This window comes from Mustelus asterias, chromosome 29 (assembly GCF_964213995.1).
Source record: "Mustelus asterias chromosome 29, sMusAst1.hap1.1, whole genome shotgun sequence".
In the NCBI taxonomy this organism is placed as follows: domain Eukaryota; kingdom Metazoa; phylum Chordata; class Chondrichthyes; order Carcharhiniformes; family Triakidae; genus Mustelus; species Mustelus asterias.
The window spans coordinates 19,203,784-19,347,962 of record NC_135829.1 but is presented as its reverse complement, the minus strand read 5'-3'; the positions used below and the strand labels follow the sequence as shown (position 1 = coordinate 19,347,962).

At 44.6% G+C, this 144,179-nt stretch overlaps 1 protein-coding gene across 1 annotated transcript; it reads right to left on the bottom strand.

Moving 5' to 3' along the window:
- Window positions 1-26,492: 26,492 nt before the first annotated feature.
- Window positions 26,493-134,826, bottom strand: ptpn9a (protein tyrosine phosphatase non-receptor type 9a). The gene is made up of 12 exons (XM_078199822.1): window positions 134,757-134,826; window positions 133,202-133,266; window positions 113,542-113,666; window positions 109,025-109,130; window positions 103,633-103,743; window positions 93,087-93,406; window positions 71,110-71,200; window positions 62,996-63,065; window positions 54,765-54,843; window positions 50,719-50,869; window positions 39,631-39,838; window positions 26,493-27,151 (listed from the first exon to the last, which is right to left on the bottom strand). The coding sequence occupies exons 1-12, from the start codon at window positions 134,824-134,826 to the stop codon at window positions 26,961-26,963; spliced, it is 1,587 nt and encodes a 528-aa protein (XP_078055948.1). The 3' UTR covers window positions 26,493-26,960.
- Between the last annotated feature and the right edge of the window lie 9,353 nt (window positions 134,827-144,179).

The following is a 144,179-nucleotide window of genomic DNA, read 5'->3' as shown; positions in this document are numbered from 1 at the left end:
TTGGCTTATTTGAACTGCCATGACTTTAATTTGATCGCTTGTTTCTTATGACAAGTGTTGCCCTTACGGGGCACTCAATCCTGGGGGGGTGGCACCCCGGGGGGGCACCCCAGCTCTCGCAGAGGGGGGCACTCAGTTGGTTCAAAGAGGTGTGTAATTTCGAGTCAGTTTCAATGGCATGAAGCAGTGGCGGTCTATAGATTGAGATTCCAAATTTGACTTTCCATAATGTGCGCCCTAAACATCTCGCCTTTACACAAGAACTTCATATTCCCTAAAGATAAATAAACCTTTTTTTTAAAAAAACACGCCGATTAAAAATGTTTTACATTTCCGGCACAGACTCCTCCTTTTCGCCGCAGTCATTCCTACCCACTGCAACCTCATGTTGCTTCCGGTGTAAAAGGGTTCAGTATTCGGGAGGGAAGATGATATGGCCCCTGAACTCACATCGCTCTGTTAATAAAGGGACACAGCTTCCAATTCAGAAACTTTACTCCTCGCTGCAGCCACTATAGCTGAAGTTTGTTGTCTTTACTTACACTGAAGCGCTGCTCAGTAACGTAAGGAGCATGTATCTCAAAAATAATTTTGTTTGTTTTGATATCCAACAGCTGTACACATCTGCATCTTACTCCAGGAATTGCGTGAATGTGAAGTCGGTGGCTTCTGCAAAATTGATCTTTTCCCACCCCTTTCCCAAATAAGGTCATTGTGTTTTTATTTAAATATGTTTACAAATGAAAGGACGCGCCCCTAAAGGGAGTGTCGAGTCAGCAATGGAAGGCTTGCTCGACACCTGGCATCAATGTGAATACTCTGGGTATTGTAACACCCAGTAGAGCCCTCAGTCCACAAGCCCAAACCTACACTTGTGTACTGGTGTGTGTGAGACTTTTTATCTCCTTTTTGCGGAGACTTTGCAAGTGAGCAGTGCCTGAAACCCAATAAGGCAGCAAGGGTGGGACTCTCTGCAGCTGTCCTCCCCCCGCCCCCCCCCCCCCCCATGTCTCTCTTTCCCCCGGCCCCTCCCTCTATACCGGTGACCGTCTCAATGTCTGGAGCTGTTGGGACACACATTAAAGTGGCTGAATTCACCGTAATCGGAGATTTATTCCCGGGGCAGAAACATTTGTCAAAAACAGCCAGCTTGTTTTTAAAACCTGGATGAGGGCTACAATTGGTGGGGTTGTTTCTGGTCCCACCCCTTCCCCCGCCCCCAGTTTGACTCAGTCAACACTCATCTCCCCCCAGAGTTAATGCAGTGTCTTCACACCGGAATTTGTTACAAGAACCCATAAATAATCATAAAGCGTTTGCCGAATACCCTCCCCCCCCAGATCTCTCGGTAACGAAGCCCTCCCCCATGGTAACTGACCCCCTTGTTCTTTCTGAAATGGGAGGGTACCTTTTTAGATGGTCCCACCCCCTGAGACCATTTGGTCGGCACTAGCTCTGGGAAATAGCCCCTTGGCTCTCCTGCAAATATCGCCCCCCCTCCCTCCTTCCCAACCCGGAACATTCTTTCCCTTCAGATGACAGAAAGCCCCTTTTTCAATGCGAGCTGATGGGGAGAATGATTGGAGATGGTGTTTGAGATTATGTCGGGAGAGAAGAGGGGAGGGATGACCACAAGACTGGGGTCAAAACAATTTCTGTAAATTGAGTTTGTGTGTCTTTATATGCCCTGTTTGCTGTTTATGAGCAGATCTCCCACTCCACCTGGCGAAGGAGCAGCGCTCCGAAAGCTAGTGGCTTTTGCTACCAAATAAACCTGTTGGATTTTAACCTGGTGTTGTTAAAACTCTGACAGTGTCAAAAAAATAACCATAAATAAAAATAGTCCCTGGAGTGTAGCCCGGTCTCCAGTCAGTATTGGTAAGGATGGTTCATTTGCGGAGTTAATATGTAATTATTATTTGTTTCAGACGAAGTGCAGTCAGTGAGCGGTTAAGGATGAGGATTGGGGCTAGTTTATTTCTATTGAATGATTCTTTCTGTCTCAGTCCGGGCAGGGAGCTCTGCTCAGGATGGTTGATCAGGGTTAGTTGATGGATTATTTGTGCTGGGTGGCAGTGAGCGCTGATACTGATGGTTTATCAGGGTTAGAGTTAGTCTGTTTCCAGGGTTACATTATTTGTGTTTCACTCTGCCGGCGACACTGAGCTATTGTCTCCCTCCCGGGACTCCCCTCCCCGGGGCCGGGATTCCCCTCCCCGCTGTGACGCGCTCCATTGTGACAATCCCATCCGGGAAACCCCGCCCCCCCGGTGACGCAGGGAAACCCCGCCCCCCGGTGACGCAACAATCTACATGGCCCCACCCCCTCGCCTCCGCCCTAACCAATCACAGCCGCCAGGGGCAGGGGCCAATCAGGAGGAAGGGGGCGGGGACCCCCGAGGCAACAACCACTCAGAAGAGGGGGAGGCGGTGACCGGCCCGCGGGAGGAGCTAATAGCAGCAGGGGGGGGGCGGCGCCGGGTGGGCGTGGCCTCGTGACGCAATGTGGGCGGGGATAGGTCCGTGTTTACTCTGTGATGATTGGGTGACGGAGCCGGGGAAGAGGCGGAGCCGGGGAGGGGGCGGGACCAGCCCAGGGGCGGAGCCAGGAAAGGGGCGGGGTTTAAACGGGGGGGAGGCGGATTTTTTCATGGAGCCGGGGCGGGCGGACCGTCCGCGGGAGGGCGGCCCGGGAACTCCCGGGGGATTCACACCGAGACCCCAATCCCGGCTCCTCCCGGGCCGGTTCCGGACACTGAGGCCAGGCCCCGGGGGGAGCCGCGGAGCCGGAGCCCCGCCTCCCCCCCCCCCACACCCAGGCCGGGGGAGCCGGGGCTCGGACACCGGCAGCGGAGCCGGGATCAGCCGCGGGGCTCCGGGCCGCTTCCTACCTCAGTCCCGGCGGCGATGGAAACTCCCCCCTTCACCGAGCGGCGGCGCTTCAAACTCCCACCGCCGACAGGAGCTGCTTCCGGGGGTGGGGAAAGGGAGGGACCTTCACCGCAGCCCCCCCCCTCCATCCCACCTCCCCCCCCCCCCCCCCCGTCCCACCCCCCTCCATCCCACCCCCTCCCCCCACCCCCCCTCCTCCCCCCACCCCCCCTCCATCCTCCATGCCACCCCCCCCTCATAGAATCCTTACAATGCAGAAAGAGGCCATTCAGCCCATCGAGTCTGCACTGACCACAATCCTACCCAAGCCCTATCCCCGTAACCCCATGCATTTACCCTAGCTCATCCCCCCTGACACTAAGGGGCAATTCAACATAGCCAATCCACCCTAACCCGCACATCTTTGGACTGTGGGAGGAAACCGGAGCACCCGGAGGAAACCCACACAGACATGGGGAGTAGGTGCAGATTCCACACAGACAGTGACCCAAGGCGGGAATCGAACCCGGGCCCTTGGTGCTGTGAGACAGCAGTGCTAACCACTGTGCCATCCTTCAGGAAGCGTAGTGGAGAACATGCCCGTCTACATCAATGGGGACGAAGTAGAAATTGTTGCGAAGTTCAAGTTTTTAGGTGTTCAGATCACCAATAACCTGTCCTGGTCCCTCCATGCCAACGCTGTAGTTAAAAAACGCCTCTGCTTTCTCAGGAGACAAAGGAAATTGTCCGCTACAACTCTCACCAACTTCTACAGATGATTCATAGAAAGCATTCTTTCCAATTGTATCACAGCTTGGTATGGCTCCTGCTCTGTCCAAGACCGCAATGAAAGAGTGAATGTAAGCCTACCTGCGACACTAATAAATAAAAATAACCTTTCACCCCCTCGCTTATCAAGAGTCCATCTAGCTCTGCCTTAAAAATATTCCAACACTGCTTCCACTGCTTCGTTCCAGAGGCTCGCAACCCTCAGAAAAAAGTCTTGCCTCATCTCCATCTTAAATGGCTGACCCATTATTTATAAACAGTGCCCCCTCATTCTAAGTTTTCTCGCAAGAGGAGGAATCTGTCTTTTTAGCTCCTTCTTCCTGCCCCATCCCCCCGATCTTCCCAGTGTAATCCAGTAGTGGCCCCATGATACTGCTGGACTCCAGCATCAACGAACTGGAGGGCCAACCTGCCATCTGCCTCAATGAATGAATGAATGATGCCAGTTCCAAAGAACCACCAAGACCTGAACTGGAAACAACAATTAAACACAAGTTGCAGAGAGAAAGAAGTGATTCATAGAATGACAGTGGAGCAGAAAGGTACTGAAAAAACATATCAGAGGCAGTAATTATCATCAATAACTTCAATTCCTCACATCCAGTCCCATTCATCGATCGCTGCCCTGTGCTCACTGAGCTGCAATGGCTTTTTAAAAAAATCATTCGTGGGACATGGGTGTCGCTGGCTGGGCCAGCATTTATTGCCCATCCCTAGTTGGCCTTGAGAAGGTGGTGGTGAGCTGCCTCCTTGAATCGCTGCAGTCCAGGTGCTGTGGGTTGACCCATAATGCTGTTAGGAAAAGAATTCTAGGATTTTCCCAGTGACTGCAAAGGAACTGCGATGTATTTCCAAGTCAGGATGGTGAGTGTTTTGGAGGGGAACTTGCAGCTGGTGGTGTATCCACTGCCCTTGTCCTTCTAAATAGAAATGGTTGTGGGTTTGGGAGGTGCTGTCTAGGGATATTTGGTGATTTGAAAATTCTCATCCTTGTTTCCAAATCCCTCCTCAGGCTCACCTCTTCTCTCTTTCTCACACTCTCTCTCTCTCTCAGTATCTTCCTCCAGCCCAGCAACTCTGTGATATCTGCATTCATCCACTTCTGGCCTTTTCAGCATCCTTGACTGTAATTGTTCCACTATTTGCAGCCTGGAGCTGCAGAATTCCTTCCCTAAACTTTGCTGCCTCTCGACTTGTCTCTCCGCCTTTCAGACACTCCTCACATCTCCTGCTTCTGGCCATTCAACCTTAAATCACATTGTGTCAAACTTTGCTAAAAATGCTCCTTTTTTGATTTGATTTGATTTATTATTGTCACATGTATTAACATACAGTGAAAAGTATTGTTTCTTGCGCGCTATACAGACAAAGCATACCGTTCATAGAGAAGGAAAGGAGAGCGTGCAGAATGTAGTGTTACAGTCATAGCTAGGGTGTAGAGAAAGATCAACTTAATGCGAGGTAGGTCCATTCAAAAGTCTGACGGCAGCAGGGAAGAAGCTGTTCTTGAGTCGGTTAGTACGTGAGCTCAGACTTTTGTATCTTTTTCCCAAAGGAAGAAGGTGGAAGAGAGAATGTCCGGGGTGCGTGGGGTCCTTAATTATGCTGGTTGCTTTGCCGAGGCAGCGGGAACTGTAGACAGTGTCAATGGATGGGAGGCTGGTTTGCGTGATGGACTGGGCTACATTCACAACCCTTTGTAGTTTCTTGCAGTCTTGGGCAGAGCAGGAGCCATACCAAGCTATGATACACTTTGGGATGTTTTATTATATTAAAGGTGCTTTATAAATACAAGTTGTTGTTAATTCTAAACAATAGAAAGTTATATCCACCAGTAGTAACAGAATATAAAAGTATCAGTCTAAACTTTCTGAGAGTTGAAACATCAGCTGTATTTTTTCATTTAACTCACCAGCTTATATAGGTGGTTACAGTGACCTTGCAATTTCTATTTCTAGTTGCTGTCTTAAAATGTCACATAATTGAGTAAACATTACCATATGGAATAAAAGGGAAAGTGGCAGTGTGGAAATGGAGTTGGCAGAGTGGCAGGAAACCAAGGGTGGGACTGAATGGTGGCACAGTGGTTAGCACTGCTGCCTCACAGCGCCAGGGACTTGGGTTCAATTCCCAGCTTGGGTGAATGTCTGTGCGGAGTCTGCATGTTCTCCCCGTGTCTGCGTGGGTTTCCCCCGGGTGCTCCGGTTTCCTCCCACAGTCTGAAAGACGTGTGGGCTAGGTGCATTGGCCGTGCTAAATTCTCCCTCAGTGTACCCGAACAGGCGCCGGAGTGTGGCGACTAGGGGATTTTCACAGTAACTTCATTGCAGTGTTAATGTAAGCCTACTGTGACACTAATAAATAAACTTAAACATTTGCCTTTCAGATTGCAGGAAGGTACATAGTGGGGTCCCCCAGGAATCGATACTTGCGCCACTGCTTTTTGTGACACATATTAATGATCCCAACTCTGAGGGGTGTGAGCACAATTTCAAAATTTGTGAAGGACACAAAACTTGGAAGTATTGTGGACAGTGAGGTAGAGACAGACTTCAGGAGGGCAAATAGACAGGCTAATGGAATGGCCCCCTGAAATGTGGCAAATTAAATATGACAAGAAGTGAGTGACACATTTTGGTAGGACGATTGCATAGGGGCAATAAATATAAAGGGCACAATTTTAAAGGGAGTGCAGTGTTGGAGAAACCTGTGGGTTTTCTGTGCAGATTGCTGAAGGTGGCAGGATAGGGTGACAAAAGGTTTTAAAAATGCATGCAAGACTCTGGGCTTTATAATTAGCAAAAGAAATGACGATAAACCGAGTAAAACACTGATCTGGCCTCAAGAATTGTGCACAATTCTGGCACTGAATCTTAGGAAGGACATGAAAGCTTTAGAGAGGGCGCAGAAAATATTTACAAGAATGGTCCCAAGAATGACGGACTTCAGTCACGTGAATAGATTTGAGAAGAGAAGAGAAGGTGAGAGGAGAGATGATCGAGGTGTTCAAAATCATCAGGGACAGAGTGAACGGAAACAGTTTCCACTGGTGGAAGGGTCAGGGACACCGATTTGAGGCGATTTGCAAAAGAATTAATAGCGACATGAGGAGAAGTTTTTATTTTAAACGCAACAAGATCTGGAAAGCTCTGCCTGAGAGTGTGGTGGAGGAGGTTTAAATGTGGCTTTCGTAAGAGTTTTAACAACACCAGGTTAAAGTCCAACAGGTTTATTTGGTAGCAAACGCCAATGTGAACAAGTAGCAGGGTCATGGGGAAAGGCTGGCACCAGGTGAACTGCTCTGACAGAGAGCCAGCAGGGTATGATGGGACGAATGGCCTATTTCTTTGCTTAAGTTAATTTATTTATTGGTGTCTTGTAGTATTACATTCACACTGCAATGAAGTTACTGTGAGAATCCCCTAATCGCCACACCCCGGCGCCTGTTCGGGTACACTGAGGGAGAATTCAGCATAGCCAATGCACCCTAACCAGCACGTCTTTTGGACTGTGGGAGGAAACCGGAGCATCCGGAGGAAACCCACACAGACACGGGGAGAACGTTCACACCACTCCACAGACAAATCCACAAACGAGTAATGTTACAAGGAGATCTACCAGTCGAATAATTAAAAATAATATGATGGCACACTCACTCACACACACACACTGATAATCTCTCAATTCTGGCCTCACATCAAATGTCACACTCATAAAATAGTCACACTCCAGAGTTGAGAAAGTAAAAGTAAGCCTGATGTTTTGAAAGTTATCAATGAGTCAGGACTGTTCCGGTGAGAAAAAAAGAATGAATGAGAGATAAGGAGAAAGGAAAATCCACCAATAGGAGACTAGACAGAAGCTGAACCAATCAAATCACTGAAAACACTGTCTTGTTAGTTTCAATCTTCAATAGAACTGAAACGTACCAATAAAATGTAGCAATGAAATAATCCCATTAGAAATTAATCAGCTGTCAATAAAATGCTCTTTTCTCACAGTGAAGATGTTTGGAATGGCTGCTGAGTAGTTTATCAGAGATAGATGCTGTTTGATAATCTGTTACTTGTTGTTGTAAGGCCCCCGTTGAGCGGTTGCTGCTTTTCCGAACTCTGTAAAGCCTCCCTGTGTTTTCCGGCCTGCTTGTGTTCTCGGGTCAATCACAGCCGGCCTCTCCCCACCGCTCCCAGCAGAACGCAAAGAAATAGTCCTTCCCCTGTGTGTGTGCGCCCGGCATTGCCCAGCCCCTATTGTCCGGGAGCCCAACCCTCTTTCCAGCCCATTCCAAAACCCGATCATGTGTGCGACCGAGAACAATGCAAAGCGTGAACCTTCCTGCTTTTCACACGGGGAGCATTCTGTGCTGTTTAGTTTATGCCGCTGTGGGTTTTCTGGCACTGTTTCAGCAACACAGCCCTACCTGTCCCGCCCCCCCCCCCCCCCCCCCCCCCCAAATCTCCATTAAGCAATGCAAAAAAAAGACTTGCATTTATATAGCGCTTTTCACACAAGCACCAGCTGCCTTGAGGTGCTTCACCAGTAACCAAGTACATTCTTGAGGAGTAGGCCGTGTTGTAATTCATAGAACATTCATAGAATCCCTACAGTGCAGAAGAGGCCATTCGGCCCATCGAGTCTGCACCAATTCTCTAACAGAGTACCTTACCCAGGCCCTCTCCCTCCACCCTATCCACGTAACTCCACACACATTTCCCATCTAACCCACACATCTTGGGACACTAACGGGCAATATGGCCAATCCACCTAACCTGCACATCTTTGGACACTAAGGGGTAATTTAGAATGGCCAATCCATCTAACCTACACATCTTTGGACTGTGGGAGGAAACGAGCACCTGGAGGAAACCCACGCAGACTGGAATAAAAGACAACTGGCAATCAGTGCACAGTAAGCTCACAGAAACACTGAGGCAACAATCAGATAATCTGTTTCTGTGATGTTGGTTGAGGGATAAATATTGGTCAGGATTCTGGTGAGAACTCCCCTGCTCTTCAAAATAGTGCCACGGGATTATTTACGTCCATGTGAGCACATTGGACCTGTGTCCCCTCATGACTGACCCTTCAACTAAGGGGAACAGCTGCTCCTTACCATAGAACAGTACAGCACAGTACAGGCCCTCGATGTTGTGCCGAGCTTTGTCCGAAACCAAGATCAAGCTATCCCACTCCCTATCATTCTGGCGTGCTCCATGTGCCTATCTAATAACCGCTTGAAAGTTCCTAAAGTGTCCGACTCCACTATCACAGCAGGCAGCCCATTCCAGACCCCAACCACTCTCTGAGTAAAGAACCTATCTCGGACATCCCTTCTATATCTCCCACCATGAACCTTATAGGTGTGCCCCCTAGTAACAGCTACATTCACCCGAGGAAATAGTCTCTGAATGTCCACTCTATCTGTCCCCCTCATCATCTTATAAACCTCTATTAAGTCACCTCTCATCCTCCTCCGCTCTAAAGAGAAAAGACCTAGCTCCCTCAACCTTTCCTCATAAGACCTACCTTCCAAACCAGGCAGCATCCTGGTAAGTCTCCTCTGCACTCTCTCCAATGCTTCCACATCCTTCTTATAGTGAGGTGACCAGAACTGCATACAATATTCCAAATGTGGTCTAAGGTCCTGTACAGTTGTAGCATATCCCAACGGCTCTTAAACTCAAACCCCCTGTTAATAAACGCTAACACACTATAGGCCTTCTTCAGGGCTCTATCCACTTGAGTGGCAACCTTCAGAGATCTATGGATATGAACCCCAAGATCTCTCTGTTCCTCCACATTCCTCAGAACCCTGCCGTTGACCCTGTAATTCGCTTTCAAATTTGTCCGACCAAAATGAATCACCTCGCACTTATCAGTGTTAAACTCCATCTGCCATTTTTCGGCCCAGCTCTGCATCTTATCAATGTCTCTTTGCAGCCTACAACAGCCCTCCACCTCATCCGCTACTCCACCAATCTTGGTGTCATCAGAAAATTTACTGACCCACTCTTCAGTCCCCTCCTCCAAATCATTGATAAAAATCACAAATAGCAGAGGACCCAGCACTGATCCCTGTGGTACACCGCTGGTAACTGGTCTCCAGTCTGAAAAATTTCCATCCACCACCACCCTTTGTTTTCTATGAGATAGCCAGTAACTTATCCAATCGGCCAAATTTCCCTCTATCCCACACCTCCTTACTTTCTTCATGAGCCTACCATGGGGAACCTTATCAAATGCCTTACTAAAATCCATGTATACGACATCAACTGCTCTTCCTTCATCTGCACACTTAGTTACCTCCTCAAAGAATTCAATCAAATTTGGGAGGCAAGACTTACCCTTCACGAATCCGTGCTATCACGGATTAAGCTGCATCTTTCCAAATGGTCATAAATCCTATCCCTCAGGACCTTTTCCATTAACTTACCAACCACTGAAGTAAGACTAACCAGCCTATAATTACCAGGGTCATTCCTATTTCCTTTCTTGAACAGAGGAACAACATTCGTCACTCTCCAGTCCTCTGGCACAATCCCCGTGGAAAGTGAGGACCCAAAGATCAAAGCTAAAGGCTCTGCAATCTCATCCCTTACCTCCCAAAGAATCCTAGGATATATCCCATCTGGCCCAGGGGACTTATCGAGCCTCAGGTTTTTCAAAATAGCTAATACACCTTCCCTCAGAACATCTACCTCCTCCAGCCTATCAGCCTGTATCCCACTCTCATCCTCAAAAACATGGTCCCTCTCCTTGGTGAACACTGAAGAAAAGTATTCATTCATCGCCTCTCCTATCTCTTCTGATTCCATGCACAAGTTCCCACTACCATCCTTGACCGGCCCTAACCTCACGCTGGTCATTCTTTTATTTCTCACATAAGAGTAAAAAGCCTTGGGGTTTTCCTTGATCCGACCCGCCAAAGACTTCTCATGCCCCCTCCTAGCTCTCCTAAGCCCCTTTTTCAGCTCATTCCTTGCTAACTTGTAACCCTCAATTGAGCCATCTGAACCTTGTTTCCTCATCCCTACATAAGCTTCCCTCTTCCTTTTCACAAGACATTCCACCTCTTTCGTGAACCATGGTTCCCTCACTCGGCCATTTCCTCCCTGCCTGACAGGGACATAGAAATCATAGAATCATAGAAACCCTACAGTGCAGAAGGAGGCCATTCGGCCCATCGAGTCTGCACCGACCACAATCCCACCCAGGCCCTACCCCCACATATTTACCCGCTAATCCCACTAACCTACGCATCTCAGGACTAAGGGGCAATTTTTAACCTGGCCAATCAACCTAACCCGCACATCTTTGGATTGTGGGAGGAAACCGGAGCACCCGGAGGAAACCCACGCAGACACGAGGAGAATGTGCAAACTCCACACAGACAGTGACCTGAGCCGGGAATCGAACCCAGGTCCCTGGAGCTGTGAAGCAGCAGTGCTAACCACTGTGCTACCGTGCCGCCCCTACATACCTATCAAGGACACCCAGTATTTGTTCTTTGAAAAAGTTCCACTTTTCATTAGTGCCTTTCCCTGACAGTTTCTGTTCCCATCTTATGCCCCCTAATTCTTGCCTAATCGCATCATAATTACCCCACCCCCAATTGTAAACCTTGCCCTGCCGTACGGCCCTAGCCCTCTCCATTGCAATAACAAAAGACACCGAATTGTGGTCACTATCTCCAAAGTGCTCTCCCACAACCAAATCTAATACTTGGCCCGGTTCATTTCCCAGTACCAAATCCAACGTGGCCTCACCTCTTGTTGGCCTATCCACATATTGTGTCAGGAAACCCCCCTGCACACACTGCACAAAAACTGCCCCATCCGAACTATTTGACCTACAAAGGTTCCAATCAATATTTGGAAAGTTAAAGTCCCCCATGACAACTACCCTGTGACCCCACACATATCCATAATCTGCTTAGCAATTTCTTCCTCCACATCTCTATTACTATTTGGGGGCCTATAGTAAACTCCTAACGTGACTGCTCCTTTCCTATTTCTAACTTCAGCCCATATTACCTCAGTGTGCAGATGCCCCTCGAAGTGCCTTTCCGCAGCCGTTAAACTATCCTTGATTAACAATGCTACTCCTCCACCTCTTTTACCAGCTTCCCTACACTTACTGAAACATCTATACCCCGGAACGTCCAGCAACCATTCCTGTCCTTGTTCTACCCACGTCTCCGTAATGGCCACAACATCGTAGTCCCAAGTAGCAATCCACGCCCCAAGTTCATCTACCTTGTTCCGGATGCTCCTTGCATTGAAGTAGACACACCTCAACCCACCTTCCTGTCTACCGGTACCCACCCTTGACCTTGATACCTTCCCCAATACCTCACCACCCTCAACACTGACTTCTGGACTACAACTCCTTTTCCCACTCCCTTGACAAATTAGTTTAAACCCCCCTGAAGAGCCGTATCAAATTTCCCTCCCAGGATATTGGTGCCCCTCTGGTTCAGGTGCACCCCGTCCTGTTTGTACAGGTCCCACCTTCCCCAGAATGTGTTCCAATTATCCACGTATCTGAAACCCTTCCTTCTACACCATCCCTGCAACCACATGTTTAACTGCACTCTCTCCCTGTTCCTCAACTCGCTATCACGTGGCACCGGTAATGTACCAGAGATGACCACATGTTTTGTCTTGGCTCTCAGCTTCCAGCCCAGCTCCCGAAATTCCTGTTTTAAATCCCCATCCCTTCTCTTACCTATGTCGTTGGTATATTAGTATAATTGGATCACACAAAAACTTGGGAAAATACCCCACCATAGTAGAGGAAAATATTGATGATTGAACTAACCCTCTCCTGTTCTTAGCAGTGATGAAACAGGATTAATTAATTGTCTCACAATAAAGGATCCTCTAAGCAAGAGTGATCATAACATTATAGAATTTCAACTTCAATTTGTTTAGTCACAAGTAGGCTTACATTAACACTGCAATGAAGTTACTGTGAAAATCCCTTATTCGCCACACTTCGGCGCCTGTTCGGGTACACTGAGGGAGAATTTAGCAAGGCCAATGCACCTAACTATTTTTCGGACTGTGGGAGGAAACCGGAGCACCTGGAGGAAACCCACACCGACATGGCGAGAAGGTGCACAGACGGTGATCCAAGCCAGGAATCGAACCCAGGTCCTGGCGCTATGAGGCAGCAGCACTAATCTTGGTGCCAGAGGTGAAGTTACAACCATATTCTCCGTCGTGGGCACTCAGTTTTTGCAATGTGCAAGCTGTGTGAATCGTTGATGGTGCTCTCCATGCTGTGTTTTCAGTTGGTACGTCCACTAATTTGTTTTCCAATCAACTTTTATTTAAAATACATTTCATCCCCAGTTTTTCTTTCTGACTCGTGCTGGGATACTTCTTTCAAACAACTTAAGTCAAGACAGTAGAGTTTGCAGTGGGAGAACGGGGCCTTTATTGGATGCAAGGCTCAGCATCACATCAGGAGATGTGATGCTGACCAACCAAAGCTTGCAATAATTTACACTTTTATAGTAATATGTCCCAAGGTGCTTCCATAGGAGAGTAATCAGGGAGTTGTTTTACAAATCCCATCCATTAAGGCTACAAAACACAACTGCAAGTTCAAAATAAGGTCAGTTGTGGGGTCTGTAATACTTTTTTTGTTACTTGATGCAATTTAACCAACTTTCGAGATATTTCTTCAACACGCTTCCATTCGCCAATGACTTTGATACCATAGGACCTGGTTATGGCTCAATCTGTGTCCACCTTTATGATGTTGCCTGCACCATGCATCAGCAGTGAGGCAAGGACGTGTAGGAGGAGATGGAGAACAGCTACCAGAAGCAATTTCACCTCCACAAACAAACTTTCTTCAAAGCTTGGTGTGAGCTCACCTTGAGTTGGAGTGCTGTCAAGATCGGATAACTTGGCCTCGCGTAATGAATAGGTCAGTCAGCACAGCCCCAAGATAATTCCAATCAAGTCTCACTTCAACCCTGCTGCAGTGTCTGTTGTCATCCTCCCAACAATGGATAGTTCATGTTGCTGGGTGATTATTAATCCAGCTGCAAGTATTACTTAAGTTCAGGTTTGATCAAGAGTTGTTCCATCGAATGTTAACTGAAAGAACCCAAAAGTCAAAATCCAGGAGGAAAGACTTGCATTTATATAGTACCTTTCACAACCTCAATATGTCCCAAGCGTGATGCAGCCAGGGGAGTACTTTTGAAAGTGGGGTCACTTTTGTAATGTAGAAAATATACTGAAAAAGGGTCCAAGTTACTAAACTGTAAAAGTCACCAATCATTTTAATTGTAGTGAAATAAAATGGTTTATTGACTTAAAAAACAAATAAATAGTACATTACTTGAAGAGCACTGGAAAAGAACAGGAATTAACAATATATGTAATGTAATAACAATCTTCACAAAGCATAATTTTGTCAGTTGAGTTACAATAAATATTTTTAAAGCACTTTAACTTATTACGTGGCAGGCTGTTTTAACTACTGTTGGCTAGTAATGGATTTGTATCTCAGCCACTGCATCCTGTAATACAAGTTGTCCAATGATTTGGAAACATTGTACCAATGGTGGTCCCAATAACTTGACAGCTTTTGCTGAAATTTGGCCACAGTACCAAAGGAAGTGAGCATTCATTGCAGAGAACAAGGTTACTGGTGTCCCACAGGCCACACCGAGTAAGGAGGTTACTGCCGTTGCTCTACGGAAACAATACACAGATTGGCATGCCAGACTTGAGCCAACGTCACATCAGTATTAGGTCTTTGACCCCTGCTGCATTTCTATGCTGTGATGTGTCCCAATTCAGGCTTGGCTACTCACTGCACCAGCAATTCAGTACAAGTCTTAATTAACAGTGCAAGAACAAATTTCATTACTTGTTGAAAGTGAATTGTTGAATACACAATATAAAAACACACCCCATCCTGTGTGATGATAGTCACAACATCGTGTCAGTAAGCAGTCTGTGGAATTTCTGAATGGGGCTTCCAGATTCCACAGATAAAGAGACACGGCTTGGGAAAACAGAAGTGTTTGGCAAAACTATTTTGTTCGTAGAAAGACATCAGCTAAAAGAGCTGTGGGTCAGGTTTACACGTGAGGCTTGCCTTGGATTGGATGTTAAGACCAATAGTTTGGAAGATACATTCCCAAGATGATGTTGCCCTTTAATAAGTTACAATATTTAAAATAGTTACTGTCAAACCAACAGTGGGTTATATCAACATTCAGAGTAAACAGCATCAGGGCAATATCAATACTCTTGTAGTGAAAGAGCAATGATTCAACTTGTCAGTCTCCAGAATATGACAAAATATGCTTCAACTCATATTGTTTCAAACTAATTTCAGCAGAGGGGCACCTTTTCATTGCCCCAGCAAAGGTTAAGAGGAGAACGGATAGATGGGCGCTCAAATATGCAGCCTGATCAGATCAAGAAAGAAAAGATATTCCCGCTGGCTGCCGAATTGGCAACTAGGTTTCATGAAAAGAATAAAGGCAGAGGTTTTTAAATTCAGAGGTTATTAGGAAAGAGAATGCCTGATCAGAAACAACGATGGAAGCAGAGTCTATTACACCTTGACCATGGAAATGGATAAGTGGTTGGAAAGTAAAAGTTATAAAAAATATTGGGAATGAACGAAGGAATGAGACCAAATGGACATGTTTAGGCAGAACTGTTTTATTGGTCGTATTCTAGAGCCTCTGTACAAACCTGTTGCAGTCTCAGCCTTCACCCCTTGCAAATACCAGACTATTTCACACAGGTTATGGTTTAAAACACCTGTAGTTCCAAATGTCCTCACAATGGCAGCTGGCAAGTGTGGACTTTGACAGAAAAACGTGCAGTTTTTGATCCCAGCTGCCTGGAGTTTTAAGTACAAAACAGGATGATTAGGATCCAGATGATAAGTGTTACCCAAAACAAAAGAAAATCATCCACTGTTCCCCCAGCTTGGGTTAAAACAGGATAAGTTGTTTTGGCACAAACCCACTGCGAATGTTATTTACTTAATCCTAGTTTCTAGTGATGCACCTAGCATCACTGTTGCTAGGGGGTCTTTATTTCATATCCCCTTAGTCACAGTTAATTCCAAGAGTGAATAAAATGCGGAACGTACTCCTTCACTGGACAAACTGGCTTGGCCACATGGACAGATTAACAGGGTCAAATGGTTACTAGACTATGTTGGTTAGAAACCTCATTCACCCGGATTAATATCTGGAATCAGTAGAATTGTGGAATAGCCTATAAAATAGCTCAAACGGCTACTGTTAACTATGGCAATTGGTCTATAAGTTTCTTTGGAATGATTTGCTAGATGGGCTGAATGGCCTCCCTGATCCATACCCATGATCAAGCGGTATTTGTCCCAGGTTTCTGCTACAAATTCACCTATTAATCAAATACAATGACCAAAGGTAAGGCATTTTCTGAGCGATTGTCAGGTACTCATTATTATAGTTATCATAGGTATTAGGCATCTCATAGTCACACTCACAGCTCATGTGCTAGCATCACAGATTTACTCCAACATGTCCCAGCTACAGATGCTGTCAATTTGGGAAATCTCTTCCAGCCACAATGAGCCGGCCACACTACAGCAAAGCCCCAAACAGCACTGGCATCAATAGCTACACGATCAACTGCTCATCTTGGAGGAAATATCACCGAGAAAATGTCAAATATAAGTAACCGCGCAGATAAGACATATATGTAAAATAAAAGAACATGTATTTATATATATAGTGCCGTTCACAACTTCATGACATCTCACAGCACTTTCCAGCTAACATGCCAGCCTATCTGTTCACAGCTAGCTCCCACAAACAGCAGTATGATAATGACCAGATAATCTGTTTTAGCAATGTTGGCTGAGGAATAAATGTTGGCCAGAATACACACATACGCACAGACACAGGCACACACAGACACAGGCACGCGCACAGGCACAGGCGTGCGTGTGCAGACACAGGTGCGCGCAGGGACACATAGGCGCGTAAACACAGACACGGGCGCGCGCACAGAGGCACACACAGACACAGGTGCGCGCAGGGACATGTAGACGCGTACACACAGACACGGGCGCGCGCACAGAAGCACACGCAGACACGGGCGCGCGCACAGACACGGGCATGTGCACACAGACATGCGCACACAGACACACGCATACACAGGCACACAGACATCAGTAAACCTGAAAAAAGTCTCCATTCTGTGATTTGTTCTAAGACGATTTAGTGCATTATGTCTAAGTGGTCCCTTCATATACATACATATTACATATATATAATTTGCATATCAGACAAAATGCTTCATTCTGTTAGTTCTTTATCAGTTTGATAACTAGTGACTTCTTGGTTGGAGGTGGAGTGAGGGTTGGGAAATATAAAGGATGAGAAATGAGGTCTGTTTGGAGTTGGGTTAGCTCCATGCTAACAGCACAGGTGATAGAGGATTAGAGCCAAGCTGACAATCTGCTATCCAGGCCAGGAATGTGTTAATATAGTGCCGTTCATAACCTCATGACATCTCTCAGCACTTTCCATGCGATAGAATGTGTTTCAATCAATGAGGCAAGGTGACTGGTCAACCATACGCAATCCAGTTTGTGGCTGACCAGTCACCTTGTCTTATTGATAGAATAAGGAGGTAGACTCACCATTTCTATTTGGCACTTGGTAAATGGGATAGGTGCAGAACAGATCCAGTTGCTCAAAACAGGGCATCGTTGAGGCACTTTAAGTCATCAGTGGCAGAACTGTATTCAACCACAACCGGTAATCTCATTGCATTGCCCACGCTCAACCATTACCATCAAGCCAGGGGATGAACCATAGTCCAACAGCATGCCAGGAACAGTGTCAGGCATACCTAAAACATCATAGAATGGTTACAGCACAGAAGGTGGCCATTTAGCCATTCAAGTCCATGATGGCTTTCTAAAGGTGGAATTCACCTAGTGCCTTTCTCCCCGTAACCGTGCACATTCTTCCTTTACATGTCATAATTCAGTTCAGTTTGAAATGCCTCAATTGAATCTGCCTCCACCATACTCCCATTCCAGATCACTCACTAAGTGGGTGCCAACCTGGTGAATCTACAACACAGGGCTACTTGCGTGCCAAACACGGAAGCAGCCTGTGAAAGACAGAGCTAAGCGATCCCACAAGCAACAAATCAGATCAAAGCTCTGCAGTCCTGCCACATCCAATGTGAATGGTGTGGGTGATTAAACCACGAACGAGAAAATGAGCTTCCACAAATGATGAGGCAGCCCAGCACATCAGTGCAAAAGATGGAAACATTTGCATCACTTTTCAGCCAGAAGTGACAAGTGGGTGATCTGTCTCAGTCTCCTCCTGAATTGCCTAGAATCAGAAATGCTGGCCCTCAGCCAACTTGACTCACTCCACATGATATCCAAAAATAGTTAAAGGCCATTGGATACAGCAAAGGCTCTGGGCTGAAGACATCCCAGCTACTGTACTGGAGACTTGCCCCTCGCCAAGCTGTTCTACAGATACAACACTGGCACCTTCCTGACCATGTCCTGTTCACAACAAGTAGGACAAATCAAATGTCAATGACGTCCCATTAGTCTACTCTCAATCATCAGCAAAGTGATGGAAGGTGTCTTCGACAGTGCTATTAAGTGACACTTACTCAGCAATAACCTGCTCACTGATGCTCAGCTTGGGTTTCATAAAGGCGCTCAGCTCCTGACCTCATTACAGCCTTGGTTCAAACATGGACAAAAGAGCTGAGTTCCAGAGGTGATGTGAGAGTGACTGCCCTTGGCATCAAGGCAGCATTTGACTGAGTGTGGCATCAAGGAGCCCCAGCAAAACTGGCGTTACTGGGAATCAGGAGAAAACTCTCCGCTGATTGGAGTCATACCTGGCACAAAGGAAGATGATTGCGGTGGTTGGAAGACAATCATCCCAGCTCCAGGCCATCACTGCAGGAGTCCCTCAGGATAGCGACCTGGGCCCAACCACCTTCAGCTGCTTCATCAATGACCTTTCTCCCATCATAAGGTCAGAAGTGAGGATATTCACTGATGATTGCAATGTTCAGTGCCATTTGCGAATCCTCAGACACTGGAACAGTCTGTGTCTGCATGCAGCAAGATCTGGACAACATTCAGGCTTGAGTTAATAAATAGCAAGTAATATTTGTGCCACACAAGTGCTTGGTGACAATCACCTCCAACAAGAGAGAATATAACCATCTCCGCTTAAAGTTCAAGTCATTTCTGAATCTCCAACCATCAACATCCTAGGGGATACCATTGACCAGAAATGAACTGTGGCTATAAAGCAGTTCCGGTTCATTAGCTGTCTCATTGTGTTCGCTGTTGGCCTCTTGGGGTTTGTGGAAGAACTCCCGCAGCCTCATTTGCCTGATGAATTCCTCTGTGTCCGCTGCGAGACTGATGGGGTCTATTTTGGTAGTGGGGCAAAAGTTGAGCCCTCGGCTGAGAACTTCGATTTCATCTGGCTGAAGTGTGTAGTCCGATAGGTTGACAATGGACTTTCCTGCAGTGGTACTGTTTTCTACTGTGGTACCGGGGGAGGCTTGGTTGCTGCTGGTGGTGATGCCGAGTTTCTCAAGTTTCCTGTTCTTGGTGTGCATGTAGATGGTGTAGTTCCTTTGTCTCGTCTGCTTGGCAGAGTTTCGCAGCTGGTCTGCGTCTTGAGCGCAGGTTGAGACTATGGATTCGATCTTGGTTTCCAGGCTGCGGCGTTTGCTGTAGAGTTGGTGTATGAGGTGTTTGAGGAGGGTGAGAGAGGTGCGACGGCACAGTCTCTCAGCGTAGTCCGTGTTAAAGGTTGACCTGAGTGGGTTCGTGATCCGTAGTCCTTTCGGTATCTTGTCTGCTTTCTTGCATGTTTGTAGAAACTTGATGTCTGTGTCGATATGCGCGATCTTCTTGGAGATCCTCTCCACTTGGAGCCGGCAGTTTGTGGCGTCAATGGTAGTCATGATGTGGAGATGCCGTCTTTTGCATCTCCACATCATGGCTATAAAGCAGGCCAGAGGTTGTGAATTCTGCAGTGACTAACTCACCTGATGATTCCTGAAAGTCTGTCCACCATCTTGCAAGGCACAAGTCGGGAGTGTGATGGAATACTCTCCACATGGCTGGATGATTACAGCTCCAACAACACTCAAGAAGCTGAATACCAGCCAGGACAAGCAACTCACTTGATCAGCACTCTATCCACCACGTTAACATTCATTTCCTCCTCAACTAGTGCACAGTAGCAGCAGTGTACATCTGTAAGATACACTGCAACAACTCGCCAGGCCTCCTTCGACTGGATCTTCTAAACTTGCAACCTCTACCACCTAGAAGGGTAAAGACAGAAGCATGGAAATGCCAGCACCTGCAAGTTCCCCCAAACCAAACACCACTGACTTGGAATTATATCATTGTTCCTTCACTGTCACTGGGTTAAAATCCTAGAACTCTTTCCCCTGGTGTAAGGACGCCCTCAGCACTGTGGGAGTTCTTACACCAGATGAACTGCAGCAGTTTAAGGGAGCTCGCCACAACCTTCTCAAGAGCTTCTAGGGATGGCCAACAAACGCTGGTTTTGCCAGCAATGCTCACATCCCATGAATGATGGGCCGGAAAGTGTATGTTCCATAAGGGACAATGAAACCTATGGATTTCTCACTAATTCAGTTAGAAACATGACGGCGATAAGTTTGTGTGTTGGGGAGACACCCGCTGATGTAATAAAAATGATGAGTTTGTGTCCGCCGTGAAACTCTTCACACCTTTGGCAACAGTACTCTTGTTTAATCTTACGTCATGATCACAATCAGTTGAGTTTACTGTCAATTCGTTTAATCAAAATGATGTTTCTCTGCTTGTATGTTTTCACCATAATACCATCATGACACTGGGACCACTAACAACTCAAATGTGAAAGTGCCTTACTCAGCCGTGCTTTGGGAAGCAAATCAGAAGAATCCTCCACACCATACAGTACTTGGTGTAGCCATCTCCTAAATAACTCTTCCTACACTGTTTGAGAAAAGTGGTCAATCTTCCATAGTTTGTCTAGACACTTCCTTCTGGGCTGTGTTCTGGTCAGTCTCCAATGGCAGCTGGATATGTTTCCAATATTTTAACAAAAACGGTACAACTTTAGCATCATTCTATTAACAGATTATAGCCTGAGATGTTAACAATCAAATAGCCTAATAATTAAAAACATTCCAACAAAGTAACATCATTATGTATACCATACAGTAATCTGGGCTTTATTAATAGGGACATACAGGGAAGTTATGCTGAACTTATACAAGACACTATTTAGACCTCAGCTGCAGTATTGTGCACAGTTCTGGGCCGCACTATAGGAAGGATGTGAACACATTGGAGAGAGTGCAGAAGAGGTTTACAAGAATGGTTCCATGGATGAGAAACTTCAGTTATGAGGATAGATTGGAGAGGTTGGGACTGTTCCCCTTGGAGAGAAGGCTGAGAGGAGATTTGATAGAGATGTTCAAAATCATGAGGGGGCTGGAGAGGGGGTAGAACTGTTCCCACTCATAAAAGGATCAAGAACGATTGGGGAACAGATGTAAGGTGATTTGTAAAAGAAGCAAATGCGATATGAGAAAAAAAACTTGTTCATACAGCGAGTGGTTTGGATCTGGAATGCACTGTCTGGGAGTGTGGTGGAGACAGGTTCAATCGAGGCATTTAAAAGTGTATTGGATGATTACTTGAATAGAAATAATTTGCAGGGGTACAAGGAAATGGCAGGGCAATGGTACTAAGTCGTGATGCTTGTTTGGAGAGCCAGTGCAGACAGGATGGGACAAATGGCCTCCTTGTGCACCAAAATGATGATGAGATTGCTCAAGTGATCCAGAATAAAGTAATTGTCAGCTCATACAATGAGGGAACAGAACAGGAAGGGGTTTTATTCCATAGTTCAGTAACTATTTGTTTTATTCACTTAAGCAGTCGGGTAACATTTTTCCACAAACACATACCACTCAAAGTTTCAACTTATTGGGGTTGATGTAGGAGCAGGAATGGTGGGACCAAAACCTCAACTGACAATCCAAGAGATACATAATGGTCCAGTGGGTGCAGCTAATTGTCAAATAGATCACTACGTAAAGTTAAAGCACATGAGATTGCAGGTAATGTCTTGAGATGGATAGAAAGCTGGTTAGCAGATAGGAAACAAAGAGTTGGCATAAATGGGTCTTTTTCTGATTGGCAGACAATGACTATTGGGGTACCGCAGGGATCTGTGCGAAAACCCCAACCGTCCACATTATATAATAATGATTTGGAAGAGGGAACTAAATGTATTATCTCCAAATTTGCAGATGAAAGAAAGTTGGGTGGGAGGGTGAGCTGTGAGGAGGATGCAGAGATGCTTCAGCGTGATTTGGACAGGCTGAGTGTGTGGGCATCTGCATGGCAGATGAAGTATAAGATGGATAAATGTGAGGTTATCCACTTTGGGAACAATAATAGGAAGACAGATTATTACTTGAATGGGTGTAAATTGAGAGAGGTGGATATTCAGCGAGACCTTGGTGTCCTCATGCATCAGTCACTGAAAGTAAGCATGCAGGTGCAACAGGCAGTAAAGAAGGCAAATGGTACGTTGGCCCTCATAGAATCATAGAAACCCTACAGTGCAGAATGAGGCCATTCAGCCCATCGAGTCTGCACCGACAACAATCCCACCCAGGCCCTATCCCCATAAACACATATATTTACCCTGCTAATCCCTCGAACCTACGCACCCCAGGACACTAAGGGGCAATTTGGCATGGCCAATCAACCTATCCCGTACATCTTTGGAGCGATGGTGAGAGGATTTGAGTCTAGGAATAGGGATGTTTTACTGCAATTGTATAGGGTGTTGGTGAGGCCACACCTGGAGTATTGTGTGCAGTTTTGGTGTCCTTATCTGAGGAAGGATTTCCTTGCTAAAGAGGGAGTACAGACTGAATCCTGGGATGGCAGGTCTGTCATATGAGGAGAGACTAAGTTGGTTAGGATTATATTCACTGGAGTTTAGAAGAGTGAGAGAGGATCTCATAGAAATTTATAAAATTCTAACAGGGTTAGACAGGGTAGATTCAGAAAGAATGTTCCCAATGGTGGGGGGAGTCCAGAACTAGGGGTCAGTTTGAGGATAAGGAGGTAAATCTTTTAGAACTGAGGTGAGGAGAAATTTCTTCACCCAGAGGGTGGTGAATGTGTGGAATTCACTCCCATAGAAAGTAGTTGAGGCCTAAATGTTGTGTGATTTCAAGAAGAGCGGTATCAAGGGATGGGGGTGGGGGGGGGGGGGGGGAGAATGATTGGAGCAGGCTCAAGAGGGCCGAATGGCCTGCTTACAGTTTCTATATTTAGTATCATCTACTCCTACCAATCCGTATTGACCACAATTAGCAAGGCCGGATTGGACTGTTGGTTATTCTGAACTAAAACAGGATTTTCCCCCTCACTGCTTTTCCATACTTCTGTAAAGCCCATAGTAGACTTTTCACAAGGTGGGCATCATGATTTTGCAAGTTGCTCTCAACATTTGGGTAGCTGGAGTACATTCGATTTCAGAATTGGTTCTTTCTGGGAGCTTTATTCAGCCAAAGCTTTCTGCTTAAATTTAAAGAGTAGGTACTATATCGTAAAGACAGTTTCCACTTTGAGCTTTGCTGTCCACACAGTAAGCATAAAGCAGCTAGTTATTTCATTCTCTTCGCTTGGTGCTGAGCAGCACTGACCAAATTAGCAAAGTTCAATCTCTGGATAAAGGTGTGGAGTTAAATACTGTGTGGCAGGAATGTCCAAGCTTTCAGTCTTAGGATCTTGGCCATGGATCCTGGAGGGGGGTGGGGGAGGTCCCCATCTAAAGTTTTAATCTGTGTTCATCTTTTGTATGCACACAGGCTGCTAAGGATTCATTCAGCAATGAGGAACACTAAAGTAGCCAATCTCAAACTTCAGACCAAGATTCAAACAAATCAGCAAATAAGAAACAGAATAGACAATCCCCAAATAAGTCATTTGGATATTGGCAATGTTAAGGGGCTGCAGTTCAGGTGCCTGTGTTAGCAGAGTTCAAGATGTAGATGGATGCTAAATGGATTGCCTTGAATTACTTCAACATTACTTAAACCAAAACCAGTGGTGGTCCAGAGAGATTTAGGGGCCCATTTACACGGGACTCAAATTAAGGTTCAGATACAAAAAAATCAAGGTGGTTAATGGAATGCACATAAATGGGAAGAAACTTTGCTACAGCTATATAAAGAGCTGGTTAGATCACATCTTTAGTACTCCGTACAGTTCTGCCTTGGATAGGATATATTAGCCTTGGAAGGATATATTAGCCTTGGATAGAATATATTAGCCTCAACCTGCAGCCCAGATTCACTAAATTGTCACCAGGGTTAAATTATGAGGAGAGATTGCATGAGCTAGGCTTGTACATCTTGAAATATTGGAAGTTAAGGGGTGATTTGAGAGAGATTTCCAGGATTTTGAAAGCAGTTAATAGGGTAGATAGGGGTAAATGTTTTCTGCTGATGGGGAGTCTAAGTCAAGGGCATAACTTTGAAGCTCAGAGTTAGGCCATTCAGGAGAGAAATTAAGAAATGTTTCTTCACACAGAAAATGGTAGAAGAACGAATTTCCTCCCATACAAAACAGTTGACAATAACTCGATTAATAACTTTAAACCTGAGATTGATAAGACTTTTGCTGGCCTATGGTATCAAGGGGAATGGAACTGATGCAGATTGATGGAGTTAGGATACAGGTAGGCCACGATCGAATTGAATGTCTGCCTACAGTTCCTGTTTTGAGGACAGGCTTGATGAGTAAAATAGCCCTTTTGTAACCTTTTTGCTTCTCGAGGCTCTTAAAGCTGAAACTGTCCTCGTAACTTTGCAAAAGTCTAAAATATTGTGCAGCAGGATTTTGAGCTGGGGATGAGTTTACAACTTTTTTTCTCAAAACCAATTACTGATGATCCATTAAGCAAAAGTTCAATCAGAACTCAGGTTCTTAAAGCTTCACTTGCAAGACTGAAGCACACTTCCTTCTTGGACCATTCTTGAATGGAAGGAGCGGGAGTGTTGGTGAGTACTGGGACAAGCCTGTACCAACACTGTCTGTGATTGGCGAAACAGTCTGGGACAACTCTCCAAAAGTAACTAGGACCCACTTTGTATGACACAAATCCCGATTCAGTTCACGTGGCCAAGAACATCCAAGACATTGTCATGTTAAGGCAGAGAATCGTTTTTAACTATCTTGGCTTATCGTAGACGAGTGAAATAAATGTTTACGATTCTGGGGGTCAGGCCAGTTACCGCCTTCAGTTCCGTCACACTGACCCCTTGTAAGCCACCCGTGAACTGTGTGAGAAACACCAACATTAAAAAGTGACAGGAAGGCTGCGATGGCTTTTGCGGAACACACTGAAAACCAAACTTCTCAAAGTCAACAGTTTGTTCGGTCATGTTCATTCTTCCCTGTACAAACTAATCAGCAAAAATTGGATAACAAACATACAAGGAAATGTACTGAGAGGTGTAATGTAACACAAGGTAAAATGTTGGCAACAAACTTCAAAATGATGTAAAGATTTGGTCAGTGTTACAACACTTAAAAGGTACTGCGTGGTAAATGAATGCACTTATTATTGATCTGAAACTTTTGCACAGCGATTGAATTGAGTATTCATACCTTGGAATTCCTCTGAGCTTCCCCCCACTGTGCTCCTATGGTGTAATTACTCTGAAACATGAGGAGTGTGCCACTTGCTGTCAACTAATGATTATCCACGTGTAGGGTTATGTCAACCTGAAGAGTTACGAGTACTTGGCTAACAGGATGAACCATCTTATTCCCATCATCTGCCCTCAGAAAGAGACACAAAGCAATCCAACGTGTCGTGGTTGCTGAGAGTGATGATAATGTTCAAAGATGCCATCCATAATAATAGACTTCAGGAACTATAAGAAAATCGGGTGGGTGCAGAAAATGATGACCCAATTGTACACACATATAAACCTATTGAAAATGCAGGACTTGTTCTGTGCAGAGGCACCATTGATGGCATTAAGTCACGCCACCACAGATTTATGATGTCACAGGAATGTCTGACAAGTGACCAAGTCCTGATGGCACAGGCGGTTTGAGATAAACCAGATTGGATGGCGAATTCAGCTTGGTGTGTGGAGAACCTGCATTAAGGGTTAACTGAGGCAGTGACGAGCAAGAGGGTATTTGCCCAGCTGTATTGAACTCCTCTGCTCCCAAGTGCAGCTTGAAGGAAGCCTTTGGGAGAGGGGCGGGGGAGCTGCAGCTTTTCAAAACAGAACTGGAGTCTGGGTCCTCATTGTGATCTTATCATTAACAATTAAACCCAAACAGGAGGGGGAAAGAGAGACATTGGGAAAGGAAAAGAGAAGTAAAACAAAGTTCCCCTGAGAGAAAGGTTTAACTCGGAATAATACTTTGGCTGCATGCACTCTACAGCCTCAACTAGGAATAAAAGACAAGAAGGCACGAAGAATAAACTCATCTCACAGGCACGGACATCGGTGACAAAAAACACAGCTCAGCTGACAACATCTCACTCTCCAACTCGTCTCGTGAACGACGCTGACGCGAGAACTGCCTCCGGGGTCGAGAGTCCGTGTGGCGTTCCAAATGGTAATCTTGGCCCGAGGTAACAGAAGTACAACTTGGTGCTCTCTGCTAATCCTCAGATGATGCTTGAGGTATTTTTTTTTTTTGCTTTTTTTTTTGTATGTCATAAACAAGTTTCAGAAAAAGAAGGAAGTCTGGTCCACAGACGACACGTTTACAGAATTTCAATTTGGAGCCACACGGTGCCGAAAGATTGTGGTTTCAGTCTCTGCAAAAATTATCGCCTTCATTTCTTATTGGTCATTCATGTCTCCTGTACCGTAGATTTTATTTCTAATGCTACATTATTGGAATAAATGAATTGTAACATATTTTCTCCAGGGAAAGTCTATATGCTCCATGAAGATGGCTACTGGTACAATGGCATTAAACCATTGTAAAATAAGTTCTATCCAAGTAGTTAAGGCTAGTACTAATTCTAGGGTCTTGTACAATCGCAAAAGGTGGACGTCTACAGATGTACTAGGAGTATATTAGTAGAGCTCATCTGCATGTGTGCAGAAGTGGTATATGATCTATGTGAGAGGGGAGGGGAGGAGAGGGGAGGGGAGGGGGAGATTCTCTAGTTAATGATTGACTGACAGTAGCTTTTGCCTCTGAGCATGCTCGATAATTGCTGTGTAACAGAAGTAGTACTGGTCAGGAGTCTGGATGCTGAAGGCTCGTTGCGTTCGCATCCTTCGGACGGTTTGGTATATATTGAGAGTACCCACATCTTCCAGCTGAGAAAGGCATATATCCAGAGTACACAGGGTGCCTGGAGAGTAAAAATAAGTCCTTTAAGTACAGGGACTGAACAGAACACATCTAACAAGCCACAGTTAGCTCATTTAAACAGAAGTTTACATTTACACATTGAACACAAATTCTACCGAATAAAGCTTATAAGAACATTGGCTACACAAGCTGCAGCAGTATACCTCTTTGAATCACAACCTTTAATCTGTACGTCCATTTGGGTTAAAAAAAAATTGTCTTGGCACGATGTCTCCTCCTGAATACCCATACCAAAGTCTGAATATCCTCCCACAATTACTGAGTCCAGTATATGCAGAAGTAACAGAATATCTTGCCGAGGATAGTATGGTTTTTTCTTTATTCATTTCTGGGACATGGGCGTCACTGGCTGGCCAGCATTTATTGCCCATCCCTAGTTGCCCTTGAACTGGGTGGCTTGCTGGCTGTTTCAGGGGGCAGTTGAGAGTCAACCACATTGCTGTGGCTCTGGACTCTTGTGACCTGATAGAGGTGTACACGATGTTGAGAGGTATAGATCGGGTGGATTCTCGGAGGCTTTTTCCCAGGGCTGAAATGGCTGCTACGAGAGGACACAGGTTTAAGGTGCTGGGGAGTAGGTACAGAGGAGATGTCAGGGGTAAGTTTTTCACTCAGAGGGTGGTAGGTGAGTGGAATCGGCTGCCGTCAGTGGTGGTGGAGGCAAACTCGATAGGGTCTTTTAAGAGACTTCTGGATGAGTACATGGGACTCATGAGTAATAGGATTGAGGGTTATAGGTAAGCCTAGGTAGGTAGGGACATGACCGGTGCAACTTGTGGGCCGAAGGGCCTGTTTGTGCTGTATGTTTTCTATGTTCTATGTTTCTATGTTCACATGTAGACCAGACCAGGCAAGGACAGCAGATTTCCTTCCCTAAAGGGTGTTAGTGAAGCAGATGGGTTTTTCTGACAATCGACAATGGTTTCATGGTCATCTGTAGATTCTTAATTCCACGTATTTTTTTATTGAATTCAAACTCCACCATCTGCCATGGTGGGATTCGAACTCGGGTCCCCAGAACATTAGCTGAGTTTTTGGATTAATAGTCTAGTGATAATACCACTTGCCCATTGCCTCCTCAAAAGTTATTTAAATTGATTTTCAAAAGGCATTTGACAAAGTAGCACATAATAAATTTGTTAGCAAAATTCAAACCCATGGGGTTAAAGGGACAGTGGCAGCATGAATGCAGGGGATAGAAAGCAGAGCAATGATGAGAAGTTGCTTTGCAGACAGGAGAGAAGTATACAACAGTGTTCTCCAGGGTTTGGTATTGGGATTTCGGTTCTTCTCGATATATATTAATAACCTGAAATTGTGCATATAGAGCATAATTTCAAAGTCAGTTCCAGGCCTGTGGTGAATTACTATAGCTGGTCTCACCCCAGAAGACACAAGACCATAAGACATAGGAGCAGAATTAGGCCACTCGGCCCATCGAGTCTGCTCCGCCAATCAATCACGGCTGATATTTTTCTCATCCCCATTCTCCTGCCTTTTCCCCATAACCCCTGATCCCCTTATTAATCAAGAACCTATCTATCTCTGTCTTAAAGACACTCAATGACCTGGCCTCCACAGCCTTCTGCGGCAAAGAGTTCCACAGATTCACCACTCTCTGGCTGAAGAAATTCCTCCTCATCTCTGTTTTAAAGGATCGTCCCTTTAACCTGAGGTTGTGATATTTGGGCTCCACACCCCGGTCTGAAAAGGAGGCTGAGGGAATGAATACGTGTAGTGATGGAGATAAATTGTATACTGTGCAACTTCAAACTGATTACCAAAAGGACCGGACGCACATTGTGGAAAAACTTTCCTGTAACGAGTGGTTAAAGTTCATTTGCATTAACACTGCAATGAAGTTACTGTGAAAACCCCCTAGTTGCCACACTCCGGTGCCTGTTCGGGTTACACTGAGGGAGAATTTAGCCTGGCCAATGCACCTAACCAGCACGGGGGGGACCAGCACTGTGCAGACTCCGCACAGACAGTGACCCAAGCCGGGAATCGAACCCGGGTCCCTGGCGCTGTGAGGCAGCAGTGCTAACCACTGTGCCCACCGTGCCGCCCATGGTTAGTGCACAGCCTGAAAGGATGGTGCATACAATTTGAATCACAGCTTTCCAAAGAGATCAATCCTTAAAGGAAAAGAAATTACAACTATACAGGGAAACAACGAGAGAGTGGGATTAACAGGATTGACTGTCGAAGGAGATGGCGCAGATTAAATGGGCTGAATGGCCTCCTTTCGTGCTATGATTCTAGTGGAAGTTAGGGAAGTACATGAGGGAGAAAGGGTATGTTGTTTGGGTGTGAAGTAGAGCAGGAGGCGGCTTGGGCGGAACATAAATGCTAGCACGAAGCAGTTGGGCCAAGTGGCCTATTTCTGTGCTGTAAATACTGCGTAATTCTAAGCAGTTACACTGAACATATATAAGTTGCATCACAATGCCTGCTCCAACAAGTTGGTGGAAGTTCTGTCCTTTTTGCCAGTGATTGTTAATTTTAAAGGGTAACCATGCCTGGAGGATGGGGGCCTCAGGTCACTGCAGCTTTTCATGAACAATTGAGGCCAGCCTCATTGCTGGAAGACATAAAGCACTTTACACACACACTGGCTAAGTAGTAGGGTGAGCTGCACACTCTGTTCCAATGCTAATTTCATTTTGACCTTTTAACTGTCATGAAGTCAAAATCAGTATTGTTTCTGAAACTTTGAGACTCTAAAAGCAAAGGTACAATAGAGTATATTAACCTGAGCCAATCGCGGCAGTTGACAATCTGCAGATCTACCACTAGGTAGCACCAAATAGCAAAGCAGCAGAAAGTTTCTGCTCTGTTCAAGTTGCAGTCTGCCAAAGCCGATTTGGAATAACAATACCATGGCGATGGTGTAGAAGCAGACAAGGTGTCAGATACAGACATATGCTGCCAGAATCTTGGAGCTTGGATGTGGAGCAAAACACAACCATAGGGGCTCAAATATAAACACCTAATGAAACTCATTTGTGATATTTTATAGGCTCGCAGACCACAAAGGTATAAACAACAGCTTTATTGGAAAGATGTTTACTCTACAGGCTGTTAGGATAGACTGCCCGTTTGGCCACATAAATGGCCAACAGCGTCATCATTACGGCACGAGATCAGACTCTTAACGTGACCTTGTTTCAACTAGGAGCAAACATGAATACACTTTCCTCCCCCTTTACATTAGAGGTTCCTGCAATCAAACTCACTATAACATTAACAATCAACATTTACAATATGAACAATTAATAAACAGAACAGTCAACAGTTTAGATGTGTTGGAGATGTCGATTCCTGTGTGGTTGTGGGTGATCCTTCAGTGTCTGCCTTTGTGTTGACTGCAAGCTCTGATGTTTTTGGCTGAGTTTGGACGTTGTCTGTAGTTGTGTCAACCGGAGTCAACGTAGGATTTGGAGATTTTCTCGGTGTTGAAGTGTCCTCAGCTGAGGTACTCTGTCCGCCACAGTTGTTTCTGGTGTTGTCAGGTTCTCAGCAATGGCACCCTTTGTTGAGGACTCTTGGTTGACTGTCTCTGGCAAACTAATTCTAGTTGTTAAAAAGTTGATCAGCATGTCTTCCCCACAATACACTGTCCTGAGTGATGTAGGGGACTGCTCCTGTCTGTGCTAATGCAGGTATCCACTTCTCACTGGTGGCACAGTTCCTTGCCAATACTTTGAGACAAAGAGTAAAGAACAGTACAGCACAGGAACAGGCCCTTCGGCCCTCCAAACTTGTGCTGATCATGATGCCTGCCTAAACTAAAACTGTATGCACTTAGAGTCCGTATCCTTCCATTCCCATCCTATTCATGTATTCATCTAGATGCCCCCTAAATGTCGCTATCGCACCTGCTCCCACCACCTCCCTGGGCAGCGCGTTCCAGACACTCACCACCCTCTGTGTAAAAAACTTGCCTCGCACATCTCCTCTAACCTGTTCCCCACGCACCTTAACCCTATGTCCCCTAGGACTTGACTTTTCTACCCTAGGAAAGAGCACCTGACTATCCACTCTGTCCATGCCACTCATAATTTTGTAGACTTCTATCAAGTCGCCCTCAACCTCCATCATTCCAGTGAGAACAAACCAAGTTTATCCAACCTCTCCCCATAGCTAATACCCCCCAGGTCAGGCAACATCCTGGTAAACCTCTTCTGTAGCCTCTCGAAAGCATCCACATCCTTCTGGTAGTGTGGCGACCAGAATTGTACCACAATATTCTGTGGTAGAAGAATGTCCAAATGTGGCCTAACCAAGGTTCTGTACAGCTGCAGCATTTTTATAATTAACTGACTGATGAAGGCAAGCATGCCATTTGCCTTCTTGACTACATCATCCACCTGCGTTGCCACTTTGTGATCGGTGGACACGTATGCCCAGATCTCTCTGCCTGTTAAACTCCTAAGGGTTCTATCATTTACTGTGACCTTTCTGACAAACACAGTGTTTAGTCCTGTTCTCACGTCGCAGAAGCCGACTTAGCTGTTGCCCCTCAACAATTTCTCTTGTCTTCGGTGGCATCAGCAGACCAATGCTCGTGTAACTGATGTTTTGTTATGAGCAATGCCGGAAAACTTTGTCAAATGTGTTGTTTTCCTGTATGTCAGGAATTGGTTTAGTCGTTTCGACAATGATCCTTGCTCACAAATGACCTCAACGAATGTTTCATTGTCTGAACAAACCTTTCAGCCAGCCAGTTTGAGGCAGGATAATAAGGTCTGGATCAGATATGTTGGATTCCATTCTCCTTTAAGATAATTTGTGAATTTTTGCGAAATGAACTGCAATCTATTGCTGCTCACTCGTTGTTCAGGGTAACCAAAAATCTCACCCAGTCTTTCTACCGTTCTCTCCGTCTTCAGGCCATTTAGAGTCTGTGTCTAACCACAATGAAAAACATTTGTCTTCAAATGGTCTGGCATAATCGAGATGAACTCTTTGCTGTGGCTCTTCTGGTCATTCTAACGGCATTAGTGGCAGCAAGTTTTGAGTTTTTGCGCAAGCTGAACATACACCCGCCTTCTCGATTTCGCTATCGAGCCCTGGGCACCTCAAAAACACCCTCTGGCTACCTCCTTCGTCCTTACTGTACCAGAGTGACCTTTGTGCAGTTGGTTCAGTACACGTTTCCTTAACAACAGCGAATGATGAACCCTCATTCCCAGGAGCATACAACCAGCCGATACGGATAGTTCGGGTCTTTGGGGGACATATGGCTTCAACTCGGATTTGTTCCAAAAGCCTTGACGCAAGGCACCATGTCCATAACTTCTGACAGTACTGGATCATTTCTGATATATTTAACTTATCCTGCAGGTAGGTGTGGGGTGTGTGTGTGTGGGGGGCGTGTGTGTAGGGGGCGTGTGTGTGGGGGGGGGTGTGTGTGTGTGGGGGGGCGTGTGTGTGTGTGGGGGGGCGTGTGTGTGTGTGTGTGGGGCGTGTGTGTGTGTGTGGGGGGCGTGGTGTGTGTGTGGGGGGCGCGTGTGTGTGTGGGGGGGGGCGTGTGTGTGTGTGTGGGGGGCGTGTGTGTGTGTGTGGGGGGGGCGTGTGTGTGTGTGGGGGGCGTGTGTGTGTGTGTGGGGGGGGCGTGTGTGTGTGTGGGGGGGGCGTGTGTGTGTGGGGGGCGTGTGTGTGTGTGTGGGGGGCGTGTGTGTGTGTGTGTGGGGGGTGTGTGTGTGTGGGGTGTGTGTGTGTGGGGGGTGTGTGTGTGTGTGGGGGGTGTGTGTGTGTGTAGGGGGTGTGTGTGTAGGGGGTGTGTGTGTGTGGGGTGTGTGTGTGTGGGGGGTGTGTGTGTGTGTAGGGGGTGTGTGTGTGTAGGGGGTGTGTGTGTGTGTGGGGTGTGTGTGTGTGTGTGGGGTGTGTGTGATATAATGCCAAATGGAAGGCTTTTATATTTGAATAACACTTTGTGTCATGATTGCCAAATATTGTTGTGTATCTAGATCCACATTTATCTGGAGATAAACTTCACTGAGGTCAACTTTACTGAAATGCTGGCCTCCACCCAACCCAGCAAATAAATCATCAATTAAAGGCAGAGGGTACTGCTCTGCACACACTATTGGATTGATAGTGACTTTAATCTCACCACATATGGGTACTGAGCTTTCATCAAGGGCCGGACCCAATCACTTACATGAATGGATTCGAAGACCTCCATCTTGACCAGTTTCTACCTTGACCTCAATGGCACTGACCTAGCCTCTAAGCATCCGGGTTGGCTTTCGCCCTTAACCTTCAGCTTGACAGAGATTTCTTTCACGCTTCCCAGTTCTCCATTAAAAACAATGGCTTGTTTCTTTAAGATCTTTGGTAGAGCTGCTTCAGACTCCGACATGAGATTCACCTCGGCCCAGTTCATAGAATCCTAGAAACCCTACAGTGCAGAAGGAGGCCATTCAGCCCATCGAGTCTGCACTGACAACATTCCCACCTAGGCCCTATCCCCATAACCCCACATATTTACCCCGCTAATCTCCTATGCATCCCGAGTCACTAAGTGACAATTTAGCATGGCCAATGCACCTAACCCGCACATCTCTGGACTGTGGGAGGAAACTGGAGCACCCGGAGGAAACCCACACAGACACGGGGAGAATGTGCAAACTCCACACAGACAGTTTAGCTTGATGCTCCCTAGCCAGTTCTCCCCATTAGGGCTGGATAATTAGCTTGAACGACGTGCAGGGACAAGTCTGCAGTCTGTACATTTAGCTGCACCTTTACATTGATATGGCACGTCAATGGAACCACTTCTCCAGTATAGGATTTTAGTCTTATCTTTGAGGGTTTTAAGGTGATATAGAACAAAGAACAAAGAAAATTACAGCACAGGAACAGGCCCTTCGGCCCTCCAAGCCTGCACCGACCATGTTGCCCGACTGAACTAAAACCCCCTACCCTTCCGGGTACCATATCCCTCCATTCCCGTTCCATTCATGTATTTGTCAAGACGCCCCTTAAAAGTCACTATCGTATCCGCTTCCACTACCTCCCCTGGCAGCGAGTTCCAGGCACCCACCTTTGTGTAAAACATTTGCCTCGTACATCTCCTTTAAATTTTGCTCCTCGCACCTTAAACCTGTGCCCCTGAGTAATTGACTCTTCCACCCTGGGAAAAAACTTCTGACTATCCACTCTGTCCATGCCTCTCAATATTGTAGAGTTCTATCAGATCGCCCCTCAACCTCCATCATTCCAGTGAGAACAAACCAAGTTTCTCCAACCTCTCCTCATACTGATGCCCTCCATACCAGGCAACACCCTGGTAAATCTTTTCTGTACCCTCTCCAAAGCCTCCACATCCTTCTGGTAGTGTGGCAACCAGAATTGAACACGATATTTCAAGTGCGGCCTAACTAAGGTTCTATAAAGCTGCAACATGACTTGCCAATTTTTAAACTCAATGCCCCAGCCGATGAAGGCAAGCATGCCGTATGCCTTCTTGACTACCTTCTCCACTTGCATTGCCACTTTCAGTGACCTGTGTACTTGTACATCCAGATCCCTTTGCCTATCAATACTCGTAAGGGTTCTGCCATTTACTGTATATTTCCTATCTGTATTAGGCCTTCCAAAATGTATTACCTCACATTAGTCCAGATTAAACTCCATCTGCCATCTCTCCGCCCAAGTCTCCAACTGATCTATATTCTGCTGTATCCTCTGATGGTCCTCAACACTATCTGCAAATCCACTAACCTTTGTGTCGTCCGCAAACTTACTAAATCAAACCAGTTACATTTTCCTCCAAATCATTTATATATATTACAAACAGCAAAGGTCCCAGCACTGATCCCGGAGGAATTTGTCACAGCCCTCCATTCAGAAACGCACCCTTCCACTGCTACCCTCTGTCTTCTATGACCGAGCCAGTTTTGTATCCACCTTGCCAGCTCACCTCTGATCCCATGCGACTTCACCTTCTGCACCAGTCTGCCATGAGGGACCTTGTCAAAGGCCTTACTGAAGTCCATGGAGACAACATCCACTGCCCTGCCCTCATCAATCATCTTCATCACTTCCTCGAAAAACTCGATCAGTTAGTGAGACACAACCTCCCCTTCACAAAACCATGCTGCCTCTCACTAATACGTCCACTTATTTCCTAGTGGGAATAAATCCTGTTTCGAAGAATCCTCTCCAATAATTTTCCTACTGCTAACATAAGGCTCACCGGCCTGTAATTACCTGGATTATTCTTGCTACCCTTCTTAAACAAAGGAACAACATTGGCCATTCTCCAATCCTCTGGAACCTCCCCTGTAGCCATTGAGGATACAAAGATTTCTCTCAAGGACCCAACAATTTCCTCCCTTGCCTCTCTCAGTATTCTGGGGTATATCCATCAGGCCCTGGGGACTTGTCTACCTTAATGTTTCTCAAGAACCCCAATACCTCCTCCTTTTTGATCTCAACATGGTTCAAACTATCTACACACCCTTTCGCAGACTCATCATCCACCAAGTCCTTCTCTTTGGTGAATACTGATGCAAAGTATTCATTTAATACCTCGCCCATTTCCTCTGGCTCTACGCATAGATTCCCTCCCCTGTCCTAAGTGGGCCAACCCTCTCCCTGGCTACCCTCTGACTTTATATATGTATAAAAAGTCTTGGGATTTTCCTTAATCCTGCTGGCCAATGCTACTTCGTGACTCCTTTTAGCCCTCCTTACTCATTGCTTAAGTTTCTTTCTACTTTCCTTGTATTCCACACTTGCTTCGTGTGTTCCCAGCCTCCTAGCTTTGACAAATGCTTCCTTTTTCTCTTTGACTAGGCTCACAATATCTCTCATTATCCAAGATTCCCGAAACTTGCCATACTTATCCTTCATCCTTACAGGAATGTGCTGGTCCTGAATCCCTATCAACTTACACTTGAAAGCCTCCCACATGCCAGATGTTGATTTGCCCTCAAACATCTGCCCCCAATCTACATTCTTCAGTTCCTGCCTAATATTGTTGCAATTAGCCTTCCCCCAATTTAGCAACTTAACTTGAGGACTACACTTATCTTTATCCATCAGTACCTTAAAGCTGACTGAATTGAAATGTCGTAGTTTCTCTTGGTAAACAGTTCCTGGTAGCAACGAAACTGCTGCCCCGGTGTCCATTTCCATTTTTACCAGTTGTCCATTCAGTAGTGACCCAATAATGGTTTGTTGCACCTGCAATAGTCAGTATGTTCAACTATAGTTCATCATCTGACTGTGACTCTGGACCCCTTGGATCCTTTTCCCTCTATTCGGTTTTCTATTTGAAACACTTGGTTCTGGTGTTTGTATAATTCTTGTTTGGAACTTGTTGTTTCTTTCTCCAACATGCATGTTCGATGTGCCCCTTTATCACAATTCCTGCATTTTGCATCTTTGCACCAGCAGTCAGTTGCTGCTTTTAACACATCGGTGGCAATTTCGAATCTGAGTTTGTTTCGATTTCAGCTCATTCTCTGTGAACTTCAGTGCTCAAGCTTAACTGTTGGGCTTCCTTAGCTGCTAATTCCATAGTGATCGTGACTTCAAAAGCCTTCTTTAGATTTAAGTTGCTTTCGGTGAACAACCTTTTCTGGATAGCTTTGCTTCTTAACCCACACACTAGTCTGTCTCGAGCGGTGTTATTCAAGCCATCTCCAAATTCACAGTATTCAGCTAATTTCTTCAAAGTAGCTACGAGTTGTGTGATTGACACATCATCTTCTTGGTTACATTTCTGAAACCTGAATCTCTCACTGATGACCAAAGATTTAGGTGAGAAGTGATCCTGCAATATCTCCACACTCCCATCATAGGTTTTTTGAGCCTGGTTTTCCTGACTGCAGTAAGAAGTCTAACAACACCAGGTTAAAGTCCAACAGGTTTATTTGGTAGCAAAAGCCACTAGCTTTCGGAACAGGCTGTCCCTTCGTCAGATGGGTGGGAGTTCTGACGAAGGAACAGCCTGTTCCGAAAGCTAGTGGCTTTTGCTACCAAATAAACCTGTTGGACTTTAACCTGGTGTTGTTAGACTTCTTACTGTGTTTACCCCAGTCCAACGCCGGCAACTCCACATCATTTCCTGACTGCACCAGACTTTGCAGGAGGTTGAACGTTCCTCCTCCCCCAAATGATGCCCAGGAACTTGGGGACAATTTTGTTCACTTGGACAAAGTATTCAAATCTTTCAGTGTGTGAACTCCACTGCTCAGTGTTCTCATCATATGATCTTGCGTGTCACAAACTCCTGCGGTTTTTACTATGGGAAGGGCTTGCATAAGCACAATGTGCCACAAAGCTTTTAGCAATACTTTGTTTCGGTTTCTTTTTCTTTCAAACAAGGTAACCCTGAACTCAGCCCGTTTTCATCCGAGTTTTGTAACACCCCCAGGTCTAACTCGTTGTTGCAGGGTATTTTTTTCAATGCTCCCTGTATTGTTCCAGATGTTTCCAGACAGAGCACGAGGCGAGTTTCTTCTCGATATTGTTTTCTCCAAAATCTTCATTTAAATTTTGGTTTCTTCGAAGGCTACTATCAATATTTGGCACCCCTCCATTGCCAGTTTTGGTGCAGCAATGTTTTTATCTTCTTAATCCTTATTGGATGTCTCCAGCACAGATCACTGATTTTTCTATATTTTTTAATTTCTTCCGGGATGATTTCAAACTCCTCGTCGCCAGTTTTCTTTGTGGTATTTTTAAAGGATAACGTTGCACCAAGGTACAAACTAACAAGGACTTTACTGGAAAGGTATTTACTCTGCAGGGTGTAGGAACAGATTGCTCATTTGCCCATGCATCAGATAACGGCATCATCATGTTACATGATCAGACTCAAAGTGGCTTGTTCCAACTAGGATCAAACATGCATACACAACATCGTCCTGGATACTATAAGCAACTGGAAACAACAGCTCCAATGGAACTGTTGAGAACAATGGAACAAAGATGTGTGGGTTAGGTTGATTGTGCATGCTAAATTGACCCTAGTGTCAAGGAATTAGCAGGGTAAATATGTGGGGTTACGGGGATAGGGCCTGGGTGGGATTGTGGTCGGTGCAGACTCGATGGGCCGAGTGGCCTCCTTCTGCACTGTATAATTCTATGAGCTGTTGAATATAGTCTCTGCTATCGTCACAGAATCCCTACACAGCAAAGTAGGACATTCAGCTCATTGAGTCTGCACCGACTCTCCGAAAGAGCATCGTACCCAGGCTGACTTTGGTTCGTTGTGGGCTGGAGGTGGTGGTTAGGGGGGGAGCGGGGTGGTAAGGGAAGAGATTGCGTAACAAAACAGAAGCTGAGGGGGGGACATTTCAACAACTTAGAAATCAACTATTATAGGACAGCTCTCACACGACTTAATGGCCACATTCAGAGCATCAATTACAAATCAGCAGCATGGTGGCACAGTGGTTAGCATTGCTGCCTCACAGCGCCAAGGACCTGCGGCCAGGGACCTTGCTTCGATTCGCAGCTTGGATCACTGTCTGTGCAGAGTCTGCACATTCTCCCCGTGTCTGTTTGGGTTTCCTCCGGGTGCTCCGCTTTCCTCCCACAATCCAAAAGATGTGCGGGTTAGGTGGATTGGCCATGCTAAATTGCCCCTTATTGTCACGGGAATTGGCTAGTGTAAATGGCCTGTAAGACGTGCTGGTTAGGTGCACTGGCCATGTTAAATTCTCCCTCACTGTAACCCAAACAGGCGCCGGAGTGTGGCAACAAGGGGAATGTCACAGTAACTTCATTGCAGTGTTAATGTAAGCCTTACTTGTGACTAATAAATAAACTTTAAAAATAGATCAGAAAGGCAAGAATGTTGCAGAGCAGATGGACTGTATGATGCTTAAGATAAAAAAAAGCCCACAGCGTATACCTATCCCATGCCAGTTATGGAGCAATGATCAGAGCACAGATGACATTTGTATGAACCCTACAGCCTGTCACAGTTCTCCAGGAACTGTTTTTGAACAGTTTTATTCTTAGAAATTCACTGTTTGTTTTTGCACTGCCAACTCCAGATACAGGAGGTCGATTGCTTTCTACAATGTCACCAGAGAGTTACTCCAACAATGCTCGAAAAGTTTACTAAAAAAATTGTACAACGCAATTTTTTTTAAAACTCGCTTTGCAAAAAACTGTTCCTTTCTCAGAGTGGATTCTCTGAGCTGAAAGTAATGTTGCACTACAGAGCAGCAGCAATTTTGAATTTTGTAAGTCTTATCGGACTAATAATTGCTATCTCAGTTCAATTAATGTTTCATTAATGGATGTGCAGCAACTGTAAAGTTTTCCAGCTTTTCCTGCATTGTGCGAAAGCAGCACAATGAGATGTATAACACCTGCCCAGGAACTGAGCATTATTAGTATACTGAGATATGTCTTTTCACTGTCCCTGCCCCTCCCCGCCATCCCCCCCATAATACAGCATGTCTTAGATGTTCTATACTATACCAGTTCTCCCAATGCCAGCACTGCAGTGGACGACTATGGGTGGCCCTCCTGGGTGTCCTTTCCACCTGTTGCTCAGGCTCTGGACAGAGAGGCCTTGTTGCTGTCGGACAGCTGACCGAAAGTCGATGAGAGCAGTCGCCGAAGATGGGACGCCATAATCTGGCCAGCTCAGGTACTGGAAGTGAATCACCTGACGCCTCTCGTAGGACTGTGACAGAAAAGAAAATCAAAACCAGCATAAATTCAGTTCAGCAATATATATACATATATATATAAATAATTTGTTAAACAGGTTTTTTTCCATAGTTTACACATGCACCAGGCACTGCTCACTATCCAATAGAGTGGGCAAGCAATTAATTCACCGATCTTTGCTGCTATCCCTAAGTTGACCAACAGGTTGGTGTGATTTGCCCTCTAGTTGCTGTACCTTGATGGAGAAGCTCACAATCACTTCCAAACACCTCCTGGTGGAAAAGGCAGAAGTAGGAGCCTGCTGTGCACAGCAGACCTGCAACTCCACAAGTTGGCACTGCTCTTGTACCTCAACTGCTGGCTGACTTAAGGATCATTAGCAATCGCCTGCAAGTAGGGGTTGCCAACCAACACTCATGGGGCTACAACAAATGCCAAGGTCGTGTGAGCATTACCTAGCGAGAGAAAACAGGCAACGACAGGCCAGTTAGCCTTTTTGTTCTTCATTCACAGGATGCAAGCACCATTGACAAGGTTGCTGCTCACCCCTGATTTCCTTTAAAAAGGTGGCAGTGGCCTGATACCAGTCATCAGGAACTACTGGGTTCTATTCTGAAGCAAGTATTAACAATGCACTTAGAAAATCATAGTATGATCAGACAAAGGGTGGCACAGTGGTTAGCATTGCATCCTCACAGCGCCAGGACCTGGGTTAAATTCTGACCTTGGGTGACTGTCTGTGCAGAGTTTGCACGTTCTCCCCATGTCTGTGTGGGTTTCCTCCGGGTGCCCCGGTTTTCTCCCACAGTCGAAAGACGTGCAGGTTAGGTGGATTAGCCATGCTAAATTGCCCCTTAGTGTCCCAAAATGTGTAGGTTAGGGGGATTAGCGGGCTAAAAACATAGGGCGACAGAGATAGGGCCTGAGTGGGATACTCTGTCGGAGAGTCGGTGCAGACTCGATGAGCCGAATGGCCTCCTTCTGCGCTGCAGGGATTCCTAGGATTCTATGGTTTTACAAAAGGGAAATTGATAAATTAGCTTTCTGAGGATGTAACTAGTAGGCTTGATAAAGGGAACTAGTAGATTTAGTGAATTTGGATTTCCAAAAGGCTCAGGTGCCACATAAAAAATTAACATGGAAGATAAGGGCTCATGGAGTTGGGAGTCATATATTAGCATTGATAGAGCATTGGTTAACAGGCTGGAAGCAGAGAGATGGGAATATTGGGGAATTTTCAGGCCGTAACTGGGAGATTGTCACAGGGATCAGTGCTGGGGTCTCAATTATTTATAATCTACACGCAAGACTTAGCTGAAGAGTAAGGTATCAAAGTTTGCTGATGATATAAAGTTAGATAGGAATGTAAGCTGTGAGGAAGACAAAGAGACTGAAATGTGATCTAGACCAGTTAAATGAGTGGTAGATAGAATATGTGAGGAAGTGAGAGATTAGAGGACATGGGCATTATCGGTTGTCCCTCGATTCAAGGATGATATCTAGTTAGAGTCATGGGCATTCCTGTGACTGAACAGGCCAATTCTCAACCCACAATTCTTCGGCACATAATAGCAAGATGTCCCATGAGGTTGTGGGATCTGTATCTGAATCCCACTGAATCCTATGAATTTGCTTCCTTTTCTTTCCTTCTCTGCCACTGTCTCATCATTAAGACTTTGGGAGTCAAAGCAAGAAGCAACTTGTTGGACAAGTGGTCACCATTCTGAACAATTCGTCACAAGCTCCTCCCAGTCATTAATGTCGAATGTACAACCAAGGAGTAGGCCATTCATCATCTTGAGTCTGCTCCAAGGCTGCTGTGCTTCAAGGAGAGCTCCAGAGCATCTTTTAAAGCCTCCTCCCATGGAGCATTGGCCGTTTGAGTGTTGAGAAAATAGTAAGGGACGATTTTCAGCCATCTGTCCAGTCCATTGCAGCTAATTTTGCACCTGTTTTTCCTGACTGCTTGTGGAGTTGGCTTCAAGAAGAACAGTCTTCCCAGTGAATCCTGAGGATGCAGCAAGGCATTGCTGGTGGAATTTCTCCAGCCTTGTGTGTTTACCATACACACTCCAGGTCTCACTACAGTACAGGAGTATGGTGACGAAAACTGCTCTGGACTGCAAGACCTCTGTTAACTTGCAGAGATCTTTCATAGAATCCCTACAGTATAGAATGAGGCCATTTGGCCCATCGAGTCTGCACCGACGACAATCCCACCCAGGCCCTATTCCCGTAACCGCACACATTTACCCTGCTAGTCCCCCTGACACTAGGGTCAATTTAGCACGGCCAATCAACCTAACCCGCACATTTTTGGATCTATGTGGACAAACACTTGCAGCCTTCGCTTGTAGAAGGCTAAACTGATATAGTGTTGGATTTCCTCTTAAATTGTGGCCTTTTGGGAGAGGTGGCTGCCGAGGTATGGGAATGCTCAACATATTCCAGAGTCTCTGCTTCAACATGGATGGGAGGTGAAATATTTGGCTGGCCAGAATTTGGTTTTGCAAACATCCAAAGGCCTGCTGAGGCTCTGAATGCAGAAGTGAAGAGATTGAGAGGGGCTTGCACCTGGCGCAGAGTGGGCATTAGCACTACAGTCACCTGCAAACTGTAGATCACGCAGATCTATTATGGTCAATTTAGCTTTGATACAGAGGCAACTGAGGTTCAAGAGTTTGTCAGATAGATGATATATAATGCTGACAGCAGAGGGCAGTTGATCTTTGATGAAGTGAATGGTCACCGTCAGGTAAATTGTAAATAGCATGGGGGCTATCACGCAGCCTTTATTTTATTTATTAGTCACAAGTAAGGCTTACATTAACACTGCAATGAAGTTACTGTGAAATTCCCCTAGTTGCCACACTCCGGCGCCTGTTCGGGTCAATGCACCTAACCAGCATGTCTTTCGGACTGTGGGAGGAAACTGGAGCACCCGGAGGAAACCCACGCAGACACGGGGAGAATGTGCAGACTCCACACAGACAGTGACCCAAGCCGGGAATCGAACCCGAACTGCTGTGAGGCAGCAGTGCCAACCACTGTTCCACCGTGCTGCCCAACTTGCTTTACTAAAGTCTGGATATTCAAGACTTCGAATTCAGATTCCGCTCGAGACATTTTCAGGAAACCATTGCGAAGCAATTGCAGATTGTGATGAATCTTCTTAATCTTTGGAGCACAATCCACAAAGCCTCATGATTTACTAAGTCAAATGCTTTGTTCAAGTCAATGAATGCAATAATGAATTCCTGGTGTCCTTTTTCTTGGACTTTTCTGTGAGAAAGACCATCTTGGACATTCCTCTGGAAGGTCACAGCCCACAGCGTCTCTCTGGCAGGATTTTCTCAGACACCAGAAACAGGTGATTCAGGAGAATGCATGTCAGAATATTCCCTGGACAGGGGGAGAATTTCCACAGCCTGATTTATCTCTTTTCTAGAAGATAATTCTCATGTTCCTGTGATGTGGGTTGTGGTAGGTGGCAGTGTGTTCCTTTTCCTCCCAATGAGTGCATATGATCTGACCAAACATTGACCAGCGTTGAAGACCTCAGAGGGAAAACCATCGGGGCTACAGGCTTTGCTGTTTTCACCCATTTCATTGCTGTTGCAGCTGTCCCATTGATGGTGATCCATCCATGGATTTTACCACAGGATACTGGGAGAATAGTCCAGAGAGTATCAGCTGCCACTGTGGATTTACGGTTGAAGACTTGGATTAATGGATGGCATTATCACCTAATGATTGCACTGAAAGGGTGCAGAGAAGATTCACCAGGATGCTGCCTGGGCTGGAGTGTTTCAGCTTTGAAGAGAGGCTGGGTCTGTTTTCTTTAAAGCAGAGAAGTTTGAGGGGGCTCTGATTGAGGTGTAGAAAATTATGAGGGACATGGATAGAATAGATAGGAAGGAACCTTTCCCCTTAGTAGAGGGCAATAACCAGGGGGCTTGGATTTAAGATAAGGGGCAGGAGGCTTAGAGGGAATCTGAGGAGAAATTGTTTCACCCAGAGGGGGTTGGGAATCACTGCCTGAAAGGGGGGTAGAGGCAGGAACCCTCACAACATTGAAGGAGCATTTAGACAGGCACTTGAAATGCCGTAGCATACAATGCTACGGACCAAATGCTGGAAAATGGGATCAGAATAGATAGGTGCTTGATGGGCGGTGTGGACACGATGGGCGGAAGGATCCCTTTGTGCGCTGCAAAACTCTATGACTCTAAGAAGAGAAACACCATTCTGTAAGTGAAAGGGATTTTGTCCATCTATAGATGGTCCTTCTGGTTTCAAAAAAACCTTTGCATGTGATGATACTGGTCAGCATACTGTTAGATCTTCCAGGCTTTTTCTTCCCACCATTTTATCCTCTAGATTCGGGTGTATTCGCACACAAATTTAGCATACAGGTACAGCAAGTAAGAAAGAAGGCAAAAGGCATTTAAGTCTTTGCTACAAGGGATTGGAGTACAACTAAGTATTGCTCCTATTATACAGGGCTTTGGTGACACCCCACCTGGAATATAGTGTGCAGTTTTGGTCTCCATATCTAAGGAAGGACATCCTTGTCTTGGAGGCAGTACAGCAAAGGTTCATTAGATCGGTTCCTGGGATGAGAGGCTTGTCCAATGTTGAGAGGCTGAGTAAACTGCACCTACATGCTCTGGAGTCCAGAAGAATGTGAGGCGATCTCATCAAAACATACAAAAATCTAAAGAGGGCCAACAGGGTAGATATCGAGAGGATGTTTCTACTGGCTCAGGAATCTAAAACATAGGGGTACAGTCTTTATCCTCAGGATAAAGGGTCCATCATTTAGAATTAAGCTGAGGGGAAATTTCTTCACTCAGAGGGTTATGGAATCTTTGGAATTTCTTGCACAGGGGGTTGTGGTCGCTCTGTGGCTGAATATACTAAAGATCAAAACCAATAGATTTTGTTGCTCGCGGAATCACGGGATGGGAGTGGTGAGGACAGTGTCATTGGGTTGAAGTTCAACCGTGACCCTATGGATAGCAGAGCAGGTTTGAGGGGACCAGCTGTCAGCTACTGCTCCTATTTATGTTCCGGTGTTGTTAAAAATCAGACTTGATCATTTCACAATGTGATTAATTTCTAGAACGAGGCAAACTTGATTCTGCTCACTGTTTGCCTCATACACATACTCATTGGAATTCAGAAGAATGAGGGGTGATCTTATAGAAACATATAAGACAATGAAGGGAATAGATAAGATAGAAGCAGGGAGGTTGTTGCCACTGGCGGGTGAAACTAGAACTAGGGGGCATGGCCTCAAAATAAAGGGAAGCAGATTTAGGACTGAGTTGAGGAGGAACTTCTTCACCCAAAGGGTTGTGAATCTGTGGAATTCCCTGCCCTGTGAAGCAGTTGAGGCTACCTCATTGAATGTTTTTAAGGAAAGGATAGGTACATTTTTGAGCAGTAAAGGAATTAAGGGTTATGGTGAGCGGGCAGGTAAGTGGAGCTGAGTCCACAAAAAGGTCAGCCATGATCTTATTGAATGGTGGAGCAGGCTCGAGGGGCCAGATGGCCTACTCCTGCTTCTAAGTGATTTCTTTTTCGGAGGGATTATAAAGCAAGGGCAGGACTGTCCCGAGGCAGGTGAAAGCTTGAGTTTATATAGTATGTTTTGCGATTTCAGCTTGTCACCTATGCTGTGCAGCCAATGAATTAGGTGGCAGTCGTGTTTCAGTGGCAGCTCAGGCGTCCAGGTTTAAATTTCACTCCAGAGACCTCAGCACACAAGTTACACTCACATCTTGTCCTGTTGGAGGCACCACCTCTCAGGTAGGATTTAAACCATGGCCCAATCTGCCCTTTCAAGAACTCAATGTTCCCTTAAAGCTGTTGGCCTTGCAGCAACCCAGAAGTATATGTGTGGGCTGTGCTTTTAAATTACAGCCTGCAACTTAACAGCTATCAAGAGAGGATGGTTAGGCTGGGGCTGTTTTCCTTAGAGCAGAGAAGGCTGAGGGGAGACCTGATCAAGGTGCACCACAAATAAATTAGAAAATAAGTGGCAAAGCACGGCTGGGAAGAAGAGAAGGGGATTTTTCCCTGGTGCCCTGGACAACAATCTTCAATAGGTCATCATCATATTGCTGTTAATGGGAGCTTGCTGTGCATAAATAGACAGTAGCATTTCCTACATCACAACAATGACTAAACTCCAAAGTCTAAACTGCTGAAAAGCATGTTCGGACTCTGTGAAGGGTGTTGTGCAGAAATCTTCCTTTACTTTTTATCCACAAAGTTGTGCAAGGCAATGTGGCACCCAATTTGCAAACAGCAAGCTCCAACCAACAGCCAAGAGATTAATGACCAGATCATCAGTTTGTGGTCAACTTGGCTGACGGACAACTGTTCAATTAAGAGACAAGATAACTCCCCTCACCAACTAATGTCCTTGGATCAGCCACCTGACAGCAGCTTAACATCTCAATGGTAAAATGGTATTTCAGGAAGGATACATTGGTTTTGGAGCGGGTGCAATGTAGATTCACCAGCACATCGATAGAGGAAACCTTAGCAACTCTTGCCATCCCATCCCAAAAAAGACTGTGGGTGATGGGTCAATTGAAATTTCAAGACTGATTTAATTTTTACATAAGGGTGTTGAGGTATATGAAGCAAATGGGGCTGAGGTAGTGGTTGGCCTTGATTGAACTGAATGGCGGAACAGACTCTTCCCACACATCTGATGGGCTGATTATTATTAAATGTGGCTCGACGACAAAACCCTGTCACTCACAAAGTGAGAATACAGACATTGAGTCAAGTTGACAAGAGCAGCCACAAATCAGAGAGTCCAACTTAAACCCCTCGAGTTAGTGCAACCACCCCACACCCCCATTGCTCAGTTGGCAGCTGTACTGCCCATTATTGAGGCATGCAGATAGGCACGGTTGCAAGTTTGACACTCACGTCAACATTAGCCAGGGCAACAACATGGCTACTAAAATCTGTCTCAAGTGCATGCATCAGTACAGGTGTCAGAGGCCAGCATCAGTCTTGAGCACAGTTATCCACATTGTTGAATAGGCTATTAGCTCTCACTACCCAGGATTTTAGACTTGAATTTCCATGGAGTGGAAATTAGCATTGGAGTGCCAATCCGTGCCTAGTTCATCTGGAATTCCAGCTGCTCCCTTCTCGCTCAATCGTCCAACTCAGGCTGGGCGAGACCTGCGTACTGCAGCGTCACTCGAGGGCTGGAGAGTCAGCGGTAAGGAGATCCAGGCCTCCTTTTATAACAGCACTAGCTGCTGTAAAACAGGTAAGTTTAAAGGTCCAGTCTCTCTCAGAACCTTGTAGGGTAAGCGGGTAGGATTGCAGATATGGGGTGGGCAGTGTTTGGTCTTCACGGGCAATTGCTGGGCAATCCTTGGCCAGGCCATTCACACATGAAGGAAGCAGAGGGCACCCTGGGGAAACATCCAGCACAAGGTAGGGAAAGATTGGCGAGGGGGAGAGTAACAAACTGGGAGACAAAAACACAACAGCATACTGACAGTTTCTACTGAACGAAGCCCAAGGATCTTTTTAACAATGACTTCTCATTCACTATTCAATTTCCCAAAATCATGGGGTTTTCCTCATTTTATGAGCTTAATGAGTAAGCCGTTCCAGCAACGCAATCCAACAAGATAGTTCACATTGGAATGGCTGCGTTCAATACACAACTAAACCAGCAGGGTGTAAAGTATGTTCTCCTCTGGCTCACTGTGCACTGTGGCACAGTGGTTAGCACTGCTGTTTCATAGCGCCAGGGACCCAGGTTCGATTCCCAGCTTGGGTCACTGTGTGGAGTTTGCACGTTCTCCTCGTGTCTGCGTGGGTTTCCTCCGGGTGCTCCGGTTTCCTCCCACAGTCCAAAGATGTGCAGATTAGGTTGATTGGCCATGCTAAATTGACCCTAGTGTCAGGGGATTAGCGGGGTAAATATGTAGGGTTATGGGACTAGGGGCTGGGTGAGATAGTGGTCGGTGCAGACTCGATGGGCCAAATGGCCTCCTTCTGCACTGTCGGGATTCTATGATTCTACTTCAGTCAGCTGTGCTTGCCTACTATCTGATGCATTGTGAACTTAAATATCTACTTGTTGGAACTGTCTAAGAAATAGCTCCAGGAGTAGGTGAAATGGGCCCTTACACCTGCTCCACCATTCAATACAACCATGGCTGATCTGCTACATTGGAGATAGGAGAGGAAAGTGGTCTCACAACCCTATTAGATTTACTGCAACCCATATTGGATTGGACCATTGCTCCTCCTTTGCAATGAGGACACCGGTTGCGGTAGTGTTACAGATATCAAGTTCTTTCTTTTCTTTCACTTCACGGTGCCTGGTCATAGAGGTTTACAGCATGGAAACAGGCCCTTTGGCCCAACTTGTCCATGCCGTCCTTTTCTTTTAAACCCCTAAGCTAATCCCAATTGCCCGCATTTGGCCCATATCCCTCTATACCCATCTTACCCATGTAACTGTCTAAATGCTTTTTAAAAGACAAAATTGTACCCGCCTCTACTACTACCTCTGGCAGCTCGTTCCAGACACTCACCATCCTCTGAGTGAAATAATTGCCCCTCTGGACACTTTTGTATCTTTCCCCTCTCACCTTAAACCTACGCCCTCTAGTTTTAGACTCCCCTACCTTTGGGAAAAGATATTGACTATCTAGCTGATCTATGCCCCTCATTATTTTATAGACCTCTATAAGATCACCCCTAAGCCTCCTATGCTCCAGAGAAAAAAGTCTGAGTTTATCCAGCCTCTCCTTATAACTCAAACCGGTAGCATCCTAGGTGTTGTGAGTTTGACAAGCAGTAACTATTGGTAAGCTATTCATACCAATTCAATACACAGGCACTTCCCACTAGCGCTCACTGGCTGTTGACTAAGAGTTGGAACTATTCACACTTTCCAACTCTCGGGACCCTCTGAAATCCTGACTGTCATTCAGCTGGCGATCAGATAACTCAGCAGACCAAGGATTTGGGAGTTTTCTGGCTCACTTTTATGATGAACAGCATACCTACATACAGACCCACCGCAGGAACAGAATCAGTCTTGTGACAGGGTATCTCAAGATCAGTAGCACATCTAAACTGCACACCATTTTACAACATAAACATTCAGCTTTCAAAACAATGAAAAAGCAGCACCAATGATCCTCTGATGTGAAAGACCGTGACTAACTTCTTACTTCAGCAAGATCACAATGTCCTGACCCAGCATACAGCAGTTAGAAAGATTCTTCCAAACCTACAAAATCTAAAAGGACAAAGGGCAAAAGACGTACAAGAACTGTATCCCATACCATCTTGACATGGGACATGGACCAGCAATGAGTCAATATCCAGGAACTCTCTCCCTAACAGCAGTGTGGAAGCACCATCACCATACCGACTGGTTTAAAGAGACGGCTCATCATCACCAATCAATGGCAATAAACATTGGCTTTGCTAGGGATGCCCAAATCCCAATAATAATTTTTACAAATACTCGGTATACAGAGGCGGACTCACACTCACACTGGTGCAACGACAATAATCTCTCCCTCAATGTCAACAAAACGAAGGAGATTGTCATCGAATTCAGGAAGCGTAGAGGAGAACATGTCCCTGTCTACATCAGTGGGGATGATGTAGAAATGGTCGAGAACCTCAAGTTTTTAGGTGTCCAGATCACTAACAACCTGTCCTGGTCCCCCCATGCCAACACTATAGTTAAGAAAGCCCACCAACGCCTCTACTTTCTCAGAAGACTAAGGAAAGTTGCCATGTCAGCTATGACTCTCACCAACTTTTACAGATATACCATAAGAAGCATTCTTTCTGTTGTATCACAGCTTGGTATGGCTCCATCTCTGGCCAAGACCACAAGAAACTACAACGGGTCATGAATGAAGCCCAATCCATCACGCAAATCAGCCTCCCATCCATTGACTCTGTTTACAATTCCCGATGCCTCAGAAAAGCAGCCAGGGCCACGCACCCCGGACATACTCTCTTCCACCTTCTTTCATCGGGAAAAAAAATACAAAAGTCTGAGGTCATGTACCAACCGACTCAAGGACAGCTTCTTCGCTGTTGCTGTCAGACTTTTGAATGGACCTACCTCGCACTAAGTTGATCTTTCTCTACACCCTAGCTATGACTATAACACTAGATTTTGTACTCTTTCCTTCTCCAAGAACGCTATGCTTTGTCTGTATAGCGCGCAAGAAACAATGCTTTTCACTGTATGCTAATACATGTGACAAGAATAAATCAAATCACACTCACTGGAGGAAACCAGCAAAAGTAATAACAATTGAAGGAAAGGTTACAATAATGACTCATGGTAATGGAGGGTAGCACTGTCAGAGAAATGGTTAGCCTACATAACCAAACATGTCTACACAAAATAGCAAAATACGCTGGAAATTAAATAAAATCTGCCAATGAGGAGAGGTCAGACAGAATCGTTCTGACAATCAGTCATCAATCTGAAACATATTGTTGTTTCTCTAGAGCAACCTGCTGAATATTTCCAGCATTTTCTATTTTTATGTCTAAATGAAGCAAAGTCTCCTCTTGCTAATATTCCAGCTACAAGGACACGAGTTTCGGTTTCAAGACTCAATGCCCACTGTCAGTCCTACCCATGAGCAGCAAGGAAGCACCGTATAAACTGAACACGTCAAGCTGGTTCAGTCAGTTCTCATTATCCTCCATTAAAAGGAAAAGGAGCAAATATTAAGGCAGATCAAACGACGGCAACTCTGGGACTCGAGTACTGAAGAATCGCTCAAATGCCAATCCAACTCACTGTTCAATCAACATTTTTAAACAGGCATAAAGCAGAAAGCAATGTTCCCTTACCTCTAAATTCAGAATCTCTAGTGTTGTTTTGTTATAATGTTTAAAGCTTTCTACTGCCAGGTTTTTGACAGAAGTAAGTCCATAGTTCCCCTGAATGGTCTGATCCAGAGGCCAGTACTGACCACATTTTTTCCTGCCACTCTCGTCAATTCTGAAGCAGTAAAACACACCATTAGAGAACATCATAGGTAAGCAATAGTACAGAATAGGGACCAATAGAAAGAAAAAGATTATATAGTCACTTTTCCATTCTTTACATGTTCCAAAACACTTTGTAGCCACTGCATTATTTCATAAAGTTTTAGAAACTTCCATACAAAGAATCTGAAAGTGCATGGAGCCAGCTATGAGCATAATACTGAATCAGTTCTGTAAATTCCAACATGGAACTCATTCTTCGCTGGCCCTTCTGAGGAGGGAAAGAAAAGCAAAAAAACAAGTCAACCAACGTGGATATGCACTCTCCTCACAACTGGTTACACCAAACCAAGATGACATTGGGGAGGAGTGGGGTAATAAAAGTAATCTTTCATATGAGTTCCAGCAAAGTGGTTAGACAGCCTGGGAACTGATACTTCTCTGCTGGCCACCTCCAACAGAGGGGCAGACAACAAAGGAATGGACTCTTCCACATTATCTCCATTTTGCGAGAGGATGAAGGAACAAAGAGGCGGACTTCACTGCACCAAACCCTCCCTGCAACTCGATTTCAATTCTACCAAAAGGAGATCAAAATCAGGAATGCTCTGATCTGCTGCCCTGAAATGCCTAATGCACACTGAGGTAAGGTTTGACAGGTACTGGTTGTAATCCAGTACCCCAGTGAGGGGTTTCGTTCGCTACTGTTCACTCTCGAGTGCTCGGTTATTTCATGTAGATGAGTGTGGTATCAGTACAGATCTGACCTCTCCTCACCAAATGTCTCTTCCGATGTGTGCAATTTCCAAGGGATCACAAGGTAGCGATCATGAATGGGACTCAATTCTCATTTTTTCCCATCATCTCCCAGGTGCCCTGGAATTAAGTATAGTGGCTCCTTCTATCATTCCACTGAAACAGGGCGCCTTTCCACTGCTCAAAGAGATCAATGACAAAGGTTGATTGTTTTGCTCACATTATCTATTCATGACTGTTCAATGGACAAAAGGTAGCGATCTCAAAAAGGACATTTGAAAAATTGGCACCATTGTCAGAATATAAAATATCCCTGTTTAATTGCTTTTCTGTCCTCTGGCCAAGATTAAGTCTGGATTTTATAATGGATCTTAGACGCCTCAAGTTGAACACCTATGAAGCACATTTTTGAGTTCCAGATATCAGTGCTGGCTTCAGTCTAGTAACTCGCAGCAGATCCAGCATCTTTATGTAATGTGTGAATACTTAAACATGGGTCAGTCCAGAGGGACACAGTGCAAAATCTGAGGGTGCAGTCAAATTTCTCATCACGTCCCTACTGGAGCACTGATAGTTTGTACTAAGGGGTCATTTTCTGTTTGCGGGACTTGTGTCTTTAATATCACATTCAGCAAAACTTCTAAAGATGGACAGATAGAGTGAAAAGGAAGCAGCAATGTTTCTTTCCCACCAGTTTAGTCACTGGCTCTGCTTCCGATGCAAGAAATGTTACAGCGTCTTTCACACTTCAGGATGCCTCACGCTTGTAAATATCTTTTAAGCATTGTCATCACTGTTCTCTTCTTAATTTCATTGTTGTACAAGACCAGTTGTTTCAATGTGGACTAACTTAAAAATGTTTGCGGGTGCTTCATATGGAACAAAGGCCTGTGCAGTATCTTCCAAGCTGTTGCGTGGTTATTTAAGCACAAAGCTTAGTGGGAAACTTCATAGTCACTATTATTGTGGGAAACTTCATAGTCACTATTATTAACATAGGTTGATAAAGTACTTTACATCCCAGTTGTTGATGTGCTGATGCTCCTAGATGGGGCTTTAAGGTGTCAAACAACAGGGCTGGCTTGTGGAATACATTTGGCCCACAAAAAAGATAAAGGTAATATATTCATATGCGGGGGATCGATGGTATAGTAGTAATATCACTGGACTAGTAATCCAGAGGCCCAGGCAAATGTTCTGGGGCCATGGAGACAAATCCCACAATGGCAGCTACTGGAATCAGAATTCAATGAATAAATCTGAAATTGAAAACCAGTCTCAGCAACGGTGACCATGAAACCATTGTCGATTGTCATAAAAAGCCATCTGGTTCACTACTGTCCCTTAAAGGAAGGAAATTTGCCATCCTTTCCTGGTATACCCTACCTGTGATTCCAGACCCACAGTAATGTGGTTGACTCTTAACTGCCCTGTGAAATGGTGTGACGAGCCACTTAGCTCAACGGCAATCAGGGATGGGCAACAAATGCTGGCCTTGTCAGTGACGTCCACATCTCGTGAAAGAATATACTTTAAAAATGTGAAGGTTTTGATGGATATAATTGGGGGATTCTTCACTGCTACAACTCTGTCATTGAGAATCAAGCTGCCACCTTATCCAAGGAGGACAGATGAAGATCAGCACCTGTGGGAAACTAGGTCGAATTCCATTAACTTGCATAGATACGACTTGCAAGAACTGCAACAGGAGAGTCTGGAGAACTGCAAGAGAGTCACTGTACTTGTACGGTGAAGCAGGGCATTCCGACAAAGCAAAACTACCTTTATGTCCAGGACACCAAAAAAGGGAAAGATACAAGAAGCATTCAGCAAACTCCATCATGTCTAATGAAGGTGAGTTGATGAGTCAGGCAATTAAGAACTCTTGTCACATGGAGCAACAGAAGGAGTGGCATAACAGTGAAGGGGTACAGTCATCTTCAAAGAAGGGAATTTCTGAGGGGTAAAAGTAAACAAAAGCCACCACTGCAAAATGCAAATCCACAACAGGGATGCCAAATGAAAGGCCCTTACCCAAGGAGCAAAAAGAAACCTGCAAATGCTTGGAAGGACAGAGTGGGCCACACTATTAATTTTTAACTTATTCCTCAAAGGTTGGAGCAGTGCAGCAGGACACAGTTGTACCAACTCTGAAACCCAAGCTACAGATGACCTCAAGCTCCAACAAGCAGCAAGAGTGCGGGCTGCATGTTACTGAGCACAGCCCAGACCACAATCCTAGCCCTCAAAATCTATTTCATTATTCTGCAGCAGGCAGCACTAACGACACTACACGCACTGGTGCACAATCGCCACAAACTGCTCTGAAAAACCATAGGCTCCAGGAAGAAAGCATCCCGTGAGGTGGAACATTAACACTCTCAGGAATATATAACATATTTATAAAACAAAGCCAATGACAATTAAAAAGCTACACAAAAGTTTTTAAAAAAATAAGAGTTTGGTTTCATCGAGTGTTAACTTTTTAAAAAGTGCAATGTCTACCTAAGGACGGCACGGTGGCACAGTGGTTAACGCTGCTGACTCACAGCACCAGGGTCCCAGGTTTAATTCCAGCCTTGGGTGACTGTGTGGAGTCTGCATGTTCTCCCCGTGTCTGCGTGGGTTTCCTCCGGGTGCTCCGGTTCCCTCTCACAGTCCAAAGATGTGCGGGTTTGGTTGATTGGCCGTGCTAAGTTGACCCTAGTGTTTGGGGGTTAGCAGGGTAAATGTGTGGGGGTTAGGGGAATAGGGCATGGGTGGGATTGCGGTCATTACTGACTCGATGGCCTCCTTCTGCACTGTAGGGATTCTATGATTCTAAGAACACCTGTCTTTTGCTCTTGTTCTACTTGGCCACATGCATTAGGAGTAAGACCAGTGAAGATATTAAATTCCATTCGGAGTATTCACGGCAAGAGAGCACCATAAAGAAGAAAACAGTTACTTGCGAACAAAGAGCCATGGTTCATTTATGCAACCAGTTAAAAATAGTTTTGCTTTCACCATTAAGTAAAAACAAACATGGTCTTTAGAATGCAATGTGTGTATCTAAAGCATCAACATTTTTGAAGCCAGGAAGTTAAAGCTTCAGAAGTGTAGAAGCTGAGACCATTAAATGTATAATTTCTCACCGAAGCAGTTCCACATACCTTGTAGTCATGACAATAACAAGGACATGTTGTTCCCATACCATTCTCCAGAAATCATTGTATGTCTTTTCTAAAGGTCCTACGGTAGAAAAGAAAAGGGCATGAGTTTAAAAAGGAAAATACATTGATGGGTTTTACATCTGGAGAACCAAGGCCTGTTCAAAACTCCTGGAGCAGCACGACGAGACACTTACTCCTCCCCTCGCTCCTCTCACCCCCAAACTTAGAATCTCTAGGTAGAGGCAGGACATCCAAAACCACGGGGACAAATACTCAAAGAATTCCTCTCCTAATACCTCAGGCCATCAAACCCAGTGCAAGAGATAACACGGATCAAGCATTATCTATACCACTTAAACTTAATCTATTGCTTCTCATTCTAAAAATCACCTAATGCAGGTTCCACACATACACCAAACAGCACACCACACATTCAGGATCAGATACTTGGCCTGATGGAGCCAGGGCGAGTACCTCAAACATTATGTCCAATACTGGCACTACACTTTAGGAATGACACGGTAGCACAGTGGTTAGCACTGCTGCTTCACAGCTCCAGGGTCCCGGGTTCGATTCCCGGCTCGGGTCACTGTCTGTGTGGAGTTTGCACATTCTCCTCGTGTCTGCGTGGGTTTCCTCCGGGTGCTCCGGTTTCCTCCCACAGTCCAAAGATGTGCGGGTTAGGTTGATTGGCCAGGTTAAAAATTGCCCCTTAGAGTCCTGGGATGCGTAGGTTAGAGGGATTAGCGGGTAAAATATGTGGGGATAGGGTCTGGGTGGGATAGTGGTCGGTGCAGACTCGATGGGCCGAATGGCCTCCTTCTGCACTGTAGGGTTTCTATGATTTCTATGACATGTAGGCTTTGGGCAGAGTATTGAATAGATTTACTATAATGGTTCCAGGGATGAGGATTTGGAGTATTGTGGAGTTCTCCTTATAACAGAGAAAGAAGGCTGAGAGGAGATTTGATAGAGGTGTTCAAAATCATAGAGTGAATAAAGAGAAACTATTTCCAACCAGTGAAGGGTTGATAACCAGAGGGCAAAGATAGAAGGGCAAACAACCAGAGGCGACACGAGGAGATACTTGATTATCCAATGAGTGATTAGGATTGGTAATGCACTGCCCCAGAGCAATGAATACAGATTCAATATGAACTTTCAAAAGGAAATGAGGAAAATACTTGAAGAAAATATTGCTGATCTATGGGATAAGAGTGGGGAATTGAGACGAACTAGATTGATGTTTGAAAGAGCCCGCACAGACTAGCTGGCTTCCCTCTGTGCTGTCCTATTCTATGAACTGTGGATCAGTTGGTAACACTCTCGCCTCTGAGCTAGAAGGTCATGAGTTCAGGTTCCAGTCCAGGTGTTAAACACAAATATTAAAACTGACACTCCAGTGCAGTACTGGGGGACTGCTGCACTTTTGGAGGTGTCGTCTTTCGGATAGGACGTTAAACCAAAGCACCATTTGCCACCTCAAGCAGGTGGAGAAGAACCCAGGGCACTGGGGAGGTGGTGGAGTTGTCGTATTGTCACTGGACTAGTAATCCAGAGAGCTCGCGTAATGCTCTGGAGACCTTGCTTCGAATTCCACCATGGAAGACGGTGAAATCTGAATAAAAATATCTGGAATGGTAACCATGAAACCATTGCCGATTGTCGGAAAAACCCATCTGGTTCGGTAATGTCCTTTAGGGAAGGAAATCTGCCGTCCTTACCCGGTCTGGCTTACATGTGACTCCAGAGCCACAGCAATGTGGTTGACTCTTAACTGCCCTCCAAAATGGCCTTGCAAGCCTCGGTCAAAGGGCAATTAAGGATGGGCTATAAGTGCTGGCCCAGCCAATGACACCCAAATCCCACATCAGAATTAAAATAAAAACTATTTCAAAGAAGAACAGAGGAGCTACCCCCAACATCCTGATCAATATGCGTCCCTTAATCATAGTAACTAAAACAGATTTTATGCTCATTAACAAATTACTGGGTGCTTGTTGCGTGCAAATTGGTGGACACATTTCTGACAACAATGACTACGCTTCAGAAGTACTTAATTGGTTGTAAAGCACTTGATCTCCAGTGGCCATGAAAGGTGCAATATAAATGCAAATCCTTTTTTCTTTTAAGATATTATGGTCTTGCAATGATTGGAGGCAAAATGAATCAATGCAAGTTACAATGATTGCCTTCACTCTATGGTAATAGATATCTTCTATGTTTGTTACGTTGGTTAAGGGAGGAAGATTGCTTTGAGACAAGGAAAGATGCTATCACTGAAGGAGCATGAAGTTTGCTGATCTCAGGGCAGCACAGTGGCACTGTGGTTAGCACTGCTGCCTCACAACGCAGGGTTTGATTCCAGGCTTGCGTCACTGTCTGTGTGGAGTTTCCACATTTTCCCCGTGTCTGCGTGGGTTTCCTCCGGGTGCTCCGGTTTCCTCCCACGGTCCAAAGACGCGCTGGTTAGGTGCATTGCCAATGCTAAATTCTCCCTCAGTGTACCCAAACAGGCGCCGGAGTCTGGCGACTAGGGGATTTTCACAGTAACTTCATTGCAGTGTTAATGCAAGTCTACTTGTGACTAATAAATAAACTTTACTTTACAGGAACATAATCAGACAGAGACTACCCGTCTGACAAGAAAATTATACATGCCTAGCATAGAAATATACAAGCCTCTCTCTCTGCCGGGTCCTGGTAAACAGCATTACTGCTAACCCTTGTAGAACAGGACAGAAGATGATGATTTGAATATTGGTAGCTGGAAGGGATGGAACTCAATAGCCTGAGATCTTGCAACAGAAGACGGTTCAAATACTTGTTCATGCTGACACATCAGAGAAAAGACTGAGGAGGTGGACTAAGAAGGTGGTAATAAGATTAGTGAGTCAAAAGACAAGGCTATTGCTGTAATTTTGGTGATACAGCCTCCCACAACCAAAACTCTGAATCAGTTCAGAACCAAGACTTGCTGCTATTTTCCCTTTAACCAGTAGTATATGCAATCAATATTGCAAATGCGCTGATAAGATAACTTCTGATATTTCCTTTTCGTGCAAGGTATATGAGTGAAGTCAAGACCATGGAGTAATAAAGATACAGGGTTCTGACAGTCTGCAGTTTGAAAGGCCAACAAGATTCATCATGTTTGCGGTGACTGAAAAGATTTTGTTCACCCAAAGCACATTTGGGAAACCGCTGTCAATATTCAAGGCTGAGCCAGACAAACATTTGATTGACGAGGGAGTGGAGGGTTATGGGGGCCAGACAGGAAAGTGGAATTGAGACCCACAACCAGATCAGCCATGATCTCAAGGAGAGAAAAGAGCTGTTGTTTCGAGTCCAGATGACCGTTTGTCAAAGCTGAACCAAGCTTTGACAAAGGGTCACCTGGACTCGAAACGTCAGCTCTTTTCTCTCCTCACGGATGCTGCTAGACCTGCTGAGATTTTTCAGCATTTTCTCCTTTGGTTTCAGATTCCAGCATCCGCAGTAATTTGCTTTCATTCATCCATGATCTTACTGAATGATGGAGCAGGCTCAAGGGGCGGCACGGTGGCACAGTGGTTAGCACTGCTGCCTCACAGCACCAGGGACCCGGGTTCGATTCCAGCTTCGGGTCACTGTCTGTGCAGAGTCTGCACGTTCTGCCCGTGTCTGCCTGGGTTTCCTCCGGGTGCTCCAGTTTCCTCCCACAATCCAAAAGGTGTGCTGGTTAGGTGGACCATGCCAAATTCTCCCTCAGTGTACCCGAACAGGCGCCGGAGTGTGGCGACTAGGGGATTTTCACAGTAATTTCACTGCAATGTTACTGTAAGCCTACATATGACACTAATAAGATAAAACTTAAACTCAAAAACTTTAATCAAATGGTCTTGCCCGCTCCTATTTCTTAGATAATGAGAAATACAGAATGCTACATCAAAGCATGGATTAACTCTCAAACTTCAAAGGGCTTGAGACCTTAATGTTTAACAAAACAACCAAACTGAACAGCATCTAAACAAAAGGTCAAATAATCCTTTTCCTCAGCTGTTGTAAGGAACTAACTGGAGAAGAGGTCCAGCTATCGTTTGGGTGTGACATTTAAATGGCAGGAAAATAAATTCCCCCAAAAGGCTCCAACTCAGCAAGCTAATAACTGGGCAAAGTCTTTGCGGTTTATCTTCCCCCCACTCGCTATTTGAAGGTGACAATGTTCCCAAAACAGTATTTCTGCTTCAAAGTGCTCAGCTGGAACGGACAATTCCATTGTCAAAAAAGTGGTGAATTCAACACGGTGAAATTGCCAACAGCCCACTCCTGAATCCTGATCACTGGAAGCTCGTTCATGAAGTAAATGAAGGTGTCTGCTTCCAAAGGTTGTGATGATTGGCCTCAGGGAACTGTGACCACCTCTCCCAACTAATGGAAAGTTCTCCTCATGACCGTGGACTTACTGGGCTTCATTGCACTGTATTTAATTAAACGCTTCCACATTGCCAGGGCCAATACTTTGCTGAATTGGATTGGCAAAGGAAGCAACTTAGTCTGGTACACAGGTCTTTGTCACTATAGCCAGGATGCTAACAGGTCTTAATGGATCGACTGTACTAATTATTTTCTTAATCTTACCTGAAATGAGCTGAATTGGCTGAACTCTGGCATCTATTCGGTGGGAACTAGAGGAGCCCCAATAGGGTCATCCATTTGGCACTTTCAGCTGACAGCATTTGTAAACAATTCAGCCTAATCTCTTGCACGAACACGTTGACTATCCCATGGTCAATGGATGGGATGTTAATGAAGTCTCCTCCTTTTCCAACTTAGTTTCCAGGTTGTGCACCTCTAAACTTGAGTGTCATAAGGCTGAAGAGTTTTGATGTGTTCCACAGGTTATGGAACTTCTTAGCTATGGCTATCTTGTTGCTTTTGTAGGTAGCTATGTATTAACTTCACAAGGTTTATATCTCATTTAAGGTCTACCTGATTCACCCTTTCAATTCCCGAGTGAGCCAGCACTGATATCAATTAAGGTATGAGGGATGGGAACATTGGAAACAGGAGCTGGAGAAAGGTCATTTAGCCCCGTGAGTCTGTTCTACCATTCAATGAGATCATGGCTAACTTCTACCTTAATGCTGTGTTCCTACACTATCGCCATATCCCTTGACGTCTTTAATATCCAGAATTCTATCCATCTCCGTCTTGAATGCACTCAATTTCCGAGTCTCTGCAGCCCTCTGGATAAACAATTCCAAAGGTTCATCACTATCTCAGTGAAGAAATTTCTCCTCATCTCAATCCTAAAGGGCCTACTTCTTTTTCTGAGATGATATCCCCTGGTTCCAGACATCCCAGCCAGGGGAAACATTCTTCCTGCAGAGCCCTGTAAGAATTCTGAATGCTTCAATGTGACAACCCATTCTTCTAAACTCTAGAGCATATACACCCAGTCTCCTAAATTTCTCCTCACAGGACATTCTGCCATCCCAGGATCAGTCTGGTGAACCTTTTGTTGCACTCCCTCGAGGGCAAGTACATTCTTCCTTAGGTAAGGAGACCAAAACTGTATACAATACTCCAGGTACAGTCTCATCAAGGCTCTGTACAATTGCAGCAAGGCATCTTTATTCCTGTACTCAAACCCTCTTGAGCTAAAGGCCAACATGCCATTTGTCTTCTGAATTGCTTGCTGCACCTGCAGGTTAATTTAGTGACTTCTCAACAAGGACCCCTAGGTTCCTTTAAACATCAACACATCCCAATCTCTTACCATTTAAGAAATACTCTGTATTTCTGTTTTTCCTACCAAAGTGGATAACTGCATCTTTCCATATTATATTCCTTTTGCCATGTTCCTACCTAGTCAGGAGGGGAGGCAATGGCCTAGTGGTATTATCGCTAAACTATTAATCCAGGAACTCAGCTAATGTTCTGGGGACCCGGGTTCAAATCCCGCCATGACGGATGGTGGAATTTGAATTCAATAAAAAATATCTCGAATTAAGAATCTACTGATGACCATGAAACCATTGTCAATTGTCGGAAAAACCCATCTGGTTCGCTAATGTCCTTTAGGGAAGGAAATTTGTCCTCCTTACCTGGTCTGGCCTACATGTGACTCCAGAGTCATAGCAATGTGGTTGACTCTCAACTGCCCTCAGGCAACTAGGGATGGGCAATAAATGCTGGCCAGCCAGCGACTTCCATGTCCTATGAATGAATTTTAAAAAAACTTACCCTGTCTAAATCCCACTGAAGCTTCTTTGCATTCTCCTCACAACTCATATTCCCAATTAGTTTTGTGATTAGTTAACTTGGACATTGGGACATTTGGTTCCCCACATCCAAATTATTGGTGTAGATTGTGAATTGCTGGGGCCCAAGCACTGATCCCTATGGTACCACACTAGTTACAGCCCGCCAACCTGAGGATGACCTGTTTATCTAGGTTTTCTGTCTGTTAACTAATTCTTAATCCATGCCGGTATATTATCCCTCATCCCATTTATTCTAACTTTGCTTATTGACTTCTTGCGCGTGACCTTATCAAAAATCTTTTGAAAATCCAGATGCAGCACATCCATTGGCTTCCCCCTGGTTACTCTTCCCTAAAGACTCCTTCACGACAAGATTATTAATGAGTATTTTCTTATTGCACAATATCAGATCTAAAACAGCCCATTCCCTGTTGGGTCCTCAATATACTGTTCTAAAAAAAAACATCTTGCATACATCCTCCACGGCATTAGTACTAATTAGTTTTAACCAGTCTATATGTAGATTATATATTATATTAACCTTGCTACATGCACCTTTAATTTCCTGATTTATACCATGTCCTACACTATTATAGTTCTGTAGAAGGATCATTTAGACATTAACTCTGTTTATGCAGCATCTTCTGTTTTCATTTCAGATTTCCAGCATCTGCATTATCTTGCTTTTATTGCTGTTTGGTGGCCTATAAACAACTCCAACTGATATTTAAGAGTCATACAGACTCGAAACATCAACTCGGTTTCTCTCTCTCCACAGTTGCTGCCAGACCCGCTGATTCTTTCCAGAATTTCCTGTTTTTATTTCAGACTGCTTGCATCTGCAGTATTTTGCTTTTATCCTACTCATGTTTGTTGCTCCTTACTGTTTCTTAGTTCCACCCACACTATTCCAACCCAAATTGCTATGTCAAGCCATGCAGTTACAAACTGAGATGGTACAAAATTCTGCTGCTATTTATGGCCTAAAGTGATTGGACCATACTACACGATGAAGGTCGTCCACAACATGGAGGGGAACATTTTACTTTTACAAGACCAGTGCAGTGGTCAATCATCCCAATGTTATTATGGGCAAACTTTCCTACAGCAAAAAGGCTGGTGAAGAGGAGGCCATATAGATTCATGTTGATCACTCAACACCTGATACATATCCAGTCAGAACCAGGGCAGCTCAGTCAGTAGTGGTTCTACTTTGGGTGGCGAGTGTCAGGAACGAGATGCCAGAGGTAGTAGTAGAGGCGGGTACAGTTTTGTCTTTTAAAAAGCATTTAGACAGTTACATGGGTAAGAAGGGCGTAGAGGGATATGGGCCAAATGCGGGCAATTGGGACTAGCTTAGGGGTTTAAAAAAAAAAGGGCGGCATGGACAAGTTGGGTCGAAGGACCCGTATCCATGCTGTAAAGCTCTATAACTCTACTAAGCCACGCTTGGTGGTGGGCTTTAAAGCCTTCTACCATAGAGTTTTCTCAAATTAATAGTTAACCTGCAAGAGAACTGATTCATCAGTTAATGCTTCCTGTTTGTCTTGAATACACAAGACTTCAGGAGGTCTGAAATCAATATCGAAGTCTTTCAGGACCAAGCCCACTTGACCCTTTATCTCTTTCAACTCTGGTGGGTTTTTCTTCTGTCCAGTTGATGTACATACGGTTGATGAGGAAGGGTGTGAAACGTTGGCCAATGAATAAGATACCAAGAATAGGAATATATTAGGACGCTCCTTGACTAGACTCGATAGTTCTCCTAACTTAATAACTGAATTCAATTCAATCTCACAGTGTGTCATGGTGAGATAAGAAGCTCTATTAATCTAGAAGCACTATTATTCGGGCTTATTTCCAGGTCAAACAGTTTGTATAGTCTCATATTCTGATTCAGAAATTTGCTATAAAAGACATCTTTCTAACTGTTTAAAGCTTTGAAATAAAAGGCAGAATGTTTTTGATTGTCACGGTGCTTACCCTGTGTGCCAATGTAGGCATTCTTTTGTTTATAGCCATCCATGAAACTGGCATTGATGTAATCTGTCCTCTGCAGGAAGAATAAAATTAAGGTTACTCAAAATGCAAACAGTTTAATTAAACAACTTAACTTTGGACGATAATTGAATCCTTCCCATCTTTAAGCTCTGGTCATTGCAAATGCTTGATAATGTCATGAGATTGTTGCTCTGATAAATATTGCAATTCGATGGACCTTTTCACTTGTGTGCAGTGATCTATTTTAAAGAATTAATTACATCTTTTAATGGCAAAATACTAAAAGGTTTCAGTTGCTATATCAGCAATTTCAATTCACACAACTGCTTATCAAGTCAACCTTGGTTCAGTGTGAATATTCCTATGTCCAAATCAGAAACTTGTTGGGTAAAGAGCCCATAGCCCAGGACCCAAGCACATAATCGAAGTTGATACTTTGAGCTGTTCTGAGGAATGTTACATTATTGGAGATGTTTTTTTTTTGTTCAGGTGATCTATAAGATTCCCATTGAAGAGGAGCACGCACTTTTGCTTCCTACCACAGGGTAACTGGTTCATCTCATAGAACCCCCACAGTGCAGAAGGAGGCCATTCAGTCTGCACCGCCAACAATCCCACCCAGGCCCCGTGTATTTACCTTGCTAATCCCCCTGACACTAATGGTCAATTTAACATGGCCAATCAAGCTAACCTGCATATTTTTGGAGTGTGGGAGGAAACCGGAGCACCTGGAGGAAACCCACTCAGAGACGGGGAGAATGCGCAAACTCCACACAGAGAGTGACCCGAGGCCAGAATTGAGCCAGGGTCCCTGGCGAGGCGCCATGCTGCAGTGCTAACCACTATGCCACCCACAATTGCTCATTGCTGTTTGTGAAACTTTGCTGTAATTAATTAGCTTGATGCACTTTGAGACAGCCTGAGAATGTGAAAGGCACTATATAAATGCAATTTTGTTCTTTATATCTCAATATTCTGCCCCAGGTTACAGGTGTTCTACCAGCATTCAGCCAGCCACACACCGCCAAATATAGAATGATAGAATCCCTACAGTGCAGAAGGAGGCAGTTTCACATTGGTTATCTCTATCTATTTTGGGTAATAGGGAGATTCAATGAAGTTACTGATCACATCATTTTTGCAATTTAAAAGAGAATCATCCAAATTCCTTGGGTGTGATCCTGCTGATGATGCATTTCAGTCAATGGAATATTTGGATTGTGTGTGAGATGATGCTGTGATCAAACATCCTTGAAAGCAGCCCGCAGGCACAATCTGATCTGGGGAACAGCGGTTTAGCTGAAGGTCGGTTTGAGGGGGTCGGGGCTCCTATAAATCAGTGAAACGTCTCACTCAGTCTCTAAGTAGCATCACCATTGTGAATGAAATCGCTGTGCTTTCGCGTGACAGGAAGTGGGGAGTGTTTCACAAAATCTTGACTCTGGGCCCGAGATGAAATGGAGTTCAGTTGATGAAATGTTGCATTGTTGGAGGTGTTTTTCTTGTTGAGGTGATCTATAAGGATCCCATTGAAGAGGGTCACACACTTTTGCTTCCCAACACAGGGTAACTGGTTCATCTCATTGCTGTTTGTGAAACTTTGCTGCAATTAATTGGCTTGACGCACTTGGAGACAGCCCGAGAACGTGAAAGGCACCACATGAATGCAATTTTGTTCTTTATATCTCAATGTTCTGCTCCAGGTTACAGGTGTTCCACCAGCATTCAGCTGAATAAAGGAAGTTCTGTCTTGTAAAACTTGCAATAGTCCAACAATGCAACAACATCTAATCTTGCAGCATGGCACCACTGGAAAACTTGTGAAAGCATAGAACTAACCACAAAACTGTGCAATGCATCAAGCTAGCACTGGGATTGAGCCCGGAGGGGAGGCTGTCGTTGGACTTCCTGCTAATGGCGGCAACAGCAAGTGAGAAAGGAAAGCAGGCTTCAGCTGCCCCTTCCTCTTAAACAATCACCAATATGACAAAGGGTTGTCCAGACTTGAAACGTTGACTGTGCTCTCTCCACAGATGCTGTCTGTCCAGCTGAGATTTTACAGCATTTTCTGGGGTTTTTTCAGATTCCAACATCCGCAGTAATTTGCTTTTAGAATCATACAATCCCTACAGTGCAGAAGGAGGGCCTTAGGCCCATTGAGCCTGCATCGACTACAATCCCACCAGGCCCAATCTTCATAACCCCACGTGTTTAGTTTGCTAATCTCCTGAACCTGCACATCTTTGGACACTAAGGGGCAATTTAGCATGGCCAATCCACCTAACCCACACATCTTTGGACTGTGGGAGGAAAAAAATCAGATCACAAATATTACCTCTTCAGACTCTGGTCACATTTACTAAGCAAAATAACCGTCATAATAATGCATTTCTAATTATTGAATCCTAAAACTTCACCTTTGATACTAAGAAAAAGATGCAATTACAATTATATTGGTTAGCACTGCTGCCTCACAGCGCCAGAGACCCAGGTTCGATTCTGGCCTTGGTCACTGTCTGTGTGGAGTCTGCACATTCTCCCCGTGTCTGCGTGGGTTTCCTCCGGATGCTGCGGTTTCCTCCCACAGTCCAAAGATGCGCGGGTTAGATTGATTGGCCATGCTAAATTGCCCCTTAGTGTCAGGGGGATTAGCAGGGTAAATGTGTGGGGTTATGGGAATAGGGCCTGGGTGGGATTGTGGTCGGTACAGACTCGATGGGCCGAATGGCCTCCATCAGTACTGTAGGGATTCTTTGGTATCTTCTATGAAAGTCTATTTAAATAACATCTGAAAGTGGTTCACGAGAATGGGATCAAAAATTAGGAGGTTGGAAGTGAAAGATATCAGTAAGCGGGGAGGGTAAACATAGGATTGCTTAAAGAGGTTAAAGGGGGTATTAAAGGTGGAGAGGGAGGTTGGTAAAGCATAAAGGTGCATTTTCCCCTTCACCCCACTGAGAACACAAGCAGACTCAATGACATCAACTCAAACCATTTTACACTGATATCATCCTGGAAGGACAATATCCTTTATCTCCAGTTAACTGGAGTTTCCCAAGCTTGAAGCTTGTACTTGGTTTGAGTGCCGAGGTCAAGTCCTGTGGCCAATTTGTTAAGTGTTACGGCCTTAGTCATGATGTGGAGTTGCTGGCATTGGACTGGGGTAGACACAGTAAGTAGTCGCACAACACCAGGTCACTCACTTGATGATGGGGCAACGCTCCGAAAGCTCGTGCTACCAAAACAAACCTGTTGGACTTTAACCTGGTGTTGTGAGACTACTTACTGTTACGGTGAACTTACCCTCAGGTACTGCTAGATGGCACCACAAACCTGCTATTCCATCTCACAAACACTAACACGCTCAATAATTTGTATTTAACACCCTCGGCTAAGTTGACTTCTGCTTCACATTTTGATGCTGCAATTGTAGGATTCAATCGGAATATTAGTTGGGCTAAATTGGAGGGTACATGCACCATAGAATCATAGAATCCCTACAGTGCAAAAGGAGGCCATTCGGCCCATCGAGTCTGTACTGACCACGATCACACGCAAGCCCTATCTCCATAACCCTACTTATTTACCCTACTAACCCCTTGACACTAAGGGGTAATTTAGCATGGCCAATCTACCTAATCTTTGGAATGTGGGAGGAAACTGGAGCACCCGGAGGAAACCCACGCAGACACGGGGGGAATGTGCAAACTCCACACAGACAGTGACCCAAGCTGGGAATCGAACCCAGGTCCCAGGTGCTGTGAGGCAGCAGTGCTAACCACTGTGCCACTGCAATGTTCTGGGAAGAAATGTGGGAGAGGACAGAGGAATGGAGTGGGAACAAACAGACTGAGGGAAAAGTAGTGGTACAGGCAGGTCCAAAAAGAAACAAAGCATTAGACAGACTGACTGACAGTTCTGGTTAGAGAGAGATGCCAGGTAAACGGTCAGAAGAAACAGGAAAGGAGGAATTGAAAAGGCCGTGAAATAGCTAAGAAGCCCACTGCTCCTGAAAAGCAGACAAACAGCAAAGCACAATGCCCAAGCTTGTTAGAGAGAAATTTCAACTGACAGCAACACCAAACGGAAACCCTTGGAGCCCAAAGGAGGCAATGAGAAGTTGGGAACATGTTCTGGCTTCTGGGGATGACATGGAGACACACAAGATAAGCAAAGGCTGGACTCACTTCTTTCTGCAATGTAATTATTAACAATTAGCAGAAATAGGAAAATATATTGCAATCTAATTGCATAAGTTTTCGTGCATGGATATTTGAAAATATTAGAAAATTAGGCAAGTCCAGACCGAAGGAACAATTTCAGGAAGGACAAAAGGCAGCCAAGGTCAGATCAAGTGGGTATTTACAAAAGGTGCAGTTGATGCATTAAAATAAGCAAACAATCAGCTATGCTTGTGCATCACATAATGAGGCGATTTGACAACCCTCTTGGGACACAGTATCTGGATCCTATTCACACAACACACCGGACAATTCTAGTTCTGGTAATCCCGCCTGACCTCTCTGCCTCTCCATCACAACCATGAGACACGCCAGTTTAGCCACTGTAATCATGAAAAGCATGATGTCAGATTGCACTTCTCATAAAATTCCCACCGAATGGTAACTTTTGAAAAGGGCAATAATAAAGTTCTCTGCACAGTATTTCAGAGAGTTCTTGTTATATGAGTTCCAGCTTCAAAGGGTAAAGCAACACCCTATTTCAAGTCCATCCAGGGCCTCTTAACGGTGGAGAGGGAGGTTAGTAGAGATTAGAGGGCATAGGTTTAAGGTGAGAGGGGAGATACACAAAAGGGTCCAGAGGGGTAATTTTTTCACACAGAGGATGGCGAGTGTCTGGAACAAGCTGCCGGGGCAGTGGTAGAGGTGGGTACAATTTTGTCTTTTAAAAAGCATTTAGACAGTTACATGGGCAAGATGGGTATGGAGGGATATGGGCCAGACTCGGACAATTGGGACTAGCTCAGTGGTTAAAAAAAAAGGGCAGCATGGACAATTTGGGCCGAAGGGCCTGTTTCCATGCTGTAAACCTCTATGGCTCTTCTCTACTTTAATCTTTAATCTCCTGCAGCCCCACAAGCCTCCGAGTTACCTGCACTCCTGCAATTCTGGCCTCTTGAGCAACCCCAATTTAAATTGCTCCAGCCATTCATGGCTGTGCTTTCAGCTGCTTAGACCCTGGAAGCTCCGGAGAGAGAAACGCGAGTTAACGTTTCGGGCTTTTCCTCAAATCCGTCAGAAGGCTCTTACGAGAGGTCGGCAAACCGATGCATAAAAGGGCGGTACGGTGGCAGAGTGGTTAGCACTGCTGCCAATCGGTCAAATAAACTCCTTGAGAGGCTAGCAGGTGTGAAGTGGGACACATGAAGTGCTAGTATTACATAAACAGTACTTGCCGGTCAATAGTTTGAGTTTTCTTTTGTCATGGAAATATAAATAAAAAGTGGTTATACTGGATTGATGTAATGCCACTGACAAGCTCATTCCTATTCAAGGTCAGGTGTCAGTCATCTTGCCACTCAACTTAAGAGGTTGCAAGTACTCACGTAGTATATAAACATTTCTTTGTATGTGCTTGATCCCAAAGTTTTTTGAGAACACACCTATCGAGTGGCTTTGGATGGCTTACAACATTAAAGGCACTGTTGTGGCATAAAGGTTATAGATGCAAGTCCTTGAAATGCTATGCAATGAAGCTTCATATTGCCTCTTTCGAAAGCTACTGCCCAGTGGCTATTTAAGTGCAATCTGACACCAAGATTTTTAAGTTTACAGTGGCTAAACTAATATGGTTGTAACGGAGTAGGCTCAGGGTTTAATTCATTATCCTTGCTTTCATTTTCTGGATACGGATGATGTTTGTTGTTGGGGAAAATTGGCACAGGCCAGTTCAGGAGCGGGGCAACCAATGGCAGCCAGGTCTCTACTTTCGTCACCAGATGGCTCCAAAGACTCAGCAAGTCGCTTCTCAAAGTGATCCACTGCCCCGATGCCAGGACTTACTGCCCCCATCCTGAAACAACTGAGTGGCTTGCTAGGCCGCTTCAGAGGGCGGTTAAAAGCCAACTACTTTGCTGTGGGTGTGGGGCGTCACATGTAGGCCAGCCCAGGTAAGGATGGCCATGGTGAGACTGTTTCATGGTCACCATCACTAATATCGCTTCTTTTTTTTAATAAAATTCCTGATTTATTTCATTAACTGAATTTAAATTTCCCAGCTGAATTGGGATCTTGCATCCATGGATCATTTGTCCAGCTTTACATTAGCTGCACACCTCAACGAAATAAAAACTGAATGTTGGAAATAGTCAAGTTAGGCAATATCCAACCTGCTTTCATTTTCAAATTTGTTCAAATGCAACAAATTTTAAAGTTTACTTATTTATTAGTCATAAGTAGGCTTACATTAACACTGCAATGAAGTTACTGTGAAAATCCCCTAGTCGCCACACTCCGGCGTCTGTTCGGGTACACTGAGGGAGAATTTAGCATGGCCAATGCACCTAACCAGCACGTCTTTCGGACTGTGGGAGGCAACCGAAGCATCCAGAGGAAACCCACACAGACACGGGGAGAATGTGCAGACTCCACACAGACAGTGACCCAAGCCGGGAATCAGACCCGGGTCCCTGGCGCTGTGAGGCAGCAGTGCTAACCCACTGTGCTGCCCATTTATGCATCGGTTTGCTCACCTCTCCTCGGTGCCTTCTGACGGACTTGAGGAAAAGCCCAAAACGTTAACTCGCGTTTCTCTCCCCACAGACACAGTCAGACCAGCCGAGCCCGTCCACATTTTCTGTTTTTATTTCAGATTTCCAACACCGTAGCATTGTGCATTTGTCATTCAACACATTGGCTGGATGTGGGTCGTAACAACAGCTGCTGCATTTGCCCACCTAACAACAGTGGCTGCAACCTTATAAACAACTCAGTGTGTATGGGCACTCTGGATGGCCAATGACTTTATGAAGCATTCACAAGTGCTCGTTCTGTCTTTTGATTACACCCGTGAAGCTTTTTTCTTTCAAACACCAGCCACCCTCAGAAGATCTTACTAATATGCGACAGTAACTCCCAACTTCAAGTTAGCCTTAGGAGGACTCGAAAGGAGATTCTAACACAGAATAAATGAACACCTGCTTTTGTTTAATCAGTCTCGAGAATTCTAATGCCCTCATAGCTCTGTACAATTCACCACTTACCCTGCAAGACCAAGTCTTGTCATGTGTCATGGGCAGCTCTGTGCTCTGATAAATCTCTCAGGCTCTTTAGCAATCTGACGTGTTAATGTAGATGTTGTGTTTCACAAGTAATCATCACACATTCCAATCCTAAATACACGCTTCTACAAGGTTTTCATTTGAACTAAGAGAAGGTTTCTTTGCAGTCTGTGAAAGTTAATTAAAACCATTCTGCGATGTCACGATTGCTGCATTGTCACACCACTGATTTGATTTCCATTGGTATTTTTCCACAGGTATCGCAGGCAGCAAGACTCGCAAATACTGAGAACTGCCAAGAACACAAAGTACTGACAGAGAGAGAGAGAGAGATATGTCAGGTGTTTCGATCTCAGTCTCGTGGGAACTTGATGTGGAGTTGCCGACGTTGGACTGGGGTGGGCACAGTAAGTAGTCGCACAACAACAGGTTAAAGTCCAACAGGTTTATCTGGTATCACGAGCTTTCGGAGCGCTGCTTCACTCACCTGATGAAGGAGCAGTGCTCCGAAAGCTCGTGCTACCAAATAAACCTGTTGGACTTTAACCTGGTATTGTGAGACTATTTCATGTGAACTTGGCAAGGAGTCAAGATAACGCTTCCTGCATTGTCGAGAAGTGACAACACACGGTCAAGAAGTAACAGAACTACCACAGCAGGTCAAAAACTGGCAGCTGGTCCATGCAAAGACTGATGAATCCTGGATATCTGGGAAACAAAGGTAGGGCAGCAATTTAGAGGGGAGTGGAGGGATGGGCAGGATGAGTGAAAATTTCTAAGTCATGCCCACTCACATGCCACCACAGTCCACAGCCAAGTAATTCAGCCTTTGGCTTCAGGAGCCTTCTTCTCTTACCTCGTCATGATTGAGGGACTTCAACTTGACTCTAGTTTGGTCCAAGCACAGGACATCCCCATACCGATTCTTCTGCTGGTTATATGGCTGTCTGTGTGGGAAGAAAAGACACGGTTACAGAAGAGTCATCATCTTTTTCTAAGGACATTGAACTCTCACCCCTCCATTTTTCTGTTCCCTATCATTAACCCCCATTTTCGAGATTACAAGCCTGCTCTACATTGGGTGCCCTGTAATGGTCTCTGCCAATGGCCCCCCAAGCCAGCTATGAAGAAGCACATTACAGCAGCGAGAGGCCACTCTGGAGAATGAGATTAAAAGTTGTGGGTTCTGCATTAGGAGGCTATGAAAGTTTTTTGAGCATGAATCGTCCTCGTTTAAGGCCGAATTAAAAAAGGACTCTTGCTGTTCCTATTCAGTTACATCATCATAGAATCCCTACAGTGCAGAAGGAGACCATTCGGCCCATCGAGTCTGCACCGACTCTCTTGACAAGAGTATCTTACCCAGGCCCCCTCCCCCTACTTATAACCCTATACATTTCCCATGGCTAATCCATCTAATCTACACATCTTGGGACACTAAGGGGCAATATAGATGGCCAATCCACCTAACTTGCACATCTTTGGGCTGTGGGGGGAAATTGGGGCACTCGGAGGAAACCCACGCAGACACGGGGAGAATGTGCGGACTCCGCACAGACAGTGACCAGAGGCTGGAATTGAACCTGGGACCCTGGCGCTGTGAGGCGACAGTGCTAACCACTGCGCCACCCTAACTATGTTAATGAATGAACTAAACATTTTGAAGCCCATTTTCAGTGTAATTCTTGTATTCATTTGCTTACCCTAGAGGTTTACACAAATCCTGCGGAAGGGCAATGTATCATACTGATTCCCAAGTGCAACAATCTGTCACCTGGATCCTCATAGCTGGAGAAGTACATCTCCATTTCATGAAAGTTTGAATCGGTGCCATGTCGTTGGGATGACATTTACACCAAATCTGTTCCTAGCTGGCCCCATGGTTCTTGACAGTACTTTACAATCATTACAATGTTAAACAAATCCAACAAGTCCAATGATAAGGATAGCTCAAGAGGCTGATGCTGACTTGTAACAGTTTAAAATAGTTAAAATGTGCTTTCATTGATGGTGGTCCACCAAGTGATTTCCTTCTGATGTCCTGCCCACTCTCCCCTTACAATATCACTTCTGATCGCATCGCAAATTGTGTGATGTTTCAGTTTTAGTGATTTGTTTGACACCCATTTGTCTTTAAGCTGCACAGTCCTGTACTGTCCATGGCGTAACCTTTACTTAAACTGTGCAACATTAATTTTCAGTATCGCAGGCGAAGCTGGCACGGTGGCACAGTGGGTTAGCACTGCTGCCTCACAGCCCCAGGGAGCCGGGTTCAATTCCAGTCCCGGGTCACTGTCTGTGTGGAGTTTGCATGTTCTCCCCGTGTCTGCATGTGCTTCCTCCGGGTGCTCCGGTTTCCTCCCACACGCCAAAGATGTGCGGGTTAGGTGGATTGGCCATGCTAAATTGACCCTAGCGTCAGCGGGATTAGACCATAAGACATAGGAGCAGAATTAGGCCACTTGGCCCATCAAGTCTGCTCCGCCATTCGATCATGGCTGATATTTTTCTTTTCCCCATAACCCCTGATCCCCTTATTAATCAAGAACCTATCTATCTCTGTCTTAAAGACACCTATCTCTGTCTTAAAGACACTCAATGACCTGCCCTCTGCAGCCTTCTGCGGCAAAGAGTTCCACAGACTCAAAAGGGTTGGCCTATCTTTGATTTGATTTAAGTTATTATTGTCACATGTATTAACATACAATGAAAAGTATTGTTTCTTGCGCACTATATAGACAAAACATACCGTACATAGAGAAGGAAAGGAGTGCAGAATGTATTGTTACAGTCATAACTAGGGTGTAGAGAAAGATCAACTTAATGCAAGGTAGGTTCATTCAAAAATCTGACAGCAGCAGGGATGGAGCTGTCCTTGAGTCGGTTGGTACGTGACCTCAGACTTTTGTATCTTTTTCCCCGTGGAAGAAGGTGGAAGAGAGAATGTCCAGGGTGCGTGGGGTCCTTAATTATGCCGGCTGCTTTGCCGAGGCAGTGGGAAGTGTAGGCAGTGACGGGAAGTGTATCATTGACGACCACACAGCTAGAGGCCGACAGGGAAGGTTGTCCACCCTGGGCATGCAGCATTTAGGCTGGTTAATGGCCAGCATTACCCTTATGCATCTTTGGGAATTCTGACGCATTTGCTCTGCCAACCCTTACCTAACGATCCTAACTGAGGTTAGTGGGATCTGCCCCAACAGGCAGAGTCTGTGCAGCCCATATCAGACCCCCTACAGACAGGTATCGATTTCATAGTACTCTGATTGAGAGACTTTTGAACATGCTCAATGTTTGTTTGAAGTGTTTCCAATGGGATGTATATGAAAGTATTTACTGTTTTTGCAGTGGATGGATTTTGTAGACAGCAACTCAATTGACTCAATCTTTTTCAAGATGGCGCTGGATTTCTTGCAAGCTGTGCCCAGCATACTTCCAATTCTATCTTTTACTCTCGTTCTATGCTTCTAAAACTTCATTCTAACTCTTTTGAACTCTCTAACAATGCTTTAATTCAATTTCTTGACTGTAACACTACATTCTGCACTCTCTCGTTTCCTTCTCTATGAACGATAAGTTTTGTCTGTATAGCGCGCAAGAAACAAAACTTTTCCCTGTATGTTAATACATGTGACAATAATAAATCAAATCAAAAATCAAAGACAATCACACAATCCAAGGAGCATTTAAAAACTGGACTAATCTCACAAAAGTAAGAGTCAAAGAATCCTCAGACAGAAAAATAAAGTTATATTTAAGTTCGAGCATGAGTTTTATTCTGCTTGCGATTGAATTTGTTATAGCAGTGCTCAAACTAAGTGTTTATAACATGGGCCTGCCAGATCCTGAAAGCTACACTCCTTCCTGCTCCCAGCAGTCATAGAGGAACTAAAAGACGGGATGTCAAAGCTTTTAGCCTCTGCTGACCAGATGACTGTGAACTACAAGCTGCAGGGTGCTACATATAAAATTCAAATCTAGACTGTCAGCTGTGGCTTAATGGGTAGCACTCTCGCCTCTGAATCAGAAGGTTGCGGGTTTGCAATCCATTCCACTGACATGAGCGCACAATCTTGATTAACACTTCAGTGCGGTACTGAGGGATTGCTGCGCTGTCGGAGGTGCTGCCTTTCAGATGTAAAGGATCCCATGGCTCGACTCTGAAGAGGAGGGGAGTTACTCCCAATATTTACCCCTCAATCAACATCTCACAAAGCATCATGATCAAACATCATTTTTGTGGGAGTTTGCTGAGGACAAGTTGGCTATAGTAACAGGGGGTACACTTCAAATATATTTAATTGGCTGTAAAGCGCTTTGGGATTTCCCGAGGTGATGAAAGGTCCTATATAAATGCAAGATCCTCCTCTCTTTTTCTATAATTTGTCAATCTCAAGATGCTAATGCTCACAGGTCTTGGTGTTGTGATTTAGCCCTGAATCACCCGTGCTAACATCATCTTTTCAAACCACGGGGTCAAAAGATGAAAGTCATGTTGCAGTGGATTCAAGGCCATATCTAGCCCTGGACCAAATTCTTGGTGACCTCATCCAACCCAGACAGTCCAACATCATGCCCAACGATCTCACCGAGTAACTCCAAACAGTACTTCATTGAATGAAGATTTTTATTTCTCTGATCTGTTTGGCATTTACTGTCCAGTCATTAAATCTGTAATCTGGGCAAACACTTCAGGGCAGTACCGAGGAAGCATTGCATAGGCAGAGGTGGTGCCTTTTGGATGAGGTGTTAAACCAAATTCTCATTTGCCTGCTTAGGGAAATGTAAAAGATCCCATGGTAAGGGGTGCAAGAACCTTGCTGTGCACAAACTAACTTGCTGGGCCTGCCTGCAAAACAATGGTGGCTACACCTCAAAGATAAGGGAATTATTTGACAACAAAGCACTCTGGGATATTCTCAGGCAATTAAAAGCAGCAAGTTCCTTTACCTCCTCCCTCAGTGAATTATTTCTCCCAAATTAACCAAAGGGAATTCTAAGATGATTGCTTTACCCCACATTAAAGTTCAAAATCAGTTAACAGGTAACAAAAACACTTTTAAAATATGATAACACAATGGCCTTGTGTTATTATCGCTGGGCTATTAATCCAGAAACTCAGTTAATGTTCTGGGGACCTGACTTCGAATCCCGCCATGGCAGGTGGTGGATTCTGAATTCAATAAAAATAAAATCTGGAATTATGAATCTACTGATGACCATGAAACCATTGTCGATTGTCGGAAAAACTCATCTGGTTCACTAATGGCCCTTTAAGGAAGGAAATCTGTCATCCATACCTGGTCTGGCCTACATGTGACTCCAGAGCCACAGCAATGCGGTTGACTCTCAATATTTACCCCTCAATCAACATCACACAAAACACCATGACCAAATATCATTTTTGCGGGAATTTGCTGAGGGTGAATTGGCTATGGTAACAGGCAACTAGGGACGGGCGATAATAAATGCTGGCTAGCCAGTGACGCCCATGTCCCATGAATGAAAAAAAATACAGTCCATTCAAAAGGAACGACGAGATCAATTCTTTCAACAGTGGTACAAAGATGACATATAATTCTGGACTCTAGCAGGAACCATTCAAAGCAAGATGCATTATAGCATTCTGGAATGTTATGAACCAAACCCAACACCAATCAGACCTTTACATGACCACAACTAACACTAGAAACAGTCTTGCGCTCATATCACATTGTGCCAACTAACTATTCAGTTTCCAAGATTACTAAATACAGACTAAGCACATTGTAACCATACAGCAAATACATATCAAGTATAGAACTCCACTAAACTTCCAACTCAATCACTCTAGCACACGTGGAATACATACCAATTAGAGTAAAGATATATCTTTACCCAAAATAGATATGCATCCGCCTCAATTGTCTACCATTTAAGCTTGAGGTATCTGGAATGCGCTGTCTGAAAAGTTAATGGAAGCAGATTTGATAGTAACTTTCAAGACAAAATTGGATCAGCTCTTCAATGAACTTCTAAAAGCTATAGAGAAAGAGCAAGGCAGTGGGAATAATTGGTAGCTCCACCCAAAGGGTTGGCATAAGAACATAAGAACATAAGAAATAGGAGCAGGAGTAGGCCATCTAGCCCTTCGAGCCTGCCCCGCCATTCAATAAGATCATGGCTGATCTGACGTGGATCAGTACCACTTACCCGCCTGATCCCCATAACCCTTAATTCCCTTACCGATCAGGAATCCATCCATCCGCGCTTTAAACATATTCAGCGAGGTAGCCTCCACCACCTCAGTGGGCAGAGAATTCCAGAGATTCACCACCCTCTGGGAGAAGAAGTTCCTCCTCAACTCTGTCTTAAACCGACCCCCCTTTATTTTGAGGCTGTGTCCTCTAGTTTTAACTTCCTTACTAAGTGGAAAGAATCTCTCCGCCTCCACCCTATCCAGCCCCCGCATTATCTTATAAGTCTCCATAAGATCCCCCCTCATCCTTCTAAACTCCAACGAGTACAAACCCAATCTCCTCAGCCTCTCCTCATAATCCAAACCCCTCATCTCCGGTATCAACCTGGTGAACCTTCTCTGCACTCCCTCCAATGCCAATATATCCTTCCTCATATAAGGGGACCAATACTGCACACAGTATTCCAGCTGCGGCCTCACCAATGCCCTGTACAGGTGCATCAAGACATCCCTGCTTTTATATTCTATCCCCTTCGCAATATAGGCCAACATCCCATTTGCCTTCTTGATCACCTGTTGTACCTGCAGACTGGGCTTTTGCGTCTCATGCACAAGGACCCCCAGGTCCCTTTGCACGGTAGCATGTTTTAATTTGTTTCCATTGAGATAGTAATCCCATTTGTTATTATTTCCTCCAAAGTGTATAACCTCGCATTTCTCAACGTTATACTCCATTTGCCATATCCTCGCCCACTCACTCAGCCTGTCCAAATCTCTCTGCAGATCTTCTCCGTCCTCCACACGATTCACTTTTCCACTTATCTTTGTGTCGTCTGCAAACTTCGTTACCCTACACTCCGTCCCCTCCTCCAGATCATCTATATAAATGGTAAATAGTTGCGGCCCGAGTACCGATCCCTGCGGCACGCCACTAGTTACCTTCCTCCAACCGGAAAAACACCCATTTATTCCGACTCTTTGCTTCCTGTCGGATAGCCAGTCCCCAATCCACTTTAACACACTACCCCCAACTCCGTGTGCCCTAATCTTCTTCAGTAGCCTTTTATGGGGCACCTTATCAAACGCCTTTTGGAAATCCAAAAACACCGCATCCACCGGTTCTCCTCCATCAACCGCCCTAGTCACATCTTCATAAAAATCCAACATGTTCGTCAAGCACGACTTTCCCCTCATGAATCCATGCTGCGTCTGATTGATCGAACCATTTCTATCCAGATGCCCTGCTATCTCCTCTTTAATAATGGATTCCAGCATTTTCCCTACTACAGACGTTAAGCTGACCGGCCTATAGTTACCCGCCTTTTGTCTCCTTCCTTTTTTAAACAGCGGCGTAACATTAGCCGTTTTCCAATCAACCGGCACTACCCCAGAATGCAACGAGTTTTGATAAATAATCACTAACGCATCCACTATTACCTCTGACATTTCTTTCAATACCCTGGGATGCATTCCATCCGGACCCGGGGACTTGTCCACCTTCAGTCCCATTAGTCTACCCAGCACTGCCTCTCTGGTTACATTAATTGTATTAAGTATTTCTCCTGCTGCCAACCCTCTATCGTTAATATTTGGCAAACTATTTGTGTCCTCCACCGTGAAGACCGACACAAAAAACTTATTTAAAGACTCAGCCATATCCTCATTTCCCACTATTAACTCCCCCCTCTCGTCCTCCAAGGGTCCAACATTCACTCTAGCCACTCTATTCCTTTTTATATATTTATAAAAACTTTTACTATCATTTTTTATATTAATTGCTAGCCTAGCTTCATAGTCTATCCTTCCTTTCTTTATCGCTTTCTTAGTCTCTCTTTGTTGTTTCTTAAATTTTTCCCAATCACTTGTTTCTCCACTATTTTTGGCCACTCTGTACGCAGCTGTTTTTATTTTAATACTCTCCTTTATTTCCTTCGTTATCCACGGCTGGTTCTCCCTTTTCTTACAATCCTTGTTTTTTGCTGGAATATATTTTTGCTGAGAACTGAAAAGGATCTCCTTAAAAATCCTCCACTGTTCCTCAGCTATCCTACCTGCCAGCCTGCTCTCCCAGTCTACCTTAGCCAATTCATCCCTCATCCTATCATATTTCCCTCTGTTCAAACAGAGGACACTGGTTTGGGACCAAACTTTCTCCTCTTCCATCTGAATCAGAAATTCGACCATATTGTGGTCACTAGACCCAAGAGGGTCCTTCACAATAAGATCCTTAATTCTACCTACCTCGTTACACAATACCAGATCCAAAATAGCTCGTTCCCTCGTCGGTTCCGTAACATGCTGTTCAAGGAAACTATCCCGACAGCATTCTAAGAACTCTTCCTCCATTCCACCCTTACCGACTTGAGTCTGCCAGTCAATGTGCATGTTGAAGTCCCCCATGATTATTGCCGTTCCGTTTTTACACGCATCCCTTATCTGCTTGTTTATAGCCCTCCCCACCTCAACATTATTATTTGGGGGCCTATATACCACACCTACTAGTGTCTTTCTCCCTCTACTATTCCTCATCTCTACCCATAACGATTCCACGTTTTGTTCCTCAGAGCCTATGTCATCCCTCAGTACTACCCTGATATTATCTCTTATTAATAGCGCGACCCCACCACCTTTTCCTTCCTGTCTATTCTTCCTAAACGCCTGATACCCCTGGATATTCATCTCCCAGTCCTGGTCACCTTTCAGCCACGTTTCTGTAATGGCCACTAGATCGTACCCACTCGTGCTGATTTGCACCATCAACTCATATACCTTGTTCCGAATGCTTCGTGCATTCAGGCAAAGTGTCCTTATTCCAGCTTTTATCTGGACCCGCTTTGATGAGTCGCGAACACCCTCTCCCTCTACTCCCTTATCTAAATTACCGCCTTCATTCACTTGCACCCTCTCCTCTACCATTAATTTTGTAATTCCCCTTACCCCTGCATCCTCCACCCCATCAATTAGTTCCTTGATCCTAGTCAACTCTTCTAGCTCCCCTCCCCCCAACCTATCTAGTTTAAATTCTCCCCAGTAACTTTAGCCAACCTACCGGCCAGGATATTGGTCCCCGTGTGATTCAAGTTCCACCCGTTTTTTGTATACAGATCACCCCTGCCCCTAAAGAGGTCCCAATGGTCCAGGAACCTGAATCCCTGCCCCCTGCACCAGTGATGGTGTGATGGCTGTCTTCTGTGTTCTATTATCCTCTGATTCTACTTGTACAGAAAATACAGGGCTAAAAATAAACGAAAGAAATAAAAAACTCATATTGTATTTCTAAAATACTAAAACATACGGTACAAGAATTTGATTCCCAATTCCAGCATATCCCCAACAATAACAAAGAATTCCCTATTTTAAGGTGCCCAGTGTTCAAAGGCAAGCCAAGGAAGGTTTATTCTAGTCCAGTCTCTCCTCCCCCCCTCATTTTGAAAGGTCAACACAAACTTCAGTCAAGCCACATTTCTCCCATCCAATGTACACAGTTCCCTCAAAATCAAATGCTTGCATCATAACTGGCCTGCTCTGATTTTTACACCAAGAAATGTCATTACGTTGCTCTGTGAGGAGCAGAAAGAACCCAAAGTGAAGATGGTAGGTGAAAATCATGCTCTTCTTGCACAGTGGTCTAGGTAGGGATTTATTTCATGTGTGGTGACTGACAGAACTTGCTTCACGACATTATTTAGGGGGTCACAATTTCAGGCCGACTTTCTGAACAAAAGAAAACACATAAAAGGTGACTTTCCCGCCCAGGGAACCTCATTTCTCACTTTTGTCTCTTTCAATTATGTGAATTAGCGAATACATTCGGAAAATACAGATTGTTATAGCTTACAACAGTAGAGAGATCTTGTAGATCTTGTAGAGAGATCTGGGAGTACAGGTCCACAGATCCTTAAAAGTGGCAGCACAGGTGGAAAAGGTGGTGAAGAAAGCATATGACATGCTTGCCTTCATCGGCCGGGGCATCGAGTATAAAAGTTGGCAAATTATGTTACAGTTTTATAAAACGTTGGTTAGGCCACATTTGGGATACTGTGTCCAATTCTGGTCGCCACACTACCAGAAGAACGTGGAGGCTTTGGAGAGAGTGCAGAAAAGGTTTACCAGGGTATTGCCTGGTATTAGCTATGAGGAGCGATCGAATAAACTGGGATTGTCCTCCCTGGAAAGACGGAGGCTGAGGGGCGACCCTGATAGAAGTTTATAAAATTATGAGAGGTATAGATAGGCTGAGTAGTTTTTTCCCAGGGCAGAAATGACAATTACAAGGGGGCACAAGTTCAAGATAAGGTGGGCAAAGGTTCAGTGCAGATGTCCGGGGGAAGCTTTTTTTTTTACACAGAGAGTGGTGGGAGCCTGGAATGCACTGCCACGTGAGATGGTTGAGGCAGTTATGTTAGTCACATTTAAGACTTATCTTGATAGGCAAATGAACAAATGGGAATAGAGGGATATAAACGGTTTGTTAGATAGGTAAACGTGATCGGCGCAGGCTTGGGGGGCCTGTTCCTGTGCTGTACTGTTCTTTGTTATTGTTTGTGAAATTTTCTTGAGGCAAAGAGTCAAATTCTTTCGTGCTGTCAGGGCACCAGGGGTATAGTAGAGGGTGGTTAATTATAGGCTTACCCTTTTAACAAAGTGATAGCTTATGGCACAATGAAAAGAACAGGAGAAAACATATTCCAACTGAATGACACAACATTTGCCACATTGGTAATGCACACATTAACAATAAAATTCATGAGTGTATACAATTCGAGTAAAAGTTAACCTTCAAACAGCTGGATTTTACTGAGAAACTTGGGACTGAACACATGGGACACGTAGCCATCACTGATCACATCACGGCCAAAGCTGAGCCCTGCTAATCAACGTGTCGGCTTGAAACTTGCCTCAAAAATAACTGACTCAGGTTGTGTAGAATGTAAAACGAAAATGTCACGCGCAAAAAATAGTTCAACTGAACGGATTCTGTCAGTGCTGTGTAAACACACTGAAGTGTTTGTTTACAATTCGGAAACAGTGATGTGAAGCAACTTCCCTTAGTGCTAAGATCTTACCAGAGCCCCAGCTTCCCAGTGACAAAATCAGATGAAAAGTAAACAGTGCTCTTACGCTGCTTCCAAATCCAACGGATGTCTGATTCTGTGCAGGGATTGTACTTAGGCTCCCACTGCCACAGGTAGTTACTACAAGTAAGTCAAAAATATTGTTCGAGAGGAACTGCGGGGCTCCCTTGTGGAAAGCATCCTCAAACTATAAATAGTTTTGGACATCCCATTGCTGCCAAAGTTTGTGTAACAACAGCTTGTTCCAAAAAAAAGAGCGATCCTTTAACAACCCTTCTTACGAGTTGCTGAATGTATATTGCCACGTGTGCAACAATTTCCTCCCCCTCTTACCCCCCCATCAAAGCTTTAAGCCTCTGCTGTGCACAAACTGAAATAACGCCCATTTTTCTTACAAACATACACAAAATGGCAGACAGGAAAAGACCAATCCAGCTTGTTCCATTCAGTTACCCTGCCTTGTGTTACAATTCTGATCTTTATATTCTGCTCCCTACCCGACTTAGAAACCACAGAAATTGATGATATGTGTTCTAATTATAAAACATTCACTAAACTCCTGGATGAATACATGGGACTTAATAGGATGGAGGGTTATAGGTAGGCCTGAAAGGTAAGGATATGTTCGGCACAACTTGTGGGGCCGAAGGGCCTGTTTTGTGCTGTAGTTTTTCTATGTTTCTATAAACAACATTCCCACAGCGTACCTTAGTCTCATGTATCAGATTGGTTGATTGATTTATTTATTTGTGTCACAAGTAGGGTTACATTCACACTGCAATGAAGTTACTGTGAAAATCCCCGAGTCGCCACACTCCAGCGCCTGTTCGGGTACACTGAGGGAGGATTTAGCATGGCCAATGCACCCTAACCATCACGTCTTTCAGACAGTGGGAGGAAACCGGATCACCCGGAGGAAACCCACGCAGACACGGGGAGAACGTGCAGACTCTGCACAGACAGTGACCCAAGCTGGGAATCGAACCCGTGTCCCTGGTGCTGAGAGGCAACAGTGTTAACCACTGTGCCACCGTGCTGCCCAATAATAGGAACCCAATGATATTGAGAATCTTTCATGAATGGAGATGGGTGAAAAATGAAAAAAGCATAGTTAGATCCCTGAGCCGTGTAGTGCCAATTTGTAACTCAAAGGATCTGTAATTCTTTCCTCCATTGCTAACCCAAACTACTGCTTCTCTCATGGTTATCTCAGATGCTTCTGAAATTGAAATGAATCAAGCAGGGCTATTGTCTGATACAAAAGCCAACTCTCAACACCTGGCAATCTGACCTGGTTGCACACAAACGGCAGGGCTAAATGATAATAATTATCATTGTTTGAAAGGTCACTGTAGACATTACCAGTTGCATTTACGCCAGAGAGCAACTGATTACATTGCTCTGGGTCCCCCTTCCGTGGCTCCACCTCACAGTTTAAACAAACCCAGATTCCAGATGGGTCGACAATATTGCTGCAAGGACGAGGTAAGCAGTTTTACCAATGTAAACACAAGATGCTGGTACAATGCTCGGAGTTAGCCTCTGAAATCTGTTGAGACTGGTTCTCCAATCTTGACACAATAACGGGACGATACACAAAACTCTGTTACCTCTACCTTAATTTGCACCAGGTTCCAATCACCCATAATCCTTATGCTCGCTGACTCACACTGGCTCCAAGTCTGGCGATGTCTTGATTTAAAAACACTGATCCTCACTTCAAATCTCTCCATAGCTTAGTCCCTCCCAGTCTCTCCCATCTTCTCCAGCCCTACAACCTGCCAAGGTCTCAGTGCAACTACAATCCTGGTCTCTTCTGCACCCCTTGATTTTCATTGCTCCGTCACTGGTTGTCAGCAGTCAAGATTCTGGACCCTCACTAAACTTCCACACATCTCTGACTCCTTTAAAATGCAGCTAATCATTTAGGAAAACTGAATATAATCAAACCTAGTCAGCGTGGTTTTATGAAAGGTAAATCATGATTGACAAATTTGCTCCAATTATTTGGGGATGTAACAGGGAGAGTAGATAGAGGGGAACCTGTAGATGTAGTGTATTTGGATTTCCAAAAGGCATTTGCCACGGTGCCGCATAAGAGGCAGGTGCATAAAGTAAAAGCCCATGGAATTGGAGGAAGTGTGTAAGCACGGATTGAAAATTAGCCGTCACACAGAAAACAGTGAGTTGGAATAAATGGATCCTTTTCAGACCGGAAAGATGTAATTTGTGGAGTACTGCAGGGATCAGTTCTTGGCCCGCAATTGTTCACTATTTACATTAATGACCTGAAGGAAGGAACAGAATGTAAGGTTTCCAAATGTGCCATGATATGAAGATAGGTGGAAGGGCATGCTGTGAGGAGGATATTGTGATTCTGCAGCGGGATAGAGATAGATTGGGCGAAAACCTGGCCAATGGAGTTTAATGTGGGGAAGTGTGAGGTCATGCACTTTGGTAGGAGTATTCAAAAGGCAGATTATCTCAATGGAGAGAGACTGCAGGTGAGTGGAGTACAGAGGGATCTGGGTGTTCTAGTGCAAGAATCACAAAAAGCTAGCAGACAGGTCCAACAAGTAGTTAAGGAGGCAAACTGCATTTTGGCCTTTATTGCAAAAGGGTTGGAGTTTAAAAATAGGGAGGTTTTTTTGCAACTGTACAGGGTGTTGGTGAGGCCTCACCTGGAACATGCGTACAGTTTTGGTCCCCTTAGCTAAAAAAAAGAATATAGTAAAATTGGAGGCAGTCCAAAGGAGATTCACCAGGTTAATTCCTGGGATGAGAAGATTGTCCTATCAAGAGAGACTAAATAGTCTGGGTTTGTATTCTTTGGAGTTTAGAAGAGTGAGGGGCAATCTTACTCAAACTTATAAGATCCTGAGGGGGCTTGGCAGGGTAGATGGCGAGATGTTTTTACTAGTGGGAGAGTCTGGAATTTTCTGCCCCTAAGGCTAGAGGAGGCTGGATTATTACAAGTATTTAAAGTGGAGGTGGATAAATATTTGATAGATCGAGGAATAGAGGGCTCTGGGGAAATGGCACAGAAAAGGAGTTGAGTCTGACATAGATCAGCCATGATCATAGTGAATGATGGGGCAGGCTTGCTCCTGGTGGCCTACCCCTGCTTGTTTCTTGTGTGTGCTCTTGTGTTGTGCTGAAAATATAGCACTTTGATCAAGCTTTCAGTCACTTGTCCTAATATGTCATGTGGTTCAGTGTCAAATTCTGTTTGAAACACTTCTGTGAACTACCTTGGCACATTTTATTACATTAAATGTTGCATAAATATTAGTACAGTAGCTTGGTGGACTAGTAATCCTGAGGCCTGGACTGATGATCGGGAGAAACAAGTTTCAATCCCACCATCATAGCTTGGAATTTAAATTCAGTTAATGGAACACATCTGGAATAAAAAGCTAGCATCACCAATGGTGATCATGAAACTACTGGATTGTCAGAAAAAGCTATTCTGGTTCCGTTTGTGTCTTTTGGGGAAGGAAATCTGCTGTCCTTATCCAATCCTGCCACACTCCCAGCCATGTTTTCACTCTGAACTGCTCTCTATATGACCCAACATGCCACTCAGTTATATTCAAGAAGGCTCACCACCACTTTTTCAAGGGATATTAGGGGTGGACAATAAATGATTTTGCCAGAGACACACATGTCCTGCAGCATGGTGGCACAGTGGTTAGCACTGCTGCCTCACAGCGCCTGGGGTCTGGGTTCAATTCTGGCCTTGGGTGAATTTGCGGAGTCGGCACGTTCTCCCCATGTCTGCGTGGATTTCCTCTGGGTGCTCCGGTTTCTTCCCACAGTCCAAAGATGTGCAGGTTAGGTGAACTGGCCATGTTAAATTTCTCCTTAGTGTCCCAAGATGTGTAGGTTAGGGGGATTAGCAGAGTAAATATGGGGATGGGGGAAGTGGGGAATGGGTTTGGGAAAAGTAAAGTTTATTTATTAGTCACAAGTAGGCTTACATTAACACTGCAACTAAGTTACTGTGAAAATCCTCCAGTCGCCACACTCCGGCGCCTGTTCGGGTACACTGAGGGAGAATATAGCATGGTCAATTCACCTAACCAGCACATCTTTGGACTGTGGGAGGAAACCGGAGCACCCAGAGGAAACCCATGCAGACATGGGGAGAATGTGCAAACTCCGCACAGACAATGGCCCAAGCCGGGAATCGAACCCGGATTCCTGGCGCTGTGAGGCAGCCACCGTACCAAGAGTACTCTGTCGGAGAGTTTGTGCAGACTCAATGGGCTGGATGGCCTCCTTCTGCACAGTAGGGGTTCTATGATTCTAATGAAGGTTGTTGTTGATCAACCCTGAACACTATGCTGCAGAAACCGAATGAAAGTAATTGGCACAAAATACCATACTGTTGCTGGAAAGGGAGGGAAGATTCCCAATCTTAATCCTCTGATCTTCCATAGCTTTCTGGGCTCAACCTCAGAGTGCCCGAAGCTGCCTCAGCTATTCAGAGCTTTAGAGCACCAGGTGCATGTTGATGAAGGCACTGTATAATCAGTTGTAGTTACAATCAGCCACATATATCAGCTTACCGGAAGAGAGAGAGAGAGATTGAGCAGTGCACAATCATTGGGATCTTTTCAAGTGTTGGTTCATTTGCTCAATGATTTACAGGAATGGAAGAATGCACCAGCCACTAAGTATTTACTCTACATTCAAAACCTGAACATCACACATTGTCACTTCAAGCAGCTGTGCAGCAACTCCAAAACCTGGGACACAGTAAGAATCAAATAGCAAAACCTTCACTAACTGGCCCTCCAATTTCAACACCTGTTTGACAATCTCAGTAATCTTGTTATTGAAATAGTATCTGTGCTCAGATAGTCCTTTGACAGTCAGAACATAACATTTTTTTGCCAACATGCTGAAATTGTTTTTGTAACGATTATGCAATCTAGTAATCCCCAATTGATGACTGACACTGAATATTAATCTCTTGTCAGTGCAGGTTTTTAACTTGCAACACGTCATTTTTCTCATCGTTTACATATTGTTTACATATTACCTGGGTTGGTTTCTTTTCACCTTCAACCAAGCAGCTTGCCTGAGACAACCTTTGCTCAGCTTCTGTGAGGTGTGTGAACAAGTGTCTACTTGCCTTCAGTTTCTATCTCAGGAAGTATTTCCTCCTCCATCCTCCCATCCATTGACTCTGTCTACACTTCCTGCTGCCTCGGAAAAGCAGCCAGCATAATCAAGGACCCCACGCACCCCGGACATTCTCTCTTCCGCCTTCTTTCGTCGGGAAAAAGATACAAAAGTCTGAGGACACGTACCAACCGATTCAAGAACAGCTTCTTCCCTGCTGCTGTCAGACTTTTGAATGGACCTACCTCGCATTAAGCTGATCTTTCTCTACACCCTAGCTATGACTGTAACAACTACATTCTGCACTCCCGCCTTTCCTTCTCTATGAACGGTATGCTTTGTCGGTATAGCGCGCAAGAAACAATACTTTTCACCGTATCCCAATACATGCGGCAATAATAAATCAAATCAAAAAAAGGAGCATTATAAGCAAAGTTTGACACAATGTGATTTAAGGTTGAATGGCCAGAAGCAGGAGATGTGAGGAGTGTCTGAAAGGAGGAGAGACAAGTCGAGAGGCAGCAAAGTTTAGGGAAGGAAATCTGCAGCTCCAGGCTGCAAATAGTGGAACAATTACAGTCAAGGATGCTGAAAAGGCCAGAAGTGACATGTGACAATAATAAATCAAATCAAATCCTTTGCCGTGTTCCCCAGTGGTTCAGCTGGCAATTCTGCTGTGTGGACAGTTATGGACGTACTCTGCCTCCTGTCATTCCATGATGCATCATGCTACACACGGAACATTTGGAGGCTTTTTTTTGGGGGGGATCATTCGGTACAAAACAATCTTCAGCCAGGTAGGACAGTGACTGGCTGGACCGCGGACTTCTTCATGACGAACCAACAAAGCGACTGATCGACAATTTGTGAAGAGGCAGATGTCAAGTAGCTGAGAGATCAGGCCCTGTTAAATATCTCAACTACTGGCACTTCTCACCAGCGAAAATACCATTATGGATGTGTGAATACATCACTCTGTGTTGCTATCACATGTCCTACAACTTCTGTTGGTTACCACTAACTAAAGTGTGCAGACATAAAAACTTTCTCTCAACACAGACAAGAATTGAAACCGGTAACTGGAGATTTCTGGGCTTACTTTAATTCCACTGGTGACACTCAATTAAGGGAAATTCACACTTGGGTATCAAACACAACCAGTGTACATCGTCAGTTAGACACAGTTTTGCATGCAAGTTTGGTCTTCCTAAATCTGATCTGTGGGATTCTGCAGAAACTAATACATATCCACTCATTCCAACACAGAACTGAACCATTCTGATGAAATGTTCCATTGATGGACATCAAACATAATTCTCTGCCCTTGCTTTTGCTTCTATTTCAACAGTTTCTGTCTCACGGCACAGCAACACAGTATCAGCTGTACACCTGAATGGCAGGCCCAATCCCTCCTCCGCCGACCTGGCCCAGATTGAGAAGTTCTTCAGCTGAGTGGAGTAACATAGCCCCCACTCCTGCAGCCCTTTGTAGCCTCACATCCAACAGCTTTGATCTGCTTGCTGCATGGACCACTGTCACTCACATTCATAGTTTAGCAGTCTGTACACGGCAACGCGAACAGGTCAAGGGCATCTCAGAAAATGGACGTAAACTATGACAATGTGAAATATCACACACTTACCCTTCTGCAAATATTCCGACACAAGTTGAAACTATTCAAGATAAAAAGACTTGATTATCATTGCGCTAACCAACTGCAGCAGCCTGTACAACACTTGGCCTAAAGTTCCCTACAACTTGCATCTAATGCACATATCCAGGGTGCAGCACCCTATTGGTTATAGATCTTGTCCAGCAACTGAGGTCAGGAGTTCAAATCCCACTGCGGTAAGTTATGAATTTGAGTTCAATCAATCCGGTAAGTTCTGGGCTGCCACCATGGAAGATACTGAACAAATGTAAAAACACAACTGGTTCATCAAGAAAGGAGGAACTGCCATGCTTGATTGGCTTGTGACTCCGGCTCGACACAATGTGGTGGACTCCTAATCTCACAGAAGAATATAGGGGGGTATTAAACACTGCACTGTGTTGCTTACAACTCGAGGAGAAATTTAAAACAACATTTCAACCTGTCCTTCATTCAAATAAACGGCAATTTGTGGATTTAATAAAAGATCGAGTCCGCAGGATTATTAGCTGCATGACATGCTTGGTTTTAATTACTTCCTGCAACGTGGGCAGCACTGGTGAGGCCAGGGGCAGCACGGTGGCACAGTGGTTAACACTGCTGCCTCACAGCACCAGGGACCGGGTTCAATTCCGGCCTCGGGTCACTGTCTGTATGGAGTTTGCACGTTCTCCCTGTGTCTGTGTGGGTTTTCTCCGGGTGCTCCGGTTTCCTCCCACAGTCCAAAGATGCGCGGGTTAGGTTGATTGGCCGTGCTAAATTGACCCTCGTGTCGGGGGGATTAGCAGGGTAAATATGTGGGGTTAGGGGAATAGGGCCTGGGTGGGATTGTGGTCGGTGCAGACTCGATGGGCCAAATGGCCTCCTTCTGCACTGTAGGGATTCTATGATTTATTGCCCATCCATAATTGGTCCATTCTTGGACCACTGAAATCCATGTGGCGTCGGCACACAATGCTTGTCAGGAAGGGAGTTCCAGAATTTTAACTCAGTGACAGTGAAGGAATGGCGATATGGTGCCAAGTCAAGATGGTGGCGTGGAAGAAATTTGCAATTGCTGGAGACCCCTATATCTGTTGCCCTTGTCCTTCTAGGTGGTAGAGGTTGTCAGTTTGAGAGGTGCCCGGAGTGCCTGCAGTGCAGAAACCCTGAAATATAAAAATCTACAACCTTGCTGCTGTAGGACATCAGCACAGCACAGTCATGAAAACTGAACTATCTTTAAACAATTTACATAAGATGGGGTTTCATCAGGTAGTTTAGAAATAAGGAGAGATTATAGATATTGCTGGCCCGGTCAAAAAGTGCTTTGACTGCCAACGACAGTTTTTGCTCTTAATCTGTGTAGGCTGCATTATGAACTTTTGTCGTGATATCCTTACACTAAAACATAAAGAGATGAATGAACTTAATGACCCCATTTCCAAATGGAATATTCTGCTTCTTATGGAATCTTCAAGCTTTACCAGTACACAGGTACCGTGGCAACAGTTTCTTTACCTGGAGAGGGGAGTGGCTCTGCCTGAAATCTATTTTGGGGTTTTTGAGATAATAGTTTCCCTGCAATGTAAACCACCAGCTATAGGAGAGGTTTCCCAGCTATAGGAGAGGTTTCCATTTTAGATCAGACTGAAAACACTGATGTATAGAAACAAATTTAGTTCAGTTTCATGACATGAAAATTGAACTTACAGATAACATTTTACGTGGTATAGTGATTACACACTCCATTCTAAGCAGTGTACCACTTACTGCAACTGGACTCGCCACATAAACACAGTGGCTACAAAAGCAGCTCAGAGGCTGGGAATACTGCGGCGAGTAACTCACCTCCTGACACCCCAAAGCCTGTCCACTATCTACAAGGCACAAGTCAGGAGTGTGATGGAATACTCCCCACTTGCCTGGATGGGTGCAGCTCCAACAACACAGGAAGCTTGACACCATCCAGGACAAAGCAGCCCCACTTGATTGGCACCACATCTACAAACATCCATGCCCTCCACCACCGACACACAGTAGCAGCAGTGTGTACTATCTACAAGATGCACTGCAGCAATTCACCAAAGATCCTTAGACAGCACCTTCCAAACCCATGACAAGGGCTGCAGATACATGGGAACACCTGCAGCTCACGTCCAAGCCACTCACCATCCTGACTTGGAAATATATCGCCGTTCCTTCGCAGTCACTGGGTCAAAACCCTGGAATTCCCTCCCTACCGGCATTGTGGGTCAACCCACAGCACGTGGACTGCAACGATTCAAGAAGGCAGCTCACCATCACCTTCTCAAGGGCAACTAGGGATAAAGGCTGGCCAGCCAGTGACGCCCACGTCCCATGAATGAATAAAAGAAAACATACTGCGTACTAAGTTGTGCACCAGTTACTCACTGTACACTGAAGCACATCAAGCAGCTTGGGAAATAATTCCTCCTTCCACTTTAAATATTCCACACCATTTCCAATTCAGAGCAAGCAACTGAGCTGACTGAGCTCTGTCACTGCCGATCTGTAATCAACCACAACAGCCGACTTTCCCTTTCCCCGCTCTTCATTCCAACCTCTTCCCTCCCTTCAGTAGCTTCAGATCAGGAACTCACTGTATGCGAATCACAGCACGTACCGCACACCCCACTACTCCACTTGGCATCAGTAAGTAAACCAGTTCTGCTGACTGTTACTTTGCACAATGAACCCAAAATGTTTTATCTGCACAGAGAGGATTAATCATAGTAGTTTGCAGTTCGATGGAACACCAGGACGTGGCCAACCTTTGTCAAGGCACAGCACAACACAATTACCTGCACGTTCCTACACAGCTGCCTTACAGAGGAACAGAAATAGGCCATTTATCTCAAGTCTATTCTGCCATACAATTAGATCATGGCTGGTTTGTATATCAATACCTTGGTTCCATATCCCTTAATACCCTAACAAACTATCAATTTCAGTTTCAAAACTTTGAATTGATTTAAATTTAAATAGTACCTGGATGAGTACTGGGCACGCCATACCGTTCAAGGTTATGGGCCAAGTGCTGGCAAGTGGGATGAGGTGGGCAGGTCAGGGCCTTTCATGTGTCGGTACAGACTCGATGGGCCAAAGAGCCTCTTCTGCATTGGAGGATTCTATGATTCTGACTGAAGCCGGGATTATCTGGGTCCCTACTCCTCGCGGGTAATAGAACATAGAACAGTACAGCACACAACAGGCCCTTCGGCCCACAATGTTGTGCCGAGCTTTATCTGAAACCAAGATCAAGCTATCCCACTCCCTATCATCCTGGTGTGCTCCATGTGCCTATCCAATAACCACTTAAACATTCCTAAAGTGTCTGACTCCACTATCACTGCAGGCAGTCCATTCCACACCCCAACCACTCTCTGCGTAAAGAACCTACCTTGGACATCCTTCCTATATCTCCCACCATGAACCCTATAGTTATGCCCCCCAGTAACAGCTACATCCACCCGAGGAAAGTCTTTGAACGTTCACTCTATCTATCCCCTTCATCATCTTATAAACCTCTATTAAGTCTCCCCTCAACCTCCTCCGCTCCAGAGAGAACAGCCCTAGCTCCCTCAACCTTTCCTCATAAGACCTACCCTCCAAACCAGGCAGCATCCTGGTAAATCTCCTTTGCACTCTTTCCAGCGCTTCCACATCCTTCTTATAGTGAGGTGACCAGAACTGCACTCAATATTCCAAATGTGGTCTCACCAAGGTCCTGTACAGTTGCAGCATAACTCCACGGCTCTTAAACTCCAACCCCCTGTTAATAAAAGCTTACACACTATAGGCCTTCTTCACAGCTCTATCCAGTTGAGTGGCAACCTTCAGAGATCTGTGGATATGGACCCCAAGATCTCTCTGTTCCTCCACAGTCTTCAGAACCCTACCTTTGACCCTGTAATCCACATTTAATGTAAATCCCTCTAAGGCCGGAAACTCTGACAAGAGGGCCATTATGGGATTTGCGCTGAGGAGATCTCAGAGTGAGATCTTCCCCATGGACAAGGTAATCGGGTTCACACCTAGCGAGGGCATGAACCTCATTACCGTCAACTTAAATATGCTTAAACGGCATGACGCCTTCCCTTCCTGGTTCGCTGTATGTTCCCCCTGCCGGCGTGACGCCACGCCAGCGGGAATCACGACTGGCTTTCAAAAACAGAAACCAGATGTGATGACCATGCCAGGGGTTTAGAGGACAGTGTAGCCCCCGGTTGGTGAGGGAAATGACTGGACGCTGCCTCCTCTGATGCCCCGATGATGAGGAATGGGAGTCTTTAACTTCAATTTGAGATCAGAGTGCCCCCGTTTCTGTGGAGCCGGCCTTGCTGTCATCTTCATGCCTCACCTCTCAGGGATGATGGAACTAAACATGCCCCCCTGCTTTTTTTGACAAGTTGTCATAAGATCTGGAGAGAAAACCAGGCTCTTTGGGGAGAAGCACTCTGGTTTTCGGTCAGAACCTGACACTTGTTTGGGGAAATTCGCTCCCTAGTCTCAATAGCTGCTTTTGGTAGAGCTCAGATATCCACTACCTTTGTGTAAAAGTGCATCCTAATTGTAGAGTTATGCTCCCTTGATATGACTCCCACCAGTGGAATGTTTCTCCCTCTCACTCTCTAACCTATCAAAATCTTTTAATCATCTGAAACACCTCAACTTGATCATCTCTTAACCTTCTGTACTGAACAGAGTACAAACCTTGTCCATGCAATCTGTCCTCATAACCCTTTAACCCTTCTAACCTTGTTCTTTCTGGATTTACAATCAAATATTGAACTAACAATGAGCAGTTGAAAGTGCCTGGCGGCGTCTCCCGTCGGATGTCCTCATATTCTTCGTAGATTCCCCTTTTCTGAACAGTGTTGACGTGGTCCAACAGTTCTTCCACCGTCATTCCTTCCAATCCTGGCACGTGTACGGACACTTCGTCCCGTGGGAAGCCGGTGATGAGCTCGTCCAGCGAGTCACTGTGCCCATTTGGTGAGGTTAAAAACTGTTTGTTCCAGCTGGAATGGTCCAGTTTCAGCGTCCCACCTAAATGCTCCGGCAGGCAGTCCCTGGGCAGGTATTGCTTTAACTCGTACGTCTTCACCATTTGCACCTGCAACACACAAACAAAAGACAGTCAATCAAGTCCTTCCAGATTATAGGGAGTGCATTTGGAAGAATATATTTTAACCATTGTACGAGATGTCCTCGTGTAACGTACATAACATCTGCAGACCAGTAGAAGTTAGGATTTGCTGTACCAGCTGAGTGAGAGGAACTTTCAATGAGACCTCTTAGCTCTCCTGGCCAAGCTTAATGCTGCTAGTTTTTCATATGAGAGTTCGATTAATACCCCTTAAAAGGTATTTATAATATTTGTCCTTCTCACTGGGGGAACAAAACCTTCCGATCTTCAAATAGGATACAATTTCTAGAAACCATTGGATAAAGCAAATTATTGTGGATGGTGGAATCTGAAACCAGCTTTGACAAAGGGTCATCTGGACTCGAAACGTCAGCTCTTTTCTCTCCTTACAGATGCTGCCAGACTTGCTGAGATTTTCCAGCACTTTGGGTTCTAGAAAACATTGGCAGTTTCTGCACAAAATAAATTCCGCACTTATGATGCTGTAATCAACAACTTTCAAATTGAGATAGTGCAAATGACTAAAAGATTATTGCCTTTTGGTGAATGTACAAGACTGCCTGCTTTGTTTGAGGATGCTTTAAGCGATGGGGTCCATACCCCAGCTGCAGAAACAGTTGCCGGACAGCAGTTCCCTCTGGACATCGTTAGTGGTGTTCACAATCGGATTTGTGCACAAAGCCACAGGCTTCTGATGTGACGGTAGATCTTAGTTTAAGATTATTAAAATGATTGAAGAGGAGTTCAGTAACTCAGCAAAGGGGTGTGTGCATGTTGGTGGTGACTAAGACACCCATGCTGCCTCCTCTGGTTAAAGGATCTGCTAACTCTCAATGTCAAAGATAATGAATAATGGTCACTTGGCCAAGGTTGTCAGAGGATGATCCAAGCCTATAGGGTCAGACCTCAGATGGGGAGCAAGTGACTTCCGGGCGGATGAGATGGAGGGAATGACTGCCCAATCCCTAAGGTGGGATCCTAATCTCAGATGTGCTCCCCAGGGAGAGGAAAATAAATCGGAGAACAACCTGCCCTCAGACAAGATGGAAGAGTGGAGAAACAGCACAGAGCGAAGTAGGGATTACATTTTTCCGATAGCTACTGCATTTGCAGACCCACCCGGCGCCTGTTTGTGTATGATGACCCGATTCTTACAGGAGCTCCTCCTGTGACGCTCTCGTTAAAGTGGAGTGACAACTCTATTACATAGATGTGAATTTCCCAAGGTACGCTGTCACCCAAGCTTCCTTGGGTTCAGAGAAGAGAGAGCAAAGTTATGAAAAAATAAATAGCTCTCTGACAGGAACCAGCAGCACAGGACAGTAACAGAAAATGCTGGAAACTCTCAGCAGGTCTGACAGCATCTGTGGGGAGAGAATAGACCCAACGTTGAGTCTCGATGACCCTTCATCAGAACTGGCCAAGGATCATCTAGACTTGAAATGTTGGCTCTATTCTCTCTCCACACAGACGCTGTCAGATCTGCTGAGATTTTCCAGCATTTCCTGTTTCAGATTCCAGCATCCGCAGTATTTTGCTTTTAGCACCGGACAGTAAATGGGAAGAGCAGCATTCAGTGCTTCAGATCTGTGCCGGACTGTCACAAAGTGAGACTGATTGGAGTACAGTCCTACAGACATCAGGATATCAGTGGCTGCATCAGTGGCCAAGCATCCACACAGCTGACAGCCTGTACAGAGTCACTTTCTCACAGGACTTACTATCAGACAACAAAATGACCTCCACTAAATCCACTCAGCCAGTCAACCATGTGAACATGCTCATCTTGTGACACAAAATAGCACCGTGACACATGGATTCAGAGTATGGGACTGGCTGTATGTGAACTCTTACCCACTACTGAAACCGATGAATGTTACATGTAAAGAAAAATTGCACACCGCTGTACGCAGCACAGAAACCTTCTGACAAATTGTGTCAGACCCGAAACTTTAACTGCTCCAGTTCCCACCGATACTGCCCGCTTAGATGACTCGCATCTCCTGTTTTTGTTTCTAATTTTCAGCACCTGCAATTATTTTGCTTTTTGCCTTCTCTTTGGTAACACCTCCATTCAATCACAAGTCAACGTCTCAAGTGCGTAAGTCCGAAAGATGTGCTGATTAGGTGCATTGGCCGTACTAAACCGCCACATGGCATTTAGAATTTTATTGAAACAACAGGAAAAATGTGCTGTTTTTATCAAATATACAATTCCTCTCACTTCCTGTTACATGCCCAGCCGACACATAAGCCAAATGATGCTACTTTCTGTAGCAGAAACATCATTATCTGCTATAATGAGGGCTGCACGGTAGCACAGTGGTTAGCACTGCTGCTTCACAGCTCCAGGGACCTGGGTTCGATTCCCGGCTTGGGTCACTGTCTGTGTGGAGTTTGCACATTCTCCTCGTGTCTGCGTGGGTTTCCTCCGGGTGCTCCGGTTTCCTCCCACAGTCCAAAGATGTGCAGGTTAGGTTGATTGGCCAGGTTAAAAATTGCCCCTTAGAGTCCTGAGATGCGTAGGTTAGAGGGATTAGCGGGTAAATATGTGGGGGTAGGGCTTGGGTGGGATTGTGGTCGGTGCAGACTCGATGGGCCGAATGGCCTCCTTCTGCACTGTAGGGTTTCTGTGATTTCTATGAAGACTCTAACCTATATCCAAAGTTCCACTAGGCAGAAGACAACTCTGGGAAACCTGCAAGTTGAGAACTCTGATCTAAATTTGAAATCTTTAGTCCCAGGGGACAATGCAAAGAAAGGAAGGAAGTCTTATATTTAAATAGCACTTTCCACAAGCAGTGGACGTCTCAAAGTGCTTTACAGCCAATTAAGTACTTTGGAAGTGTAGTCAGTGATGTAACATAGGAAATGCAACAGCCAATATACGCACAGCAAACTCACACAAACAGCAATGTGATAATGCTATTTCTGTAATGTTGATTGAGAGATAAATATTGGCCAGGGCAACTCTGCCGGTCTTGGGTTAATTGAATGGTTATAACACAGAAGGAGGCCATTCAGCCCATCGTGTCCCGGTCGGCTCTTTGCAACAGAAACTCGCCTCATCCCACTCCCCTGACTATTCCCCATAACCCTGCAAATCTTCTCTCTTCAACGAATTATCCAATTCCCTTTCGAGAGCCAGGATTTGATCTGCTGCCATCAGACTCTCAGGTCGTGCATTCCAGAGCCTAACCACTTGCTGTGTAGAAAAAGACTTTCCTCATGTCACCTTTGGTTCTTTTGCCAATGACCCTGAATCAATGTCTTCTTGTTCTTAATCCTTTTGGGAACATTTTCTCCTGACCTACCCTGTCAAGGCCCCTCATAATATTGAGCAGCTCTACCAAATCCCTTCTTCATTAAGGAGCACTGCCCCAGCTTCTCCAATGCGAACATGCGACTGAGGTTCCTCATCCCCGGAACCACTCTCGTGAATCTGTTTTAACGCATTCACATTCTTCCTAAAATGTCGTGCCCAGGACTTCAGCTGAGGCTAAATTAGTGCTAAAACAAACAAGAAAGAAAATAACAGCACAGGAACAGGCCCTTCGACCTTCCAAGCCTGCACTGACCATGCTGCCCGACTGAACTAAAACCCCCTGCCCTTCCGGGCACCTCTATTCCCATCCTATTCATGTATTTGTCAAGACGCCCCTTAAAAGTCACGAACGCCCCTTAAAAGTCACAAAAGTCACTGTTTTATACAGGTTTAACATAACTTTCTTGCTTTTGTACCCCATTCCCCAATTTATGATGCCCGGATCCCGTATGTCTTATTAACTGGTTTCTCAACCTGCCCTGCCAACTTCAATGATTTATCCACAAATAATGCCATGTTCCTCTGTTCCTGCACCCCCCTTTAGAATCGTACTCTTTATTTTGTATTACCGAGCCTTATTCTTCCTACCAAAATGAATCACTTCACACTTCCACCAACTATGTCCTTTCGAAGTCCTACACCATCCTCCTCAAGTTCACAATACTTTCAAGTTTTGTGTCATCTGCAAATTTTGAAATGGTGCCCTGTACACCCTTGTCTCAGGAAAAGCAGGGGCGCTAACATCAACCCCTGGGGAATCCCCACTGTATACCTTCCTCCAATCTGAAAAACAACTGCTCACTACTACTCTGTTCCCTGCCATTCAGCTAATTTCATATTCATGCTGCTACTGACCCTCTTGTTCCATGGGCTCTAACTTTGGCCACTAATCTGTTTACGCATCACTTGATCAAATAGCTTTTGGGAGTCCACGGACACAGCATCAACCACCTCTGTTACCTCATCAAAAAACTTAATCAACTTAACTAAACACGACTTGCCTGTCACAAATCCATGCTGGCTTTGTAAAATAGATCCACATTTGCCCAACTGACTGTTAATTTTGTCCCGAATTGTCATTTTTATTTGACAAAAACAAGTTTCATCCCAACAACCAAACTAGACAAAACAGGATGAACGTTCAAAGTTTTAAGGGCACCAATTAAAAGGAAACATACTGTCTGTCCTGCCCTTCCACCAATCTCAAGCAAATATACATTGCGATCCAAATCCATCACGATACAAGAGCTCATCATGTTGGGGGATACGAGGGGACAGGCTAACTAACAGGAAACAGAATCAGGATAATGAGTCATTTTCAGGTTGGCAAACTGTAACTAGTGAAGTGTTGATGTGGAGATGCCGGCGTTGGACTGGGGTAAACACAGTAAGAGTTTTAACAACACCAGGGTAAAGTCCAACAGGTTTATTTGGTAGCAAATGCCATTAGCTTTTGGAGCGCTGCTCCTGATGAAGGAGCAGCGCTCCGAAAGCTAATGGCATTTGCTACCAAATAAACCTGTTGGACTTTACCCTGGTGTTGTTAAAACTCTTACTAGTGAAGTGCCACAGGGATCGATGCACAGGCTTTAACTATTTACAATCTATAATGTCTTGGATGAAGGGAAGAACTGTACTGGGGACAATTTAGCTGATAATACAATGAGGGGCAAGAAAGCAAGGACACAAGGTGTCTGCAAAGGAATATAGATACTTAAATGAATGGCAAAAAATTGGCACATGGAATATTATGGGGAAAAATGTGAGTTTCCATTTTGCCAGGAAGGATAGTCAAGTAGAGTGTTATTTGAATGGAGAGATACTGCAGAATGTTGCTGTACAAAAAGGTCTGGGTGTCCTAGTTGATTTGATTTGATTTATTATTGTCACATGTATTAGTATACAGTGAAAAGTATTGTTTCTTGCGTGCTATACAGACAAAGCATACCGTTCATAGAGAAGGAAAGCAGAGACTGCAGAATGTAGTGTTACAGTCACAGCTAGGGAGCAGAGAAAGATCAACTTGATACAAGGTAGATCCATTCAAAAGTCTGATGGCAGCAGGGAAGAAGCTGTTCTTGAGTCGGTTGGTACGTGACCTCAGACTTTTGTATCTTTTTCCTGACAGAAGAAGGTGGAAGAGAGAATGTCCAGGGTGCGTGGGGTCCTTAATTATGCTGGCTGCTTTGCCGAGGCAGCGGGAAGTGCAGACAGAGTCAATGGATGGGAGGCTGTTTTGCGTGATGGATTGGGCTACATTCATGACCTTTATAGTTCCTTGTGGTCTTGGGCAGAGCAGGAGCCACACCAAGCTGTGATACAACCAGAAAGAATTCTTTCTATGGTGCACCTGTAAAAGTTGGAGAGAGTGGTAGCTGACATGTCAAATTTCCTTAGTCTTCTGAGAAAGTAGAGGCGTTGGTGGACTTTCTTAACGAGAGTGTTGGGGCGGGGGGGGGAGACACCAGGACAGGTTGCTGGCGAGCTGGACACCTAAAAACCAGAAGCTCTCGACCATTTCTACTTCGTCCCCATTAATGTAGACAGGGGCACGTCCTCCACTATGCTTCCTGAAGTCGATGACTACCTCTTTGCATGCAGGTACAGCATGTACAGCAGGCACAGATTCAGAAGGCAAATGGAATGTTGATCGTTATTGCATGTATAAAAGTATGGAGCATAAAAGTAGGGAAGTCCTGCTATACCTGTACAGGCTCTTGGTGAGACCACACCTAGAATACTGTATACAGCTTTAGCCTTCTTATTTAAGGAGCGATACACTTGCATTGGAAGCAGTTCGTCGAAGATTCACTCGGCTGATTCCTGGCCTGACAGGGTTATCTTATGAGGTAATATTGAGCAGGTTGGGCCTATGGTCATTGGAGCTTGGAAGAATGAGGTGATCCTATTGAAACATAACAGATCCTGAGGGGTGTTGACAGGGTAGATTGTGTAGATTCCATGGTAGATTCCAGTTAGCTGGAACTTTCCAGCTGTTCACCATGGCGGGATCTTTTGGTCCCACCAATGGTACAACCTGCTCTGGGTTTCCCGGTGGCAATGGATGGAGTCAATGGGAAATCCCATTGACAACAGCAGGACCAGAAGATCCCGCATCCAGCCAATGGAGCACCCTCTCCCACAGTGGGAAACACCACGGGGAGGCCAGAGAATTCTGCCCATTGAGAGGGTGTTCCCTGTGAGGTAATCTAGAAGTAGGGAGCGTCGTTTAAAATAAGTGGTCTCCAATTTAAGACGAGGACGAGGAGAAATTTCTTCTCTCAGAGGGTTGTTAGTCTTTGGAATTCTCTTCTCCAGACAACAGTGGAGGCTGGGTTATTGAATACATTCAAGACTGGGTTCGATTGTTGATCAACAAGGGTGTTAACAGGTATGGGGGGGCAGGCAGGAAAGTGGGATTAAGGCCACAAGCTAATCAGCCACAATGTGCCTGTTTCTTATGATCTTGTTATCTGGTCAACCATTCTTGACTGACTGAAGAATGCCGACCAAAGGGCATCGCTAGATTTTTCCCCACTGTAACTTATCACACCTCGTTCTATCTTTTGCAAGAACTCACTGTCGCTAATCTATTTCTATTTTAAGGCATTTCAATCTTAGCTTCCCAACTTTGCTCAATGGAACAGAAACTGACTTCCTGCAATTTATCATGTCAGCACAAGAGCCCAGTGATTCATAGGCATCCCATCTGAATGCTTCTAAGTCATTTCAGTCCTCTGGGAAGGACAGATTCTGGAGCCACAGAAATCACAGGTAATCATTCCATCCTGTCTATACCAGTTCTTTATTCGAGTAATGCAACATTAGTTCCAATCCCTGCACTGCCCTCTCTCTTCCTCTGTGCCAAATATTGATCAATTTTCCTTTAAAAGAAGCAACAGTCTCTGCCTCAAACACACTGTAATGACTTCAATCAGGCCATTGAGGTTGGCCGATTGGAAGATGAACTCCCTGATTAAGGAGTCAATTGATGGGCTAATCAGGGAGTCTTTTCCTTGTATTTAACCGGGAGTGTTGGTTCCTCTGGCACTCCCGACGATAGACTGCTAGCACTCTGTGTACTGCTGTTGGAATTGTAAATAAAGGGATTTTGGTGAAGGGACATCTGCCTCTGAAGACTTACTACACATACCCTGTGGCAATCATTTTATATTCCAACAAGCCACGGTGTTAAGGAATATCGTCCATACTAAACAGCTACACTAAAGACATGTTGATAATGTATTCTATTTATTGACTTGCGCTTGAAGAAACTTTTCCCGTTTTTAATATATTATCCTTCCAGAAAGCATAACGTCATACTTATTAAAAGGGGGAGGCAGTGGCCCCGCCGTGGTATTGTCGCTGAACTAATAATTAAGAGACCTCGGGTAATGCTCTGGGGACTTGGGTTTGAATCCCACCATGGCAGATGGTGAAATCTGAATTCAGTAAAAAATATCTGGAATTAAAAATCTAATGATGACCATGAAATCATTGTCGTAAGAACCCATTTGGTTCACTAATGCCCTTAAGGGAAGGGGATCTCTCGTCCTTACCTGGTCTGGCCTACATGTGACTCCAGATCTACAGCAATGTGGTTGACTCTTAAATGCCCTCAGGGATGGGCAATAGATGCTGGCCCAGCCAGCGACGCCCACACCCCATGAACGAAATGAAAAACTAATTCCACTTCCACTTTCCGTTAGCTGATGAATACTTGTCAGGCTGTACTGAGCCCAGAGGCAAGACTCATTTGTCATAGTTTTAAAGACCATCTTTCATTGTCTAACTAATTTAGAATACTTCCATCCAGTCCATGTGTGACAATTTTCAACACTTATTTATGACTGGCCCATCAATAAGCAAAAAAGTAAATCATTTTTCAATAAATTTGCATCACATTATTTGAATGGAAACATACAACAGAATGAGCTCATGATGACAAATTTGCACACTAGCAGATGGAACTAATTTTTAGAAGCTACAAAATTATATTTCATGGAAATTTCTTTTTCTAGTTGAAAAGGTACAAGTAGATTTTGCATAGCCCTGCAACTTCTCTGATTTGGTATCAAGGAAAGAATTGGATGAATTGCAGTGAACAAAGAACAATACAGCACAGGAACAGGCCCTTCGGCCCTCCAAGCCCACGCCGCTCCCTGGTCCAAACTAGACCATTCTTTTGTATCCCTCCATTCCCACTCCGTTCATGTGGCTATCTAGATAAGTCTTAAACGTTCCCAGTGTGTCCGCCTCCACCACCTTGCCCGGCAGCGCATTCCAGGCCCCCACCACCCTCTGTGTAAAAAACGTCCTTCTGATATCCGTGTTAAACCCACCCCCCCTCACCTTGAACCTATGACCCCCTCGTGAACGTCACCACCAATCTGGGAAAAAGCTTCCTACCGTTCACCCTATCTATGCCTTTCATAATTTTATACATCTCTATTAGGTCACCCCTCATCCTCCGTCTTTCCAGTGAGAACAACCCCAGTTTACCCAATCTCTCCTCATAACTAAGCCCTTCCATACCAGGCAACATCCTGGTAAACCTCCTCTGCACTCTCTCTAAAGCCTCCACGTCCTTCTGGTAGTGTGGTGACCAGAACTGGGCGCAGTATTCCAAATGCGGCCGAACCAACGTTCTATACAACTGCAACATCAGACCCCAACATAGTGGAAACCACGATGGAAGTGACAGTTATTCTGACTTATTATTCTGTACTTTGACAACCTTAGTTTGGCAAATATAAAGGCAGAATACTGCAGATGCTGGAATCTGAAATAAAAACAGAAAATGCTGGAAAATCTCAGCAGGTTTGACTGCATCTGTGGAGAGAGAATAGAGCCAACATTTCGAGTCTGGATGACCCTTCGTCAGAGCTGAATTTGGCAAATGATTATTAACTCTGTACTGAATGTTTGAACACCAGGGGTCTCAACACCAAGATCAAAGTGTTCTCTAGAAAATCTACCATCAGGAAGAAATTATGTGCATGGTTGGAATTCTGTGTAAATATTCTGCGTAATATAAAATCCTCCCAGTTGCAGCCTCGGTAACCTCTAACATAACCAGAATCATTTCACATTTGGGACGGCACGCTGGCACAGTGATTAGCACTGCTGCCTCACAGTGCCAGGGACTTGGGTTCGATTCCCGGCTTGGGTAACTGTCTGTGCGGAGTCCACACCTTCTTCCTGGGTCTGCGTGGGTTTCCTCCAGGTGCTCCGGTTTCCTCCCACAGTCCAAAGATGTGCAGCTTAGGTGGACTGGCCATGCTAAAATTGCCCCTTAGTGTCAGGGGGACTAGGTAGGGTAAATGCATGGGGTTATGGGGATTGGGCCTGGGTGGGATTGTGGTTGGTGCAGACCTGATGGGCCGAATGGCCTCCTTCTGCACTGGAGGATACTATGATTCTATGACATGTTGCTTTGGCTACAGTTCTGTCAACCGTCTGGTTGCATTGCTCTGATATGGTAGATAGTGGACAATGAATATGGTAGATCATTGTTCCAATTAACATCTATGGGTCTGGACTGAAGTATGCACAGAGCGACAGTTGGGGTTAATCTGTAGCATACGAGAGTTGACAACGTCACACTGCAGGAGAGCATAGACTTTTAAGAGACAAACATACGCACAGTTGACATTTTGAAAACCGTTAGCTCTCCTGGCCTCCCAGCCTTTGCAGCTCACTTTGTCATGAATCTAAATATATAGCTTATTGGGCTGGCATCCCACCTATAGCAGAAGCATTGCACAGATCAGTGCGGCACATCAGAACAAAGTGGACAAATGTATGTGTTCTAAATTACAGACAAAATTAGACAACATCATAACTGAAAAGTCTGCACAGTACTTACTCTTTCCCGTAGCTTCTCTTTAAGAATTAGGCTTAGAACGGAATATGGGAATCGAAACCAGACAGGTGCACCCACAATGAACACTTTTTTCAAACGGGCAGGAAAGGCTCCCTGAAAACAGAAAGGTGGATATTCCTAGTTTTAAATTATAACTCAAACACTGGTAGAGAAACACCTCATTGACCATTCGACTAATCTGAAAGATGTTGCTTTCCGAGGTGAAGTAATAAAGCTTTAGCAGACCTCGGACTTTATTTATTTGGGGGAAAGAAAGCATTTTATTAAGATAGTAACAGGTGAGCGCACATGACAGGATCCCACCTACACGATGAGACAGATGTGGAAGTACGACTTCGGTATAATTTCTGCTGCCAGAATAAAGTCATGATGTGGAGATGCCGGCGTTGGACTGGGGTAAACACAGTAAGAAGTTTAACAACACCAGGTTAAAGTCCAACAGGTTTATTTGGTAGCAAAAGCCACACAAGCTTTCAGAGCTCCGAAAGCTTGTGTGGCTTTTGCTACCAAATAAACCTGTTGGACTTTAACCTGGTGTTGTTAAACTTCTTACTGCCAGAATAAAGGCCAGAAAAAGGAAAGAGAGAAGAATGAGAAAGAAGGGGAGAGAAAAATAAAAAGGATTTTCCTTAGTGGGTGTTAGGGTACGAGATCAGACCAAGGTATATTCAAAGTTAGACTAGACTCCAACTATTTGCTATTTTGGCATTAGTATGAGGATAGGATGTTTCACTTCAGGTGCGACACTAGTGACAAACTGGGAAAGTTTTATCAAAACAAACTTTCTTTAACAATATAGTGTAACTATAATGAATGAATTAGTTTAACATTTACCAATTGAACAATGTTTAAACATGGCAAGATACAATTCTTAACTGCTAACCTATCCCGATTAGTTCCAATTCAAGCAATATTCCTCTTATAGTCTTACACTCCTCTTCAAAAGCTTGGGCTTGTTAACAGTCCTACAGCCTTTTGAACACCTCTGGGGGGAGGGAGGGGGAGGGAGAGAAAGAGAAAGAGCGAGATTTCCTCAAATAGCAGCATGAGAGAGAGAGCGAGAGAGAGAGAGAACGAGAGAGAGAGAGAGACAGAAAGACAGCTCTTGCTTCTTTCAGGACAGGCAGAAAACTGCTTGCTTTTACCTGTGAGCTTAGCTCCTCCCATTAGCACACAACTCTGTCTCTCGTCAATCAACCTAAGCAAAACCCTACTCTGAAACCCCAGGAGAAAAACCAAAATAAATAAAAATGCATTAACTCAGATTAAACAAACACATCCCGAGCTAAAATCAATCATTAGCCTGCATTCTCAGCACGTGAGCTGCCTGGTGCCCAGATAAATCGGCACCATATAAAACAGTGCTGAATTTTAAACATACCCATCACAAAAAACATGATATGAATACATTTCTTAAAGGCACAGTGTCATCACAGGGGCAATAAGTAAAACTTGATTACATTAAAAATAACTACCCATCAAAATAAATTAAAAATCTTAAATGGACAACTGTCATTATTACAAAGCACGGCTATGATGGTGTGAAATGGGCTAAGCAGGTTGTGAGCACATATCACCATCAATCTGTAGCCTGATCTTATGAGAGTATTTGGTCACCCTATTATAGAAAGGATATTATTAAACCAGAAAGAGTGCAGAAAAGATTTACTCGGATGCTACCGGGACTTGATGGATTGAGTTATAAGGAGAGGCTGAATAGACTGGGACTTTTTTCTCTGGAGCGTAGGAGGCTGAGGGGTGACCTTATAGAGGTCTATAAAATGATGAGGGGCATAGACAAGGTAGATAGTCAATATCTTTTCCCAAAGGTAGGGGAGTCTAAAACTAGAGGGCATAGGTTTAAGGTGAGAGGGGAGAGATACAAAAGTGTCCAGAGGGGCAATTTTTTCACACAGAGGGTGATGAATGTCTGGAACAAGCTGGCAGAGGTAGTAGTACAGGCGGGTACAATTTTATCTTTTAAAAAGCATTTAGCTAGTTACATGGGTACGATGGGTATAGAGGGATATGGGCCAAATGCGGGCAATTGGGATTAGTTTAGGGGTTTTGAAAAAATAAGGACGGCATGAACAAGTTGGGCCGAAGGGCCTGTTCCCATGCTGTAAACCTCTATGACTCTATGAGTAATAAACCTGACAGGCCATCATATTTAGTCATTATTTGGAACACGTGTGGCAGAAAAAAGAATCACTTGCGTTAAGACTATTATGGAGCTTTTTCTCCTTGATTACTAGAGGTCTGAGACACTCGTTTAGAAAATAAAAGCATAGGCAGGGTGTTAGGATATTGCATCTTCCACAGAATGAAGTATTAATTTCAGGCAACCCGCATTAGCTATTGGCAGCAGAAGCACACATCAATTATCCTACCTGGCCAAGTGCCTGAACTTTATGTTTCACTGTGTGTACTTTGAGACAACCTGAGAGATAAGTACAGGAGCCACATGCCTCACTGTTCCCTGTTTACATATGTTTCTGACCCACTGACAGGTTGGGAGATTCAGAATGGAATAGAAAATAGACCAAGCATGGAATAATCAGGTATGAATTGCACTGTGACACTGACTCCCCAAGAAAGAGATTAGCTCCTTATTAGAGAAGCATTTTAAAGAAGTTAAAGGTTAATTGCGTGTGTAATATTAACTCAAAACACAAGTACCATTGTTTGACTTGTCAGACACCAGTTAATGGGGTCATTGTATAAGTGCTCCACAGAAGTGACGTACTAACGAAAATTCCTCAAAACGTACGCAGGAAGTTTTCTAAACTGAAAGCAGCAGATTTTACACCTCAAACATTCTGCATCCTCATACTTGAACGTTTATCAACCCGCGCTGGAAAACTGAGTGGATTAAACAGATCACAACTCATCCTGTGCAGCAGATCATGAACCAGTTTTAATTCATCAGCAGAGAATCAACACAGTCGTCAAAAAAACATGCAACTTGCACATCAGTTTCTCCATCAGTTTTTTCATAGCCTCTGTCCTTCCCCATCTTGCATCCACCTCCAGTCCTGGTGTCTCCCCAAGCCCCACATACCTCTGACCCGGACATTGTTCATTACTCTCTCTCTTCACCTGACTGTTCCTCAACTCTGTCTAGCGCTCATGCGTAGGAATTTCTTCCCTGAATCCCTCCACCTCCCTGAAAATCCTCTGTGTACACAACTCTTTCACCGAGTCGGTCGTCACCATCTTGATATCTTCTCCCTTGGCTCAAGGTTCTTTTCTAATTGTATAGGATTACATGGCAGTGGTGAAGTGCCGTGGGACGTTCCTGAATGCCAAAGGTGTAACATAAATGCAAGGTAAGTGCAGCGCTGTTTCTGAAAATGATTAGGGCTTCCCTCCAGTGAGAGGAGAAGGAAAACACTCATAAGCTAAATCTGGGGAAATAACTGAAGGATTTAAAGTGAAAATATCTGAATTCAGACTTAAAAGCTAAACAATTACATCCCACTTATAGAAACATTTCTCGGATTCGCCTTTCTAATGGGAGTTGTCAAACACTTCAAGATTTGCTAGCAAGTTACCTTCAGTTACATTTTACACTAAACTTCTGATCAGCCAGCGGGCATAATCAGCAAAAAAAACTTTTTTTTGAAATAAGTGCAACCACTCTCTTTAAATGAGCAACAGGGTAACTAACAGACAGTGACATAATTTGAGCTTAAATATGAATGGGATGACATGTAGTGGCGAAACAGACACTTCTCAGTAGCCACACCATGAGGCGGCATGGTGGCAGAGTGGTTAGCAAGGCTGCTTGGGTCACTGTTTGCGCAGAGTCTGCACGTTCTCCCCGTGTCTGCGTGGGTTTCCTCTGGGTGCTCTGGTTTCCTCCCACAGTCTAAAAGACATGCTGGTTAGGTGCATTGGCCATGCTAAATTCTCCCTCAGTGTACCTGAACAGGTGCTGGAGTATGGTGACTAGGGGATTTTCACAGTAACTTCATTGCAGGGTTAATGTAAACCTCCTTGTGACGCAAATAAATAAATATGATTGGAGTTTCTTGCAATTCTATTTAATCAATAATTCCATTACAGACTGAAAGTTCACTTTATATAATGCCAACATCTTCATTTTACACCTGTTGTCTCTAAAGACATTTATTTTCTTGAGCATAAGTCGATTTATGATGCACCTTTAACAAGATTGCCCCAAAGGACTACACAGGAGTGCTTTTCGATAAAGTTTGACATTGAGCCACTTACGGAGCCACATATTTGTTCAGATGGCCCAACGCTGTAGGTTTTAAATAGTGTTTCAAAGGAGGGGAGACAGGAAGCAAAGTGGAGAATTTCAGGGAGGGCATTTCAGATTAGGGCCATGGCAGAGGAAGGCACGACCACTGATAGTGGTGTGAATGAAACAGATGATTCATAAGACGCCAGAACTGGAATAATGCTGAGTCCTCTGGTGCAGGAGAAGGTTAGAGGAGGGGAGGCAGCAGATTCGAAATGAAAATAGAATATCAACAGGATTATAAAGAAAGGAAATAAAGTATGTTCACATGCAACTGTTAAACCACATTAAATTCAAAACATTATAAGGAGAACTTATCCAATTTATAATTGCACCACCCTAAAAGGGAAGACCAGGATTCTCAAGGACATTTTATTATCTGATAATACAACACTGAACAAGGTTGAAAAAATTACACAACCTCAGAAGTGATAAACTACCTCTTTCAAAAGATATTTAGCTCCATTACTGGAAGAATACAACCCAGAGAGGGTACAGAAAAGTCTGATCACTGAGATTCAGCAAGTTTGACTATTGCTCAGGGCATTTTCTGCCTTCTGCTCCCCTCTGCTCTGATGTATACAGCTCCATTCTTAACCCAAGAAAGCAACAGATTTATGTCCGATTAATTTTCAATGGTTAAAAAAGATCACAGAGCAATACTAGTAAGTGAAATAAAATTTACAAATCAATTTGGAAACAATGGAGTGAAAAGGGGATTTGTTAGGTTTATATAGACAGTAACATCATTCAAAGAACAATGGAAAAAACAATCAAGTCTTCGCAAGTCACCAAAGGATTCTCTTCCGGAAGTCTTGCTCAGCACCAGAACGCAGGTGCCATGATTCTGAATATATCACCAACTCTTGGGCCGGGATTTTCTGGCCCCGCTGCTGGGAATGTGGCAGGCCAACCTGAAGTCCACTGACGTTCAGCGGGACTGGAAGATCAGGTGGAGCTGGAAAATCCCACCCCCTTGGTTTTGGGAAGCATAGACCCCCCCCCCCATCTTGCCTGATCCTACCATAGCAAGAGCTGCTGCATTTCCAACATTTCCCTTTGCATGAACGGTAAACAAACGCAAGTGAAGGAAGTTTGGTTGCCTACCTTCAGAAGGTGAAGAATTTTCTTGCTTAGGTCGTACTCAAAGTTGGTGTACGCAGAGCCGGCCATATCATAAATGAACACCAGCCCGTTTCTCTGAGTTTCAAAACTGAGGAAACAAACATTCCCACCAAGATTAGAAATCTTAGATTAGAATATTCAGCACAGTAACTCTGCAGAATATACATTTCTACTGCTAAAAAATCAGATCAAATATTAAAGAAGCTATTCGGAGGGAAACACGAGCAGTTGTGTTTTCAGCACCATTTTGGACAGAAAAGGTGATATTTATACCATGTATGTATATGACAGAATTGTTAAGCAAAAAACTGTTTATATGCTAAATATGGTGACAAAATTTGTCAAGTCTGATGCAGATATTCTTATATACCAGGTATTAAGTGGGGGGTAATAGTGGGAAGGACAATTTTTGTTTTCTTGTGTGTTTTCCAATCTTTCACACAGTGCCAGTACATAGCAGCAGGCCCTCCACCCAGCCTGCCTCTGTCCTCTGCAGCTTCCACATTTGTTCCAGGGCAGGGGGTCTGACTTCTAATCCTAACAACAATAATCCCACTTTCCAGCCCTCTTTTTTTCCCCTCCAAGTTGGGTTTGCCGAGCTAGGTCTGTGCTCGCAACCTCAGAGCAAAATTCTGGGCCTAAATCGCAAATATTTTAAAACCGTTTCTTTCAAATCCTTAAATCATGCATTTTTTTTGTGTTCTGTGTCGTGTTTTCTGCCTCGTATACTTTTATACTTTCATTAATATTTCATGGTAGAAGCTGGTTTTAGAATGGAAACAGATAAAGATGTGGAGGGTTGCCAACACCCAGGAGAACTATACCCCATTTTGAGTTACTGCTTTCAGAAAGGGGACAGAACAAAATGGCAAAAGCAAAGGGAATGAAAAGATTATTTTTGCATGAAGAAATAGTTGAGGACAAGAGCAGATGGGATCTTCACGCTTCCAACCTTGCACATTGCAGATTCAGTTTAAATACAAGAGGGCCAGAAAAGGCTGTACACTCCATCTGGTCACTTCCACAAACTAATAGCCCCTTGTTTGTGGTTCAGGATATTGTGACCATTGCTCTAAGGCCCAGAAGAGTCATCTTAAAACACGTTTTGAGCATCAGCTTGCCCTAGGTTTCTGAAGGGTTCGCAAACAACACCATCAAAAATTGTTTAGGTGATAACTCGCAGTTTGGATTGACAGATTTTTCCCCCACTTCTGCTGCTCTTTTGAAGGGAGGCTTTTTAATAATTGACAAGGATACCAGAGGTCGTTCTGGTGGCTGCAGCCTGCAAATGACGAACCTCAGCCCTATTGAGGAATGTTTGTGCTCTTACAGTGAGTAAAGAGTAGACTAGAGAAGGCTGGTGTGCGAGTCTTATAGGTTTAATTTTGTAATTCTAATCAAAGACAAGTTATGTTTGCACGCAGCTTCTTGTCATCCATTGCTTACAATGAAATAAAGCAGCTTTCAAATCAACCGAAACCTCACCTTGCTTAGTATTAATCTGGTTCCTTCAGGGATTAAGGGAGTTTGAGGGAAGAGCTGACTGGTGGTGATTTAACCTGTGGATCACCACACCTCAGGCAAGGGGTAAGGTGGGCCTTCATGAATAATCTCAGCCAGTACAGGAATTGAACCCACTCTATTGGCATCACTCTGCATCATGAACCAGCTATCCAGCCAACTGAGCTAAACCGACTCCCACATATTTAAGACACAGAAATTCAATCCTGATCACAAGGGAGTTTTCATTGCTGCATTCCCAGCTCCCACCACCATGTACAGAATAGTGCTAGTCCTGCTTTTTTTGAAAAGTAAGAAGTCTCACAACACCAGGTTAAAGTCCAACAGGTTTATTTGGTAGCAAATACCATAAGCTTTCGGAGCAGAGCTCCTTCGTCAGATGGAGTGGAAATGTGCTCTCAAACAGGGCACAGACACAGAAATCAAATTACAGAATACTGATTAGAATGCAAATCTCTACAGCCAGCCAGGTCTTAAATGTACAGACAATGTGGGTGGAGGGAGCATTCAACACAGGTTAATGAGATGTGTATTGTCTCCAGACAGAACAGCTTGTGAAATTCTGCAAGTCCAGGAGGCAAGCTGTGGGGGTTACTGATAATGTGACATAAATCCAACATCCCGGTTTAGGCCGTCCTCATGTGTGCGGAACTTGGCTATCAGTTTCTGCTCAGCGACTCTGCGCTGTCGTGTGTCGTGAAGGCCGCCTTGGAGAACGCTTACCTGAAGATCCAAGGCTGAATGCCCGTGACTGCTGAAGTGCTCCCCCACAGGAAGAGAACAGTCTTGCCTGGTGATTGTCGAGCGGTGTTCATTCATCCGTTGTCGTAGCGTCTGCATGGTTTCCCCAATGTACCATGCCTCGGGACATCCTTTCTTGCAGCGTATCAGGTAGACAACGTTGGCCGAGTTGCAAGAGTAGGTACCGTGTACCTGGTAGATGGTGTTCTCACGTGAGATGATGGCATCCGTGTCGATGATCCGGCACGTCTTGCAGAGGTTGATGTGGCAGGGTTGTGTGCCACAGCAACCTCTGCAAGACGTGCCGGATCATCGACACGGATGCCATCATCTCACGTGAGAACACCATCTACCAGGTACACGGTACCTACTCTTGCAACTCGGCCAACGTTGTCTACCTGATACGCTGCAAGAAAGGATGTCCCGAGGCATGGTACATTGGGGAAACCATGCAGACGCTACGACAACGGATGAATGAACACCGCTCGACAATCACCAGGCAAGACTGTTCTCTTCCTGTGGGGGAGCACTTCAGCAGTCACGGGCATTCAGCCTTGGATCTTCAGGTAAGCGTTCTCCAAGGCGGCCTTCACGACACACGACAGCGCAGAGTCGCTGAGCAGAAACTGATAGCCAAGTTCCGCACACATGAGGACGGCCTAAACCGGGATGTTGGATTTATGTCACATTATCAGTAACCCCCACAGCTTGCCTCCTGGACTTGCAGAATTTCACAAGCTGTTCTGTCTGGAGACAATACACATCTCATTAACCTGTGTTGAATGCTCCCTCCACCCACATTGTCTGTACATTTAAGACCTGGCTGGCTGTAGAGATTTGCATTCTAATCAGTATTCTGTAATTTGATTTCTGTGTCTGTGCCCTGTTTGAGAGCACATTTCCACTCCATCTGACGAAGGAGCAGTGCTCCGAAAGCTTATGGTATTTGCTACCAAATAAATCTGTTGGACTTTAACCTGGTGTTGTGAGACTTCTTACTGTGCTTACCCCAGTCCAACGCCGGCATCTCCACATCATTTTTTGAAAAGAACAACCTTTTGCTTAAAGAAGCTTAGAGAAGCAATTGTTAGCATTGAACTGAGGAGATAACAGTGACAGATCCCTCAGTCACCTAATCTCTTAAACCATCTACAACTGCGCACTAACCAACACTGTCTCTACACCTCAACCCGGCGCATCAAATAGCTAAATCTAAATACTTTACACTTTTCCTCTTATAAAGATTGTAACAAACTTTAAAATCAATCTTAAACAAAGCAGGGTTCAATTTATTGATTCCCTAAAAGATCTTGAATGAGGAGGTTCACCAATTGATTCCAGGGATGAGGAGAGAGTGAACAGTTTGGGCCTATACTCGCTGGAGTTTAGAAGGACAAGAGGGGATCGAGGTATATAAAATTTTAAAAGGGATTGATAAAGTAAATGTAGACCAAATGTTTCCCCTTGTGGGGCAATCTCGAACAAGAGGTCACAGGTAGGGGTTGACAGGCAGTATAGGTTGAGGAGGAACTACTTCTCGCAGAGGGTGAATTTGTGGAACTCGCTGCCCCATAGCGCGGTGGAGTCTGAATCATTGAATGGTTTCAAGAAGGAGACAGATACATTTCGGATTTTAAAAATGGATTAAAGGGATAAGGGGAACAGGTGGGGAGGCGGATTTGAGACCAGGGAGAGATCAGCCATGATCTGATTGAATGGCGGAGCAGGCTCGAAGGGCTGAATGGCCTACTTCTGTTCCTAATTCCTATGTTCCCTTTACCTAGAATAAACAATTCCTGACAAAAGATGTTGGTGTATAAAGTCTATAATTATAAGCCAATACGACACGTTAGAAAAGAAATTTCAGTAATGTATGTAGAAGCTGCTAATTTTTGTACATGTGATTATTTTTAAAGCAATGACTTCTGATGCAGCTGGAATAGTTTACTCTGGAGGAAATAAATCTCAGTAAGAAGTCTCACAACACCAGGTTAAAGTCGGACAGGTTTATTTGGCAGCGCTGCTCCAAAAGCTTGTGCTGCCAAATAAACCTGTTGGACTTTAACCTAGTGTTGTGAGACTTCTTACTGTGCCCACCCCAGTCCAACACTGGCATCTCCACATCATGGAAATAAATCTCACAGGTTTGTGTTTCACAAAACAAAAATCAAATCTCCCACCAATTGAATGGCTCTCGAAAAACCTTTGGGTTGCAAATACCGAGAGTAAATGCTTACCTTTCAATAGCTTGATCAAGCAAGTAGAACAAGGCTTGCAACACCACATGTTGCAGAGTTTTATTAGGTTGATGTAACTTGGCAGTGAAGAGGGCAATGGATGCACCTGATGGATCCCGAATGCTCTGAAAAGGGGAAAGAGAAAATCTATGAGAATAGGTGTATAAAGGATAGATTCGCACTAGCTTAGAAATTACATTTTCACCACAAGAGGCTTTTATGTCCTTTCACTCAATTTTTCTATGAAACACTCCAGATATAGAATCCCTACAGTACAGGAGGAAGCCATTCAGTCCATCGAGTCTGTACCGACCACAATCCCACCCAGGCCCTATTCCCATAACCAAACACATTTACCCTGATAGTTCCCCCTGACACTAAGGGTCAATTTAGCATGGCCAATCAACCTAACCCGCACATCTTTGGACTGTGGGAGAAAACCGGAGCACCTGGAGGAAACCCACGCAGACACGGGGAGAATGTGCAAACTCCACACAGACAGTGACCTGAGGCCGGGAATCGAACCCGGGTCCCCGGCAGCGCTGTGAGGCAGCAGTGCTAACCACTGTGCCACCGTGCATCCAAAGGCTATTACTTTAGAAACTGGTTCCTGTGCAGTTATAGCAGGAGAACAACTAGTTAGTGAAGGTTGATGCCCCAGATCCGAGGACGGTTGGATCTGATAGAAACTTCATGAAGACAAAAACAACTCCATGGTGCTGGCATATTTAGTTTTCCATTTACACTTAAACAGTAGATAACGAGTCATGAAAAGCAAAGGAGAATCGGTAATAAAAAGTACATCACCAGCCTGACTGGCCAAAAGAAAGGGGAGAAGGAGACAGAGAGAAAGGGAAATAAACAGGGAGGGGGAGGCGCAGAGACAGGGGCCCTGATTTTACCGGCACACCTGAAATCGGGGTGGGCGAGGCTCGCAGAACGGCAATCTCCGTTGGCCTCAGGCGCGATCTTACAAGCCTCGGGCAGGCGTGCTGGTAAAATTCCGGCCACAGGGAGAGAGAGAGACACACAGACAGAGAGAGAGACAGAAAACAGGAAAGAGAGATCAGAGAGAGGAGGAGCAAGAGAGGGAGGAGAAGAGAAAGAAATGTGGTCTGAAATGACCACGTGGAAGGATAAGTAACAGTGAATAACTTTGGCAATGGAATCGCTTTAGAACACTGTGTGAATGTAAGTAAGTCTTAAATTATCTCTGGGACAATGTGACGCCTTAGTAACTGAATACAAAAGTACTTAAAGGGCTTAATAAAAGGTACAGAATGTGCATATATATCAAAATGGCAGGTAAGTAGAGAGATATGGAGAAATATTAAAATACTATAAATAGTAGAAAACCATCAAGATACCTTTCTCCTAAGTGAAAGCTCCTTGGTTCCTTTCCTTGGAAAAAGGTTGAGAGAAATGTGCATCATCAGCCAGACTGGTAAAGAGAGAGAGAGATAGAGATAGATAGATAGAGAGAGAGAGCGAGAGAGATAGAGATAGATAGAGCGAGAGCGAGAGCGAGAGCGAGAGCGAGAGCGATAGATAGATAGAGAGAGAGAGAGAGATAGATAGAGCGAGATAGATCGAGCGAGCGAGCGAGCGAGAGAGAGAGAGAGAGAGAGAGAGAGAGAGAGAGAGAGAGAGAGAGAGAGAGAGAGAGAGATAGATAGATAGATAGATAGATAGATAGATAGATAGAGAGAGAGAGAGAGAGAGAGAGAGAGAGAGAGAGAGAGAGAGAGAGAGAGAGAGAGAGAGAGAGAGAGAGAGAGAGAGAGAGAGAGAGAGAGAGAGAGAGCGAGAGAGATAGATAGATAGATAGATAGATAGATAGATAGATAGATAGATAGATAGATAGATAGATAGATAGATAGATAGATAGATAGATAGATAGATAGATAGATAGATAGATAGATAGATAGATAGATAGATAGATAGAGAGAGAGAGCGAGAACATCAAGTCAAATTGCTGAGTGAAGCTGCCCAGAGCTCTGTGGTGGTTCCTCCCCTATTAATTATTTGAACCAATGATCTTGAAGTAGAGCATGAATAATATCATCACATTTTCAGATGATATAGTGCTGTGACAGCTCTTTAATAACTGCATTTGATGGCCTGGCAATGAGGAATAGTTTGGTAGTTTAGAAGTTAATTTAGGTGGAAATACAAGAGCTTGTCCTAAAAACCAATACATTCCAATTGCTCACTCCCTCAAATATCTATCATATTAGCACTAACATTCTTCTATATAATCTAGTTCCTCAGACAGTACATTCCATACATTTGAATTCAAACTGCGCCCAAGTTCCTTCCGTTTATGTTAAGCTTGTGTTGCATGGTTTTGGCAATTGGAGATCCATTAACTGCATACAATTTGTCCAGTCCCTTAAGGATCTTAAATAATATTTCTGAAGCATTTGCTTCTCCAGAATAAACAAGCAAAATCCTTTTAACCTCTTCTCACGCTCTGATGTCTTAAGCTAGACATCAGCTTACTTGGCCTTTTTACACATTCGCCAAGACATGGATATTCTTGTTCAACTATCACAAGTAGATCAGAACACAGTAGGCCAGGCAGATGCTGGAATCTGAAACAAAAACAGAAGGCTGGAAAAACTCTGCCGATCTGGCAGCCTCTGCAGGGAGAGAAAATGGAGTTAATGTTTTGAGTCCGTTTGACTCTCCATTGGAATCAGAGAAGGAAAATGTGCTGGATGTTACACTGTGGCTGGGAGAGATTGCAACAAACATATGGCCCTGCGTGGGAGGGGAAGGAGAGATTTTGTATTGAGATAAAAATGAATGGGGTATTAAAAAAACAGGTTAAGATGAAGATGAAAGGAGAAGCAATTGTATCAAACTTCAATATTTTAAATTACAAAGTCAGGCCTGGAAAGTTAAATAGTCTGCGGGAGGATGGAGCAGATAGGGGTTGTGTATATAACTACATTAGTTTGATGATACAAAGCATTTTCTTTCTTACTGTTATGACCCTCTGGTGCAGGTTATTAGTAAATGTGTGGGGTGATAGGGATAGGGCGGAGGGGTGGGCCTGCATAAGATGCTCTGTTGGAGAGCCAGTGCAGACTCAATGGGCCAAATGGCCTCCTTCTGCACTGTAGGAATTCTGCATGTTGAAGCCGTATGAAAAGACATTCCAAAGGAAGGATGTCACAAATACGTCAAGGGCAGATTGAAGCAGTGGACAGTAGGGAAGTGAGTTAGCTTAAGTTTTTATATTAATGGCACCAGCAACTAATATTGATATAGTGCCTAGCTTAACATAATAAAACATCCCAGGAGTGTTATTAACAAAAAATGGTACTGAGCTTCATACTAATAATTTGTTTCAAATCGGGATACTACAGCACATAACCAAAATCTTAGTCAAGGAGAGAGGTTTTAAAGAAGGGAAAAAGGAGAGAGAGAAGCTTAGTGAGGAAATTCCACAACCACAGGCCCAGAAGGCAATGGTGGAGTAATTCAAATCTGGATTGGTCCAAGAGGCCAGGATTAAATGTCCATTTGTCTCAGAGGGTTAAGGGGCTAGAGGAGATTACAGAGATAGAGAGCGCTGGGGTGACAGATGAATTTGAAAATGAGTCTTTGTCACTTTACAGTAATTCCTTATTTGTCAGTGACATTCTCTAAATTATTAAGTTTTATTTATTAGTCACAAGTAAGGCTTATATTAACAAGGCAATGAAGTTACTGTGGAAATCCCCTAGTCGCCACACTCCGGCACCTGTTCGGGTACACAGAGGGAGAATTTAGCATGGCCAATGCATCTAACCAGCACGTCTTTCAGACTGTGGGAGGAAACCGGAGCACCCGGAGGAAACCCACGCAGACACGGGGAGAACGTGCAGACTCCGCACAGACAGAGACCCAAGCCAGGAATCGAACCCGGGTCCTTGCGCTGTGAGGCAGCAGCACTAACCACTGTGCCACCGTGCTGCCCCAAATCAATGTCAGAAGTGGGAAATATCAAGGCGTTGCTTATACTGAAGCCAAATAAGTCAGCAAGTAGATGGGTGAAGGATGAGCAGGAGTTAAGACATGGGCAGCAGAAGGATGGCGTCAAGTTCACAGAGGATGGGACATGGGAGGTCAGCTAGGAGCACATTAGAAAAGTCAATGCATTATTGATAGCTTAAAACCTACTTCTTTTGTTTTATAATGCCCACAAAGCACCTTGGGTCTTAATACATTAAAGTTGCTTCCATTGGAAAGGTTCACTTCAAATTAGTCTCCAATCAGGAACTAATCAAACAATGCGCGTTGTTCACTACAGTAGACATCCTGGAATGCAGTGTGCAGCTTTCGGCAATTTCTCCCTCCAAAATGTGGGGCTGTGAATTATTTTAATACAAACATCTTAAGGATATTTGTTGATAGAAGAAATTCGAAACAATAGGAAGATCTTTATCCCTCCTTTAAGGCTTCACGTTTCCTCATGATTCCTGACCCACACAGGAGACGTGGATCTGGAGAAATGGGTCATCAATAGCACTGATGAATGCCAGTAATTTTCTTCAGAGGTTCAATTTGGTGCTTCTCAGGCAATCCTGAGACTTCAATTCACTTTGGTCCAAGTCTTTAATCTGGATTTGACCTAGTTTGCCATCTTGGTGAGTAGGTGCTTGATCTTGATATAGTCATTGGGGTGAGAGAGTCAGATTTGCATTACAACCACCCCAATGGAGGAACAAAACGAGAGAGGCTGCAACTTCTGGGCTTTGGCAGAATTACAGAGTAAACAAGAGGCCACTCAGTAGAGCACATACCTCTTCCCTGCTGTGCAACTCAACGTTTATACAATTATGCAGCTCTTCCTTGAGGCTTTTCCTTACCTGGTTGAAGCACTGTAATTCTGCAACTACAAAGCTGAACAGAATAAATCTTTTTATTGAGAGCTTTCATCTAACTGAGGCAGCTTCAGGCCAATTCATTCAACAACCTGCTCTGAAAACTCTGCTCACATTTTGACAGCTGAAACAATTGATTGTCTACAGCAGCCGTGACAATCCACAACATTCTAAAAAGAATTTGCCCAATCTCTCAATGTTAACAGATTCTTTAAAAGAATTCCAGGATCCACTGAATCTCTACAGCGCAGAAGGAAGCCATTTTGGCTCATCAAGTCTGCACTGAATCTCTGAAAGAGCATCTTACCGAGGCCATCCCCTCACCCTATCCCCATAACGCCTTGACCATAAATCTCATACCCATAAATCTTTGGACACTAAGGGGCAAATTAGCATGGCTAATCCACCTAACCTGCACATCTTTAGACTGTGGGAGGAAACTGGAGCACCTGGAGGAAACTCAGGCAGACATGGGGAGATCGTGCAAAATCCACAGAGTCACCCAAGGTCAGAATCTAATCTGGGTCCCTGGCGCTGTGAGGCCGCAGTTCTAACCACTGTGTCACCCTAAACTTCTGGTTTTAACTTAGCACATTGTAACGCGGTCAAACGATACAATCCCTACAGTGCAGAAGGAAGCCATTTGGCTCATTAAGTCTGCACTGACTCTCTGAAAGAGCATCCTACCCAGGCCTCCCCCCATCCAGTTCTTCAATGGGCCAGACTCTATCTGTTTTTAACATATAGTCCGGTATTTTACGACCTTGCTCGGGCAAGGCTCGTAAAATCCCGCCCGAGGACAACGGAGAATTCCGTTCTGAGAGCCGCGCCAAAATTCCGGCCATACTGTTTGTGGACAAACAGGGGTGAAAACATTACCTCTGCCCATCTTCAGTGGATACTCTGCCCAGCATTACGAAATCAAAAGGATATCACCATTCTGTTTAGGCCACATCTGAAGTGCTCTGTACAATCACACCTCAGGAGGGTTTTTTGGCCTTGGAACAACTATATCATCAAAATTATACCTAGGCTAAGGATTAAATTATAAGGACAGGTTGAAAAGACTAGGTTCGTATTCCCTTGAATATAGAAGATTAAAGGATGGTCTAATTAAGGTGTTGACAGGATATGATGGGGAGATAAGACAAAAGCTTTTTCCTTTTACCTCGATCAAGGGACAGAGCCTTAAAATTAGAACTCAGGCATTCCAGGGTGAGGTCAGGAAGCAGTTAGTGGAAGTTTTGCCATTCTCCCTTAAAAAACTGCTGAAAACAGTGGTTGGGTTGGGGTATCAACTGAAAGTGTTTCAACTCAAGATGAACAGATTTTTGGTTGGTGTGGGTAGTAAGGGATTATGTTGCCATGTTAGCCATGTTCCATACTCAATGGTGGAATGGGCTCAAGGTGCTGCAATGCTATGTCGATATGGTTCTGAACTGACATGGCTCAAAGAAATGTTTGTGATGCGGTTCTCAGACCCAAGTCAAAAGACAAACGCTTTTGATGAGTAATGTAATATGGTTCATCAGAATTTCTTGCCAGGACTTTGCTTAAATTGCTGGCCATCTGTCAGGTAGGCATGATCAGTTCCGAGAAATGTCAAATAGTCCGTCAAAATAGGATCCTCTCTTTATAGCGACTCATTTCTTTCAACACAAATGTTGACCTTTCAAAATAATCTCCAACTCTACAGGAAGTAGATCAAATTTGGCTCTGACAATGGGTCATCCAGTCTCAAATCAGCTCTAATCTCTCTCCACAGACGCTGTCAGACCTGCTGAGATTTTCCAGCATTTTCTGTTTTTGTTTCAGATTCCAGCATCTGCAGTAATTTGCCTTCAGCTTTGCCTCGTGGTCTTTTTTGCTACCAGATAATGATTCGTGAGGTGTTACAGCTGACCTTTCTTGCTCAACAACCTCAGTTTCTAATTCTCCAAACTGGTGTGTCAATAGAGACATTTGATACAATAGTTAGATGCAATAAACAAAGAAGAAAAATGGTACAATATAATGCCTGTTACTGCAAACCCACTGAGGGTGTTCTACTTTCTCATCGTTGTTTCAGAAGGGAGTTAGAAATCAAAATCAATCCGCTTTGCTTAAAATATTCAGTGGAACTTGGACCTCGTGCTACATGAGAAAATTAGCATCCACTTAAAGTAACATGGCAAACATGTGTTCCGCAGACCTAACCACAAATTCTTATCATATTATTTTTACCATTTTATCAATCTCTGCACGAGTCTTGATCAAGAGACGCCGTGAGTCAGCAGCTAGCACTGCTGACTCATGGTGTCAGGGTCCCGGGTTCAATTCCGGCCTCAGGTCACTGTCTGTGTGGAGTTTGCACGTTCTCCCCGTGTCTGTGTGGGTTTCCTCTGGTTTCCTCCCACAGTTCAAAGATGTGCAGATTGGGTTAATTGGACATGCTAAATTGACCCCTAGTATCTCAAAATGTGTAGGTTAAGTTGATTGGCCATGATAAACTGCCCCATAGTGTCAGGGGAGTAGCAGGGTAAATACATAGGGTTACGGGCGGCACGGTGGCACAGTGGTTAGCATTGGTGCCTCACAGCACCAGGGAGCCGGGTTCAATTCCCAGCTTGGGACACTGTCTGAGTGGAGGCCACACGTTCTCCCCGTGTCTGCGTGGGTTTCCTCCGGGTGCTCCGGTTTCCTCCCACAGTCCAAAGATGTGCGGGTCAGGTGGATTGGCCATGCTAAATTAACCCTAGTGTCAGGGGGACTAGCTAGGGGAAATTCATGGGGTTATGGGGATAGGGCCGGGTGGAATTGTGGTCGGTGCAGACTCGATGGGCCGAATGGCCTCCTTCTGCACTGTACAGGGATAGGACCTGGGTTGGATTGTCAGTGCAGGCTTGATGGGCTGAATGGCTTCCCTTCTGCACTGTAGGGATTCTATGATAACAGCATAAATGCTATCATGTGAATGTCTGAGTGCCCTTCAGATCATTGTTGCCGAGCTTTAGTATGATTTTAACAGAAGGTAAAGGTAGATGTATGAACCTTTTGATGCTTTATCCACTCTCATTAATAACATTTTATAATAAGTTGGATGCTCTCCCTCCTGACTTTGCTGTACCTGGTAGGTGTATGAAATTTTCAGACTGCATCTACTTGCATTAATAACACCCTGTAAGATAGATGTTCTCTCTCCAGACTTTGCCACACCCAAAGCATTTCAAAGCATGAAATAAGTGGCTGCAGCAGAGAACTGGTCATGAAAGTAATCTGAAGTGATGAACAAAGGGTGTGTCATAAACAACATACTGACTGCAGTAAAGTGCAATTTGTCCTATGGTTTACTGGCACCAGTACTTTTAACATGGTTAGTAATAACACCAGCATCCACTGTTGGTCAGGACAGCATTTCTATTGTAGTGCAAGGTAACACGATGAGGAAGCCTTGAATCACAATGTTGATTTATTGAAGGATAGTTCAAACTATATACACACAAGTTCAGTACAAATGCAGGTCTAGTTCCACCAATCCCGGGCTCACATAGAAGGTTTCATCCTACCAGGACTCTGGCCCCGATTTGCTTGCTTCTTTCTGATGGGTCACATGACCCTCCTGGGGCCCATCAACAACCACCCCTTAAAGGGGCCACGCTACCAAGTTTCATAAACTTTTGGAACATTGTAGCAAAGAACAAAGAACAAAGAACAATACAGCACAGGAACAGGCCCTTCGGCCCTCCAAGCCCGCGCCGCTCCCCGGTCCAGGATTGAATCCTGAATCCAGGATCCCCGCCCAATTTTCCAGCCTATCTACATCCTAATATCCTATCCACCGAGCTGTCCCTCACAGCTACGATGCTTTGTTCATTACAACCTATTAACTTACCCCCACCCCCCCATTCCAGACCATGTGATCTCCAGGGAGAGGCGAAAACCCAGAGTGAAAAACCCCAGGGCCAATATGGGGAAAAGAAATCTGGGAAATTCCTCTCCGACCCCCTGAGGCGATCGAAACTAGTCCAGGAGATCACAATGGCCCCGATCGGAAAATGCTTCCCAACCCTAGTCATTTCCACTTCCACGAACACCATATGAATTCCCTGCCCCCGAGACAGGTTCCCAACTATCCGCAGTCTCACTCTGTACTGGCACCAGCAAGATGATCATAGAATGAAGCCTTGAAACGAGAAACCAGGAACAATTAGCCCGCGCTGCTCCCTGGTCCAAACTAGACCACTCTTTTGTATCCCTCCATTCCCACTCCGTTCATATAGCTGTCTAGATAAGTCTTAAACGTTCCCAGTGTGTCCGCCTCCACCACCTTGCCCGGCAACACATTCCAGGCCCCCACGACCCTCTGTGTGAAATATGTCCTTCTGATATCTGTGTTAAACCTCCCCCCCTTCACCTTGAACCTATGACCCCTCGTGAACGTCACCACCGACCCGGGGAAAAGCTTCCCACCGTTCACCCTATCTATGCCTTTCATAATTTTATACACCTCTATTAAGTCTCCCCTCATCCTCCGTCTTTCCAAGGAGAACAACCCCAGTTTCCCCAATCTCTCCTCATAACCAAGCCCCTCCATACCAGGCAACATCCTGGTAAACCTCCTCTGTACTCTCTCCAAAGCCTCCACGTCCTTCTGGTAGTGTGGCGACCAGAACTGGACGCAGTATTCCAAATACGGCCGAACCAACGTTCTATACATCTGCAACATCAGACCCCAACTTTTATACTCTATGCCCCGTCCTATAAAGGCAAGCATGCCATATGCCTTCTTCACCACCTTCTCCACCTGTGACGTCACCTTCAAAGATCTGTGGACTTGCACACCCAGGTCCCTCTGCGTCTCTACACCCTTTATGGTTCTTCCATTTATCGTGTAGCTCCTCCCTACATTATTCCCACCAAAATGCATCACTTCGCATTTATCAGGATTGAACTCCATCTGCCATTTCCTTGCCCAAATTTCCAGCCCATCTATATCCTTCTGTAGCCTCTGACAATGTTCCTCACTATCTGCAAGTCCTGCCAGTTTTGTGTCATCCGCAAACTTACTGATCACCCCAGTTACTCCTTCTTCCAGATCATTTATATAAATCACAAACAGCAGAGGTCCCAATACAGAGCCCTGCGGTACACCACTAGTCACAGGCCTCCAGCCGGAAAAAGACCCTTCCGCTACCACCCTCTGTCTTCTATGACCAAGCCAGTTCTCCACCCATCTAGCCACCTCCCCCTTTATCCCATGGGATCCAACCTTTTTCACTAGCCTACCATGAGGGACTTTGTCAAATGCTTTACTAAAGTCCATATAGACAACATCCACGGCCCTTCCTTCATCAACCATTTTGGTCACTTCTTCAAAAAACACCACCAGGTTCGTGAGGCATGACCTCCCTCTCACAAAACCATGTTTGTGAAGCAGTACAGTTTTGAAGAAACTCTCAGATGGATTACCAGAAACTAGAAAAAGACTGGAGCTAAAACAAGCAAGTTACAACAGACAACATCTGCGGCACCACTACTTAAAGCAGCTGTCACGCAGTCATTAAACTTTAGCGCTTAGATCCATCTTCCAAGGTTTGTTTTATCTGCAGCTGTTCTTTCCAACCTGTAAACCCATTTGCTCGAGATTAGGATTACAGCCGATCTCATGAAGTGTGGGAGGTGCTGGAATGCAGAAAGTTAGATTACCAACCTTGTATGGTCTCCTTCATTTTTTGAATGAAGCCATCCTCTGCGTACCAAAACCTCATCCGTTCACCTCAGAAGTTTTCCAGGAAATTGTAAATCATTGTATGATTATTATTACACTTCTGCGGTTTTCTGCTTGTTTGCTCAGCTCCTTTGATTTTTGGGAAAAACAACTGGCAAACCATTTTAGGAGCTATTTATAGATCTACTAAGGAAGACTGGTGACACAAGACCAATAATGTGAAGACGTCTTAAAGAAATACTGCTCCTATGATTTTCCCCAAAAATTATGTGGTAGTATGTGGGAACAGGGAGAGGGACATTCAGTCACTCATAGCTGATCCAGTATTCAATTAGATCATAGCTGGTCTGCATCCTAATGGAATTTACCCACTTTGGTTCCCCAAAAAGTGGTATTATTGCTAGGCTATAAATCCAGAAATTCAGCTAATGTTCTGGGGACCCGGGATCCGCCACGGCAGATGGTGGAATCTGAATTTAATAAAAAAACATATGGAATTAAGAATCTACTGACAACCATGAAACCATTGTCGATTGTCAGAAAAATCTATCTGGCTCACTAACATCCTTTAGGAAGGGAAATCTGCTGTTCTTTGGGCGGCACGGTGGCACAGTGGTTAGCACTGCTGCCTCACAGCTCCAGGGACCCGGGTTCAATTCCGGCCTTGGCCACTGTCTGTGTGGAGTTTTGCACATTCTCCCCGTGTCTGCGTGGGTTTCCTCCCACACTCCAAAGGTGTGCGGGTTAGGTTGATTGGCCATGCTAAATTGCCCGTAATGTTAGCAGAGTAAATGTGTGGGGTTACAGAAATAGGGATTGTGGTCACAACAGACTCAATGGGCCAAATGGCCTCCTTCTGTACTGGAAGGATTCTATGGAATTTCTACAGAAAAAATCTTACCTCACAAAAATCTACTGATCTGAGTCTTGAAAATGATGCATAACTTAACCTTAATAGTTTCTCAGTACAGAGTGTTCCAGATTTCCGCTTCACTTTGAGAAAGTGATTCCTGACATCACTTTCGAACAATCTAGCTCTAATTTTATTAGGACCCCTTGTTCGAGACTCTCCCAGAAGGGGAAATAGTTTCTCTCAATCTACCTGACGCATCTTTGTGAAGAAAGCTCCCTTTGACAGTCGATCCAAAGTTTAACTTCACTTGTCGTCTCTGTGTATACGAGCAGGGATAGCAGCGACATAAACTTGAACTACAGGACACAATAGCTAGAATGCAAAGTGTCTGGATGTACTACAGCGATCACCAAGAAACCTCTACTCGGAACCAACCAACTACATTAACAAAAGTGTTGATGTTAAGTACACAGGGTGGCTCTGAGAAACACCAGAGCCCAGTTATACACACACAAAATCTCTCAGTCAAAATATAATTTCAATTGTTATGATTCCTTCCTTTCCAATTCTGTGTCAAGCTACTTAATTTTAATGGAAATGCAGGATGCTAAAGTGACTGCAGGGACAATGTCAGTGACATTTTTGCAGTAATCCTGTTTATATATTCAATTGAAAGGGAAAATTATTTGCCTGCCTCCTCAGAAATCCCCCAGATCCAGCAACCTTTCTATCCCAAGCCGAAATGTCCACTCTGAACAAGGACCTTGCAGCTTCTCAGTCCAACTGACTAGCCGGCTGTGGAAAGGGTTACATTTGTGTTATGAATTGGGAGTTGTAGGGGAGTGACTTTGCACCCACACCCTCCCAAACTAGCTCAGGTCTCTGTAGGCATGCAGCAGGCAGAAAGGCAAGCAATTCAATACGGGAAAGCAAGAAACGTGAAATAAGGGAAAATCACTCCAAGGCTGTGGTTGAAGATGTAATGGCAGCCAGGTGCAAAGTATTGGCAGTAGCATTGGTTGCCAATCATTCCTGTTTAGTTTGGGTTAGTTTGTGAATGAGAGTGCATGTACAAGAGCAGTGGAAGGGAAAATGGGTGGTTGGAAGACTGATTTTGGGCATTGCTGTACCAACTAATTGATACCATATTCTGTTCTATTGGCCTGTAAACCAAAACTGTTTGTTCCATTCTAAATGCCAGGTCATAGTGGCTTCAACTCCTTATGCACAATGTGTACTAGTGCAGTGCCCACACCATTTACCAGGACGTGGCCCACTTTCATTGCTATTATTAGGAAGATGTCAGATTTTCCATACTTTTGAATGCAATGTTTTAATCTGCTGTATTAACAGTTCATTCTAACCAAAAAGGGGTGAGAGGACTGAAAAGCACCCTCCTTGATCTTTTCAAAGGTAGGGTCTGTTCCACCACCTCGAGTGCATCTTTATAATGAGATCGGTGCAAAACCAACTGATGAGACATCCTTTCAGATGTAGCGTGTTCACATTTGGAGATAATGGCAGCAGCATCCACAGTGGTTACACTGTGGTCTCCAAAGTTCATAGAAGGCGTTCAGAATATTGAGTTGTAAGTGGTTGTATGTTAAACTGTCCATTTACTTCCAAGGTAGAATACGATTTGGGTCAAAAGAATAGCTAATCTGCATTTCTATCTGGATATAAGGTCCATGTGATTCCCATTGCCATGGAGATGGTTTTTGAGTACGGGCGTAGTTTTAAGATATTCCTGAAACTCTGATACACAGGCAGTCTGCCAGCATTCTAAAATGCATCACCATGCAGGGATGCAGGTGGGAGCTCACACTCTGCCAAGTGGGAGATGGAATCAAGGACATTTTCTATTTCCAAATATAATAATTTACATTTTGCCAATGTTGAGCAGGGGAGGAACTCTACATAAGATCCCCTTTGTTATGATGTTTTCCTAGCAGCACAGAGCACTCTGACAAAGGGATGGATACCTCCCTTAATAAAGACTTCGTGATTAACTGGTTCATCTCCCATGGGTGGCTCGTGATGAGCCAGTGAACAAGCTGCTCTCATGAGCTGGAAAGCAACATGGCAACTTAGAAATGTGTGAAAATAAGAGGTAGTGATGCGTCAACATCTTCTCTGATCGCTTCCTGGAAGATGTGTTGCACTCATTTTTTAAAGTGAAAACGTGACACAGAATGTCGGCAGGCTGGGCTCGAGCAAGATGTAAGGTTTTTGCTAGTGTATACAGTGGGTACATTTTCACCATTTTAATTCTGTTGGTACAGAGAAAACTTAAATTTTCTTTGTGCATGCATATATAGATGAATGGAATGGAGGGGGAAATTCACCATACATATAAGACCAGAAGACCCCAAGACATAGGAGCAGAATTAGGCCACTCAGCCCATCGGGTCTGCTGCGCCATTCAATCATGGCTGATATTTTTCTCATCCCCATTTTCCTGTCTTTTCCCAATAGTTCCTGATCCCCTTATTAACCAAGAACCTATCTAGCTCTGTCTTAAAGACACTCAATGACCTGTCCTCCACAGCCTTCTGTGGCAAAGAGTTCCACAGATTCACCACTCTCTGGCTGAAGAAATTCCTCCTCATCTCCGTTTTCAAGGATCGTCCCTTTAGCCTGAGGTTGTGCCCTCTGGTTCTAGTTTTTCCTATTAGTGGAAACATCCTCTCCACATCCACTCTACCCAGGCCTCGCAGTATCCTGCAAGTTTCAATAAGATTCCCCCTCATCCTTCTAAACTCCAACGATTACAGACCCAGAGTCCTCAACCGTTCCTCATACAACAAGCTCTTCATTCCAGGGATCATTCTTGTGAACCTCCTCTGGACTCTTTCCAAGGCCAGCACATCTTTCCTTAGATATGGGATCCAAAACTGCTCACAATACTCCAAATGTTTTATACAGCCTCAGAAGTACATTCCTGCTCTTGTATTCTAGCCCTCTTGACATGAATGCTAACATTGCATTTGCCTTCCTAACTGCCTATTGAACCTGCACGTTAACCTTAAGAGAATCTTGAACAAGGACTCCCAAGTCCCTTTGTGTCTCCGATTTCCTAAGCATTTTCCCATTTAGAAAATAGTCTATGCCTCCATTCCTTCTTCCAAAGTGCATAACCTCACACTTTTCCACATTGTATTTCATCTGCCACTTCTTTGCCCCACTCTCCTAACCTGTCCAAGTTCTTCTGCAGTCCCCCTGTTTCCTCAATACTACCTGTCCCTCTACATATCTTTGTATATAGAGATGAGTGGAATGGATAGGTATGGGAAAGTTCACTTGTAACTTGTAACACTGATATGGGCGGCATGGTGACACAGTGATTAGCACTGCTGCTTCACAGCACCAGGGACCCGGGTTCGACTCCCATTTGGGAATGTCTGTGCGGAATTTGCACATTCTCCCTGTGGCTTTCCTCCGGGTGCTCGGGTTTCCTCCCACAGTCTGAAAGACGTCCTCTTTAGGTGCATTGGCCGTGCTAAATTCTCCCTCAGTGTACCCGAACAGGCGCTGGAGTGTGGCGACTAGGGAATTTTCACAGTAACTTCATTGCAGTGTTTACGTAAGCCTACTTATGATGATAATAAACAAACTTTAAACAGAAGATCAAGATAATTCCAAACTAGTTATCTGTGATGAAAAGGTCTACATTGGATCCGTATTACTGTGCCTAAGAACTTCTACTCCTAATGGAGATGTAGCTGCATTAGGGTGAAGGAGGCAAAATGTATTAGCATCAAAACTCTTTATCAATACTTTCGAAGACCGGTGAGAAACTTGTGCCCCACAGGCTGAAGAGCCGCTGCAGGCAGTGCCTGGAAATGTGAACTGCTTTATTCACAATGAGGCCAAATGTAGAAGGGATTAAAGAATGTCAAGCAAGTTTATTCCCTAGTTTAAAGATCCTCGTTGCTGACTGACATATTGATTTGAAGAATTAGCAATCACAAAACAAAAATAATTAACTAAAAAGAGCAAACACATACTTTCGGGGAAATAAACCATAGCTGACTTGCAAGATAACACAAATATTAGCTCCCCTTTTGCTTTGCTTCACAAACAAGGGGAAAAAACTAGAAATCTACCAACCAGGTCACAACCTCTAATAAAACAGTGTGTTAACCACAAACAAATATACTTTGACCCGAGGGAAAAGAAGGGACTGTTCAAAATATATACAGGCTTTAACAATAGGAAGGAAGGCAACTAAACAGTCATAGAATTCCGTGGTGTACAATTTATATACATAGTTTATTGAGACAGTGAATTGAGAAAACATAGCTAAAATAAAGAACAGATTTATTGTCCGAAACCTTAACTAAAATTGTTGGGGAAATATAGATTGTTAATAAGATAGAACTTTACAAAGTAACAATATCAATAAAACAACCAGCCAAACCAAAATCTACAGGGATCACTATGCTGGATTGGGAACCTGGTCAAGAATCAAAAGCTTTGTTGGAATTAGACACAAAAAAGGCAGTTTTACCCATCAAAAAAAAAAAATCCACTTTCTCAATCAACGAAATAATAAAATTTCCAAATTTTCAAACAAATTAGGGTAACTGTGCGCATAAAATCCTGAATGGAGGAGCACGAGGAATGTTAAGTTACAATTAAGTACTATAGTGATTTTGAAGGGGAAACTTTGTTAGACACAATGAATGATTATTGCTTTTTGATGACAGAGAACATGCTGGAAAGTAATCAAGTCTCTTGAGAGATCCGGGATGCAGCAAAGCAGAAATGGTTCTGTCCCTTCACAGATTCACATTAAACACCAAGCGTTGCTAATGAATATCACTCACTGATAGTGAAGAACAACATTGCATACTTAGGCCAACCACTAACAAAAAAATAAATTCACTGCATTATCCCTGAGTGAGAAACATCAAAGTTGTGATAATCCATAAAACCTACCTCTTCGATCAAGCTTTTGTTCGCTTGTCTAGACTCCTCCTATGTGACCCAGTGTCAGATGCAATGAGCCTTGGGATGCGACATTAATGGCGTTTTATAAATGCAATTGGCAAGCAGTGAGATACTACAATACACTTTGTCTCACCTTCAAATTCCTCCACAGCCTCACCGATCCCTATCTCTGTCATCGTCTCTAGTCCTGCGATCCACCAAGAGTTCTGTATCCCTCTAAGTCTGGCCTTCTGAACATCCCTGATTTTAATTGCTCCACCACTGGTGGCCATGTATTCCTCTGCCTGGGCCTTAAACTCTGGAAATTTGTCCCCAAACATCCCACTCCCGTCCCTCTCCGTTTAAGATATTCCATAAAACCTACCTCTTCAACCAAACTTTTGGTCGCTTGTCTAAACTACTCCTACGTGACCAAGTGTCAGATGCGATGCACCTCAGGATGTTTTACTATGGTAAAGGTGCTTTATAAATGCAACTTGTTGCTGTAGTTAGTCCTGTTTTGTCATTGAAATCTGCAGGAAGATGCAGTAAACGTTACGAAGATGGATCCTATCAGAATTGTGTGTGTGCGCTAATCACAGTAAGAAGTCTCACAACACCAGGTTAAAGTCCGACAAGTTTCTTTGGTAGCACAAGCTTTCGGAGTGTCACTGCTTCTTCAGGTGAGTGAGGAGTTGTGTTCACAAACAGGGCATATACAGACACTAACTCAATTTACAAGATAATGGTTGGAATGCGAGTCTTTACAGGTAATCAAGTCTTTACAGGTACAGACAATGTGAGTGGAGAGAGGGTTAAGCACAGGTTAAAGAGATGTGTATTGTCTCCAGACAGGACAGTTAGTGGGATTTTGCAAGCCCAGGCAAGTCGTGGGGGTTACAGATAGTGTGACATGAACCCAAGATCCCGGTTGAGGTCGTCCTCATGTGTGCAGAACTTGGTTATCAGTTTATGCTCTGCGACTCTGCGTTGTTATGCGTCATGAAGGCCGCCTTGGAGAATGCTTACCCGAAGAGCAGAGGCTGAATGCCCGCGACCGCTGAAGTGCTCCCCAACAGGAAGAGAACACTCCTGCCTGGTGATTGTCGAGCGGTGTTCATTCATCCGTTGTCATAGCGTCTGCATGGTCTCCCCAATGTACCATGCCTCGGGACATCCTTTCCTGCAGCGTATCAGGTAGACAACGTTGGCCGAGTCTCAAGTGTAGGTACCGTGTACCTGGTGGATGGTGTTCTCACGTGAGATGATGGCATCCGTGTCGATGATCCGGCACGTCTTGCAGAAGTTGTTGTGGCAGGATTGTGTGGTGTCGTGGTCACTGTTCTCCTGAAGACTGGGTAGTTTGTTGCGAACAATGGTCTGCTTGAGGTTGTGCGGTTGTTTGAAGGCAAGAAGTGGAGGTGGCCTTGGCAAGATGTTCATCTTCATCGATGACATGTTGAAGGCTCCGGAGAAGATGTCATAGCTTCTCCACTCCGGGGAAGTACTGGACGATGAAGGGTACTCTGTCCGCCGTGTCCCGTGTTTGTCTTCTGAGGAGGTTGGTGCGGTTTTTCGCTGTGGCGCGTCGGAACTGTCGATCGATGAGTTGAGTGCCATATCCTGTTCTTATGAGGGCGTCTTTCAGCATCTCTGGGTGTCTGTTGCGATCCTCATCTGAGCAGATCCTGTGTATATGGAGGGCTTGTCTGTAGGGGATGGCTTCTTTAATGTGTTTAGGGTGGAAGCTGGAGAAGTGGAGCATTGTAAGGTTATCCGTGGGCTTGCGGTACAGTGAAGTGCTGAGGTGACCGTGCTTGATGGAGATGTGTGTGTCCAAGATTCCGGAGAGTAGTCCTTGTGAGTCTGATGGTGGGATGGAACTTGTTGATGTCATTATATAGTTGTTTCAGTGATTGTTCACCATGGGTCCAAAGGAAGAAAATGTCATCGATGTATCTAGTGTATAGCATCAGTTGAAGGTTCACATCATGTGCTAATCACAGCAAACATGTGTTCAGAGAAGTTGCATTGTTTCGACCTTTCTCTGACACCCCATTTTGTAAAGCATGCTCCTTTTTGCTTTGCTTCACAATACTCCAGAGGATAGAGTACGTATTGGTATATATCTAGCCTTTTTATTAAGAGCATTCTTACATTCACCTCAAATACCAAGAAGGCCTTGTGTCTTCCACCAGATGAGAACTTACTCTTCCGTGAGTTTCCTTTTTCTTATGACATTATTCTTAATTCCTTGCTACCCACCAAAGAAGCCAAGCTGAACACAGCACTACTTGACTCAATAGGTCAGATCACCCACTGGCTGTCCAAGGACAAATAAGAACCCCATTAATTCCAACAATTCAATCATATAGCCTAACATGAAATACTAAAGATCTGTATGGCACTGCACATGAAGAGGAACAGTGAAACTGAGGAGGCAATGGCCTAGTGGTATTATCACGAGACTTTTAAATCCAGAAACTCAGCTAATGTTCTGGGGACCCGGGTTCGAATCCCGTCACGACAGATGGTGGAATTTGAATTCAATTAAAAAATCTGGAAATATGAATCTACTGATGACCATGACGGCATTGTCGATTGTCGGAAAAACCCATCTGGTTCACTAATGTCCTTTAGCGAAGGAAATCTGCCATCCTTACCTGATCTGGTCTACATGCGACTCCAGAGCCACAGCAATGTGGTTGACTCTCAACTGCGCTCTGAGTGGGGTGGCTTATTAATGGATCAACCATCAATCCATTGTACAAAAACCATCAAACTGAAATCCTTTGCTGCTTTAAAGCATCAGCCTTTTCAAACCAGATAATGAAACCTCACAGCGCCAGGGACCCGGGTTCAATTCCTGGCTTAGGTCACTGTCGGTATGAAGTTTGCACATTCTCCCCGTGTCTGCGTGGGTTTCCTCCAGGTGTTTCGGTTTCCTCCCACAGTCCAAAGACGTGGATTGGCCATACTGAATTGTCCCTTAGCGTCAGGGGGACTAGCTGGGGTAAATGCATGGGGTTATGGGATAGGGCCTGGGTGGGATTGTGGTCGGTGCAGTTTCAATGGACTGAATGGCCTCCTTCTGCACTGTAGGATTCTATGATTCTATGAAACTCCCTGTGCTGCAACTGAAAATCAGCAATTCCCAGAATCCAGGTCACCTGATTAATATGTGCATACAGAGTCAGAAAAATCAGATTCTGAACAGATTCTGACGCCATCAGTTCTAGCCATGAGTAAATTAAGGGACAGCGTAGACAATATATAGTATGGTCAGTCACTAACCATAGCTTCTAGAAGTAGAAGCTTGCTGAGAAGAATGGAAGGCCCAGGTAAACCTGGCAGTAGAACTGCAGAAATAATTGCAGACAAGGATTCAGGAAAACAAAAAGAATTGATGGAAATGATGACCAACAGACTCTCCATTGACTACAATCTCTGATGCCATCATTGCTTTTACAGTTTGCAACAGTGAAAGAGTTGGGGACATTGCCCAAATCCTGGAGGCATTAGGAGATGGAGTACAGATTGCCCAGCTTAGCGAAGAGATGACTAACCATATTCACAGCTGTCACCTGTACCCACAAGACAAGAGGTTGCTGCATAAGAGTTTAGAAAGAGTAACACAACTGACTTATAGCAAGGAAGTGGTAGAGGAAACTTCACAAGATGCTAGAGTACACAATGAACTTTCAGACAAAGAGGCTGCAGCTATTGGAATTTGTTACTCTGCTGTAACCCACTCAGAAACCACCCTGATTAGGCAGAAACATTTTGCAAAGTTATACATTTAAAAAAAAAACACATGCAAGCTTCTACCACATTATTAATGAACAGACTAACATGTAAATAAAAGTGGTTAAAGCACAATTAATTAATTTTATGTTTATTGGCATTTAATCATACATTTCCCGAAGGAGCTTTTTCTGCCCAGAATAAACACCTAGCTTCTACGTCAAGATTTGGGAATTGAAGATTATAGTCAAAGGTTCAACCATGAAGTTCCTGATTGAGACTACACGGTGGCACAGTGGTTAGCACTGCTGCCTCACAGCGCCAAGGTCCCGGGTTTGATTCCTGGCTTGGGTCACTGTCTGTCTGGAGTTTGCACGTTTTCCCCATGTCTGCGTGGGTTTCCTCCGGGTGTTCCGGTTTCCTCCCACAGTCTAAAAGACGTGCTGGTTAGGATGCATTGACCCGAACAGGTGCCCGAGTAGGGGAATTTCACAGAAACTTAATTGCAGTGTTAATGTAAGCCTTACTTGTGATTAATAAATAAACTACTTCCACAGGCTAGAACTACCTCACCCAATAATCCTCCTGCCAAAAAGCGGATACTTGGCATGTTTTGGTAGAACTCTCACCTTTGAGCCTGAAGGTCATGGTTCAAGTCCTACTCGAGAGACCTCAGGGCGCATTCTAGGCTAACAGTCCTGTTGCCAGTACTGAGGGAATGCCGCATTGTTGGGTGTGGCATTAAAAATTGGGGCTCATCTGCCTTCTCATTTTGAAGAGGAGTGGTGGAATTCTCTTCAGTGTCCTGGCCAATGATTACTCCTTAACAACCATCACCAAAACATCACAGGGTTATCACAAGGCTGTAAGAATCTATTGTACACAATTTGGCCGCCACGTTTCCGACATTTCAACTGAGACAACACTTCAAGAGTAGTAAACTGGCTACTGAATGCTTTGGAGAGTCCTAAAATCATGAAAGTACGTATTTCTTTATTGGCATCCATCTCAGCTGACTGCAACCAGGGTGCATGCCACTTCTGTATTGAATCTGTATAAAGCATTAATCTAACTACGCCCACTTCAGATTTTCCCGCAGACTTACCTGATTCCTTTTTGAACGGAACCATTGACTCTGCTTCCACAACTCGACCAGGTAGTGCATTCCAGAACATCATAACTCAATATGTAGGGACAACTTCTCTTCCTTCACTTTTGGTTCTTTGCCAATTACTTCAAATCAGCCAACTCTACTGCCACTGGAAACACTTCTTACCTGCTCCATTAAAACCCTTCAAGGTTATCAAATCTCTCTTCATCTTTTCTCTCCATGTGACTTTGACACCATTCAAGCAAATCCCCTCTGCTCCCTCTTCGAGGTTTTGACATTCTTCCAAAAGTGTGTTTCCCAAAATTGGACATAATATTCTAGTTGGGGCCCAACAGTGTTTTATAACAGTTATAGCATAACTTCCTTGCTTCCTTCCTTGATTCTATTGTACTATTAATAAATCTAAGAATACCATTTGTCCTTTTAATAGCCTTCTCAATTCGTCTTATATGCACACCTGGTTTCTGTACCCCCTTCTAAAGTTGCACCATTTTATGTAGCTTCTCTTCACTCTTCTTATCAATGTGAATGCCACACTTCTGTATTGAGTTTCATCTGTCACACACTGCCCATTTCACCAGTCTGTCCACGTTCTTCTGAAGTCTGCTCTACAAACGTTGCTACAAGACTCAATCTTTGCATTTTCAAGCTTCAAGTCATCTGAAATTCGGTGAAAAATAGGAGCCCTTTGAAGAGGAGATTAATTTGGGTACATTCCTGAGGGGAAAAGTTAAGACATCCAAAGATAGATCTCCTTCAATGACTAAATAAAAAAAGGGGAGATTAAAGTGAAACAGAAAAGGGAGGTTTCAGCCAAGGTAGGAAGCATAATACAACCGAGAACAAAGCTGAAAATAAAAGGAAATAAAAGAAACAAACAAACAAAGTGAGAGGGAATAGGTTGGCTGATAACATAAAAGGGAATCCAAAAGTCTGTTATAAACTCAAGTAATAAAATAGTGAAAGGAATGGTGTGCCAATTAGTAACCAAAAAAGATTGTCCTATGGAAGCAAGAGCATGGCCGAGGTGTAAAGTACTCTTTTCATATCTATCTTCAACTGAGAAGAGGATGTTTCTCATTCAGCAATAGGGTAGATAATGAGGAAGTACTTTAAAAGGTTGCCAGTCCTCAAAGTAGAAAGTCATCTGGCCCAGATTGCAGAGGCCCTTCCAATTCTCCTTAGATATGGGGGTGATGCCAGAATACTTCAGGATTGCAAATGTTACATCCTATTCAAAAAGAGGAGGGGGGTAAACTTGGCAACCACAGGACAGTCAGTCTAACATTAATGGTGGGGAAGGAGAGACAATAATCTGGGACAAAATGAACTAACATTTAGAGAGGTATAATAATGGCACTGCCCAAATGCTACTTATTGGCTCATTGTCTGCAGATGTTTCATCCTCGGTCATTTTCTTGGCTTGCCAGTGCCTTCCACTCTTAGGGCATGGTGAAGAGGCAGGTCCCAAATTTACCGCAGCCAAAACGGGAATCAAACTCAAACTATTGGCCTTATTCTGGAGCACACACTAGCCATCTAAGCTTACTGGCCCCTACTTAGAAAAGTATGAGCTAATAAGTAAAAGGCAGCAAGGATTTGTGAAAGGAAAATTGTGTTTGATTACCTTGATGAAGTCTTTTGATGAAATGATGGAGTGCATCAGTGGGTATTCAGGTTGATAATGTTTAAATTCATTTGATAAAGTACCTACATAACAGACTTACTAGCAAAATAAAGCAGATGGCATTAAAAGAACAGTGTCAAGAGACTCGAGGATGGTTTGTTGCCTACCGGATGCCAGGGTCCGTGACGTCTCGGACCGTGTTTTCCGGATTCTTAAGGGGGAGGGGAAACAGTCACAAGTCGTGGTACACATTGGTACCAACGACATAGGTAAGAGAAGGGACGGGGATTTAAAACAGGAATTTCGGGAGCTCGGCTGGAAGCTGAGAGCAAAGACAAAACATGTGGTCATCTCTGGTACGCTACCGGTGCCACGTGATAGCGAGTTGAGGAACAGGGAGAGAGTGCAGTTAAACATGTGGTTGCAGGGATGGTGCAGGAGGGAGGGTTTCAGATACGTGGATAATCGGAACACGTTCTGGGGAAGGTGGGACCTCTACAAACAGGACGGGGTGCACCTGAACCAGAGGGGCACCAATATCCTGGGAGGGAAATTTGCTACGGCTCTTCAGGGGGATTTAAACTAATTTGTCAGGGGAGTGGGAAAAGGAGTTGTAGTCCAGAAGTCAGTGTTGAGGGTGGTGAGGTATTGGGGAAGGTATCAAGGTCAAGGGTGGGTACCGGTAGACAGGAAGATAGGTTGAAGTGTGTCTACTTCAATGCAAGGAGCATCCGGAACAAGGTGGATGAACTTGGGGCGTGGATTGCTACTTGGGACTACGATGTTGTGGCCATTACGGAGACGTGGGTAGAACAAGGACAGGAATGGTTGTTGGACGTTCCGGGGTATAGATGTTTCAGTAAGTGTAGGGAAGCTGGTAAAAGAGGTGGAGGAGTAGCATTGTTAATCAAGGATAGTTTAACGGCTGCGGAAAAGCACTTTGAGGGGGATATGCACACTGAGGTAATATGGGCTGCAGTTAGAAACAGGAAAGGAGCGGTCACGTTGCTAGGAGTTTACTATAGGCCCTCAAATAGTAATAGAGATGTGGAGGAAGAAATTGCTAAGCAGATTATGGATACGTGTGGGGGTCACAGGGTAGTTGTCATGGGGGACTTTAACTTTCCAAATATTGATTGGAACCTTTGTAGGTCAAATAGTTTGGATGGGGCACTTTTTGTGCAGTGTGTGCAGGAGGGTTTCCTGACACAATATGTGGATAGGCCGACAAGGGGTGAGGCCACATTGGATTTGGTACTGGGAAATGAACCGGGCCAAGTGTTAGATTTGGTTGTGGGAGAGAACATTGGAGATAGTGACCACAATTCGGTGTCTTTTGTTATTGCAATGGAGAGGGATAGGGCCAGACGGCAGGGCAAGGCTTACAATTGGGGGAGAGGTAATTATGATGCGATTAGGCAAGAATTAGGGGGCATAAGTTGGGAACAGAAACTGTCAGGGAAAGGCACTGATGAAAAGTGGAACTTTTTCAAGGAACAAATACTGGGTGTCCTTGATAGGTATGTCCCTGTCAGGCAGGGAGGAAATGGCCAAGTGAGGGAACCGTGGTTCACAAAAGAGGTGGAATGTCTTGTGAAAAGGAAGAGGGAAGCTTATGTAGGGATGAGGAAACAAGGTTCAGATGGCTCGACTGAGGGTTACAAGTTAGCAAGGAACGAGCTGAAAAAGGGGCTGAGGAGAGCTAGGAGGGGACATGAGAAGTCCTTGGCGGGTCGGATCAAGGAAAACCCCAAGGCTTTTTACTCTTATGTGAGGAATAAAAGAATGACCAGGGTGAGGTTAGGGCCGGTCAAGGACAGTGGTGGGAACTTGTGTATGGAATCAGTAGAGATAGGCGAGGTGATGAATGAATACTTTTCTTCAGTGTTCACCAAGGAGAGGGGCCATGTTTTTCAGGAAGAGAAGGTGTTACAGGCTAATAGGCTGGAGGAAATAGATGTTCGGAGGGAGGATGTATTGGCAGTTTTAAATAAACTGAAGGTCGATAAGTCCCCTGGGCCTGATGAAATGTATCCTAGGATTCTTTGGGAGGCAAGGGATGAGATTGCAGAGCCTTTGGCTTTGATCTTTGGGTCCTCGCTGTCCACGGGGATGGTGCCAGAGGACTGGAGAGTGGCAAATGTTGTTCCTCTGTTTAAGAAAGGGAATAGAAATGACCCTGGTAATTATAGACCGGTTAGTCTGACTTCGGTGGTTGGTAAATTGATGGAAAAGGTCCTTAGGGATGGGATTTACGACCATTTAGAAAGATGCGGATTAATCCGGGATAGTCAGCACGGATTTGTGAAGGGCAAATCGTGCCTCACAAATTTGATAGAATTTTTTGAGGAGGTAACTAGGTGTGTTGATGAAGGTAGGGCGGTTGATGTCATATACATGGATTTTAGTAAGGCGTTTGATAAGGTCCCCCATGGTCGGCTTATGATGAAAGTAAGGAGGTGTGGGATAGAGGGAAAGTTGGCCGATTGGATAGGTAACTGGCTGTCTGATCGAAGACAGAGGGTGGTGGTGGATGGAAAATTTTCGGACTGGAGGCAGGTTGCTAGCGGAGTGCCGCAGGGATCGGTGCTTGGTCCTCTGCTCTTTGTGATTTTTATTAATGACTTAGAGGAGGGGGCTGAAGGGTGGATCAGTAAATTTGCTGATGACACCAAGATTGATGGAGTAGTGGATGAGGTGGAGGGGTGTTGTAGGCTGCAAAGAGACATAGATAGGATGCAAAGCTGGGCTGAAAAATGGCAAATGGAGTTTAACCCTGATAAATGTGAGGTGATTCATTTTGGTAGGACTAATTTAAATGTGGATTACAGGGTCAAAGGTAGGGTTCTGAAGACTGTGGAGGAACAGAGAGATCTTGGGGTCCATATCCACAGATCTCTAAAGGTTGCCACTCAAGTGGATAGAGCTGTGAAGAAGGCATATAGTGTGTTAGCTTTTATTAACAGGGGGTTGGAGTTTAAGAGCCGTGGGGTTATGCTGCAACTGTACAGGACCTTGGTGAGACCGCATTTGGAATATTGCGTGCAGTTCTGGTCACCTCACTATAAGAAGGATGTGGAAGCGCTGGAAAGAGTGCAGAGGAGATTTACCAGGATGCTGCCTGGTTTGGAGTGTCGGTCTTATGAGGAAAGGTTGAGGGAGCTGGGGCTGTTCTCTCTGGAGCGGAGGAGATTGAGGGGAGACTTAATAGAGGTTTATAAAATGATGAAGGGGATAGATCGAGTGAACGTTCAAAGACTATTTCCTCGGGTGGATGGAGCTATTACGAGGGGGCATAACTATATGGTTCATGGTGGGAGATATAGGAAGGATATCAGAGGTAGGTTCTTCACGCAGAGAGTGGTTGGGGTGTGGAATGGACTGCCTGCAGTGATAGTGGAGTCAGACACTTTAGGAACATTTAAGCGGTTATTGGATAGGCACATGGAGCACACCAGGATGGTAGGGAGTGGGATAGCTTGATCTTGGTTTCAGATGAAGGTCGGCACAACATCGTGGGCCGAAGGGCCTGTTCTGTGCTGTACTGTTCTATGTTCTAAGATGGCCATCAGGTTGAGTAAGGAAAACAGGACGCAGGGATATGGTTGTTCTGAAGATTGGAGGAAAACACATGATGGTGTTCCCAAGGGTCAGTTATAGGGCCACTGCTCTTTTAACATTTATTAATCTCAACTCGGGTGTACAGAGCATAATTTCAAAGTTGGCAGGTGATACGGTGATACGTAACTTTAAAATGTAGTAAAAAATAAGCAGGATAGTAACAGACTTTAGGAGGACATAGACGGTAAAATGGCTGATGAAATGTAATGCAGAGAAGGGGAAAGCATTTCATTTCGAAAGGAAGACTGAGGCGAGGTAATATAAACTGAACATTACAATGTTAAAGGGAACAAATCTTTGAAAATGGCAGGGCATAACTATTAAAAAAGCAAATTGGATCCTTGGGCTTTATTAATGGAGGAATAGAGTACAAAAGCATGGAAGCTATGCTAGACCTTGGTAAAATAATGCTTAGGCCACGGCTGAAGTATTGTGTTTAATTCTAGGGAGAATGTTTTCGGACACATGTCAAAACCTTGAAGAGGACACAGAAAAGATTTACCAGAGTGGTGACAGGGACAAGGGGCTTCAATGATGTGGAGAGGCTCGAGACACTGGAGCTGCTCTCCATAGATTAGAGAAGGTTAAAATATTTTGCTGGAAGTAAATATGGGGAAACTGTTTCCAGTAGTAGTCCAAAAATAAAAGGTTAGGTGGGTTGGCCTGCCTTAGTGTCCAAAAGATGTGTAGGTTAGGTGGATTGGCCATCATAAATGTATGGGGTTATAGGAGTAGGCAGAGAGGCGGACCTAGGCGGGATGCTCTTTTGGAGAGTTGGTGCAAACCTCATGGTCCTGGTGGCCTCTTTCTGCACTGTAGGGATTCTATGGTTCTAGCAGACAGATTAGTAACTGGAGGATTTAGATTTAAAGTGATTGGGAAAAGAATCAAGAGGCAACAGAGGATTCGATTCTGGCTTTGAGGGATTGTCTGTGTGGAGTTTGCACGTTCTCCAAGTGTCTGCGTGGGTTTCCTCCGGGTGCTCCAGTTTCCTCCCACATTCCAAAGATGTGTGGGTTAGGTGGATTGGCCATGCTAAATTGCACATTAGTGCCCAAAGATATGCAGGCTAGTGGGCTTAGTGATGTAAATACGTGGAGTTACGGAGATAGGGTCTGGGCAATATGCTCTGCCGGAGAGTTGGTGCAGACCCGATGGGCCAAATGGCCTCCTTCTGCACTGCAGAGATTCTATAATATGAAGATTTGTTGCTGTTTTGAGTTGTTGTACTCTGAGATGCACTGCCTGAAAGGTGATAGAAACAGATTCAGTATAATGTATACAAGAGAACAGGGTTTAAAATTGAGGGGAAAAAATTACAGGGCTACAGGGAAAGAGAATGGGGGCCAGGTTAATTGGATAGCTCTGCCAAAAAACACAGGCACAGTGGGCTGAATGGCTACCTTCCGGACACAGACCAATGTCCTGTACTCAGAAGTCAGATCATAATGGGTGACAGACCCAACTCTAGCCTCTGGGCCACAAACATTGCATACCACCCTCTTGTCTGGGGGAAAAAAAACAACCATTCACCATCACTCTCTGCCTTCTGACCCTTAGCCAACTTCTGATCCACACAGCCATTGCCCCTTAAAGTTTGCAAACAAGTCCATTATGTGGTACTTCATCAAACGCCTCTTCAAAGGTCGCAAGTACAAAATAATCAATAAATCTACTTTCATAAACCTTCTTGTTATTTCATAGAACTCAATCAATTGATGGCATAACTGTGCGACTATTTAAAAGGGCCTTTAAGTGGCAACCATATCCTGTGAACAATTTTTAAAATGTAAATTGACAAGAAATTGTCTTTATCATAAACAATGTTTAAAGTCCTAGACATTCATAACTGAGCTTGTCAGTCAAAGCCTACGCAAGGATCACAATTCCCACAAGCGCCTAACCTTATACTTGACCTACTAATGACTTAAATATGGACATTGATCTTGCAATCAAGGTGACCACATCCTTCCAATTTTTTTTTGTAACAGGTTATTTCCAAGTAACAGAAGTTATCGGCCAAATCTCCTGCCCTGCAGTTGCATCATTCAGGTGACAGATATGCTGTCTGTCTGAGCCTCTCCATTTTAATCAGCTTCTTCATGGAAAGCAGCAACACAAAAACACTCCTGCAGTTTCACTGTCTGGTTGAGATCGCCCAAGGGCATTACTGATGGTTCTTAACCCCCAAAAGACAGCCGTTTCAGGGCAGAAAAGGATCCCAGTCTTACCAAAGCATAGCTGTCCCATCTATTTAGTCATCAGGTTATGCCTGCTACCTTGGCCATGACAATAACTTACTCATTCATTCATTTTATTGCAATTTATGGTTCTGTGAGTTAATGACGGATATCTGAGAGGAGAAAGCGATTCACTGCAGTCAAGACCACTTACAGCTCTGAATAATCCAAGGACAAGAAATGAAAATCACACCTATACCAGGTCAAGCGCACTGTTTTCATGCTTAGATGCCAGCCTCAAGTCCAGGGAGTGTAATGACTTCAATGAGGCCATTGAGGTTGGCTTTTTGGAATATGAACTCCCAGATTGAGCCCAATTAAGGAGTCTTTTCTGTATATCTAACTGGGAGTGTCAGGTCTCCTGGCATTCCAGATGCTGACACAGAGCCTGTAGCACCATGAACTATAATACAGCTTGTAAGTAAAAGGGAATCTGACGAAGGGGCACCGGCCTCTGCTGACTTATTTCAGGGAGTAATTAGCATAACCAAGCATCGTGCCCCAAAGGAGCATCCTCATTTTATAGTGTTCTGCAAAGTCGCTGCAGGAGGGAGCAGACTGTGGAAGAGACATGTGACATCAACCAGCTGTAGATACGAAACCCAACCAAGAACCAGTCAGCCAGAGTGACCGGTCCATCTTTATTGAACCGCACAACACAAAAACAACACCGTGCAGGCAGCACGGCGCCACAGTGGTTGGCACCGCTGCCTCACAGCACCAGGGATTCAAGTTTAATTCCCGGCCTCGGGTCACTGTCAGTGCAGAGTCTGCACGTTCTCCCCGTGTCTGCGTGGGTTTCCTCCGGGTGCTCCGGTTTCCTCCTACAGTCCAAAGATGTGCAGGTTAGGTGGATTGGCCATGCTCAATTGCCCCTAGTGTTAGGGGGACTAGCTAGGGTAAATGGATGGGGTTGTGGGGATAGGCCCTGGGTGGGATTGTGGTCGGTGCAGACTTGATGGGCCGAATAGCCTCATTCTGCACTGGAGGATTCTATGACTAAAAGAAAGTCATCATTTCCAAATGTATCAAATACCCTACCCAAATAAAAACCATTGTCCAAACTTAAAGTAAAATCTCTCATGACAGTGACATTTGTCACAAATAATTTGCCTCAAAACAAGAGATACCACAAATCTTTGTAGGCAAATGCCTTGTGCCCCAAGTATGATTCAAGTCATACGCTCTAGTGCTTCCTATTTCTCACTGGATTTGAAGGGGAGTGTTGCTGTTACTTCACTTTCTCATCATTTTGGAGAGTTTTAAGAGTGCAATATACCTTCAGCGCTGTCACTCTCGACAAACATGGCCAGCCTTTTGCATTCTTAACGTGTTGTGTGTCAAGCACTGGGATGGACTCTGCTTTATCAGCCCCATATTAACTGTCAGGATATGTAGATATCCTGGCAGTGTGTTATCAAATCCTACTTTGCAAGGTGGATGAGGAAGAACACATTTGTTTTACAAGGGGCTGAGCAGATGATTAATCATACTGTTATTGGTCGTCCCTGCTATTAGGGGATGCGAACACTTTTCATCTTTTACGTGTTGGGAAATATTTGTACAGCCGTTTCAAATCGATCATCATCAGGTTGAGAATAAAATCCTTTACATTTGGTGTAGTTGGTGTAACTTGGAGACAGAAAAGAGGTAAAGAAAAGTTTTTAAAGATTATTTATTAGTGTCACAAGTAGGCTTACATTAACACTGCAATGAAGTTACTGTGAAAATCCCCTAGTCGCCACACTCCGGCGCCTGTTCGGGTACACTGAGGGAGAATTTAGCATGGTCAATTCACCCAACCAGCACGTCTTTCAGATTGCGGGAGGAAACCGGAGCATCCGGATGAAACCCACGCAGACACGGGAAGAACGTGCAGACTCTGCACAGACAGTGACCCAAGCGAGGAATTGAACCCAGATCCTTGGT

What these genes read in the sequence shown, in the direction of transcription:
- ptpn9a (XM_078199822.1), bottom strand. Translation starts at nt 134,826, where the DNA reads ATGTTCTGGAATGCACTACCTGGTCGAGTTGTGGAAGCAGAGTCAATG. An exon ending in TCCGTTCAAAAAGGAATCAG is followed by an intron (nt 133,267 to 134,756) that starts GTAAGTCTGCGG and finishes TTATTTCTGCAG; the next exon opens with TTCTACTGCCAGGTTTACCT. An exon ending in AAGAGAAGCTACGGGAAAGA is followed by an intron (nt 93,407 to 103,632) that starts GTAAGTACTGTG and finishes TGTGTGTTGCAG; the next exon opens with GTGCAAATGGTGAAGACGTA.